This window comes from Amblyomma mixtum, chromosome 1 (assembly GCF_055824585.1).
Source record: "Amblyomma mixtum isolate Tamu chromosome 1, ASM5582458v1, whole genome shotgun sequence".
In the NCBI taxonomy this organism is placed as follows: Eukaryota; Metazoa; Arthropoda; class Arachnida; order Ixodida; family Ixodidae; genus Amblyomma; species Amblyomma mixtum.
Window position 1 is genome coordinate 81,305,798 of NC_143012.1, and position 142,705 is coordinate 81,448,502.

General features: G+C 48.9%; 5 protein-coding genes and 1 pseudogene across 8 annotated transcripts; 5 read left to right on the top strand and 1 right to left on the bottom strand.

The window, feature by feature from the left end:
- Positions 1-24,809: 24,809 nt before the first annotated feature.
- On the top strand, positions 24,810-40,036 carry LOC149366942 (uncharacterized; annotated as a pseudogene).
- A 9,396-nt stretch (positions 40,037-49,432) lies between these two features.
- Positions 49,433-57,651, bottom strand: LOC149366943 (uncharacterized). Its single transcript, XM_089553341.1, has 3 exons — positions 57,575-57,651; positions 51,077-51,314; positions 49,433-50,226 (listed from the first exon to the last, which is right to left on the bottom strand). The coding sequence occupies exons 2-3, from the start codon at positions 51,161-51,163 to the stop codon at positions 49,477-49,479; spliced, it is 837 nt and encodes a 278-aa protein (XP_089409467.1). The 5' UTR covers positions 51,164-51,314; positions 57,575-57,651; the 3' UTR covers positions 49,433-49,476.
- LOC149366944 (serine/threonine-protein kinase PLK1-like) lies at positions 56,524-67,345 on the top strand. Of its 2 annotated transcripts, XM_089553333.1 has the most exons (7): positions 56,524-57,012; positions 58,931-59,033; positions 61,208-61,315; positions 62,588-62,701; positions 63,899-64,212; positions 65,319-65,512; positions 66,824-66,962. In XM_089553333.1, coding segments are annotated over exons 1-7 (1,296 nt in total). In that variant the 5' UTR covers positions 56,524-56,551; the 3' UTR covers positions 66,826-66,962. The 2 variants fall into 2 exon arrangements, with proteins under 2 accessions (XP_089409459.1, XP_089409463.1); XM_089553337.1 differs by lacking the exon at positions 65,319-65,512 and having other exon boundaries at positions 56,532-57,012; positions 66,824-67,345.
- A 6,413-nt stretch (positions 67,346-73,758) lies between these two features.
- On the top strand, positions 73,759-80,772 carry LOC149366945 (serine/threonine-protein kinase PLK1-like). The gene is made up of 5 exons (XM_089572300.1): positions 73,759-73,782; positions 76,590-76,703; positions 78,031-78,344; positions 79,402-79,601; positions 80,645-80,772. The coding sequence occupies exons 1-5, from the start codon at positions 73,759-73,761 to the stop codon at positions 80,770-80,772; spliced, it is 780 nt and encodes a 259-aa protein (XP_089428426.1).
- Positions 80,773-100,306: 19,534 nt separating this feature from the next.
- On the top strand, positions 100,307-132,105 carry LOC149366946 (uncharacterized). Of its 3 annotated transcripts, none has more exons than XM_089553356.1 (3): positions 100,307-100,846; positions 103,339-103,576; positions 131,998-132,105. In XM_089553356.1, the coding sequence occupies exons 1-3, from the start codon at positions 100,350-100,352 to the stop codon at positions 132,088-132,090; spliced, it is 828 nt and encodes a 275-aa protein (XP_089409482.1). In that variant the 5' UTR covers positions 100,307-100,349; the 3' UTR covers positions 132,091-132,105. The 3 variants fall into 3 exon arrangements, with proteins under 3 accessions (XP_089409482.1, XP_089409475.1, XP_089409490.1); XM_089553349.1 differs by lacking the exon at positions 131,998-132,105 and adding an exon at positions 109,221-110,032 and having other exon boundaries at positions 100,311-100,846; XM_089553364.1 differs by lacking the exons at positions 100,307-100,846; positions 131,998-132,105 and adding an exon at positions 109,221-110,032 and having other exon boundaries at positions 102,510-103,576.
- Positions 132,106-135,356: 3,251 nt separating this feature from the next.
- LOC149366947 (uncharacterized) lies at positions 135,357-140,183 on the top strand. Its single transcript, XM_089572307.1, has 2 exons — positions 135,357-136,268; positions 139,668-140,183. Exons 1-2 carry the CDS (start codon positions 135,357-135,359, stop codon positions 140,076-140,078), a joined length of 1,323 nt encoding a protein of 440 aa, XP_089428433.1. The 3' UTR covers positions 140,079-140,183.
- Positions 140,184-142,705: the final 2,522 nt, after the last annotated feature.

Here is a 142,705-nt window from a genome sequence, read left to right on the forward strand (position 1 = left end):
CTTTTTCCGAGCAAAAATCAGAATTTCACCAGAGCCCGCTGTTCGCGAAAATCAGCCACTGCAAAAACGACATTCACACAAAACAGTCGTCACTCTAAAACTCTGCCTAAACTAGTCTGACCTCCTTCAGCGACGGCACTCGGCTTACTGACTCTGGAATGTTCGTTCTATGCGCTCCTAGTGGCAAAACGCGGTACCACAGAAGCTTTGCTGACCAAAAAATTTAGTCCGGTTTCTTTTGGGTACCCCCTCGTACGTAGCGAGAGCTACCTTGGTGTCTCCGCCTGGCAAGACGTTCTTCTTTTAAGGCGGAAGCAGCACCAGTCGTCCTAGTGAAAAAGAAAGACGGCACCCTTCGCTTTGCGTCGATTAGCCTTTAATGTCTCATCGTTGTAAGCAGCAGTCGTCGACAGAAATGTCACGCTTTTCAATTGGTCGAAACGGTCGTGACGTCAGAATGCGCGAATTTCAAACGGGGCCAAGTGTGCTTTGGCTAGTACGCAAGTTTCGGCGGTGGAGTGGGCTGACAAAGTCGTCGAGGGCTATGTACTCTCGACCACTTAACGCGACCTCTTGCCAAGCTCTTCCCGGCGAATAAAATGTTTTACAATCTAGTAACCATGCAGCCAATTTAAGGGAACGTATAGTGATGCTCCAAGTAAGTGGGGCTAAGCTTAGTTAATTGCTTAATCACCCAATTAGCCTAATTAACTTTCCTAGTCAGGCCATATATATAAATAAAACCGAGTAAGAAACTGGTCGAGCTCGGGAATCGAACCCCGGTCTTCGGAGTGCGAGACGAGCATGCTATCCACTCCGCCATGCCAGCTCGATGGTTTGGAACGAACAAAGGCGCGTCTAGTGAATACGGTGTTTTCGCTCACTCCCATCCTCCTCCCTTCCCTTCCAGTGAGGTTTAGGTGCCCACCGAGATATGAGAGACAGATACATTTCCTTCAAAAACCAATTTACCGACGAGCGAGGCGTAGTACCGAAATGGGCGATGGCGTTCTATGGACTCCCTGGCAGCGTTGCAAGACGCTGTCGCGTTCCACTCTTAGAGGCGAAGCTTAACATCTTAACCACACATCAGTGACCGCACTTTAGGTAAAAAAATGCCCCCCTGAATTTTGACGGGTGTCCACCGAGATATGTGAGACAGTTACTGCGTAATATCCTTTCCTCAAATACAATTTTCATGGTGTTCATTACGGGCCCTCTTTGTCTTTCTTCTTTCACTCCCACTTCCTCCCTTCCTCTACGGTGCGGTTCAGGTGTCCAACGAGATGACAGAGAATTACTGCGCCATTTCCTTTCCTCAAAAAGGGTTGCGTTCAAAGGGAAAGGCATCGCGCCGAACGGGTGGTGGCGTTCCGTGGACTCCCTGGCAGCGCTACAGCACGCTGTCGCGTTCCGCTCCTAAAGGCGAAGCTTAAGCGTCATTAATTAGCAGTTAATTACTATTCAAGGATTAATCAGTAATTAATCATTAATTAGTTATTTGTCATCACTTAGTAATTAGTACTCAATTATATGTGACGCCACCAGTGCCACAGAAGCAGTCAAAGGGGTGCGAAAACGCTTTCGCCTCTACGCTCTTTAGACAAAGTGCCCCTGAATTTTTTTGCTGAGGCGCGGCGCCGGCAGGCGTAGTCGGGCCGGCGCGCCTCCTCGCGCGGCGTCGAACGAACTATGACGTCATGCGCCCCGCACCTGCTGCTCCTCTCTGGTTTCGCGCATGCGCGCTATCAGCCTCCCAGGCTCACGGCGAAATGCTCCACTGGGTAGCGTAGTGTAGGTCTCGCTACAAAAGCAGCCCTACAAAACTTGTCCTTGCAAGGCACCAAGAAACCAGAGGAGGAACTCTTCTTTGAAGGGGAAAAGGACAAATTTTCATTAACTAAATTAGCTCCGTTCAACAACTCTTGCATCTGGTTAGAGAGCGAAATCTATAGCGGGTCAGGCAACTATACGCGGCTTAGCGTCTGTAACATTGGTTTGGTTTGATTTATGGGGTTTAACGTTCCAAGACGACTAAGGCTATGAGAGACGCCGTAGTGAAGGGCTCCGGAAATTTCGTCCAGCTGGGGTTCTTTAACGTGCACTGACATCGCACAATACACGGGCCTCTAGAATTTCGCCTCCATAGAAATGCGACCGCCACGGCCTGGATCGAACCCGCGTCTTTCGGGTCAGTAGCCGAGCACCATAACCACTGGGGCACCACGGCGGGCGTCTGTAACTTTGAGTGCTCCGCACACTGGGTAGGAAGCGCGCCCACCCTGCCATTCTGGCAGGTGGCAGTTATTGGTTGATCGAGAGTTTGCTCACCCAATAAACGCTGTGGCCTATTTGTGCGTGTAACAGGTGAGGCCGGGCTAGTTGGTGGTTGACAAAGAAGTGTATATTGCAATAGCACAAAAAGACGAAAGACGCGTTTTTGTCCTGTGCTTTCCTCTTCGTCCCTCGTCGTTTTGCGCGGTTGCAATATGCACTCTATTGGTGCAGTGCCACGTGTCTCCCAAAACATTGTCAGCACTAACGCATGCTGCCCACATCTCTCTCTCACCATCCCACGTACCTCAAAGCGCGATTCAGGCGTCCACTGCCTCAGGGAGCCAGTTATGCGCCCTTCCTTTCCTTAAAATCATCGGAGTCCAAAACGTTGTCAACGCCAACGCCAATGAATGCCGACGGCCTATGGCATCAGTGCAGCGTTTCTACCCCCAACGTTGTCAATGCCAACGCACGCAGCGCACATGTGTCACTTCCGCTTAAAGCAAGACAGAGGTGCCCATTGTCCCAAAAGGGGGGAGGCAGGAGGAGGAGGAGGTAAACTTTATTAAAGAAGAGCTCTTAGGCGCGGATTGGGGTCATGTTCCCCTCCCCGCGGTGGGCTCCTCTTCTAGGCCGGACGCCAGGTGGCCGACCGAAGATGTCGTTCGGCGACCTCTTCGGCTCGCTCTGTGACTCCAAAGTGAACCTACGGGTCCGAGCTGAGCAGCGCGGCCTGCCACTGAGATTGGGTAGAAAGCTGCAGATTGTGCGATGGCTTGTCTTGAGTGCATGAGTATAGGATGTGCGGTGTGTCTGCCTTTTGGTGCCCACAGAGAGAACAGACGGGGCTGTACTGCTCCGGGGACCATCTGGAGTACATGCACGATTAAAGAAAGTGTCTGTTTGGGGCTTCCGCCAACTGACTTGTGTTTTACTCAGAGATTTATGTGGTTCTGGGAAGATCTGTCTTTCTTTCTTGAAGTGGGTAGTAATTTCTCTGTAGGTTGTCACTCGCTCCTTGGCCGACCTGAGCTCGGGGTAGCGCACCTCCCGGTTAACCACGAATCCTCGGGAAAATTGATGCGCCGCCTCGTTTCCAGGATGGTCCGAATGGGCTGGGACCCAGATCAATGTTATCTGGCGGGTATTGAAGATTTTTTGTAACATTTTGATCGTTGCTGAGTGAGCCCTTCCTTTTGCAAAATTTTTAATTGCTGTTTTGGAGTCACTTATGATGTATTTGGCAGTGGTGAAGGTTATGGCTAAAGCTATGGCAGCTTCTTCGGCCTCCTCCGGAAATTTTGTTTTATCGATTGTCCCCGATGAGAGGGGAGAACCTCGATGATCGACAACTGCCGGAGAAAAGGCGCCTCTGTCCGGATGTTCTGCCACGTCCACGTGCGCCGTGTCTTTCTTAACTGAAAATCTTTCGTGAAGTTTTTGTGCCCTAGCCTTTCTTCTGTCCGTATTGTAGTGTAGATGCATGTTTTTGGGCAGATGAGGGACTGTTAAGTGTTCGTGCACGTGTCTTGGAATTGGCAAGGTGTGTGTACGGATTCCTTCATATTGTATTCCCGCTTTCTTTAGGATGAAACGTCCCGTTTCAGTGCCTGATAGTCTTTCATATTGTGCGGTGAGGTGTGCTCCTATCATTTCCGCTAAGGTATTATGAATTCCTGACTGTAGTAGTTTTTCATTTGGAGCATGACGAGGGAGGTTGAGTGCAATTTTGTAGGACAGTCTAGTTAGAGAATCCAGTTATGCGCCTTTCCTTTGCCTTCGAAGTTCCCGCTCTTCATGGGTTTCGTAGCTTAAAGCGCCACTAAGGTGTCCACTGTCCCAGGCGGGCAGTTATGCGCCTTCTGTGCGATTTCGCGGAGCCCCGGAGATCCCCAACTGCGCATGCGCGAGGAGCGAGTGTGAGACAGCTACTAATTTCCTTTCCTCAAATACAATTTTCATTTTCCTCATTATGGCCCCTCTTTCTCTTTCTTCTTTCACTCCCACTTCCTCCCTTCCTCTACGGTGCGGTTCAGGTGTCCACCGAGATGACAGAGAATTACTGCCATTTCCTTTCCTCAAAAAGCGTTGCGTTCGAAGGGCAGGTGGTGGTGGTGGTGGTGAAAACATTTATTACGAATGAGCAGGAGGTATGTTTGGATCAGCCCGTAAGGGATCGATCCTTACAAACACTAGGTGGAGGTCCCTAGTATGGGACCCCAGTGGCGGTTGCCGCCGCCCGGGCGCGCCCGACTAAGGCTTGTTGGGCCTGTAAGTCGTGGCAGCCGAACAGGGTCGCCTCCCAGTCCTCCCGGGTTGGGTTGGGGATGGGGGGAATAGCGGGGTTGGAGGGGCAGGCCCACACCATGTGATAAGTGTCAGAAGACACTGCACTACAGTGGGGGCAGCTGCCGCTAAAGGAGGGGTCAAAATGTTTTAGCGCTGCCGGGCACAGCAAATGGCAAGGCATCGCGCTGAACGGGAGGTGGCGTTCCGTGGACTCCCTGGCAGCACTACAACACGCTGTCATGTTCCACTCCTAGAGGCGAAGCTTAAGTGCCATTAATTAACAGTTAATTAGTATTTAGTCAATGATCAGTAATTAGCCATTAGAAATTTTTCACTGCGTAGTAATTAGTCACTAATTAAGTGTGCCGTCATCTAGTGGTGACGTCACCAGTGCCACAGAGGCAGTCAAAGTGGTGCGGAAAATGATTTCGCCTCTACGCACTTCAGACAGTCAAAGTGCCCCCTGAGATGCCACCGCCGCTGCGATTGCCGCGCCGTTTCTTCAGCAGTTCGACTCGGGATGGCTATTGATAAACCACAGGCAATTTTTTTTCTTTGCTTTTAAAGCTCCCCCTCTTCATTGGTTTCGAATCTTAAAGCGCGACTAGGCGTCCGATGTCCCAGGGGGCCTGTTATGCACTTTCCTTTTCTTTATCTGGAGGTTAGTAAACGTGTATTAAAAACAGTCAAGAGGCCGAAGGCCCAGATCTAGGGGTCGGCCAAGACTCCTTGGAATCTGGCAGCCTCTAGAGCGAGACCGATGAGCGCTCGTTGATCGTCCAGGGTAGAGCTGCGTAGACGAGCTTCCCAGCTATGTTCTGTGAGTGTTGGCATGTGTTGTCGTAGACAAGTACAGACCATATGAAGGAGGTCTACTAGGATATTGCAATGTTTACACATCGGAATATACACCGTTCAGGAAATATATTATGGAATCATTTGGGATTGGGGAAAGTGTCCGTCTGGAGTTGGCGCTATATAACGGCCTCTGTCCTTGTAAGTTCTTGATGCGGACCTGGATAAAGTTGGCGAGAAAGACGATAGTGTTGGAGCAGGTCGCGTGAAGTGATTATGGTGTCCTTCCTGACCAAGGCGGGCATGTTTGAGGCGGGATGATAAGCTGGTCGGAAAGTGAGCCCTCGAACTAGTTCATGTGCTCCCTCATTACCCTTGAGACGCATGTGGGCTGGATCCCAAATTAGGAGGGTCAACTGTTTAGCAGGATTTGATATGAGTGCGCGAAACGCTTCGACTGAAATACGGCCATGAGTAAAATTAAGAATGGCGCGCTGTGAGTCACTTATGACTATTTTAGATTTAAAAGTGGAGAGCGCGAGAGCAATAGCTACTTCCTCCGCTGTAGTGATATGTGAAGTGCGTACGGAGCAGGAAGCATGAAGTGTCATGTTCTCATCTGTGGCAACCCCTGTTGCAGCATTCCGAGTAGGATGGTTTGTCGCGTCTCTGTAAAGCACGTCAAGTCGGCCAGCATATCGCTGGTGTGACGCGGCCCGAGCTTCTCTGCGATCTTGATGATGAGTTGGATGGATGTTGCGGGGGAGAAGGAGAGTCTTGATGTTGGCCCTGATGGCAGGTGGGAGACTGACCACCGAGGATGGCGGACGGAGGGGAGCGATGCGAAGTTCGAGGACAGAGCGGCCTGCGGAAGTCAGTGAGAGGCGTTGGCACTGGGCTAAGAGGGCCGCTTCAATGAGCTCGTCAGCCGTGTTGGAGACACCAAGGGCGAGGAGCTTGTCTTTGGGAGTAGAGAGAGGAAGACAAAGAGCTGTTTTGACGCCGCTGCGGATAAGGCAATCCAGGCGGTGCTTCTCCGTGAGCGTGAGACGTAAATATGGAGCAGTGTAAGCAATACGACTTGCGACAAATGCTTGAAAGAGATGAAGGAGATTGGCCTCCTTCATGCCTGCCCGCTTGTTGGCAACGCGCCGTATGAGGCGGGCTGTCTGCTGTGTGTATCGATGCAAGCGTTGCATTGTGTTAATGTTGGCTCCGTTTGCTTGGAGGTGGAGGCCAAGAATTCGGATGGTGTCGACCGTAGGCACGGGAAGGTTGTTAATAGTAAGGCGGATATTTGGAGATGTGGTTATCTGATGGTGAAATGAAGGTGAAATTTTCAGACACGGTGGTCTTGGCTTTACCTAACGCAGCGAAGCTTTAGTTTCAAACAAAATGACTCTTTGAATATCCCTGGAGGGCGCTTAACGGTCACGGAACCCTCTGTCTTGGCCCATTCCATCAGCATCAGCTGGACGGTTGGGTCAGCGGCTAGCAGAGTGTCCTCCATAGAATATAAGGCATCGCTGTTAATTTCAGCCGCTTTTGAGCCATTTCTAACTATGTAGCGGAAGCGGCCTGAAGCATCACATCCTGTGGCATACGGTTCTTCGCACTGACACAAGGGTACCACTTCCTTGATTTCAATAGGCCGGAGTGTCCAGGCAGGTAAATACGAAAGCAGTATCTAGGAGTCGTACGGAATGGGTGAAACCAGAGCTGCTGCGGTTTGTGCCAGTGCGATGAAGTTCTTTCTGGTTTGGAGTAGATGTTAGTGGTGAATAAGCATTTTGCGCTGAAAGGCTTTGATATGTAGTGATAGACACCAGGTCTCCGCTACAGTTGCCGTGGAAGAGGATCCCTTTGGGAGGCCTAGACAAACACGAAGGCAGCTGTCCCGTACGGCTTCCAGTGCTTTCCTAATTGTGAGAGGTACTCTATTGAGAACGCGCACTGCTCCTTCAGTGCAATATTTTTGAAGGAGCACCACTGAGAGGCGGTTGTTGCCCCATCGTGTTCTTGCTGTGAAACTGAGTATCCGTGGTCTGGAGGCGTATTCGCCAACTGCAGCCTGTACAGCCACAAGGCTTGAAACCACGGTGAAATGATCACGGTGACTGAAGATTGTCACAACGGCTTACCTAAAAGGGATAATAAATCCTCTTAAATGGCGTTATATGCCACTAAGCATCACGTTTTGCGACCTAAAAGGGAAAAAATTGAAAAAAATCAAATTAAAAAAACAATAAAATTACAGTACAGAGAGCGGAGTCGAACGGCCGACCTTCCATACGCAACACGTGCCTCTAATCCACCGCGCTTTTTTTTTATTTATTGCCTGACTTCGGCAAGAACCACAGTACACAAATACACTTACAGAGCGCAATGAGCAATAATTAACAACACTATCCGCCCGGGGGTGCGTGGCTTCATCATATTAAAACTCCTTAAGCGTCACCAAAGGCTCGACTCTTTCGAGCCACTCGGGAGCTTCAGGAGCAAGTTTCTGAACTTCAATATACTTATGCATGCACTCCCGAAAATAGAACCGTGCTGGCCGTGCATCAGGATCGCAATGATATCCTGCCATTCTGGAGCGCCAAATACAATGGAGGCCCATTAGCATAATGAGGTCGAATGGTGTCCCATCCTCACTCTCTACAGGCAAGTACCGAATACCATGAGCGTCGAGCGGAAATTCCTTTCTTAAGGTCCGTTGCAAGATGTCCCAAAAGATGTCTCAAAAGATGTCGTTGCAAGATGTCTCTAATCCACTGCGCCATAGCGGCGATGTCAAGCCGTCGTTGTGAATGAATATTTATAACCATCCTTAATGTGGCTGCTACCTGCCGGTGGGCGGCGCTGTCATCGCTGGCTGTACCGGCTGCATCTGTCGAACACGCGGTCTGGAGCTATTTTCGCATGTCGTACCCCAATCTCTCCTGATTTTTCTTTCACAAAATCTCCATCATTCTCCTTCCGTGTACATCTGCCGCATGAAAGTCTCTACAACGAGGCCTACAAGGAGCACTGAACCCCACCGAGAATATTCTGAAAGCCCCTGTTTCCCAGCCAACTTACCCCAGGTGACATTCGAAAAGTTGATGGCCACCATTTTGCGTGGACTTAAATGGAAGATGCGCTTATGCAACCTCCGTCTTTTCTCCCGACTCTGACACCCATCTATACCGCCTGAAGCATGTTCTGACCTGCCTCTCCGATGCCGGCCTGCAGCTCAGGTTGAAGAAATGCCGTTTTGCTGCGCGTCAAAGGGACCATTTGAGAACATGTTGTCCGCGTTTCTCCCTACTAAGCCAAACTTCGTACTGTAGCTGCCTTTCCCAAGCCTTCTTCCACCCAAGTCCTTCGCAGCTTCCTAGGCGTATGGGCTTACTTTTGCTGCTTTATTCGCAACTTTGCTTCAATTGCCGAGCCTTTAACACAACTGTCTGGCAGTTCCGATTTGTAGCTGTGGTCTCCGGCTTGCGACGTTGCCTATAACAACTTGCGCCCCCTCCTAACGGCCACGGACATACTGCGCCATTTCTACTCGGCCTCTCCTGCCGAGGTCCACACGGACGCCAGTGGTGTATGCCTCGGCGCCGCACTTGCCCCGTTTCGATGAATATGTCGTTGCCTATGCAAGCCGCACACTTACGAAGGATGAATCTAATTACTCCGTCAGTGAAAAAATTGCTGAGGCTCAGCTTGGCTAAGCCTGGGGAATGCGAAGCATATTAGTGGCTAGGCTTGGTAATACATGGCTTTCCTTGGTTGAATACTTGGTCATTTTGATACAACCACTAGAAGCCTTCGTCGTGGGGGAAGACAACGGCATGGCTACAGCGGAACGCCGATTAACCCCGAGACGCGCGTTGGGTGAGCGCCTGGATTGCCACGGAAGCCGCGTTTGCCTGCCCGGTGGAGCGAGCGTTTCACCTACACCGAGTGTGAACGCGCGTTCGAAATGCGCGGGTGTGACGGCTAGGGGTCCCACGGCGACGGCGCAAGGTGGAGGCCGGCTCTCTCATCCGATGTCACGTGGTGTGACGGCACGGTGTCACGTGGTGTGACGTCATGGTGTCACGTGGGGGTCCCACGGCGACGGCGTGAGTGGTAGCTCTAGCAATATGCTTCGCATAAAAAAGTGTTTGGCCATCGTGGTGGTGGTGGTAGTGGTTTATTTTAAAAAAATAAAAAGTGAAGCAAAAGATTGTTGCCGGCCGCGGGAATTGCTATCTAATATCTTAAGCACCCGAGCTGCAGCCGGCGGAAATGAAAGGGAAAGGGAGAGGATAGTGAGGAGAAGTATAGAGGGGAGCGACAGCAAGAAAGGACAGGGGAGAGCTTTGTACACTATTTACAAAATACAGAAGTAATCAAGTTCGCGTCGCTCGCGCGCTAATGACCAAGCATTGTCCGAAAAAAAGCGCGCGAGCGGCCACTGCGCACAATCACTTACAAAAAGGCCATCGTATGGGCCCTTGGTAAATTCCGCTCTTAACTCTATGGCCTTTCTTTTGACGCTATGCCGGACCATCATGCGCTTTCTTGGCGTTCCTCCTTGAAAGACCCATCCGGCCGTATTGCCGTGTGGGCTCTCCGTCTGCAGGAAGATGCTATCCACGTGGTCTGTCGCTCCAGCCGCAAGCATCAAGACGCTGATGCCCTGTACCGCTGCCCACTTCCAGCCTAGATCGCCATCCTTTCCTTCTGTGACGCTGTTAGGACTGAGCAGCGCGGTCGGGCCTCAGAAGGGACGAAGAAGATCGGAGACAGGTCTACGAGGACGGCAAGGCAAACTTCATACAAGTATTTACATTATTTACAAGCAAGAGCAACTGAGTACAGCAGATCGTAGGGCCAGTTAGGGTAGCGACATATTCATGAAAACTTTGCGTAGGTTAACACTAGGCGGGAGGGAAAAACACACACACGAGCGCAAACTTGCAACTGTATTATCAGAAACGATACACCGTCTTAAGAAGCAGAAAGGGCGCAATTGTGCCCACGTACAAGTACAACACGGGTGGGAATGTGCAACACGTGTGGGAATGTGCAGCACGTGTGGGAATGTGCTCGCTATTTTTTTCCCACACGTGTTGCATTGGATATTGTACGCTTGCGCCCTTTCTGCTTCTTAAGGCGGTGTATCGTTTCTGAGAATACAGTTGCAAGTTTCCGCTGGTGTGTGAGTGCGTGTTTCTTCCTCCCGTCCTGTGTTAATGAAGCGCAGGCGTAGCTACGCCGGCCGAGAATCCGCGTTTTAATCTACGTAGGCTGGTGAGCATTCCCGGGCATAACAAAGCCTTCCCGCCAACGCTTCCGATAAGCGACATGCCCCACCACTTCTCTTCTCCTCTTTCTTACCAACCCCATGGCTGCTTTTACGCCATGTGCTATTAGCCCCCATGCTTCCTACTTCGCCATTCGTGATCGCCTCCTATATCGCCGAAACTACAGCTCTGACGGCTGCGTTATTCCTTGCCACTTGCGCATGTCAATATGTGCCCGTTACCAAGCCGACCCGCAATGCGGTCACGTTGGCGTTTTCAAGACATACACCCGCATCCGGCCGCGCTACTACTGGCGAGACATGTACAACTTTGTGCTCCTGCCTCGCCTGTCAATGGAACAAGTCGTCTCCTCATCGTTCTGCTGGTGAGTTGCAGCCGCTCCCTTGCCCACCACGCCCTTTCGAACGCATCGGCATTGATTTCGACAGCCCGCACATTGCGACCGGCAACAGTACGTACATTGCGACCGGCAACGGTTGGCCTATCGTCGCGGTTGATCATCTGACGAGGTATGCCCAAACAGCCGCCATTCCGTATGCCACAGCGACAGACGATGCCTCCTTCCTTTTGCAGCGTTTCGTCCTTCGTCACGGTGCACCTCGTGAACTGCTCAGCGACCACGGACGCGCTGTTTTTGACCCGGGTCCGCCTATCATCCGCAGACCAACGACCTCACTGAGTGATTTAACCGCACCCTCGGGCACATGCTCTCTATGTATGTCGAATCCAACCGCTCGAATTGGGATCTTGTCCTTCTTTATGCCACTTATGCATTCAATACCGCTCGGCTGTCCACTACCGGCTTCTCTCCTTTCATTATTCTACCTGGCCGTCATTCGTCTGCTACAACAGGTATACCATTCTGCCTTACCAACCTGACGTCTCCGAATATACCCTTGTTTCCGAAGTCACGCAACACGCAGAAGACTGTCGTCAAATCGCCCGCTTACTCCCGACTGACACCCAGTATCGCCAGAAAGTACGCCACGACAACGCTAACACCACATCGCACTTCTCTCCTGGCACCCTTCTGTGGCTCTGGATACCGTCCGGTACTCGTCGACTATCCTCGAAATTTCTCACCGAGTATCATGGCCCCTACCATGTCCTGGAGCGCACATATCCTGTTAATTAAGTCGTCGGTCCCCTCATGCCATCTCCCGATCTCCGCCGCCGCGGCCGCGAGACAGTTCATGTCCAGCGCCTTGAGCCTTACTACAACTCCGCCATCTTACCGTTGCCTTAAGTCGCCAGGATGGCTCCTGTTCTCCCAGGGGGCGATTGTAAAGAAGACGCCCATTCATGGCAAAGACAAAGATGGCTACACGCTTCAGTTCTCATTGCTATTGCCACGGATGTCTGTGCTCGACCTGGCTGACATCGGACTGTTTTCGCCGCTCCTCCCGTCTTCCCAGTTACACGTTTAATAAACCCCCGTCTTACATTATTTTTAATAACCATTGCTTTATACCACCTCAAGAGTAAATTTTTGTACAACTGTGGAAGAGGGTGATGCCAAGTGCCTAAAGTATCGGCTTCTGTGTGTTCTAGTCGCAGAGCATTGACGATATTTCAATAAACTTTCCTTTGAAGCAGGTTCAAGCAGATATTCATAAAAAGACGTGGTCCCCCAAACCAAACGGCCATTATTAACAACACAAGAAAACAAGCATTATACAACATTTCCTTCACACGCTGCGGCATGAAGCTTCTCAGTCAACACAAAATACCGAGAACCTTTCCCAGTTTGTTCGCCACCATTTTGACGTGATCATTCTATAATAAATTCTCATGAAAGATGACATTTAGGATAACGCCTTTTTTTGGGCTTTTTGGTGCATATTTGAATTGGTGAAAAAATAGTGCCACACTTTGCAGACGATAACAAAGAACGAAGATGCCTGTGTAGCCTCAGATCATGCCTGTGTCCCGTCTCCGCTATGCACCCTGGCCAATCCCCCGCCGTGGGTATGTGCCATTAGACATGAGCACATCATCATCATCATCATCATCTTCGTTCTGTCGTGTGATTTATATGGTTTGGCGCTATTTTTTCACGAATTCAGTGACACCTAGACTAGTTACTGCTGGAACTATATGGACGAGTGACGGGACCATCCTTAAACAAAATGGTGACCCGTAAAGAAGCTTACTGCGATGCTTCAAAAACACAGCTTTCGATATTTCGGTGTTCATGTTCAATACATTGGCTTTAGACCATTCCAGAAATAAATATAGATAACTCGAGGCTTGTTGCTCAAGATCTAGCACATGCGCAGCTTCGGTTCACCGTGTTACCAAAGACCGTCGACAGAAGGAATGTGCAAAGCTCGAAGGCGGCACGTGGACTCAGCAGGTAGGAAAACCTAATTTTTATTGACGCTATCTTAGGTCGACCACAGAAATGCTGCTTCATCGGAATGCGAACAAGTGTGGAAGACTTTCGAAAAATAAATTAAGCCACATCGTCCAGTCGCTTTCATTATCCCTCTACACACCAGCATCCTAGGTGTGGCTTGTGTGAAAAAGTTCGAACAGTTAGCGTGGATTAGATATATCTGAATCTCCACGTCAAGCGCGCTTTGCTAACAAAAGGGGTTTTCCAGCGCGACATGAAGAACAATGTCCTAATAATATGAGCTGTTTTGTGTGGAGTGTGACGAGTGTTTTGGTCATGTGTCTGCAGAAGATGAGCTTGAACTATATCCTGATTTTTAATTCATCTTTGTTATAAATGTCTTCCGTGGTACATTCATACTGAACAGAACCTCTGCATAATATCCTTGAATTTTATTGTACATATTCGCGTCATGCCGTAATGTGTGAATGTGGTGATTATATTAGTATTACTCACACTCATTTTTTTCTTATCTACCTTACCTTCTTGTAATTGCAAATTATTATTGCACTTTCGTCGACTGAACAAGAACACAGGCCTTAGTCAGGCGTCAAAGACTTTAGCCTCTGCTCTTGCAGCAGACGCTGTATCTGCCCTGCTCGGCTCAAATAAATCTTTCCAATTTCAATTTCAAAAGCTGTAGTCAGTGATCTGTGCATAGATGAGCCCCTGTCTGAGTGTCTACGCAGCAAAATACGACATGCAAATAAGTGCTTCAATTTGCTTATCAACCAGTACGACACTTCCACGATTTGGTTTATGGTTTATGGGGTTTAACGTCCTAAAGCGACTAAGGCTATGAGAGACGCCGTAGTGAAGGGCTCCGGAAATTTCGACCACCTGGGGTTCTTTAACGTGCACTGACATCGCACAGTACACGGCCCTCTAGAATTTCTCCTCCAAAGAAATTCCAGCTGCCGCGGCCGGGATCGAACCCGCGTCTTTTGGGTCAGCAGCCGAGCACCATAACCACTGAGCCACCGCGGCGGCGACACTTCCACAAGGATTAGGTCAATTCAATATTGGCAGCAGGCAAAACACGGACAACGTAAGGCAGGCGCTGGCATAGAACCAGGGTATTAATCAAGAGGGCTTGTCCCACCAAAGATTAGCAGTATATACAAAGGTAATTGGCTAAAACGAGTGAAAAAAAACTATGGGGGCACTTTGGCAGCCTAAAGTACGCTAGGCGAAAGCCCTTGTCGCGCTACTTCAACTGCCAATGAGTGCCTATGTTTGTTACGGCTGCACCGCTTGGGAGCCATCCTCCTCCACTATCTGCCGCACACCGACTGAGGACGGAGCAGCGCTCGACGCCGCCGCGCCGAAGCTCCATCTGTCGACGAAGATGGCGTCCCCTTTTGGCAGCTGCGCTCATCGATGAGTCACCCCAGGCGCTGGATGTAACGCCGGATGGACGGACAGGAGAATGAGCCATTAAAGGCTTTCGCCTTAAAAAGGTATACGGAGCAGCACCGCGAGACAACGGAGACCTCAGCTGTCTCGGGGTTGGCCCAGCTGTAATCTCGGTGCATCTAATGTGTCTACGTAATGATATTTATATCTTTGACATAGTTTGAAAACTTTATCCTCGTTTTTCGCCAAACAGCTTCTTGCTGAACTTTGTGTTACGCGAGCACTGGTAACTTGTTTTCCCAGTGAATATTTTTAATGAAGATTTTGTGTGCCGACTCCCACTAGAGGGGGGCTTGCAATGAAGTAGGATAAATAAAACTGATGAGAAGGTTCTAACATTACAGCTAATCGTTGAATAGGCGTAATCAATCCACGTCATTTTTCTTGACTTTGTTCAGTTTTGCAAAGATACCTCTTCAATTTTGCTCTCACTACATTTATTATATTTCATTGCACAGGGCACACATACAGCCACGTAAATGCCATTTTTTTATTTCAGCATTTAAATGTTATTTGTCACGGTTGGCGCTCCTAGCAAATTTAGTGCCGAAGGTCAGAACAACTGGCAAGAGTGGCAGAAAGAATTCTCTGCAAGCCCGAGACTCCGGCTCAACTGTCGAAGTCCGCTTAAATATGCGTTCATTTCTTCAGGATTCTGAGCATCTTCTTTAGGCAATAGGAGACGAACTTCTTAGAGCTGATCATTTGCTGTTTTTCTTAAAAATTGGCATAATCAATGTACGCCGGCGGCCGCGACGTTATATGCCTTCTGGCATTGCGTGCATTCCGAATGATGGTCACATTAGGCCCATGGTTACAGCACACATACGCTCACAGAAAGCAGCGACAACCGAAAGGAGGCGAACACGCGGCTGGGACCACGCGCTCACTGTAGACGCGGTGCCCTTTCATAGTCGATCTGACAATGTCAGGGAGGACACCTTCTCTCAAGAGTGTACTCGCCGAGCGCGGCCATCCCCCCCCCCCCTCCCCCTGCCCTATACCCCTTATCCTCCCACTTCGCCACGCGGATTGAAACCCAACGCCTCAAGAGAAGCCTCTACGCTCTCCATTCCTCTTCTCTGCAGACTCCTGTCTCCTAAGGTGTCTTCAAATAAACACCTATCCCAATCAACACTATTTACATTGCCTGCACCGAACACTTTACGAAGACAAATGTGCATGGTGCGGCGACACCCCGATCCTAACACATATCACATGGACATGACACCAAAATCCCCATTATCTAAAGCTGCGCAATGCGGCCCTGCAGCTGTGGGAGGTGAAGCTGACCAGCGCACGCCTCGACGACCAGGCAGCGCCCATTCTTATCGCCAGAAGGTCGGCAGGACCCTCCGGAGCCCTGGACTAAGCACTGCACCCACGTACGCTCCAGTCACCATCCTCTTCAATAAACTTTTACTCACTCACTCTGCACCATCAGGTTGTGCCCACGCGGAGCGCTACCGAACTCTCACAATTCGCACCTCCAGACTCATTGCGTTCGTGCGTTGATTCCTCCTTGAGGCAGGAATGCGACTTTAAATACGGGCTCTTCGCCGCATTTCAACAGGCGTAGAAAGCTATACTGCAGTTTCCAGTGTCTTCTTCAAAACAGAAACCAAAGGAGCGGTGCCTGGGGGGAGGTTGCATGAAAAGCTGGTTTGTTGATTTATTGGGGTTTAACGTTCCAAAGCAACTCAGACAATGAGGGACGCCGTAGTGAAGGGCTCCGGAAATTTCGACCACCTGGAGTTCTCTAACGTGCACTGACATCGCACAATACACGGGCCTCTAGAATTTCGCCTCCAAAGAAATTGTACCGCCGCGGCCGTGATCCAGCCCGCGTCTTTTGGGTCAGCAGCCGAGCGCCGTAACCACTGGGCCACCGCGGCCTTTGAAAGACAGGTGAATAAAGCTTAGCTCAATTTGTGCGGGTGTGGCCGATTCCCTGCAAGCAGCTCGCAAGTCTAACCCATATAAACGTAAAGAAAGAATGATGACGAATTTACAAACAAAAACCACCTAACTAAGAACAACCAAATCTTAGACATCACTTTTTAATTGAGAGGCAGCTTTGCAATAATGTACGGTCCTGCTATGAACGTGTTGAAGGGGATGGTTTAACCTTCGTATCAATATCTTGCTTATCAAGTTTGTCCTGTGCTCGAACCGAGCAATTGGAACTTCCATAGAAAACCAGTGGGGTGCGTTTTTGACTTAAATAGCATAAAGTAACAAGCATCCCGGGAAGGGATCTGCGGATGTATTGATTGTTATGGCGCAGTCTTACAGTATGCCAAAACATTGCTTGAATCAACATCCTAAAGTTAGAAAAATGCGCTTGTCTAGAATCGCTAGGTATGAGAGGAAAACTGCACTCGCCGTTAAGACCGAGCCAAAACGGCGTGCCTCGTAGCCTGAGTTGTTTCGGGGCTTTAAACCCCAATAAACGAAACCAAACCGAACTTCCGTGACGAACTTCGCGCGGCCAACACCAGATCGGCGGAACGCTGGCGTGCCGTGGCCGTGCTACTCCTCATGAGACGAAAAACAGGCGGCTACTGTCAGACCACCACCGCCATGATTTCAGTGTTTATAGAAACGGCGCTATTCTATAAAGTCAGTAAAGTGTTGAAAAGAACATCTTTGCATTTGGAATAAAGCCATTTCTTTATCCGATGACGACAAAGAAGAATTATTCTTTGTGACCCCTTTCTGGAACAAAATCGTTAACCGGTACCCTCAGCGCTTTCTGACGTGAAAGAACGCGCATTGGCAAAGCCTGGTTGCCCTGAAAATCATCAAGCAATCTGAAAATTTGCAGCGTTTCGTCGCTTAAATTTTGTAGTGCGGGCATTTTCAGAAAAATCGAAAGCTTCGTGTGCCGTTCGTTTGCCATGAACTTGCGGCACAGCCCAGTACCGCGGCAACCACGAATTGGTGCTGAAGCGAGAAACCCGGGCGCCGCCATGTTGCCCGAACCACGGCCGGTTCTCCACGGCTCTCTCTTACGACCTGTGCATGAGGGGCAGTTGCTACCTATCGCCGCAACTCTACGGGGGCGCTGCGAGCCAGACATGCGTCCGTACAGCCGTGCTGTGCGGACGCATGTTTACGTGCTCTTAGGATCACGCGTGGAGACCCGGACCCGACCGACTGCGAGAGCGACGCGACTGCGTAAAATGGATGAGTACTTTCTTTTAATATTTTGAAAGTAGGGTGTGGTATGTTTTTAGGCTTTTAGGGGAAGTGCAGGATAAAGAATATAATTTAGGTCGGTGACCTATAATCAGCCGGGTCTCTTCTGACCGGCAGCTATAGTTTTTCAGTGCTTATTTGTATTTTTAGAAAGTTAGGTATCCCTTTTCTAGGTGATCGATCGATAGATGCGGTAGGCAGAATTATATTTGATTTGTCCACGTGTTTTTAAGTGTTTTTAGAATTATCTACCGTGAAGGCAAAAGGGGCTGCTTTCCGTAAGCCACTTCTGTTTCCAATGCGAATGAAACAGGATAGATAATTCTCAAATTCCTCAAGTAGAAAGTGTGCGTGTTCTAGGTCTTCTACTTCATACATATGGCACTGGGACTCCGTGGCTACACGTGACCCGTAAATCGGCTCACGCTACTCTCTATCTGATTCAACGCATAGCTATGCGCTCTGGCGGAGCGCGTTTTGATACTGCCCGTCAGCTTGTGCGCTCCATCCTTCAGCCGCGCATAGCGTACCAGGACAAATTTCATCGCCTCACCCGTCGACAGTGGTGCTCCCTTGAATCAATCAATCGAGAGGCTATGCGTGCCATAACTTATCTTCCTCGTATCACTCCCACACCCATTCTGCAAGAGTACGCTCAACTTAATACATTAAGTGAAATCATCGACCAGCGTGAGGCAAACAGAGCACGCAAGATGTCGCTTCAGCTTCATCGTTTACAGAGCCTTCCTCCATGGTCATACTGTCAACTCCCAGACAATCGCTCCTCTGCTTCGACGCCGATATCAGCCGCGCATCTTCCTTCAGGGTGCGTAATATACACCGATGCATCACACACAACACTGCAGGGAATCACAGTCCCCCCCCATCCTCATCTTACCTCCCGCGCTACATATAGCGCCGATACTTGCTCCTCCCTTGCCTTGGAGCTTCAAGCGATACATAATGCCATTGCTTCCCTTCCACTCGTACCCACTTTCGATATTGTTCACATTTACACCGACTCCCTTGCCGCCCTTAAGCAGCTTAAGGCTGTCCGGCGCACATTCCAAGTTACACAATCCATTCACCAACTTTGCACAAAATACCCCTGTCCTGTGCGAATACACTGGATTCGCGGCCATGCCCAGGATCCCCATGATATTCATGTGGATGAAATGACACACCTTGACACATCAGACTTCCCCCCACCATCCCCTCTTCCCCCAGATCCGTTCCTGTCCCATGTTTCCGAGAAACAGGCTTTGCGTCAGCGAACACGCACTCTAATTCCTCCGAGTTCGTACCCTCTCCCTCGGAGTCTCACTCGGGAGGAGGAGGTATCTGTGCGCCGGATTCGGGCAGGAGCGGCTCTGACTCCTTCTGTGCGTCATCGGTGGCGTGACAGACGTTTCCAAGTGATTGGCAAGTGTCCTCATTGTGGTGCTGCGCCAGACCGGTGTGACGAAAAGACTTGCTGTGGACTTGCCCGGCTACAGCTCCCGTGAGACGACGCTTCCTACACAAGGTAGGCGTGCGATGGGACGTTGCAGGCGACTATCGCAAGTGGACTCATGATAATCGCTTTATCGTAAACTTTTGCCACTTTTTAAGCGAGGCTTGTTTACACTCCTTCTTATAACTTTATTTTCCTTTTACATTATGCGTAATGGCAAACACCTCGAATAAAAAAAAAAGTTTTTTTTTGTTTTGAGCCTGTAGATATCCTAGCATTTGGTGGTAGCAATAATCAAGTGCTGCTAAGATGGTTAAGCTACTGAAGGTTAAATGTAAGGAGTGTTAGGCGTCGGTGAATTTAAAACAAACGCGGTTCGAATCCGTGGAGGAGGCCGAAGGCGCAAATTTTATGTGCAAATTCTGCGTATTAGGTGCACGCCTGGACAGGGCTGGACAGGCGAACAGCAAACTAGTGCTACGTATGGATGCTCTAGAAAGCGAGTTACAGGTAGCGAGGGCAGAGAAGCGAAAACTTCCAGGAACAGCTTGGTCAGTTGGAGTCAAAAATGGCTGACATCGCCATTGGAAGCCACATTGGCGGACATTCTAGCGCCATTCACGTGGATGGGGCTTACACTGGCATAGACAGCGATAAGCAAGTAGGTCAGACAGGTTCAGACAGGAACAACTACGCACAGGTGGCAGCTAGGAAGTCTAAAGGCGATTCAGAGAAGGGGAGCGAGCTAAACCCAGGCAATGAGGTCACATTCGCTGATAAGAGGCAGCAAGATCCGGAAGATAAGAGGGAGGGGCAGAGTACGCTAGTGCTTATCGCTGGTGACTCAAACATGAGGAGCTACAAAAGAGCTATAATGGAGCGTTGTAAAGGGTGATAGGCGGGTAGAAGTCGAGGTATTCCCAGGGAGGACAATGGACGAGGTACAGAGAGAGACAAAAAGTGAACTTTCTGATAATCTTGCAAGGCGTAAGTTGGTACTGGTAGCGGCGGGTCTAAATGATGTCCTGAATGGTGACGCCACACAAGTAGTGAAAAGATTAGCTGAGGGAGTTGGCGGTATAAGGACGATAACGCAGCAAGCGCAGATCGTGGTGTGCACAGTGCCGGAGGTGCAAGGAAGGAATGGAGAGGTTGCCAACGACGTTGTGAATCTTAATCGAGAGATAAGGCAGTTAAGCCTCGAGAGTCTTTGGGGTGGCAGACATAAACAAGGAAGTGCACAGAGTAGGCTTGGACAGAGGCTTTAGACGAGATGGCATCCATTTCAGTGGAAGGGTAGGAGCAGAGATAGGCTAGCGCCTGACAAGCCGAGCTGTAGCTTTTTTAGCGTATCCACGGTGGTTCAGGGCGTAGGGGTACGTAGAAGCGAAGTAGTAGATGTAACAATGGCGGCTTAGCCCAACAAACTGGCTACTAGCAGGTACAAAAAGAAAGCTACAAAAAAGAAATTCAACGCCAGGATCAGTCACATAAACATGCAAGGGGGTAGAAAGAGAGCGAAATGGAGGAAATTGGACGATAACAGATGGGCAGCTAAGGTATTTAAATATTTATACAGAAAGAACGTTGACTCACAGTGGCGGAAAAGAACTAGAAAACTAACCAGTAAGTATGCCGGTCATGAGGACGGAGAAAGAAAGAGCATTAAACGACAGGTTAAAAAGGCAGAAGTTAAAAATTGGATTAATTAAATGGAAGGAAGCACAGTGTAGGACTGTATCGATACTGGAAAAGCCAGATCAGGACAAAATTTTTCTATGATAGCTCAAGAGGCAGTGTCCCACTCTTTGAAGCTAGGTCAGGGTGCCTGAGTACGCGCAGATACAAAAAAAAAATTCAACGAAGATGATGACACATTTACAGTGTGTGGTAGATCTGTGGAAACAATTGAACGCCTCATACTCAAATGTGATAGTATCAATCCGGCTGTCGATACAGGCATAGTCACTCTTCATGAGGCCCTAGGGTTTAAAGATTACAATGGTCATGAAAATAAATCTGCAGTGGAAGTTAGCAAAAAGCAATTGGAGGATTGGTGGCTGAAAAGCAGAGATGTGGCATAAGGTTAGAATTGTAGGAAACCGTAGGTAAAGAAGATGGCGAATCTTAATGAGAATTAACTACACAGTTGAACAAAAATCAAGAAAGAAAAGCTGAGCATGGTGGCAATTGCCACGACCCCGTTTCAAAGCGGGCGCTGCTATCCATCCATCCATGCATCCTGTCGCCTACACACCCAGAGGGCACCACCCTCGCGCAGGCGCACGCACTATCTTGGGCCGTTGATTAGCAACCCGAGTTACTACCGGAGCTTACACGAGTTACTCGGGTAAGCTCGGGTAGTAACTCGGGTAAGCTCGGGTAAGTTCGGACGAGCGTCGTGCCATCTGCTCGGGAAGAGCAACATGGGTCGCAAAAATTCCGACGGGTGGCTAGGATAGAAACAGCCACCTGGCAATGCAGTGCGACGTTAAGCCCCTGTCAATATTTTGTTTTCTATGTAACATTACATGTCTTAGCAAACCGTTCAGTTGGGCGAGTTGGTAGATATTCATGATGTAAACAGCGCGAAGTACAAGGGACAAGATAAAGAAGGGACACAGGACGAGCGCTGACTCGCAACTAAAAGGTTTATTCACTGAAACCTTCTTATATGAAGAAACAATCAAAGGGAAGAAACAACACAAAAAAATTAAAAACCATGAAACGCAACGTTCGTCAGGTGCTCCCGAGAAAATTTGAGGCACCAGTTAACGACGAACTGCAGTTTTTAGATCTGCGGCTGCATTTCGAGCAGAACCATGTTTGCTGGAAGTATAACCCGAGGTCGTCAAAGACACTTCTTAATTCTCACTCTGGTCATTCCAAATTGGTAAAAAATAGCATAATCAGTTCCTGCTTGCGAAGTGCTTTGACCAAATCCTGTCATCACACCATTCAAGATAGCTTCCAGACCCAGTTGTCTAGGGTTAAGTTTGCTGGATATCAAGACCAGATGATAGCAGGGGCGTGTTCTCGGTTAATTCAGTCATTAAAGCGTCAGGCCACTCCGCTTACGACAGACGTCCAGCCTGAAAAGAAGAAATTTGCCGTTTTGCCATATGTACACCGCGTCTCCCACGGACTAAAGAACGTAGCAAGTAGGTACAAAGTTGGCGTGTTTCTTTCAGCCCCCGTCAAGCTCAAACAGATATGCCCTGCCATTGAAAGAAAGAAAGAGGCCAAGAAGAAAAAAGAAGGATGTGGCGTTGCGCACAGGGATAAGTTTGTGGCCTGTAAAACATGTGTTGTATACAGTGTACCCCTTTCCTGTGGAGCGCGTTACATTGGTCAGACCGGGCGTTGCCTTAACAAGCGCCTACAAGAGCACAGGAACAACTTAAACATTGGTGATGACCTTTCACATTTGGTCAAACATTGTCTAGAATGTAAAGTCATGAAAAAGAAAAAGAAAAAATGCACTGCATTATTCAATCAAACACGTGTACTATACACCCACAGTGATCAGACGACACGAGAAGTTGTCGAGGCCTTTCACATCGCAGGGGATCAACTGAATTGCGTCAGCAAACCATCTGTTTTCCTTTGCGATAGGGAGATGAGTTTTCTCGGGAGCACCTGACGAATGTTGCGTTTCATGGTTTTTAATTTTTTTGTGTTGTTTCTTCCCTTTGATTGTTTCTTCATATAAGAAGGTTTCAGTGAATAAACCTTTTAGTTGCGAGTCAGCGTTCGTTCTGTGTCCCTTCTTTATCTTGTCCCTTGTAGTTCGCGCTGTTTACATCATGAATTACATGTCTTGTCCATAGCCTAGCTAACACCAAGTGTGTTATAGTACATTTAACGATTTGCCCTGAAACACAGCTCAAATGCAGTGTTAAGCGCTACATACTAGCGCAGTTATGACAGTGAGAATCATTTCGTACACTCTGGTCTGGCCTCAAGAAACGCCACCAACTTTTGTTGAGAGTTAAATGGTCATCAGTAGATGTACTGAAAAAATTATAATAGCGTTATTGTTCACAATGAAGCGCTGTAAACAGGAAATACCTCGCCATCTGCGTTCCTTCGTTTTTTGTGCAGAACAATCACTTTTCTGTTTTCTATACAAGGTGTTCTAAGACTTTACTAAATATTTAAAAATAGGATTTTTGAGTTAGAATAGGGCTTTTTTCGGCATAGCATTGTCAGCGCTGTAGTGCATCAAAATACAGCCACTATGTGTTAACCAGCAGGCTGGGTAACTAATATTGAATAGTTAGCTTTTAAACTATTACTGCTAGACTGTTGAATTATTGAGAGGCGTGTAGGCCTCCGTAAGTAATATCCATATCAGTTTTTAGAATTTCGAATAAGTGGTTACCCTCGGCGCTGTGGCCTACCAAATTTTTGCTACAGCGCGCCAAAATGCATGCGCTTTTGAGAAGCTTCCAAGCAAAGCAACCTCTCCAGTGCACGTTACTCGTCGAAATAGCCACAATTTTATGGGATACAGCGCCCACTGTAACAGTCTTTTCGAAATTCTAAAAACGGATATGGATTTTAATTACGGCGGGCTACATGCCTCGCACTAATTAAGGGGCCTAACAGTAATAGTTAAACAGTTACATGTTCAATATTAGTTAACCAGCCTGTTAATGAGCATGTAGCCGCCGCGGTGGCTGAGTGGCTATGGTGCTCGGCTGCTGGCCCGAAAGACGCGGGTTCGATCCCGGCCGCGGCGGCTGGAATTTCTTTGGAGGAGAAATTCTAGAGGCCCGTGTACTGTGCGATGTCAGTGCACGTTAAAGAACCCCAGGTGGTCGAAATTTCCGGAGCCCTCCACTACGGCGCCTCTCATAGCCTTAGTCGCTTTGGGACGTTAAACTCCATAAACCAAACCAAACCAATGAGCATGTCTTATCTCCATTCTGACGTACTACACCACTGACAATGCTATGCCAAAAAAAAAAACTCACGTCTACCTCAAAAAGCCTATTTTTTTAAATTCTGTAAAGACGTAGGTGAAACACTCTGTAAATCTTTCTAACTGGATATGAATAAACAAAAGTCGCTCATTTCAAAATCTCTCTTTACTTGCTACGCGATATATCGCGTAAATGTGAACGAGTCCATTGTATCTCCAGTTGATGCATTACTTGCCTAATTGAGTGTTTCTGACAAAACAATTACAATGAAAATAAAAATGAGCTCAGACCAGTAGAGCTTTACGAGGCCTATAGCCAATACAAAATAATTAAGAAGGAGCTAAACCGCAAAAAAAACACATTCTAAAATAAAAATGTGCCAAAAAACGGCTAAAAAACGAAGCAAGGGACGAGCTCTAAGTCCAGGAAGCCCAATCATCGTCCCACTAACAAATATAAAACACAAGCATACAAAGAACGAAGAGACAGAAGTGAAGACTCAGGCAAGGTGGGCAGGTGAAAGACGACGTCCGGGAGGTAGCAGCTGAAAACCATATAAAAAGAACACAATCACAAGAAGCTAACAATGGCAGCAAATTAACAAACAGGACGGGCAAAAATATTGTATGAGACACTTAAGCTCCGCCTTAAGGGTATGACGCCACAGCTTAATGGGCTGATACCCATATATGCTGGATTAGGCCAGAGAACCAGAAGATAACCTCCCGCATGTTTCCTCGTATATCCTTTCCATCATGCCAGGTATCATATTTCCATCCTAAAGGAATCTGTGTTGGTCAAATGTTTAGGGGAATCCCCCAAGGTGGAGTAAATTTGTAATAAGGCAGTAATTATTCATTGCCATCCACCCAAGCGCAGCCATACAGCTACAAAGGAAAGCTATACAGCTTTCTCAGGAACTTCGTAGTTAAAGAAAAATTTACTCCAGCTCGGGGGATTCTCCTAAACATTTGACCAACACTGTTCCCACTTCGAGTTATTGATCAATTCGCTCTCGCCCTACTATAAGCTTGCCGTCCCGGTTAGCTTAGTTGGTAGAGCGATTGCTCCGGTGAAACAGTGGTCCCGGGTTCGAAGCCCGCACCAGGACGAATTTTTCTTTAACTACGACGTTTCTGAGAAAGCTGTATAGCTTTCCTTTGTAGCCGCATGGCTGCGCTCGGGTGGATGCCAATGAGTAATTACTCCCTTATTACTAAAGGAATCTAGAAAATAACCAAATCGTTAAAATTGACTTCATCAGCTGGCGTCGACGGCATCGATGCTGAAGTGCTCAAAAACACCAAGGAAGTCACTAGAGTTTTGTCCCACATTTTTCAGCAGTCACTGTCATCCGGCATCATCCCTCATGATAGGAAAGTGGGTGCGGTTGCTATGGAGTGCGTCATTTCTTTCACCCTAACAAGCACAGATTTCAAAAAGGACTTTCAAGCGATACCCAACTTGCTCTATTTCTTCACTACATAAGTACTAAAGTAGACCTTAACATGCCTGTAGACGCTCTCTTTATCGAATTCTGGAAGGTTTTTGACAATGTCCCTCACAAAAGCCTACTACTAAAACTTTCCCAGCTAAATCTTAACCTGCTCGTTTTTAAATGGTTACAGGATTTCCTCACCAACCGTCAGCAATTAGTAGAAGCCAACAACAAATCTTCTTCGCCCTCTAACATAATTTTTGGTGGGCCGCAAGCCACAGTTCTTAACCTTCACCTTTTCTTTATTTACATCAACATTTTACCTAATGATATTTCATGAAACATCGTCTTATTCGCCGACGATTGTGTCATTTACTGTTCTATTAACAGCGGTGCAGATAATAATGTTCAATGCGATTACAAGGGTTGCACGACTGGTGTCGCAGATGGCTGATGGTCTTACTAACTAACCAAGCTGCGCGTGTTTCCTTGCACAGATGACAAAATTATCCTACCAAAATTATCTTCTTAACGATTCCAATTGACATCTCGGCTGCCCATAACTAGTCTGCCCACATAACGCGGATAATAAACAGTTGTAAAAAACTCTTGCAGTGAAGAAAAAGAAGTGCACGCGGAGCTCGTTCTTCCGCAAGCGCCATTGCTTGCAGAAGAAGAAAGACACCGCGCGTAGCAGACGTGTGATGACTTCGAAGAAGGAATCCGCCTCACCCAGCGACACTCGCGAGGCCTCCGTCGCGGGGCACCTCTTCGACAGCCCCGCAGCGACGGCGTCTCCGGCAGGGGAGGTCGACAACCAGCCGGGATCCAGGAAAGGACCGATGGTTGCGCTAGATCTGAAACCTCGCGACACACCAGTAAGCACCATCGTGCCAGAAGGTCCTGGGCCCATTGCTGCCAAAGGCCCCATCGAGGCAGTCCAAGACTCCGAGAAGCACAGAACCTCTGAAAGTGACAGCACCGAGGAGAGCCCTCAGCAGGAGTCGCCGACTGACGGTCAGGGTATGCGCTAGTCGATTTGAAAGCGCTTTGGGTAGTTCCCATCACCCTTCGTTTCTACAAGATTGACTTTCCATTCAGCAGAAAGAAGCGGGCAAACTGCTCATCAAGAAATATTTTTCATTTGGAGACGAATCCTTCGTTCACGAGATATGCATACAGATACAGTACAGGCATGGAATTTCTAGACATTTGCCTTACGGTCTTCGTCCATGGCTGATCTCGAGGCCTATACATCCTAAAATGCAGCTTTAGGAACTGCATCGAACAATTTGAAGGTGATTGACTTAAAATGTTCAGTAGTTGTTAGCATTTATCAGGTGTATCGAAGTGTAAAGAAACGCTAGCTGCAGTGCTCTTTCCTTGAAAATTTCCGTTATTCTATTTATACAATTCGCGTCGCTCGTCACGGTCCATGCACAGCCTTTGTCAAACGTTTTGAGGCCAGGGGGTTTTCTTTTGAGCCACACTGTGTCACTCTTAATGAATCTCTAGCGCTCCAAATTTCCTCAAAGTGAGAAGATTTCTGGCACTGCTTCCTGAAATAGGTAGGACTTCCACGAATGCTCCTGGAGTCCCAATATAAAGCTTAGAAGTGAAGCCCCTGGGCTCTAAACTTTTGACAAAGACTGTACTTTGATGTTCCTTTCGGCCATACACGACCCTTCTGCGCTGTAATTGGCTATTGTGCTGTGCAATGAGCACAAGTGCACAGAATATTCGCCGCGACGGCCCTACTTCAATGCCGTTGTTAGTATTGTTTTCTTTCGGGGCATAAATCTGTCGTAGAACCAAAAGGAAATTTTCTAAAAGGGCATGGACGGTAACTGACACCTATTGATAGTGTTCTGTGAAAGTGCCGGAAAAAATAATGGGACATTTACAGAATGTGCGGAGATAAAAAATACTGCAGATAAGGACGCATGTCTGGAAATGAGTCAGTCGTGTATGGTTGAAATCGTATGGTGGCCGCTCACTGGAAGTGGGCACAGTGCAGGGGTCCCCTCAAGTGTAGCAGTTGTGCAAAGACGCCATGCTTGCATTTGGATATTGGATCCCTATTTTTTGAACTAATATTTATTAAAGATAAAGCATGTTCAAGCGCCCCACTGCGACGTGTACTTACCCGTGAGTGATAAGAACAAAAACTGATTTATCCGAAATTCGAATGCCTCCTTAGCCTCAGTCCGCTACAGCCGGCATAGTGCGACTTCCCTTCAAATCTTGGTCAGTTTGTATTAAGTTGTCAAGCTTTCACTACGGTAGACGTGAAGAAATGTACGATGCATACAAACGCAGGCTCCATGGCAGCTGAACGGAAGTCAACTCAACCGAGGACCGATCCCGACCTCCCGAAGACAGCGATCAAGCCTCCAAACTCATCGACCGAACAACCCGACTATTCTCAGCACGATGATCCGGAACGACCAGCGAAGGACCAGGGCAGCGTCGGCAGCGTCCTCAAAAATAATGCTCATCGCACACCTCCGGGAACTCCGGGCACTCCGGGAACTCCGCGCTTCGGGCCATCCCCACTGCCTCCTGTAACTCATGCGCGCGAAGTGAAGAAAGATGAAGTCCGGTGCGCGCGGACACAACAAGCCGTCAAGCAACTCGAACCATACCACACCGTGACGCCGCCTTCGGGACAGCGCACCCCTGATTTGAAGGTTTGTCCGCTTTTCAAATGAGCACTGGAACTCCCTTGGACGTCCAGTGGATGTCCTTAAAGCTCGCAGTATGACAATTAGTTCTAATGTCCATTGGGGAGCTGTTTTTACACATCTTCTTCGACGAGTTCTCGGTTGGAAGCCAGAAAATTTAAAGGCAGAAAAGCACTACACGATACCCTATAGGAGAGGCGTTAAGAACACGAACTTAAATGCCCTTTGTAAAGGAAAGTTATTTTAACAGAGCTAACTGCTTGGTAAATTGTTTCATGTGTGTAAAATATAGACCTCGAAGTTACACAGAAACCTTTGTGTTTTTATTTGATGTTCTCTTGTTATTTGATGTCAAGCAGAGCTGATATGTCTCCTTTGCTGTCACTTAACACCTCCTAGACAGCAAGTTCAGGGGTCATACCTTCTCAGTCGGGCCCCTCCCTCTGTTTTCCTAATTGTCTTTATCAAATTAACATTTGTGCTTTGTGCGTGTCTTGTGCCCATCTATGTCTCGCAGGCGTGTCTGCTACATTTGCACTGAAGAAACGGCTCTATAATTGTTCACCTTGTCTAAAAAAGCATTTCAGATTTTTAATGTCTACATTGCTGAATCGTAGCAAAATCCATTAAGCAGTGCGCGCTTTCTGAAAGATTTTCTACTCCTTTTTACATATTTGCAGGTTTTAAGAATAACGATACCACGCTTTGCCGGAGAGGGGAAATATCTTGCAGGGAAAGACTTCCAGTCAACGGGAACGCAGATGTCAAACTACTGCCGCCCAGGGTCAGGCACCCCGCCAGCGACGGCTGTTGAGGTTATGGCTGAATCAGAACAACGAATCAGAGGGGGACCCCATTGTAAGGGTCGAGCTTCACCCGGGGCTAGCTCAGCGTCTTCAAGTTTTATGTCAATGGTGATAAGTGGGAGTCGGACGCCATCCGTATCAGAGCGCGACCAGCAACAGCCAGAATTTCAACGGCGACGCGAACGTTCCGAACGTCCGAGCTCAAGCCCTGGAAGAGACGCCATTAGCAGAGATGTACAACGTTGCCACACGACTCCGAACTCATTTTCTCCACCAGCGTCTGGTCGTTGCTACCCTAAAGACACGGCGCGCGAGTACAATGAAAACAAGATCATTGCTCGGCCTACCGGCAGTCTGTCAGGCTCACAGCATTCGTCACAAAAAAGCTGCCTGCGAGGTAATGTTCGGGACAAGCGCGCAGTGTGGGATGATGAGAAACCCCACGAAAAAATATCTCTATCCGGGAGGTCGCTGTCCTCTTCCTCATTCAGTCGCCGCGGGACTCCCGAACACAGTGGAACGTCCGTGCCGAGTTACGGAAGGCAGTCAGCTCGACGCATGTCAACAACATTAACGGGCGACTCACCCGAGCGGAGATGTGGTCGACGCCAGCCCGAGCCCCACAAGTTCGAGCCCATTCGGACGAGAAGCCCACCGAGATACACACGGTCCCTCTCCGGTAGCACCGAGGCCCAGTCGGCACACTCGCAAGCGTCCTCAAAGTCGACCAGGTTGGACTCGCCGCTTCATCCAGCTAACCATGGGCAAATAATCCAGCCGGCGTACGTGGAGACAACGCGGAGCGTGACGAGAACACCGCAGTTCGTGTCCAGCACAACGCAGGGCTCCTCCACCAACAAAGGCGTAAAGGTGACCTCTTCTTAGGCTAAGCCGCTGTCGGAGGGTTAGTGATTGCTGCCCCAAGCAACACAAATAATCGGTCCAATATCTCAAATGGATGGTTTCACTCTGGTCCTTTGTAGCACCGGCATTGGCCAATACATTTCCAATATTGGGCCGATTAGCTATGCTGCTTGGGAGCGAAGCGCAATGTTCATAGCACTGTCTACGTTGCGTGGGCCACAGAATGTACAGTCAAAGCACAATTCAAATTTCATATTCGTTTTTGGAAAAGTGCCTCATTTACTTTCACACCGTACTTTGATTTATGACCATCATTTAGGAGCAGTGCCACTGGGGGAACCTTGCGCACTGTGTTGGCGGCAGGTACATAGAGGTGCTTCTAGATTAAATTTTCTGGAACCATCTTTAAACGATATATACGGCTTGATTTCCACCCTGACGGTCAGTAAGAAATTTAAATGGTTTTGTCTCCTCACTCACAAAAGTTTGGACGACTCAAACTCACACTCACAGAGGCCGGGGCGTACTATTAACTGATGAATACAAACTCGTTTAGGCCCGCAAATCACTTAGATCCACTCAGACTCACCTGTCATCTGTGGTCAACCACTCACAGATACTCATGTGTATCGCAGATTCACAAGTCATCTAGGCTCACTTACTCTCAACTCACAATTCATTTAGACTCGCACACTCGTTTCGAATCACGCCTCATCTGGACGACTCAACTGTCCGCAACACCCGCCCACAACGCCGACGATGTCATCGCAGGCGCTCTTCAAGAGCCAGCCACCGATGGTGCCCATCTTCGGCGTGGTTCTCCTGGTAGGGGTGCTCGTCGCATCCCTCTTCCTGCTGCTGTTCTTCGTGCGCCCAAAAGTCTCCAAGTGGCACGGCAGCATCCGCGTGTGTCGAACCGAGCGGTGCCTCGACTACGCACGCCGTCTTCGGTACACGCTGAACACCTCGCTTAACCCGTGCGAGAGCTTCACGCGTTTCGTGTGCGATGGCTGGCGGCGGAGCAACCAGCTCACCGTGCGCGAGGTGGCCTTCCTGGACGTTCAGCGAGAGCTCTCGTCCCTGCTGCGATTAGTGCCCGTGCCCACCACGGGACAGACGTCGCTGCAGAGGGCGGCCGCCTTCTACCGCAGCTGCGACGACGTGCTTCGGGGAAGGGCTGACGAGCTGGAGAAGGTGAGCTGCGTCCATGGACGAGGCTTTCTGGGGAGGGCAGCGCCCCCAGATTTCTTGCTGCTATGAAATGGCAAGTGGAACCTAGGCGTAGAGCGATCCAAGAGGGGCGCAGGAACGCCGGTCTGAAATATTCACTGAAATACTCACCCACTCTGCCCGGAACCAGGCAGAGCGGATGAGGGAACAAATGCGAGTTAGTGACATCCAAGTCGAAATCAAGAGGAAGAACAGGGCTTAGGCAGGGCATATAATGCGAAGGAAAGACAACCGCTGGTGCCTAAGGGTAACGGAGTGGATTCCCAGAGAAGGCAGGCGTAACAGGAGGCGGCTGAAAGTTAGGTGGGCGGATGAGATTAAGAAACTTCCAAGGGTCATATGGCTGCAGCTGGCAAAGGACAGGGTTAAGTGGAGGGTCAACAGAGATGCATTTTACCCTGCAGTTCGCATAGTGAGGCTGATGTTGATGATGATGCACAACACCAATGCACAATTAGAGGCATGCTCCCTTCCCCAGTGGCGCAGAGTGGAGATACAATATGTTTCTTTCCCTTCTATTTGGCCATTAGCATTTTCATGCAAAAATCTTGAGGTGCCGAATAGTTTAGCGTAGATAGTAGCTTTCCTTGTCCATTGCTCCTTCATTAGACAAAAAATCTCATTGCTATAACTTGCTGAAGTCTGCTGATGGCTATATTTTACCTTTCTCCGGGGGGCACTGATATTTCTATGTCAAGGTTTAGCCGCCGCAAATCTTTGGATATGTCGCACTTCCTACAACCCGTTGAGATTGGTTCTAGCTTGCGAGTGAGATGACTCACAAGTCAAACGTAATTCGAGCTGTCCAAAACACACTTTTGAGAGAGATCCTTCCGGTTCTAACGGTGGTCACAGGTCAAAAGAGCGCTGTTGGACGCGGGCATTGTGTGGCCCCGCCTACCCAAGGACTCCAACAGGCCGGACCTGCTTCGCACCTGGTTTCACGTGTCCATCAGGCTGCACTGGAGCCCCCTGCTCCATGTTGTACTGCAACAGGACCCGAACGTCACCACGGTCGTACTGGAGCCGCTGAGTGATTTTAAGCGCATCCTCCGAAAGCACAAGGGCTTGGAGGGCAGTGACCACGAAGCGAAGATCTACTTTGAGGAGCTCAGGTGAGTGATTGTTTGGAGAAACTGTAGCAGAAGAAAGCATTTTGGTGCGTCTGACGGCAGCATATTCTCCGCAGGCGGGAGTTTCTAGCTCACCGTGAATACGGGCACGACGAGGACAACACCACCGTGACCTTCGCAATCACGAAAAGGCTCAGCCAAACCCACCTGACTGAGCTGCGATATGCCTTCGAGAGCACACATCATTTTGACAGTGGCCTGGACACTGCCTCCATGTTCCGAAAGGTGCCGGGACTCACAAAGCAACGTTGGCTTCAGGAGCTGGACTACTATGTGGGGAACTCGGAGAGAGACGTCGTCTTCTTGTCGGAGAAGCCAGGTTTCGTGCGCACGTTCCTATTCCTGTGGAGTTCATACGGAGAGGACCTGATGCACCTCTTCTTCTCCTGGTGTGTCGTGCAGACGGCGGCACTCTTCGCCAACCAGTAGCTACTGCTCAACTTCTACACCCGGTGAGGGGTGCGCTATCCAGCCTAGCGTAAACTGGAGATTAATGTTCATTCCAGCTAAAACTGACGCATGACGTTCATTTATTGCTCTACAGACACGACGCTGCTGAATACAGCAGTTCCTCGTCTATCTAATTTCAAGTAATCCTTTCAGCGTCCTTGCCAGAAGTACAGTGTTAGGTCAGCAGCTTAATCGTTGTAGGTTAGCCAGAAAGATCACCTTCTAATCGCGTTAGACCCTACTGTACTGTATCGGCATCCGTTTCGAGGGACGATGCTTACAAACTTGAACCTTAATTTAGCCGCGATTGAAAGAAAACACACTGTATAAGTCGGAGTGATTGAATCAATGAAACTGACAGAGTTGTCAAATTAAATCGAATGGTTTTCACATTCACACATAAAAGTACTCAAGAGACAGGAAGTCGAAAGTAGTTCAGCTTGACGGGGGATTGCGCCCCTTGCATACACACCGCATAAACATACCTGCAAATGATTTACAATGAGAGCAACCAAAATTTGTAATCACCTTTGAGTTGCAATAAGGGAATGTATGTGTAGTGCGCGCCATGCTCGTCCGAGAGGAAAACGCAGAGACATCTCGACAACGTAGAGATTCCGTGCAGACTGGTTCTTCTTCCAACAAGCGCCCGCGGGAAGAAAGGGGCAACGGAGAGAGGGAAAGAGAGGGAGAGAAAGCGGCGATAGCGCAGAGCGGCGAGCCATTTGTTCCTGCCGTGGGGAGAAAAGGAGCGGGCAGCTGACGACGCCGACGAGCCACGTGCGAGGCGCATATCTGGCGAGTCAGCGACCCCTCTCCGCGGCACCTGCGGAGCCGGCTCGGCTCTCTCTCCTCGCGCCCCCACATATGTGTACAGTCATGCACAAAAGTTCGTGGCATGCTTATTCGCGGGAAGAAAGTACGTTCAGCTTCTCACACTAGCGCTAAATTTTGTCGTGCGTGTGACCTCAACGCAGGGAACTAAAACCCGAACTGTAGCACTTTACCCTAAAGAAAGCCTCCGGGGGCAGGGCCTCAGGCTTCCCCTCCATCCGTCTTCATTTGGCGTTCAACTTCGCAGACCGCTGAATTTTGACGTGCGCGTGATCTTCACCCTGCGACCTAAGAGCCTAACTGTAATACGACGCCCTCAGCCTTGACACGCAGCGGAACAGAAGCCTAACGGCCATCGGGTTGAGGCTCACCACTCGCATCCTTTTCATTTTGTGTTCAACTTCTTACACTAGCTCTCTGTCCCTATAGCAAGAAGCGGAACGTAGGCCTCACTGCCAGTGCACTGAGGCTGCCCTCCCACATCTTTGTCATTTTCCGTTCAACTTCGTACACAATCGATAAATTTTGGCATGCGCGTGATCTTCACGCAGCGAACTAAGAGCCGAAATCTACCACGGCTCTCTATTAGTGATGCGAAACTATCGGAAAATTGGCTGTCGATAGTGTCGATAGTTTTTTCGAAACTATTGATAGTGTAAAAAACTATTGATAGTGCTACTATCGATAGACTATCGATAGTATTATTGATAGTCTACTATCGATAGTAATGTTATCGATTTTACAATCGATAGTGTCATTATCGATAGTAGATTCGATAGTATTACTATCGACAGTAATGCTATCGATTTTACAATCGATAGTGTCATTATCGATAGTAGATTCGATAGTATTACTATCGATAGTGTTGCTATCGAAAGTTTTACTAGCGATAGTAGCGCTATCGGTAGCAAAACTATCGGCAGTGAAACCGTCGATGATAAGAATATTGATAGTAACAATATTGGTATTACGCATTTGTTGGCCAACGATATAACCAAAACACTTGCTATACCTGATTGGTGTTACGGTCTCATGAGGCTGAACGTCTCAAATATACTCAAGAAATGAGGGATACCGTAGTGGAGGTCTCCGGGTAATTTCGACCAGCTGTGGTTATTTAACATGCACTGTAGCTGTTCGGAAAAATACCTTGAACTGCATCCGATGAAAGAACAAACAGCACAAGTTGTGCTTGCTTACACGATACTATCGTGCACCGCAGACATCGTCTTGCTGACGTAACCGCTGCAGAAATGCTTTTCGCGCACGAGCTCCGCAACTAGGACATTCGCACGCTAACGTTTTATCCAGCAACATTACGTAGGGAACGTCTGCACGGTTCGGTGATGCGTAGGTCGCGAAAACGGGCGAGTCCTGTCAATTACTCATACCATCACCTGCTTACCACGCACTCGGGAAACCATGTTTAGGATGCAGTGGGTACGCGTGGTTGATTTTATAGAATCGGTTGTACTACACATAATAAGTGGTATCGATACAGCTATCGAAAGTACTATCGATAGTACTCTCGATACTACTATGGATAGTACTATCGACAGTCTTTTTTACCATCGATAGTTCGATACTGACTCAACTATCGATAATATCGGTAGTACTATGGATAGTTTTGCATCAGTACTCTCTATCCCTAGCACGGAGAGGAACAGAAGCCCACGGGCCAACGGGCTGTGGCTCACCTCCCGCATATTTCTTATTTTCAGTTCAACTTTGTACACTATCGCTAAATTTCAACATGGGCGTGATCTTGGCGCAGCGAACTAAGAGCCGAAATGTACCACGGCTCTCTATCCCTAGCAAGGAGCGGAACAGAAGCCTACTGGCCAGCGGGTTGAAGCTCCCCTGCCGCGTCTTTCTCATCTCCTGTTCAATGTCGTACACTACTCCAACATTTCCGCGTGCATGTGACCTTGACGCAGCGAACTAAGAGCCCATTGTACCACATAGCAATGTTCCCTGTCAGAAAGCTGAACGGAGGCCTGAGGGCCAGTCTGTTTAAGGCTTTTTTTCACCTGCTTTTTCATTTTTTATTGGCGTCGTATACTAGGTAAATAAGTGCCTGCGCTTGATCTTGACGCACCGAACGTTGTAGTAGTCGTTGTTGTTTATTTTAAAATAAAATAATAATGAAAGGAAGGAGAGATTTTTTTCGTGCCGCAGCATCTGCAATCTCTGCCAGAAGCACCTAATCTGGGGCAGCGGAAATAAAGAGATAGCACGCAGACTGCAGAAATGAACTGAAATAGCTGAGGGGACAGTAAGAAAGATAAGGGGAGAAAAGTACAATGTATAAGAAATCGATTTACACTGTAAGATTATACAAACCTGGTGTGCGCGATGTCCATATTCTAAGCGGAATGAGAGCACGCGCGCACGACACAATTTATGCTACAACTGTGATGGGGCGTCCAGCTGATAATCGTCCAAGCCGAACCTAGAGCCGAACTTCAATGCATTCCTAGCACAGGCAAGGAGCAGAACGGAAGCCTCAGGGTCAGCGGCATGCCGTTTCCCGCCCGTTCCTTTCTCATTTTTCAGATTCGTATACTACCATACAATTTCGACGTGCTCATGGTTTTCACGCAGCGAAATGAGAGCTGAACTGTACCACGGCGCCCTCTGCCTTAGCAAGGTTTACATGCTGAGCGGCGCCGAGGTCTTCGGCGCATACTACGACGAAGTCATCTCCGGCAGGGCCAAGCACACCGCGCAGCTTCTGGTCGTGGACACCCGCAGGACCTTCGCTGCCCGCCTCGAGAAGTGGATACATTGGGACCCTCACCGCACAGTCGTCCAGGACTGGAACAGCTCTGACGTCGTCCTTGGGTACTTCGACCCGCGCTTCGACCAGCGGTCGCTCAAGGTTCGACGGGGAGGAGAAAATGTACAGAATCATTCCTCACCTTCCAGCGTATTCGCTGCAAATGTTGGATAGATTGAAGGTGTATTCGTTAGCGCGTTGTAAAGATCTACATTAGAATCTACGCAGCGGAAGAGAATGCTTATGCAGAAGGGCCTGAAATTAGCACGGCCATTTTTTTTTGCACCTGGCTGTCATTAATTTCAGTTCTTTGTAATACCTTCTATGTTCGCTGTTGTTGACGGATACCTTTTTTAAAAGGCGTTTGCAGGGCGAAATCATTGACGCCAGCGTGCAATCCAACATAGCGGATATGGGTGCATTCACCCTTGCCAGCCTCCAGGAACGATCTGTTAGGACTCCAGGCCTCTGAGGCGTCCCAAGTACTTCCTCATTCAATGAAAATAGCGCTTTACTGTGCATTCGAGGCTTCACTACGAGCGCGATGATCCACCTTACGTGACGTATTCTTACGTGGTTGCAAGGCGCTCGGTAGTGCCTAGAAATCTTGAGCTCTCGCTGCTTCCGCTTCGGTGCGAACAACTTGGACAGCAAAAATCGCCAACATATTGCACAGCCAAGGAATAAGCTGAGCTACCGCATTAGGGCTTCGGTGCAATATATGAGACCGATGGCTGAAGAACCAAAAAGCGCTGAGCCCATGGGGAGCCAGGGATGGGAGCAGAGTGGTGTTGTTTTAGCGGCTTTATTTTTTTGGTATTATGGTTACACGGTGCTTAACGTTCTAATGCAACTCAGGCTCTGAGATACGCCGTAGTGGAGGGCTCCGGATAACTTCGACTGCCTGAGTTTTTTTAACGTGTCCTAACATCACACACGAGGGCCTCTAAACCGCGGAGGCCGAGATCGAACACGCGTCTTCCGGTTCAGCACCCGAGCACCATTACCATTGGGCCACTGCGGCGGCGCCTTGGGAAAGCAGAGCTGCGTTGACACCTCTAACGATTCCGCCGTAACGCGAAGGTTCAAAAGTCTTCTTTCGAATAGTGGCGACGCTGCAACTGATGTTAGGGTGTCAGATATGCTGCCAACGTCCACGACGAGGCCAAGCTCTTTTAACACAGAGCACTGACTGTCGCGATGCTTTCCATTAATGATATATTATTCCATTTCACATCCCTCTGCACTAACGGGAGAAAACAGAGGGCTTGCAATGAAAAGGGACGACAGCGGACGGCCCCATGAGGTAACAAAGTGTACTTCAAGACAAGGCACATTTAGCCAGCAGAAGCAAGTAAGCTTCCGGGTATAAATTGCGTCCATCTAGTGCAGTTAAACGTGAATTGTAGGCCGATGACAAAGGGTTTTGCCCAGCAGTGGATTTGTTTTGTGATGATTATGATTGCTTTGATATTCCCCTTTATAGCTCGAACAGACACTGGCGAAAATATTTTCCTCTCCTCCCAGTGCTACTAATTCCAACTTTGCGACCTTTCCTTTGTCGTTATGCAGCCCGAGCAGGACGAGCCGACCTTCCCTGACATGAACGCTTCGCTGGTGGACAACTGGCAGGCGGTCAACCTGGACCATGTGGACGCCAACGACCGCACGGCCTCGGCGCGAATCGAGTTCGCCGAGTGGTTCACACTTGTTCCCGGCCGTGACATGGCGCTGCTCCCGTATGCATTCTCCTTTCCCTGGCTGGACGAGAGCGCCGCGCCGGCCATGAACCACGGAGGCCTCGGATACAGCGTCGCCCTGGCACTCAGCCGACTGTTCAGCGACAGGTAGGCTACTGTGAAGCAACTCTGCTGAAATAAGTGATCAACAGGAATCGAGAAGTCAAAGCTTATATTCCTTTCTACCAAAATTGACCACTTCTGTGAATGTTCGTTTGGCTTTTGACGCAGAACAGCTGCGTAACATTTCGCTTTGTCGACCCCCTGGCTTGTGTCGCAGCGCAAGAACCACGTATGGTTGTAACGCTTCACACCTCCTTCCTACGATAAGAATAGTATAAAAGACGCTCCCTGTTCCTTCCGAAGCATACCCTGTTAGCTCAGAAATGCAGGCTTATATAAATCGGCTTGTTTAGAAATGTCACGCGTGGAAAGCAGGTTCTCTTTTCCGATGGATGTCTCTCAGCCCACTTTCTCCCCCTCTTCCATCCGTTCCTTCTCTCCATGGAAATAGTTTGATGACCCCAAGGACCCAGATTTGCTGTCCCGCGAAGACAGGCCTCTTAAGTTTGAGGCCTGATGGCTCCCGATAATTTCTGCTCACCATTACTTTATGATGACAATGAAGATGATATCCTCAGGCTTAATCATCATCATCAAATAATTTGCACCGGGAGTGAGTAAGGAATCGGCTGGAATTCATTCTCTTTCACTGAGTGGTGCTTGTTACCGTATGGGCCTGAGAAAATAAAAAGTCTAGTAATGCGACTGCGAAGGATTCTATTTGATCCTTAAAAAGTATTTGAAGGGAACAATAATATGCTTATTTTCATGTGTTCGATTGCTGCGTAGCTGTTGGAGTAACGGCAAATAATTATATAAGAGATCCACAAAGAAAGATTTTAATTCTTCCATGAACAAAAGGTGCAAGAACGCCAATTGTTCCTTTTTTTTTTCCTCAGCGCCAACCTTTGCGAATTGTTCGACAGCCAGTAAGACAGATCAAGGCCGGCGAGTCAAGCACACATTCCATAAGATGTGCGAACGTGTGTAGTGCGCTCGCACACACGCAAGAAAAAAATCTACCTGATAGTGTACTCCGCTTAAATCGCAGCTACATCATTTCGCCAGGAGCCATGGGCTCCTTCAGGAGGGCGCTGGAGTGCGGCGCGAACGTGAGCAGTGGATACGGCAGTCTCTTCGACATTCTCCGTCAGCTCGAGCACACGCTCGCCCTCGAGGTGTCGCTGCAAGCGTACAGACAACGCAGCGCCGCCTCGGAGAGCTACGACGAAATTCTCGAAGGGTTCGAGGGCTACAGCAGCGCCGCACTGTTCTTCATCGCGGCGTGCTACTCGACCTGCCTGGGCAGCGAGAGCGTGTTCCCTGCGGCCGACGACGACGAGTGCGACGTCACCTTCCGACACGTGGAAGAGTTCTCTGCCGCCTTCGGCTGCGCGCCCGGCAGCCCAATGAACCCGTCTGTCAAGTGTAGCATCATGGCGCGAAACGATGCATAGCAGAGCATCCTTCGCATGACTTATGTAGTTTCCTAACGAAGAGTGACCGATGCGCTGAATTTTACGTGCACTTTAAATATTTTCGTTTTAGAATGCTGAGCGCGATCTTTCGTCACGAACTATAATCACCATCAATAAGGGTAAGCAATCATGATTTCTTCACTATATTTGTACTATTGCAAGTATTTTAGCCCTGCATCACAGCTTTCTGCCAAAGTTACCAAAACCTTTAGGTTCCTATGTGTGTGTGCTTGTTGGGCGGAGCTATTGTTAATGTCCTTGTTTTCTTAATGTTATTGCATAAGACACGTCCAGACGAAATCAAGTGTCTTGCAAGAGCGTACAATCATCTGTACTTTTGCAGCGAGTAGCCTCCCAAGACTGCACATTTACAGCTAGTAGCGTCGTTAAATACTTAGTGGTCATGTTTGATTGTGATAAGAACTGTCAATCACGTATTAGTAAGGCATGTTCGAAGCTCGCTTACGGTTGCCACATGTTAATAAAAGCCCGTGAATGTTTTAACGTAAAGGTTCTGCGTATTTTCTATTCCTTATTTGTGCATAGTTATCTAAGCTACTGGATAGTACCATGGTTGAAAAACAGCGCACAAAAGACTAGACTAGCCGTGGCCTCGTGGTAGAGCGCCCGCCTCGGCTTCGGGAGGTGATGGGTTCGACTCCCGCCACCGGCCGGGTACCCACCGGTTTTCTCAAAATGGGTACAAGCTATGGCCCGGCCTGGTGCTCGGCTTCTTAGGGCTGCATTGCTTGGGAAAGCAGCCTGCGCCTTCAAATCCCGTCACTGTGGGCAGAGAGTCGTGTGGACAAAGCAGTCGTGGCCTAGAGGCTTGGTCGTCCGCCTCGGCTGCGGGAGGTGGTTGGTTCGAAACCCACCGCCGGACACCCACCGGTAAAAATGGGTACAAGCCACCCCCGGCCCGGCGCCCGGCTTCTTCAGGGGTGTGCGCTTGGAAGAGGCTCCGCAAACCCCGCTGTGTCCTTTCGGGGGCAAAACCAGTTTCGAACACCATCAGCCTGCAAAGGTGGTTCGTGATTCAGTTCAGACTTTACAGGTTCAACGGAGTTTGGAGAGTTCGATGAAGTTTAAACGAGTTCGCTCTAACGTGAGCTCAGTGGCACTGCGCCAACTTGAGAAATTGAAAAAAGCTGCGCCTTACAGAAAAAAAAAGGCCACAAATTGGGCTTATGCCGCACGAGGCGGACTTATGGTTGCTTGGCAGGGGAACTTATCACTCATCCGTCAAGGCAACTGTTTGGTCTAAGACTCTTTTCCCAAGCATTTCACCCTAGAAGAGCCGAGCACCAGGCCAGGGGAAATCTTGTACCCATTAAAGAAACCGGTGGGTACCCGGCGGCACTGGGGATCGAACCCAGCACCTCCCGAATGCGAGGCGGATGCTCTACCACAAGGCCACGCTTACTACCGAAGCGTGGCCTTGTGGTAGAGCATCCGCCTCGCATTCGAAAGGTGCTGGGTTCGATCTCCAGTGCCGCCGGGTACCCACCGGTTTCTTTAATGGGTACAGGATTTCCCCTGGCCTGGTGCTCGGCTCTTCTAGGGTGAAATGCTTGGGAAAAGGGTCTTAGACCAAACAGTTGCCTTGAAAAAAAAAGGGCCACAAATTGGGCTTATGCCGCACGAGGCGGACTTATGGTTGCTTGGCAGGGGAACTTATCACTCATCCGCCAAGGCAACTGTTTGGTCTAAGACCCTTTTCCCAAGCATTTCACCCTAGAAGAGCCGAGCACCAGGCCAGGGGAAATCCTGTACCCATTAAAGAAACCGGTGGGTACCCGGCGGCACTGGAGATCGAACCCAGCACCTTTCGAATGCGAGGCGGATGCTCTACCACAAGGCCACGCTTCGGTAGTAAGCGTGGCCTTGTGGTAGAGCATCCGCCTCGCATTCGGGAGGTGCTGGGTTCGATCCCCAGTGCTGCCGGGTACCCACCGGTTTCTTTAATGGGTACAAGATTTCCCCTGGCCTGGTGCTCGGCTCTTCTAGGGTGAAATGCTTGGGAAAAGGGTCTTAGACCAAACAGTTGCCTTGAAAAAAAAAGGGCCACAAATTGGGCTTATGCCGCACGAGGCGGACTTATGGTTGCTTGGCGGGGGAACTTATCACTCATCCGCCAAGGCAACTGTTTCGTGGCCTCGTGGCAGAGCGCCCGCCTCGGCTTCGGGAGGTGGTGGGTTCGACTCCCGCCGCCGGCCGGGTACCCACCGGTTTTCTCAAAATGGGTACAAGCTATGACCCGGCCTGGTGCTCGGCTTACTATAGGGCTACATTGCTTGGGAAAGGAGCCTGCGCCTTCAAATCCCGTCACTGTGGGCAGAGATGTCGTGTAGACAAACCGAAGCGTGGCCTTGTGGTAGAGCATCCGCCTCGCATTCGGGAGGTGCTGGGTTCGATACCCAGTGCTGCCGGGTACCCACCGGTTTCTTTAATGGGTACAAGATTTCCCCTGGCCTGGTGCTCGGCTCTTCTAGGGTGAAATGCTTGGGAAAAGGGTCTTAGACCAAACAGTTGCCTTGAAAAAAAAAGGGCCACAAATTGGGCTTATGCCGCACGAGGCGGACTTATGGTTGCTTGGCGGGGGAACTTATCACTCATCCGCCAAGGCAACTGTTTCGTGGCCTCGTGGCAGAGCGCCCGCCTCGGCTTCGGGAGGTGGTGGGTTCGACTCCCGCCGCCGGCCGGGTACCCACCGGTTTTCTCAAAATGGGTACAAGCTATGACCCGGCCTGGTGCTCGGCTTACTATAGGGCTACATTGCTTGGGAAAGTAGCCTGCGCCTTCAAATCCCGTCACTGTGGGCAGAGATGTCGTGTAGACAAACCGAAGCGTGGCCTTGTGGTAGAGCATCCGCCTCGCATTCGGGAGGTGCTGGGTTCGATCCCCAGTGCCGCCGGGTACCCACCGGTTTCTTTAATGGGTACAAGATTTCCGCTGGCCTGGTGCTCGGCTCTTCTAGGGTGAAATGCTTGGGAAAAGGGTCTTAGACCAAACAGTTGCCTTGGCGGATGAGTGATAAGTTCCCCTGCCAAGCAACCATAAGTCCGCCTCGTGCGGCATAAGCCCAATTTGTGGCCCTTTTTCACTTCTCCCAAACGTACACCCCTAAAGGAAGCCGAGCGCCAGGCCGGGGGACGCTTGTACCCTTTTGACCGGTGGGTGCCCGGCGGTGGGTTGGTTTCGAACCACCCACCTCCCGCAGCCGAGACGGGCGCTCAAACCACTAGGGCACGACTTGTTCGACTAGGCAACGCTTGTTCAAGCAACCGTGGCCACGAGGCCACGGTTGCTTGAACAAGCGTCTGGAAGAACACAACAACAATTTAGAAAAAGGCAATGACCAATCTTACCTTGTTACCCATTGTAAGGGGTGCGCAGTGATGAAAAAGAAGAAGAAAAAGTGCACTGCTTTGTTAAGTCAAGCAATGGTGTTGTATTCTCACAGAGATCAAACCACGCGGGAAGTAGCAGAAGCATACTTCATCGCAACGGAGCAACGGGGCTGCGTTAGCAAACCTTCGGTTGCTTTAAGTGATAATGAGATCACGTTTCTTGGCGGTTTCTGGGCTTCGGGCGCACGATAGTTTTATCTTTGTCATAGTTTTGTTTGTTCAATTTTGTTGTCATGATTATGCCTTCCTTATATACCCAGGTTTTCGAAATAAAGCCTTAGTTGTGAGATCAGCGCTTGTCCTGTCGTCGCCTTTACTCTTGTGTCTAGTCTTTTGTGCGCTGTTTTTCAACCATGAACCTATACCAACTCGCCCAACTTAACGTTCTACTAAATGGATAGTACCATATGGCTGTACATATAAAACAAACTTGAAATCTGGTTTGGTTTGGTTTAAGGTGTTTAACGTCCCAAAGCGACTAAGGCTACGAGAGACGCCGTAGTGGAGGGCTCCGGAAATTTCGGCCACCTGGGGTTCTTTAACGTGCACTGGCATCGCACAGTACACGGGCCTCTAGAATTTCTCCTCCAAAGAAATTCAACCGCCGCCGCGGCCGGGATCGCACCCGCGTCTTTCGGGTCAGCAGCCGAGCACCATAACCACTGAGCCACCGCGGCGGCCATACTTGAAATCTATTAGCCGCTTGCAGAAGAGGGCAATTCAAATCAATAGCTTGTCCAACAAACCGGACACTGCAAAACCACTGTTTCACCTGATTTGCGAACTTCCGCTGTACTCTGGTCACGTATTAAGTGTTGCTGACATTGTACATAGATTAAAAGTAAATGATGACCCTCTGCCATTAAGCTTACCAGCATGCAGTACAAGAGATGCAGCGAACAACTGCCTCGCTTCGAAAGCAATGGAAAGGCGCATAACTAGCCCCCTGGAACAGTGGACACCTCAGTCGCGCTTTAAGCTGCGAACCGGTTTGAAAGCAGAGGTTGTTGCGACTGAAAGAAAGATGAAAAGGAAATTGCATGGGTCTGCCTACTGGCTCCAGCTGAGCCACAACCACTGTCGCATGCAGATAGAGGAGAGTTAGCGTTAGCGCTGACAACGTTGTGGCAGACACGCCGAAAATTGACTAGCCCACGTGAATATTTATTTTCAGTAATTGAATTTCTGCGACATAACTTCCACTTTGTGAGACCTGGAATAATAAAGTAATCAACTGAACTCTGGCTCCACGAGTATACAATGTTTATTTCTACTGCAAAGAGCCCTTCTCCCCCATAAAACATTAAAGCTGCGGCCATCCGGGTCGGCCTGATGTTAATGTTTACTTTTACACTAAAACTTGACAGTGAAAATTTTGTTTATTCACACCTGCACTGTCTTAGTCACCATCCGAGTTATCACAGTTAACTGTGGTTTTTATTGCACTCTGCAGTATGTAAGGTGCTCTGACAGGGAGGTGTGCTGTGGAAGGAGAGACGCTTCGGGAGGCGTGTCATATTTTGGCCACACATTGACAAAAAGGGTCAACTCTCTATGCGGAGCACAGGTGAGCCTATATAATTAATTCCAGAGCAATGTGGTGAACAAACATGAGCGCCAAAGACAATGCAAGGTTTAGATGGCTGAATACCGCTTTCGTTGGTCGACAAATGCCACTATAATTCTTGTCATTCCTGCACACGAATCTCCCACAGTTTCTGTAAACAGAAAACAAAAGTAAATGAAAGGCAACAATGCAAAATTATTGAAATGGCAGCGGTATCGTAAAATTATTTAGAAACGGTGCAAAATTGCCAACAACATTAACAAAATTACACCACTCATTATAGTAAACTCGCAATTGAAATAATTCGGCTGGAACGTACTTTGTTCCTAAGGGATGGGTCGGAGACATTTTAGTTTATCTTTCATGGTAAACAAAAAAAAAAGTTACGGCGGGCACCTAAGGAACTTACGTGCGGATAATGCGACAGGATTGTAATTCTGGGCAAACTCTGTTTTAATTCAATTTCAATTCTATTCCAATTCTATTCTAATTCTATTCTGTTCCTCTGTAGTTGGTGCGGTTTTAGGCACTGGTGTTGACTGAAAGCGGTTAATTTTTCTTACTTCCCACCTTTCGTGGCGTTACACCAATTCGACCGACTGCGAGTTTCGCGATCGCCACTTTTTGGGCTACGCCGGCTTTTTTGTGTCGTGAGCCATTTGCTGCTTCCGCGTTAATAAATGATTACAGCCAGAGTTTAATGCCTCATTATGCGTCAACCCGACAAAATCACGTCAGAAAAATAAAGGACTATCAATAACGACTTGATGCGTTCAGGTTTTTGACTTTCTTTTTTTTCTTAACTCTACTGAATAGTTAAAGGTATAATCTGTTCAACTCCTTTCAACGTCAAGCTGTTTAAATGCTGTCAAAACAGTTGTGTGGTTTCATTTTCAAGTCACTGCTTTCCATGCTTCTTTCCTGCCATTAACCTCACAAAAGGAACGCCTTCCGGACGGAATAAGTGAAGATAATAATTCAAGAACACTAAGACGAGCCACAAATATGGCGTCCACTCTGGTGCTACAAGCTTCCTCTGCACGAACCAAGCCAACCGTCTCTGAAACAACGGAAAACATAGAGGAATCATGATTTCCTTGTTCCAGCGTCCACTCTTGAATAGAAACTTCTAGGCAGAAGGTCTCGCCTTCCAGTGAACAGTCTGCCGTCCATAGTCTCGACAAACGAGTGGCACAGGCACAGTGAGCATAAAAGAACTGGTTTGTTCTGGACCACAGCAACTCTTTCGAAGGGGCACAACATGGAATGTAGCGGCAGAGCAGAACATGTGGTCAAGTCTCTCGAGAGCGCAATGCTAAGGCTACAAGAAAACGGGCGCCAACACCTGAACGCAGCAGAACAAAAACACACTAAGGCGCGAGTGGGGCGAAGCGTAGCAGCCACTCACGCCAAGCAGCTATTCCATCTTCGGTCTTCATCCTGGTAAGGTGCAGCCCCGTCGTTCGTGCACGTCGCCACGGCTCGTGCTGGCCGCCGAAAGCCTGACAGCGCCCCAGCAGCGCCGCCCTCAGAATCAACTGGCGCGCCACTTTCGCGACCCTTATCGAGTGATCGCCGCAGCGATCACTTGCCATCTCGCGAGAAAAAGTTCGGCCATGCGCAGTTGTGCTGCAACCGTATGCACCTAGATTACTGGGAGACAGCGCACGCTGTTTAAAGGGCTAAAAAGGGGCCGCAGACTCTCACAAGGTCTATTGCAATGTCTACATTTGTCAAAAGCAGCTCCAAAAAGCAGCTCCAAAAGCAGCTCAAAAAGCTCAAAAAGCAGCTCCAGTGCTACCTATACATTCAGTGATTGATAAACTGCAATGCTAAGTTATGCTACGGGCAGAGTCTGCCCTGGGAGTTACCAAATACTGACCCAAAACCTCCCCTCTTCCTGCAGCACTGAGCTCATCTGGGCGCCCGCGCACTCTGGAAACGCTGGCAATGAGGCCGCCGATTCTTTAGCCCGAGGGTCTAGAAACTGGGCACAGGCGGACCGCATGGGGGGTTTCTCAACGGAGCGCGCGTGCACCTTCGCTGAACTCCTTGCGAATGCTCATGCCGAAAGGCAATTATACCCCCCCTCCCCCCGAGTCCTCCCTCACTACCAGGGAGCAACACCTAAGGCGCCGTCTGCAAATGCGGACCATACCAACCCCCTCTCTCCTCTCCCACTACCGAACCATCCCACGTGCCTACCCTCTGTGCAATGCACAGAAGCAAAACCTGACCCATACCCTCCTGGCCTGTCTGGCTTCACCTCCGCCCGGCGGGCAGGGACCACTCCAAACATGGGAGGACTGGGAGACATAGCTACGCTCCACGGACTCAGCAAGACAAAAGATCGTCGCCGCCCGCGCTGCCAACGTCATGGACATTTTAAGCATGAACAGTTGAGTGGGGTGGGGCCATGCGGAGAACCATGGGCCTGGGAGGCCCGAATTCCTGTGCACAATAATGTTTTTCTCTCTCTGCCCTCACCTGGGGCGCCAACCAAAGCGCGAACGACCTGCACAGCAGAAGAAATGTCGAAACTCTTCCTCAAACGCAACCCGCCGCGACATAACCTCTCTCCTCCTGAAATAACAATTGCGAGAAGCGGAACCGCATTTACGGTAGAGACGACGCAGACCATCCAGCGCTACAACCTGACAACCTGTGGAGGACAGTCACTGCTGCCACCTCCGGCCCATCGACGTTAGCAACGACTATTCCTACTCACACACACAAAAAAACTGTGATCTCCCCCATGATATATAACCAGCCCCTTATATAACACCCCGAAAGGAGTCCTTAAGGTGACAAAACAAAACGAAATGAACGGACAGTCCTCCACACACACATGCTCCACTGAGCTCTTGAGCGGACATCTCCGACATATATGACATGCCGACTGAGAGTACACAGCCTGGGAGGTCATCCTCTTTTACGCTCCACTCCGCTACAAATGCTGTAGGTGTTTGCAGCGCACACGAAACAAGGACGGACAGAAAAGGGAACGAAACAGCGCTCTGTTTCGTTCCCTTTTCTGTCCCTCCTTGTTTCGTGTGCGCTGCAAACACCTACAGCATGAAAAACCAACTAGCCCAAGAAAAGACGATTCCGCTGCAAAGCTGCTATAGGAAAGGTCACTCGGATAACGCCTTTTCGGCACGTCCACGGCGCGGAGGCAGCCACTACGCTCGATGCCATGCACCCAAAGGTCACGGGATAAGAGAAGTTTGACGCCAACGCCTACCTTCAGCATCACAGAAGAAAGTCTGAGAGCTTACCAGGCTCCGGGTTCAAGACGAGCAGCGTACCAGCATCCTATGCTAAAACCAACAACGATGATACTCAAAGCACAAGCCATATGAGAGAGACCTGGTGTGGACACCAATGCGCCGTTAAGAACTTAGTGAAAAACTGTCAACGCGTTATTTTTCGCACCTTCGAAGAATAGGCGTATCAGATTACGAACATGTTCTCTAGACAGCGAAAGCGTTTCAGCGGCGCTGAGCACGGCCAGAAATGGCGCATGTGGTGCATTTGAAACCCGATACGGGCATAATGAAAACTATTTTCATTCTCGGGGTGTGCTTTGGGCCTTTTATTATGATCGTTGATGTACACTACTGTCTGTATTCTGTTTTTATTCTTGTTATCTGTCGTTGTGCGTTGTACTGCCATGAACAGAAGGTCGCTGCAGTGGCTCAGTGGTTGTGGCACTCAACTTCTGTCCAGAAAGACGTGGGTTCGATCCCGACCGCGGTGGTATCACTTCGATGCAGGCGAAGTACTGGAAACCCGTGTACTGTGTGATGTCAGTGCCCGTTAGAACCCTATGTGGTCGAAATTACCCGCAGCTATCCACTGCGAAGATCTTTACACAGTGAGTCCCTTTCGGACGTTAACCCATATCAACACAACTATCGTAGTCTTGTGTCCAATGCCTGCCGCACTTGGCAAAGCGGGAAGAGGTAAATCCCGCTCTCCTTCTGTCGGGAACAGGAGGGAAAGGCCGGCAGGCGGCTGCCAAAAGAAGAAACGCAAAACAAAATGAAGCAAAAATGACTGGCAACCTGGCATGCTTGGCAGGTGCCAAAGTGAAGAGGGACTTCACCTTCTCCACTTTTAGGGAAAAGGAGGGTGAGGCCCGAAGATGGCTACCACGGGAAGAATTCAGAGGGTGGCTGCCGTGGAGGGATGAGTACTGACGCGGCAGGACCAATGCGCCGCGTGAGGACGGCGAACACGGCAACAACCCGGCGTGTGGCTACCAGGGAAGGAGAAGGCCCAATCAGCCATCAACTGTCGCTGATCAACAACTTAAGCCTTGATTAGAATCTATAAATAACAAGGCTTCAGTGCAATCTTGGAGACAAACGGGTATCTCCAATATTGCTGATAGATCAAACAATACTTCCCGCTAGTGCACGCAGGGGAGAAAAACGGCGCAGCATAACTTCATTGTCTTCTTTCATAAAAGTGAACAAGAGAAGAGGTGCCTCAGGGAGCTTCACCAGCGTTGCGACAAGAGGTTGGTCCGGAGGTAGCGTTCATGAAGACAAGGAGGCGCAGTGCAAAGCTCAATGACATGAAACAATGCCGTCGCGTAAACCATTTATGTCGGTTTGCCTTGAAAACGAAGGCCACATATCGAACACTGCAATTATGGTGTCTGCCAGCTCATATATAAGAAGTGTAATTGTCCGAAATGATGTAAATCCGTTTTTTTTTTTCCTGATCATTTAACCGATATTTTGACCCGAAGAGGTATTCTCTCTTGACCGATGTTACCCCAAGAATTGTAAAACGCAAAGGTTTGCTTAAACCTTCATGGGTATCGCAAATGATGTTAACTGGCGAATAGCAGAAGGACGTGAGCAAAGAGTCAACACACGGAGTTCCCTTGAAAGTGAAAAATCGGGTCATATAAACCACAAAAGAAAAAAGGACGCTTCAGCAGTTTTCACCTGGCGGGGCACCTAGGTTCAAGTTCTTAATGAAGTCACAGGTGAAGTGCTGGCAGAGGGGCCTCGTTCGGTCGGAGCTTGGTAAGACCTCCAAGTAGCGGCAAGAACTGGGCAAGGCATTACGCACGCGCACCGCGACGCGCTCCGTCATGTGTGGGCTGCTCACAGCGAGCCACTGCAACCGGGGAGCCATGCTTATAAGTTTGTAAAGGCGCTTCTTGCCCAGATACGTGTTCCTCAGGCACAGATGTGTTAGACCCAGCCTTAGACTTCCATTTGTTCCCATGTAGATTGATTTGAATGCTTTGCCGGTGAATGCCGTGTGTCCCAAGAACAAAACACGCAGGCTCTGGCCGTGCAAGAGCACCATCTCGGCACCCGTGTCCCTCACGTCCGTGCGCTCAATATCCAGAACAACGAGGTTGGCGATCACGGGCAGTAGGTCGGTCAGGCGTCGGTCGTTGAACAGGTAGCAGCCTTCGAAGCTAAGGGCACGAAGCGACGAGAATTGCTCCAGCTTGGCTAGCCCGATGGCAGGCGCGAATACGCAGTCGGCGAGGTCCAGCAGCCGGAGATCACGTGGGTATGGACGGCCCGCTTCGGCGGTGAAGAACTGCTCCGCACTGAACCACGACTCGCGCAGTGAGAGATGAGTGAGCGTCGGTGGCAGGTCGCACACTGTGACCTTGTTCTCTCGAAGGTGATCGAAGAGGAAGCCGCGAGTGATGTGCAAGACCTGCAATAAGTGGGGACACTTGTAGATCCTTTTAGTACGCTAGCACTTGTAGTGGGAATTCCCCGTATTTATCCGCTGCGTGTTCATCAAGAAGTTGGCGTTTCAGTGTTTTGGGGAACAACAACAGCGCTGTATGGGATGGCTAGAGATGGGAAACTTTCATATATTGCATTATCCATTCCATCCAGACGTCAGCGCCAATTCCTCCCATATTGGCTGGCAGGAAGCCAACTGGAGCGTCATATTGTTGCCATGCCAACGGTCTCCAGCATGAAAAAACTTCGTCACCGAGCAGGTGTTAAACCACTAACAGCGGTAACAAAGCAGCATCGTTTTTCTATGCCTAAAACGATTCGGCTACCGCGCGGCCTTTCCCGCTGCGTTTACGTGCAGAATTTAATTTTCTAAAAATCAAATCCCGTTCAGTCACCAAGTGCGCTTAAATAGCTGAAATCGAATTTAAATGGAGTTTCGGATCCCAGGGATAACTGCCGCTTTCATGCTTGGTGTGTCGACGGAAGCGAAAAATATAACTTCATCTACTTCATCGTCCAGAGTGGGCCCAGATCCTAGAGCAGCTCATCCATGTTTTGTAATTTGGTGTTATCGATGTGGGAAGGCATCCTGATAAAAATGACTGAGCATTCGTTTTTCTTCATTTAAAACTTTCACGTCCTGTTAACTGAAGATCACAACAATTGCTGGCGTTAAAGAAGCGCTATTTTTGTTACAGAATGTACGCGTGGTTTCCAGATCGACTACTCCGGTCCCATAGCGCTCGTATAAGACTTTGAACTCGTGTTTGGACGAGGGAACCCTTCGTTAAGCGTAGCCTTCATGAAACGCTCACCCTGAGTGATGGGCAGTGCTCGGCCAGGTAGGCGAAGAACCCTCGCGGAAAGTCTCTCTCCTCATGCTCGGCGGTCGATGTGTCCATGGAACGGGTTATGCGCAGTTCCACGATGTTGGCGTCGACGTTGGCCTCGAGAAGGCTGCGAACCTGTCGAGCCTTGAGCGGAAACGACGTCACGCGTAGCACACGCCGCAGCGAGAAGTCGCGTGCCACACGCCACCATCGGCGACATACCCTGGAATGAAGAGGTGTGTGCTAGTGTTGTCGCATTGTTTTATTTGACACATATATCAGCGGTAACGTATACGTGAGCTCTAGCAGAGGCAAAGCTCATTAATTCCGATGTTCATGAGCCGTTACTTCACCGTCGTAGAGCCAGAATCTATTGAAGCTAAGAGTGATCTCACCTCTATAGCATTCAGACAAGGTGTACATGAAGGATTCCGGCGCGGTGATTTTCCTCACCGCTCTGAACTTGAGAGGGTAGAAATAAAGACGTGGGAATTGAGGCGTAATGTTCTCTCTCCGCTTACTGATGGCATCGTTGCTAGCGGAATTTCCCACGTTCTGAACGTTTGCGGAATACATTGCCTGAGTATGATTCCTGCTACACCAACCTTGCACCTCCGTCGTCATATGGAGAGAGCATTCGTCCCTACTACCACGCCATGGTCTTCGCTATGGTGATTATTCGGATTGCTGCCACTCTACAGGGGAATACACACTACGTACGGATAAGAAGCCCTTGACTGGCACCAATCCGAAAAATGACATCTCGCTCATCAATTTCATATCCTCCACTGAGATCCCGGACGCGACCCGTAACCGGCTAGCGGCTGTGTCCGTCCAAACTGAAAATCCTGACTGATCACTAGTCACTCGTCTTCTGCACCTTTAGCAGATCAGCATGTTAGAAAGTCCTTACTGATCGGTATTGCCCGCCTCATGCACCTTTTAGAAGATGAGTTTGGTGCATGTCAGTTCCCTCAGGAAGACCAGCTCCCTCGTGACTGCAAGGCAACCCTGGCGTGTATATACCACTGATGTGCAGAGGAAGGCAACGCAACGCGCACCCAGGCATCAAAAGAGAATGAACTTCAAAAATGTGGAATTTTATGCCGATGGTAATTTGGCCGTGAGCTGCTGTGCCGCGCCTTTGTTTTAAAATCTGACGCAGCGTTTATCTGCCACTATTTGGTCCACACGGAGTTTCCGAGCACGCGTCTGCTGCTGGCCTTTCGGCAAGGAGACGATAAGCCGACAACTGGGTCTAAAGGAGCATCTTTAACATCTATGTGATCTCATTTGTTGAAAATTTTTTGCACTTTCCTCAGTGCTCAAGCATTGACATGCTGCAAAGGCGGTGGGACGCATCACATCTACGATGGGCGTTGGTTTATTTTGTGTTGAAGCGTAATGGGGAATCCAAGATCAAGCAGTCTCCAGGCTGTTAATAGCTCACACTAAGCACACTATCGTTATAAAATAGAAAGAAGCGTTGAATTGATGCCACAATTAATAAAGTGGAGAGGGAAATATGTGCTCAGCGATGTAGTGTCGCGTCGGTAACCTTAGGCTAACATGCTCTGTCTAAGCTCCGAAGCATCGACTGGAAGGTGATGCACTGCGTAGCAGTGACGGCCGACTTACCCCGCGCAGGCGCATACATCGTCGAAAGACGTCAGGTGCCCGAACACCTCCAAGAGAAGGCTCTCCGGCAGATGCTCGATCTCCATGGCCGGCACTTCTTCCTTCTTCTTCTTCTTCTACTCAGTAAATTCTTCCTTCGAACGTGCACGTGGCGCTCTTACGCTTAGACCGGCTGCCGTCGGAGAAAAATTCAGGGGGCACTTTGTCTAAAGGGCGTAGAGGCGAAAGCGTTTTCCGCACAAAGCTTCGCGTTTATGAGTGGAACGCGACAGCGTGTAGCGCTGCCACGGAGTCCACGGAACGCTACCACCCTTTCGGCGCAAATACCTTCAGGATATGGTCTGCGTCTGGCGCGGAAAGAAGAACGCGGCGGCTGCATCGAGGGACGCTGGTGCTGGTGCCGCCCAGCAACAGGCGCCGGCTAGCTCTGCGCATACGCAGGGCGGGAGTGCGCTGAACGCAGCTTCGAAGAGCTCCAAGCAACTCCGGTGCGTCCGCAGAACACACCGCGCATCGAAAAAGACATCATCGTGGTGCTCAAACCGCGAAACACGGTCGAACTCGAGTTAATTTTTGGTCCTGAACAAGCTGGCGCTGCAATCCGCAGCATCTTCGGGGACGACGCAAATGCGGGACTTGTGGTGTGGCTCGTTTGGTACCAAAACGTGCTAAAGTGCGCGCTGAAATCTGTCAACGCCGCGGAGAAACTTCTCCGTGATATTACGGCGGAAGCCTTTAATGCCTCATACTCTCGTTATCATCCGTGTCGGCAGATTTGTCCGCGTGTCGGCGTCACTACTTAAAAAGAAACTGCGTCGGGGCAGAGAATCGAAGCAGGGAATCGAACCCGGTAGCGGAGACGCTACCACCCCGCCACGGAGCCCTTAATCATTCTCAAATCTTCGGCCTCCGTGGCGGGATTCAATAAACCGTGCCACAGAGGCCCAAGGTTTAAGCATGATTAAAGGCGCATCTAGCGGAAGCATGGCTTTCATAAACCGAATAAAAGGAATAAAAATAAAAATAAGAAATGAAAAATAAGAACAAAAGTAAGAAAAGAAACAAAAATACAAAATAAAACTAAAAAATAAAATATGTAAATTACAAAATGAAATAAAAATAAAAAATTAAAGATAAGAAAACAAAAAGAAAAATAAAAAAAGAAAAATAGGGAAGAAAGAAAATAAGAAAATATAAATAAAATCAAATATGAAAATGTGAAAAGTAGAAAAAACAATAAAAAAGATAACAAATAAAAATAACATATAAATGAGGAATTTTTAGAAAAATAAAAATAAACAGTGCGCCAGGAAAAGCTTCCGCCTTGCAGCACATTAGAGACAAAAAAATTGGCTGCGGTTTAGTTCTAATTAAACCTGGATGATTACGAAAGCAAAATCTGCGCGTAACCATATATTACTGCCTGAGCTACATTGCCCACAGTCTCGCCGTTTCGCGTGCTCTTGCACGACCATACCGCGCATGCGCTAGCTGCAAGTGACGTCATTCGCACAGCTGGCATGCCACAGCCTCGACGCGCGCGCTCGGCTTCCTTTCCTTAAAATGATCGGAGTATAAAACGTTGACAACCCCAATGAACACAATGAACGCCGATGGCCTATCGCTTTAGCGCCGCGTCCTGGCACATTCTTGTCAATGCCTGCTGCTCATCTCTCTCTCTCTCTCATCACCCCACGGGCCGATGAGCATAGTACAGGCATCCACTGACCTAGGGCGCCATTATGCGAACTTCCTTTCCTTAAAATAAATAAATAAATGATCCGGAGTGTAAAACGTGGCCAACGCCAATGAACACAACGAACGCCGACGGCCTATGGCTTGGTGAATTGTCTGGTAAATTGGTTTTTGAGGAAAGGAAATGCAGCAGTATTTGTCTCGCATATATCGGCGCATACCTGAACCGCGCCGTAAGGGAAGGGAGAAAGATAGGAGTGAAAGAAGAAACGGAGCGAGTTGGTCACCCATAATCTACAGCTGGTATGACGTCACAGCGGCAACTTGCCTGCTCCTTCGCTTGAACGCGGGCTCAAAAACGCGCGCGCATGAACGCCCCACGCAACACAACGGAGCGAGTTGGTCGCCCATATTCACTCCGCTAAAGGTCAAACGTAACTGCGGCCGGGTCACGCGAAGGCTTGAAAGTGTGAGCAGTATTGCTTTCGCAACAAAAGTGCCCCCTGAATTTTTTATGTTGCCGGTAGGGCAACGCGAGCTACCATTCCAGGGACACCCCAAACTCTCCGGTATGCGTTCTATCGGGGCGCCGTGACTGTTTCGCCAGACGAAAAGTCCGAAAAAGTCAAACGCAAACTCAGTGCGGAACTAAATGCGGTGTCTATGCGCAAGCTGGGGCGAACCCTGGTTGCGGTGATCACCTTCGCGCGGACCAAGGTGCCACGGACGGTGTTGTACAGCTACGAACGGCTCTGTGTTCGCCTGTACAAGAAGACAGTGCCTGCATGCCACCGCTGTGGCAAATTGGACCATCGGGCCGATACGTGCCCACGACCGCATCCCGTGCGCTGCAAACACTGCGGGGTCCAGGTTCCTGGTGCCCCTCCTGGCGGCCGAGCGGACCATGAGCGCGTTCTGAGCTGCCTCTTCTCACGCAGCGAGGTCACGCGAAAGGTCAAGCGTGGCTATGGGGCCGCGGCACGGCACGGGCTGAGGTGGTAGCGAAAGTAGTATTGCTTCGCAATAAAAATATAATCATATTAACTGTTATCAATTTACAGTATATCACACGATGTACCGGAAAGTCCTACAGTCAACAGTGCAATCACTTTTCTCGAATATTTTTCGACTATTGCATTGATAGAGGAGGTCATGAAAAGTTTTGTCTTTATTCAATAATGTAGTTGTTTGGTACCTAATCGTTCTGAACCCGTAATTTCTTCTTGCTTTTGGTGCTCTTAACGTGACACCTCTGCTGACAAGCTTCTGCTGAAAGTCTTCTGCAAACAACGATGAGGCATTAAAGGTAAAATAAAAAAATATATAAATAAAAATTACAGCCAGGCCAGCAGTCGAACCTTGCCGTCCCTCAAAAAATTACGAGGAACTTTAGCGGCAAAAGCGATGAAAGGCGAAAGCCGGAGTGCTGCATTCTGCTACGCGATTGTTCACTTCACATTCTGTTGGTGCATTGATTAACTGCCAATTAATGACGCTTAATCTTCGCCTTTAGGAGTGGAACACGAGAGCGTGTTGTAGGGCTGCCAGGGATAGGGTGCCTCGATACCAGCGCCGCCGTGACGCTGGCATCGAGGCACCCTAGCCAGGGAGTCCATGGAACCCCACCACCCGTTCGGCGCGATGCGTTGCCCTTTGAACGCAACGCTTTATGAGGAAAGGAAATGGCGCTATAATTCTCTGTCATCTCGGTGGACACCTGAACCGCACCGTACAGGATGGGAGGAAGTGGAGAGAAAGAAGAAAAAGAAAGAGGGGCCGTAATGAAGAAAATGAAAATTGTATTTGAGAAAAGGAAATTTCGCAGTAACTGTCTCACATATCTCAGTGGCCAGCAATCGAAAATTGTATTTGAGGAAAGGAAATTGCGCAGTAATTGCCTCACATATTTTGGTGGACACCCGTCAAAACTCGCGCGCTGTGACGTCACGACCATTTCGACAAATCTGAAACGCGGACAACTTTGCTAACACGTCTTGGTCACGACAGTATGAGCCATTAAAGGCTTTCGCCTTAAAAATAAACAAAAATTTGCAGCCAGGCCGGCAGTCGAACCTTGCCGTCCCTCATAAAATGAACAGAGAGGCGCGCGCTTCGTACCACCCAGCCATGACGCAAGGCGGACGGATACATTTTGCTTGTTTTCGGCAGCAGACTACTTTCGTACCTTCGCCAGCGTTGACTGCTATGCATGAAACGGAGCATAAGAGGAAGAAGAGCGCCACGTCTGCATTGATGTTGAGGAGCCATGGGGGATGGAGTGCCTGTTACAGCCGGCGTCGTTGCTTCGGCGAACGCGGTTGTTGCGACGCGCGTCTATTATTTCTATCTTTCCTCTCACATCTTTCGACTCTCCTCTGTCTGCACGTGGCAGCGAGTGTGGCTCGGCCCGAGCCAGTGGGCAGGCCCGTGCAATTTCCTTTTCGCACTTCCTTCAGTCGCAACAACAACAGCGTCCACGTTGACAAGGAAGAAGTGCCGGCCATGGAGATCGAGCATCTGCCGGAGAGCATCCTCTTGGAGATGTTCGGTCATCTGCCGTCGTTCGACGATGTAAGCGCCTGCCCGGGGTAAGTCGGCCGTCACTGCTACGCCGTGCGTCACTTTCCAATCGATGCTTCGGAGCTTGGACGAAGCATGTTAGCATAAGGATGCCGGCGCGACACTACATCGCACAGCAGGAATTCCGCTGTCCAGATTCTTAAAGGTGTCATATAGTGCTGTTCAGCGCTTCTTTGTAGCTGTTAACAACAGTGTAATTAGTGTGAGCTATTAATAACCAGGGTCCTGCTTAATCTTGGATTCCAGATTAAGCTTAAAGCACATTAAATAAACGAAGGCCCTGCGTAGATCGGTAGATTCACTGTCTTTGCACCAACTAAACGCTTAACTTGTAGCACAGAGGAAGCTTCAAAAATAATGAACAAACAAGATCACAAAGATCTTAAAGATGTTCCTGCGCGCCTCGCCGGCTTGGCGTCTCCCCGTGGTTATTGCCGGAACGCCAGCCGTAGACGCGTCTTTGGAAACGCCGCCGGGACCAAATAGTTGCATATAAACACGTCAGGATTTGAAACAGAGGTGCGGCGCAGCCGAAAAAGTTTTTAGGAAATGTAAAGGCGCACAACTTACCTCTTTGAGTAGTGGACACCTCAGTCGTGCTTTAAGCTTCGTAGGAGTAGGAACAGCTGTCCGCTGCATGCGTTGGCATTGACAACGTTGTGCCACAAACGTGGCACTGAATCTGTAGCCCGTCTGCGTTCATTGTGGTTGTTGGCTTTGGAAACATTCTAAACTCCGTTGAGTTTAAGGAAAGTATGCATGCTGCACGCGTTAGCGTAGACAACGTTGTGCGAGACATGCGGCACTGCTGCAATAGGCCGCCGCGTTCATTGGGTGAGCAAACTGTCGCATTCAACCATTAACTGCCCCCTGCCAAGGTGGACGCGCTGCCTATCCAGTGTCCGGAGCGTACTCAAAGTTAAACACGCCAAGCCGGATAAAACTGCCCAGTACACCACAGCTTTCGCCATATAACCAAGTTCAAGAGTAAATTAACCGCAGCTATGTTTTTTGTTCACACTTTAGTACAAGATGAATATTTGTGGTTCTCGGCTGCTGACCCGAAAGAAGCGTGTTCGATACCGGCCGCGACGGTCGAGTTTCGATAAAGGCGAAATCCTAGAAGCCCGTGTACTGCGCGATGTCAGTACACATTAAAGAACCCCAGGTGGTCGAAATTTCCGGAGCCCTCCACTACGGCGTCTCTCATAGCCTGAGTCGCTTTGGGACGTTAAACATCTATAAACAAAACCAATTATAAGAATATTCACAGGCTGAGACACCGCGTAATAACACGTGTTTACATCAATTTCTTCACCTGCAAGCGCCAAAATCCCGCCTCGAAACGATTAACTATATTTGCGGGCATGGAATTTTCTATTGCAACTCTAAAGCGGGAAATCATAATGCATGGGTTAGAGGGAAACCTGAGACTTGCTGAGAAAGCACAGACTGTTCACGGTACCCATTCTAGCTTATCGTTAAGCGCATGACGTGTACGTCCGCCTTCGCATCTGTAAAGCGTTCTAGTGAAGGTGTGATGAGATCACCCAAAACAGCGCAATGCCTGGATCACCTGCTGGAGGTTGGTATCTGGAAAGCTTATTTCCGGAAGAAGGCAAGAAAAGGGGTTTCTAGGTCGTCTACAATAGGCTAGCAGTCGAAGTCTCATTGACTCCTTGGAGGGCCACGCCCGACAAGTTGTGGCTATTGTCCACCACTACACTACGAGTGGCGCCAGCCAATACCGTGCGTTCATTCCGACCACGTGGTATACTGTGAACCTAGCTTTTCAGAGCCGTCGCGCACCGGTGGGAAACGGCAGTGTCGAGCTCAGTCGCTGTTCTTCTGCGTTAGTGTGCATTGTAGCTGGGAAAAGAGTTGAATCGCAATCATGTTCCCTCTGCCCGTGATGTCTCCTGCCAGAGGGACCTCGACTGCCACTGCGAAGACCAGAGACGAATTTCCCGAAGTTGTTGTCGACGCGAAATCTCAGACGGAATACACCCTTGGCAAGTTCCTCGGCAAGGTATGTGTCCTTAGAGAACGGGTGCGGTACGTTCCATACAGCAGAACGTGGTGGTATAGCCTTTTAGTCTAGCCTGTTTATAACGACATCCCTTCAAATTAACCAGAATATTAATGCTGCTGTCGCTTCGTGCGTTGGGTTAAACATAACAAAGGCTTGAGGGTCCGTGCGTTGTGGGAGTAGATTAATGTACAGCTTACGCCAAACTTAACCAATGCCACGGACTTTAGCAGTGTAGCACAGCACGAATGACGCCCCAGGACCTCTATATAAATGGTGTGCCTAAGATTTTACAGAATGTTTAGCAAAAGACCTTTCGGTTTATAAGAGCGGTTTTTCCAGCATAGGATTATCAGAAGTGTTTTAAATACGCCAGAATACAGTCAAGATGCGCGAACAAGCTGGCTGGTTAACCATTACTGAATAGTTTACTTTTTCAATACTACTGTTAGGCTCTTTAATTATTGAGTGTTGCCCACCGTTAGCAATATCCATATCAGTTTTTAGAATTTCGAAAACACGGTTACCCTCCGCTGTGCTTAACAAATTTTCCCTACATCGCGTCAAAATAGAACTCTCGAGAAGCTTGCAGGAAAAGCAACCTCTCCAGTCCAGGTATCTCGTCAAAATTGCCAAACTTGGTTGGGCCACAGCGCTGACGGCAACAGCATTTTCGAAATTCTAAAATCTCTTTCGGACATCACTTACGGTGGGTTCCACACCTTTCACTAATTGAAGACCCTTACGATATAATAGTTAAAAAGTTTACTATTCAATATTAACTAACCGGCCTGCTAGTTAGCACCTTTTAGCTCTATTCTGACGTAATAGACCGCTGACAATGTTATGCCTAAAAAAGGTATTTGTACTGAAAAAGACGGCTTTTAAAAAGTGCGTAAAATCTAAGGCCAAACACCCTGTATGAATAAGGTGAGTACTATACTTAGGCTTACCTTTGGAGTCGTTTTATTCTTCAGGGGCACTGTTTATCAGGGCTCCATTCTACAGCTGAGACTCAACCTTCAGTGTTCGATTACTTTTTGCAGAAGCTTCTATATTGTGTTCAGGTAACGGTTGCTTTTCTGTTAGGAGTTGACAATGCCTGTTTATATAAGAAAGCGTTCTGCACAAAGAAATCCGTTCACCTCAACCGCGCTGTTCGGGGAAGGAGTAATTAAGAACGAGGTGCTTCGGCGTAGGGCTGCGGAATAACTTCGACCACGTGCGACCCCGATCGGTTAGGGGGACAGGTTAGCCTTATTCTAAATTTAATGCAATAGGGTTAAGGTTTCTCCCCCATAAGAGTCCTGGAGGAGATCGCCCGAAGTCCTTCTTGGCTCTTTGGCAGTTCTAACGCGTCAGCAATAATACCTAGGCAGCCGCACACCTGGGGGTTAGTTTTATCGGGACCCATTGTTTGTATGTACGGAGTGTTTGTAAGGAGAACATAAAGATGTTCTGTATGGGAGTGTTCCAGAACTTTCCACCATCTAATGATTTCGTCCAGCTGGGGATTTTTAACGTGCACTAAGATCGCACACTCACACGTGCGCGTTTTGCGCTTCGCATGCACGCGGCTACCGTAGGCGGATTCGAACCCGTGTGCTCAGGCTCAACAGTAAGGGCGCTATAACCACTGAGGCGGGTTCCTCGTTTGAGAAATGGACGGAGTATAGCAGGGCTTGTGAACGGGAGCACCACAACTGTGCAAAACGGGGCAACTCGGTTACAGATGCTGCTGTAAAAGTTGTGTTGGAAGTCATGTTGCTCAGTTTACAAGTTAACACGATTCTCCCGTTTTCTGACATCCACTACAGCTGGCATTGCTGTGCCAATAAAAGGCATCTTAATTTATGCCTCAAAAAGCCTATTGTGAACAATTACTGGGGAATTCCGCTGAAGCACTACATTTTTGCACGTTTACTCTTAATATGTAACGACTGCATCATAATCATTCCAGTCTGCTATTCTTTGTAAACTGAATCATACCTTTGAAACGTATTTCTGGCCATATGCCTATGTTTGGGGATATATGTTGTGCTGTTAGGCTCCAGGCTCATTTTACCTTCGAGTGAAGGAGCCCTTCGCCTGAGTGTTTCAGTCGCCCAGTGCGACAGCATTCGCCCAGTATTCGTTTGGACAACCATGTAACAAGGCTGGCATTGCTTTTTCAGGGGGGACATGCGGAGTGCTTCCAGTTCGTGGACAAAAAGACGAATGTGGTGTACGCAGGCAAGATCGTCTCCAAGAGTCATCTTACATTGACGATCTTCCAGCAATTTGTGAGTATATGTCTGGACATCGTATATTCTCTTTATTCATTTTTAGTAGAATTTTTGTTAAGGGGACACTGAGGGCAAAACATTGTCTTTGTTGCTTTTTCTGGCACGCTAGCGAAGCGATTCGGGCCGACTCACCAAATAATACGAAAACGAAAGCAACAAATGCTTTGCTGCGACATACGATTGGCGCACATATTCAAATCGGGTAGCGCCATCTCGCGAACGCAAGAGAAAGCTCGCGTGATTGCGGATTGGCTCCTGTAACCTCCTTCGTCCTCCCATAAAGTTCGCCCTGCTCGCGTATGCGTCAAAATGACTATTCTGCAAAGCAATCTGGTTCCAAACCCAAACATTTCGTGCATTTGGGCTCGGCGGCCGTATTCAATAAGCATCCATTGTCCACTTTCGATTTCGTCCTGTCGCTTTGGTCACTGTTCAGTCAAACTGTTACAACTTTCTAGCATCAGAATCAACCCTATCATTAGCCGCCGCGATGACTCAGTGCTCGGCAGTTATGGTGCTAGGCTGCTGTCCCGAAAGACGCGGGTTCGATCCCGGCCGCTGCGGCTGGAATTTCTTTCGAGGAGAAATTCTAGAGGCCCGTGTACTGTGCGATGTCAGTGCACGTTAAAGAACCCCAGGTGGTCGAAATTTCCGGAGCCCTCCACTACGGCGTCTCTCATAGCCTTTGGAACGGTAAACCCCAATAAACCAACCAATCCAACCATTGGCTGTAGTGCGGTGACATCCAATAGTGAGGTCGTTTCCCGGAGACGCTTGAAAGCCTTAGCAGCAAGAATGAACAACAGTCACCAATGCGATAGGACCAAATTCATTCGAAATGGATAGTGTATCTTTATGGAATACCGGCCCTGTGAGTCGTTTTCTAGCCTTCTCTGCAGCTTATCTAACCTGAATTTTCGTTGCAAGTAACTTAACGGTAACGTATCCAGACAGACAAACTTCAATTTGTGCACCTGATTTGAATGCTTCTCTAAATTTCCATGAAACTATTTGTCTGCAGAGGAAGGTCACAAGCAGTGGACAAAGTTTTGCAGTTGATTCCTGCAACACAAATAGCAGAAGAGACGCATATTGCAAGATCCCGTTCTAGTGTCCGATTACCTCAATCATAATTACGGCTTTTTATTTTCATTTCGGCGTAGGGTTTTTTTAAATAATCATCAGCAACAGCTTAGTTAACCACTTTCTTTCTTTTCTTTCCGCTTAATGCAACCTTTCTGAGATGACTAATTATTTTTTTTTCTGTAGCTTGAAGACGAAATCGACATCCACAAAAGCCTGCGGCACAACAACGTGGTTGACTTCCACAGCCACTTTGAGGACGAAAAGAACGTGTACCTCATCTTGGAGCTGTGCATGCAGGTGCGTCAACGTTCCTGCTCTCGGTGGTTCCCATTTGCGCTGATTTTCTTCGCGTTGATTCTAAGATGCTGCTAATGTTATCTGATGTTGTCAAATTTTTGTCCGAGAATGTTTGACATGCTAGGGTAGTAGGATTTTGTTGAGCACTGCTCACACGGCGCTGCTGGTAAGAGAACACTTCATTCATTCATTCATTCAAATTTACTTTCCGAAGAGAAACGTTGAATGCGTGAAGCTGGCGTGGCGTTAACAGCGCATTATAACCTTGTGCAAAGCGAAAATCAACATTACAGCAAAAATGTGGCGTCGTTTTTTTCTTACTTATCGCCTCTTACACAGCGGACGGCACTTCACTTAAGTATTTTTGAAGGCCTGATGACAGGATATCAAGAGTATTCTATCATCCAAACCGCTTCTATGAAATTCTGTTATGCCAGCATGTATTTGGGCCTGTATTTGTCACGGCAATTTCAGTGAGAAAGGCCCCATTGCGTTCTGGAAGCACAATTTAGGGCGCAGCCAGACTGCAGCCGCCGCTGTGGCTCAGTGGTTATAGCGCTCGGCTGCTGACCCGAAAGACGCGGGTTCGATCCCGGCCGCGGCGGTCGAATTTCGATGGAGGCGAAATTCTAGAGGCCCGCGCACTGTGCTATGTCAGTGCACGTTAAAGAACTCCAGGTGGTCGCATTTCCAGAGCCCTTCACTACGGCGTCCCTCATAGCCTGAGTCGCTGTGGGACGTTAAACCAAACTAAAGCAAACAAAGCCAAAGACTGCAAACTGCCTTCGTTGTTTCTAAACCTGTCATATACTACTGTGGTGGTCTCGTGTGGACACTGAATTTCGTACCACGAAAAAAAATTACTTCAGTCAAGCTTTCATCAAACTGGCGTGATTTGAACAAGTGTGCTAAAGTGGGCATGTCCCAGTCTTGAACCTGAAGGAATCTACAGTAGCAAGGTGGAAAGTTGGGCGAGTTTAATCTTATTCATGATGAAGTTAGCGCCATAAACAAGGACCAAAGTAGGAGAGAAGACACAATAAAGCGTTCGTGTTGTGTCTTCTCTCCTACTTTGGTCCTCGTTTTTGGCGCTAACTTCATCATGCTGAAGGAATCTCCGTTTTATTTGTCGTGTTCTTTAGCGTGTCTAACCTTCAAGGGTCGTCCGCAGGCTTCATGAGCGCATTTATTTCGCAGTCTCTGGAGGATGTCCTCCGGTGCCGCAAAACACTGACCGAGGTGGAGGTGCGGTGCTTGATGCGCCAGCTGCTCCTGGCCTGCCAGTACCTGGGGCAGGAGAAGGTCATCCACCGGGACCTGAAGGTTGGAAACCTGCTCCTCACCAGGGACTGGCAACTCAAGGTGGCCGACTTCGGGCTCGCCACGCGCCTCCACCACGAGGGGGAACTCAAGAGTACCATCTGCGGCACCGTAAACTACATGGCCCCCGAGATGCTGGCCGGGAAGGGCTACAGCTACGAAGCGGACATATGGTCCGTCGGATGCATCTTGTGAGTCTAAATTGATTGCGCAGAGATGTTCGCAACTGGTTACAACGCCAATGCGAAAAACGACATCCCGCCATACCTATCGTACAGGTGTACACTCGACCGTATATATATAAAAGGTTGAGCCTACAGTCCGAAAATGTGAATGCAGAAACTGACAAATTCTTGCGTGTCTTGGCTCATGGTGTCAGTAACGAGGGAAGAACTCATGGCCGTGGCATTTACTTGTATTTCGAGCTGGCGAAGCAAGTCGGGCCAGAGTTGAAGGTGGTGATGGGTTCTGTTCAAACTTTGTATAGCGCTGCTCGCAGTCGGGTTCCGTCATGTGAAATAGACGTGAATTTTACGACTGAGCTATAGACGCTGTATATAAATTGTTAATTTAGTGAGAGGAAATTTCCGGCGCCATAATTTTTTCGTATTTCAACTAGTCACCGTATCCCGCGGAGCAGAATTGCGATTGTTCATTCCACGATGTTGACAGGTGTCCTTTTATCAGGATAAAATATTCGCGCATATCTGTAATAGATATCATGACCCTTTTTTATGGGTTTTGAACTTTCATAATGCTTTAATTTTCGGTTGCGAGAAAAGCTAAGAATCAGTAAATGGGGCGCTCATTATCGTAAAGCCCAAACTTTTCTTTGCAACCCTCATTAGCGCAACTTGGCGGGCAGCCTTCTGCAAAGTCCTTCCTCTGACACGCCTCTGAGGTCGGGAACGGTATACGCCGGCCACCACACTGGAAGCGACGTTCATGTGTCGAGAGAATGGGTTTGAAAAGTTTCTGCCGTGATTCCCGGGTACGCAATCGGGTATGCGTATCTTCCAACAAGCAACTTACGAATGCCGCAGAGAAAATGTTGTTCATAAAAATAACTATACGGTCCCTCTTCATGTTAAATACAATGAGATCATCCACTTCGCGTTCAAATCCAGGCACTTAGGTGCATCACGAGCGTCGTTTGCCCGCACTTAGGTTACCATTTCATGGCGATTGGTTGGTATGGGTCTCCTGTAGCATTGCTGTGCCCGCACCCCTTCGAGCTGTGACGTGCTAATATGACAGACGGTGCGGACATTGACAGGCCGCAAATTGCTCTCCGCAGGTACGAGCTGCTAGTGGGGCGTCCCCCCTTCAGTTCGTCGTCGAGAGCGAGGATTTGCGCCAAAATCAAGAGGAACGAATACACGGTCCCCTCGACCGTGTCCCCCGACGCGAGCGCCCTCATTAGGTGGATTCTCCAACCGGAACCCGCAAGGCAGCCCAGCATCGAGGCCATTGCTGTGTACTGTTCGTGCTGTGTGTACTGTTGACATAAAGTACTGGTGATGAAGTACTATTATACTATACTATACTATATACTATACTACTACTATATTAATTTCTAACATCACGACAGAGTTTCGTTGCAGACTGCTGCAGCGATTTTTATTTCCCAAAACAAAATTCTAAACCTTTTTCTCTGAGAAACAAAATCTTCGACCTCAACTGTCACTACTACTTCTATAGTCCGTGATATAATTGATGCTGGGAAATACTGCTGTGCATATTACCGACACAGAAATAGATCGAAGTCAGCAAAGACAACGTATTCATGTAGCCGTCGAAATTAAGAGAGCGCAATGGGTTCAGTGTGGCGACCTCACAAAACGGTTTGTGCACGGTGCCACGTTAAGTACAATACAGCTAAACATCAGTGCAGCCGGCCTGCACACACTAGTTACGATCTGTACAACGCTTGGCGCCATTACTGACACCATAATTCTACTGCGCCTCGTTTGCATCGATGTGGCTTTGTGGGCACAACTTCTTGAGCGCTTGGCGCGGTGGGGCGCAGCTCTCATTGTTCAGAAGCATCAGCTCTTGGCTTGCGTGAAGCACTGTTCTACATGCGCGCGTATTCCCAAGCGTTTTTTATTATATTTTTTTAATGGTCGCAGCTATTCTTTGCGTTCACATTTTAGACGTTCTGTTCTTTTTGCTGAGAAATGACGCGTACGGTCTACGTTCAGTTGCCCTATCTACTGGAAGACCCACAACAAATTAAGGCAAAGAAACAACAGATTATTAAGTTATAACACTGTATAATGCCTATCAGTCTCTTGTTGAGATTCCTTTAGAAAGCTATAGTGTGTCTGTATGTAACAAGAAACTGAAAATTCTTTTTTCCCCTGGTTACCTATCAGCTCTCTATACTTCGTTTTTTGTGTGTGTTGTCTTCCTTTTTTTACCCGAATGTGCATATTATGAAATTTTTTTTTACTGTTAATTGGTATTTATTATTGTCTATCATTCACTGTTTTCTATTGTGATAAAGTTGCTCACTGTTTTTTTTTCTTTTGTCTATTCGGCCACCTTTTCCATGATGTGTTAATCGGGGTGTAGGCCTTGTCAGGAGGCATGCTTGGTCTACCTCCTTTAGGCTCACCTCGAGGGCATATTGTACATAAAAAGGCCAAATAAACATGCTACTACTGGGAGCAGCAACATGCGGGTCGCCACAGGTCCTCGACCTCTTCTTTCCAGAAGCATACTAATGACGTCGCTTATAGCTTATAGCATTGGCAAATATCCGCAGCCCCCTGAATGCTGTTCGCCCTCTCCTTCCAGAGCCGCTTCCTGCCCACCTGCCTGCATCCCGTGTCACAGCCGAGCCTCGCACGGACGCCAACGGCAACGCCTTGGACACAGCCGACAGGAAACCCGTCTCGGAGAAAAACGAAAATCGTGGAGAGTAGGACTGTACTCGCTGATTGAAAAAGATCCACATAAGATCAGATAAGAGCAGTCGTTCCGACTGCTCTTATCTGAGGCTTCAGCCGCCCCAGATTCTTGTTTTTCAGTTGTTGTTGCTAGTATTGTAACAAATGTTGTATTTGAAAAAAAAAACAAGTGTCAGGAAGCTTTTATCTTCATTCAAGCTTTAAGGCATCCTTTTTCCTGACATGCGCTGTTAAACCATTGGAGCACATGTACAGATATTATTTTTGACAATGCCTCGGTAGTTACTGGAAAGGCTGCGATTGGGCTCCAATGGTGGATTGCTGTGAATCATTTCTGATGTGTACTACTGCTGTAATGCGATTTTAATTTTTATGCGGTGAACTTGTGTATAAACTTTTGTACACGATACGCTGTGTCCGTCTGCACTTTCTGCAGTTGTTGGAAGAAACCTCTTCATCGTCTCCCAGAGCAAAAAAAAAAGGAGGGTGGGAGGCAGAGCTTTTCGACCTCATCAACTGCGGTACTGGCATCTCACACGTGTCCAAACACAGGGCGACAGTGCAGGCATTTATGGACGAGAGTGGTCTTCACTGTTACCTAGGTTGTAGATGTGCAGCGTGGGCGAAGAAGTGGCGAAAAGCTGATTCCAGAGCCCGAGAACGCTTTTCGGCGTTAAAACTGAAGGCACACGTCCACTCGCGCTTGCGACGGGGGGCAGCATAATCCTCCTGCGACTGAGATTAGTATCTCACGAAACCTGTTCAGCGCTCATCACTGGCTGATGTCATCAGAACGGGCAAAGTACTGGCTATAGTGAACTAGAATACTAGTTCACTATAGTACTGGCGGCTAATCGCGGCCGCCATATTTGGTCGTTCAGCACGATGTGGCGCCGGTCGCGGAAGTACACGCCGCGCGCACCGCCGATAGGGGCGCCACTGAAAGCCTCCTAGTGGTAGCCGTTGGAACCGCAGGCGGCCCGCGTGGCATTCTGCTATCTTTGCAAGTATACGACCGAGGTACTACGCGCGTCATTTTCTACCCGTGGGCGTAGCGTGCAGTTAACTTTGCGAAAGAAATTGCCGACGATTACATCATTATCATCAGCCTGACTACACCCACTGCAGGGCAAAGGCCTATCCCATGTCTCTCCAATTAACCCTGTCCTTTGCCAGTTGCCGCCACTGTATCCCCGCAAACTTCTTAATCTCATCCGCCCACCTTACTTTCTGCCGTCCCCGGCTCCGTTTGCGACGATGCTACGACGATTACGTTACTTCCTGATGCGAAATTTGACCGCAGCTCATCAGCTTTTCGATAGACTGAGGAAAAAAAATTCGAGCAAGGCACGTGTGTACAATTGCAGACAATTTGTTACTTTTCACACATATTCCTTCATCAAGAAACAGTGCACTAACCGTTCTTGATTGTCATGAAGGAAGCTTTGTGGACGGAGAAATAGATGGGTATATGCTCGACTTGCTGCAGCAATGCCTGGTTCTCAAAGACGAGGTCTGCGCAAGTATTTCGCGAGGTTGTCACAGATGTGGGGGCCGTTATGAGCGAGAGGTACGGGATGTTCTTCCGCATAAGTGGCTTGGTGGCTTGGAGAAGACTTCAAACCCATTCTTACCCGAACCCGTACATTTACGCCCACATCTACCCAGATCTCATAGACCCCATCTGCAAACACTGCGGTAGCACTGCCACCCTCCATCATATGCTATGGGACTGCCCGGAGGATCCTCCTCCGGAAGCTCTTATAGAAGCTCCCTCACCAGACGCCTGGGAAGAAGTGCTGCGCAGCTCGGACCCCGCCGTCCAGGCAGGAGCTATCGAGCGCGCCGAAGAGGTCGCCGCCAGCTATCAGCTAACGGCCACCTGGCCCTTCTGCTAAGCGTCCAGGAACCCTTCTTTTCCGACAATAAAGTGTTCTCTCTCTCTCTCTCCGCATAAGTGGTAAGAAATTCCCGCTTGTCTTTATATCTAAATTAAAGCCCCCACCCACCCTGGTAGGTGGTGGTGGTGGTGGTGAAAACTTTTAATTGCTGAAATAGAGTTTGGGAGCCACAGAGTGGCCCCGCTGCATGGTCTGGTGAAACGGGCGAGAGACGGGGCATTGTCATGGGGACCCTGGCAGGTGGCAGCGTCTCTGGTACAACGTTGTCAATGCCAAAGCATGCAGCGCACATCTGTCACTACCGCAACGTAGCTTAAAGAACGATTGAGGTGTCCACTGTTCCAAAAGGGCAGTTATGCGCCTTCCCTATGGTTCAGGTGTCCACAGAGATGTGTGAGACAGATACTGCGCTCTTCCTTTCCTGAAAAACTAATTTACAAATTTTACCCTCTGCTTTCCAAGCCCCCGCTCTATTGGTTTCGCAACTGGGGGAGACAGATACTGCGCATTTCCTTTCCTCAAAAAAATTGTTTTTGTTTTTATGGGGTTAACGTCCCAAAGCGACTGATGCTATGAAAGACGCCGTAGTGAAGGGCTACGGATAATTTCGACCACCTGGGGTTCTTTAACGTGCACTGACATACCGTAGACACACTGGAAATTCTAAAGTGTGCTTGGTGAAAGCCCTGTGGTCAACCCACTGCCGATTCCCCGAACCGCTCGGCGCAGAATCACTGGGCCGCTTCGGAGCCTTGCGTCTCACTTAATCGACTGCAAGGAGACGTCTGGCGAAGGAGCGGCGGTTCAGCTGCAACCGCCTACGCGCGCGCGTTCGTTCTACCCCTACTGTGTGACGTCACGGTTGCTATGCACAGCTGCGCCTCCCGCGCCGATTGCTAAGGAGGGGAGGAGATTTCGCTTTTACTTTCTCCTTTCCAAGCTCCCGCTCCATTGCTTTCGCAGCAAGCGACAAAAGAACTGCTTGCGTCTAGGGGACGATAACAAGCGCCGATTAATAAGGGGGGATAAGAGGAGTTGCTGAGAACGAATATCATTTCCAGTGCGGATGAAGTTTTAATTTCGATGCATTGAAGGCTTCTATGGGTAGCAATTAGAACGCCACCACCCCTGTTGTTAGTTCTGTCACGGCGAAAAACATTTAAATCAGAAGAGAAGGAATCTCCGAGTCGGCAATTGAAGAGTTTAACCATGTTTCCGTGAGAATAAGGAGGTTAGACTCTGTGGTGTGAAGCTGGTTACGAAGAGCATCAAGTTTAGGCAAGAGTCTTCTAAAGTTAGAGTATACGAGGTCTGTTAGAAAAGTATCCGACTTTATTTTTTTTTGCGAACACCTGATGGATATGAGACAAGCGCGCTTGCATCAGGCGACCTTGAACCTTCATGCGCATGCATGAATTTTTTCCCGCCTGCCGATAGCGTCAGTCGCTGGGAAGCAGCGTTTGAGTGAGGCAGTGTGGAGTGCTCTCGTCGGTTTTTTATTGCAAGGAAAATTGCGGAGTGAAAGGAGCAGCCCTACTGCAACAAATTTTGCCATAAACTTGGCGACAGCTGAGTGGAAACCATTCGAAATATTCAGACGGCTTTCGGTTAAGATGCTATGAGCAGCACACAGTTTAAGCAGTGTTACAATTGTTTTAAAGATGGCCGCACATGGGTGGAGAACGAGCCACGCTCCAATCGGCCATCAACATGCCAAAATGACCAGGTCATTGCCGAACTCAACGCTATGGTGATGCGGGACTGTCGCGTGACTATCCGAGAAATTGAGGAAGAGGTGGACGTGAGCAATTTCTCCGCACATTCCATTATCACCGAAGATTTGGCCATGGAGAGAGTTGCGGCGAAATTCGTGCCAAAGCTGCTCACGGTGGAGCAAAAGCAGCTTCGTGTTGAAGTCTCACAGGACATGCTGGATTCCGGAAACAGTGACCCCGACTTCATCAAAATCTTAATCACAAGTGACGAGTCTTGGGTGTACAGGTACGACCCGGAAACCAGATCCCAGTCGTCAGAGTGGAAGCATTCCACGTCACCAAGACTTAAGAAGGCCCGCCAATTGCGCAGCAATGTAAAAGTGATGCTGACTGCTTTCTTTGACACCCTCTGTGTGGCAGACCACGAGTACGCACTCTACAGGGTCAAACAATGACCAAAGAGTACTACAGGGATGTCCTCCGTCGCCTACGTGATGCTGTGCGGCGCAAGAACCCGGTGCTGAGGTCAACAGGAAATTGGCGCACCCATCGCGCCAATTCTCCTGCACATTCCTCGCACTCCAATCAGATGTTTTGGTGAAAAACTAGACTCCTGTAGTTCAACAGACTCCTTACTGTCCTGATATGGCCCCTGCGATTTCTGGCTGGTTCCCAAAATCAAAAGGCCATTGAAAGGAGCGCGATTTCAGACAAGGAAGAACATTATGGCTGCAACGACAGCTGAGCTATACTCCATTCCGAAAAGGGCCTTTTCGGAATACTTCCCACAATGGCAGCACCGCTGGGAGAAGTGTGTGGAGTCCCAAGTAGACTACTTTAAAGATGACTAGGTTTGCAACGCTCCAGTTATGCAAGCTTTTTTTCAACGGCCAAAGGTCGGATGCTTTTCTAACAAACCTCGTAAAAAGGAAGTGTTGGAAGGGCTAGAGCGGGGACGATTAGCTCTTACGAGTTTAAAGGGTGTGGAACTATCTTCTGACTACTGTAATCAAACGTGTACGTTTTCTTCCCGATGATTAGCTTCTCATGTCGGAGTTTGAATTTTTGTTCGTCTTGTGCTTTGAAGAATTCCACAAGATGCTTCCTGGCCTTGACCGTGTTTGGGCAGTAGTCCTCAGATATGCTAAACTCTGTACCTTTTAACATTTTGGCGCATGAAAGAACCTTTTCCGTCGCATTAAAATGTGCAACTTTAACGATGATCGGCCTATTCCTGTCCGCCCTAAACTTTCCTAATCTGTGGGCTCTTTCAATGTCCACAGGAAGAATTGTCGTCCTTAATTTTGTTCTGCAGTGTTCGATAACAGTGGCCTCTGACTGGGCCCATGTTTCCTGTTCGTTATCTTCGTGGCCAAAGAAAAGTAGGTTTGATCTTCGGGACTGATTTTCTGAGATATCAAGTCTAGGTGTGATAGTGGCAATGTGTTTCGCATTTTGCTCAGACAGCGCCTGGATGTCGTCTACCTTTTCCTTTCTTGCTAATAGTGATGAGCAGTCGGTTTCAATTTTGGTCAGTCGATTCTTGATTTCTGCAAACGTTTGGTCATTTTCGGAGAGTTTAAGGCGGATGGATTTCATTTCGGTTAGGAGCGTGGCTCGACTGGATTGGACTTCATTCAGGGCCTGAAGTATATCGTTAGGTGACCGACTATCGCCGTGGCGAGTGGTGGGACCAGGGTTGAGTTCTACGTCACCTGACAAAATTAGTAAGCGCATGATAACATGATAGCAATCACAGGCAATACCAATACCATTGGGCTTGGCAGCACTACTAAAGCCGCATAGCGAGTGCGGCGTGCAAATAGGGAACATCACATGTCACACTTCAAGTTTTGCTAAATCATTCATACCCAAAACAATTATTGATTGGAACCGGCTGCCTTACACAATCGCAACTGCAACAAATGCGACATCATTTCATGAACTTTTAAAAAATCAAAGCGATGTGTAGTTTTCTTCTAGTTCTGTTCTGCTCACCGCAATGTGTTCGAGTTTTGCTTTTCGTTTTGCTTATTCCGTTGTTTTTATCTTTCTGTTTTCGTGTCTTGTTTTTTTTTTTCATTTTGTTTATTTTGCTTCTTGTTGTTTCGCCACATTTCGATTCTTGCTGACTACAAGTTATTGCTCTTTTCTTGCTTCTTTTTTTCCCTGTTACTCATGTTAATGTTCCTTTTATGTATTCAAGTTGAAATTTTTACCACCCCCTATGTAATACCCTCCTGAAGAGGGCCTTTAGGGGTACCTTGAAATAAATAAATAAATAAAAATGAAGTGTTTACCTGCAGGATGAACAAACGTCGCAGGTGAGTTGTGGCTCACATAGCTGCGGTGCTGACAAGCCCGTTGAAGGCGGCGCGGGGTGATGCCGGGCTTATAAAGGGGGGATGCGGCGAGGAGGTTGATTTCGGGTGGTTAGCTATCGCTGAAGCTGACAGTGGCAGCGATAATCTCGGAGCTTGTTCTTGAAGGGGCGTTGCCGGGCACTGACGGGGCTTTGCTGTTGGCATGTGGTCCGCAGGACGGATGCGACGCAGCGGTGCGGGGGCCGGACGGTCTACCGTTGGAAGCCGGGCTGTGGTCCAAGCTGGATTCCAGGGTTCGCTCGGGCGAGAGTCACTGCATAGCAGGAGGCAGATGGATACGTGCAGGACGAACAAACGGCGCAGGTGAGTTGTGGCTGACATAGCTGCGGTGCTGCCAAGCCCATATGGCAAGCTGGATCGGTTCTTCAGATCGGTTGCACTTCTGTAGGATGAATAATCGGTGGCTAAGTGGTTATGGTGCTCGGCTGCTGACCCGAAAGACGCGGGTTCGATCCCGGCCGCGGCGGCTGAATTTCTTTGGAGGAGAAATTCTAGAGGCCCGTGTACTGTGCGATGTCAGTGCACGTTAAAGAACCCCAGGTGGTCGAAATTTCCGGAGCCCTCCACTACGGCGTCTCTCATAGCCTTAGTCGCTTTGGGACGTTAAACCCCATAAACCAAACCAAACCAATCGGAATGAACAAATCTAATGGCGTGATTTTGATTGTTTCTATGCTCTCAGAAAGGTATTCCTCATGTGGGTTCCAAATAGCGGTAAAAATTGGTAAATTGGTTTTTGAGGAAAGGAAATGGCGCAGTATCTGTCTCACACATATAGGCGGACACCTGAACCGCGCCGTAAGGGAAGGGAGGAAGGTAGGAATGAAAGAAGAGCGGGAGAAGAAGGTGCCGTTGTGGAGAGCTCCGGAAAGAATTTCGACCACCTGCGGATCTTTAACGTGCACTGACATCGCACAGCACACGGGCGCCTCTTGCGTTTCGCCTCCATCGAAACGCGGCCGCCGCGGTCGGGTTCGGACCCGGGTACTCCGGCTCGGTAGCCGAGCGCCTTACCACTGAGCCACCGCGGCGGGTACGAAATGGCGGATGCAAATTCTAATTTTGGGCTCATTAATGTGGTGCAGGCTAGTAATTTTACATGTGCTGGGGCAAACTTCATTGAGCGTTGAAGATAGCGAAGGGATCGGCTGGATGCTACAGTTATGTGATTGATGTGCGTTGACCACGTAAAATCGTCAGACAGGTGTAATCCAAAATATTTCTATGCTTTTGTAGCATGTAAACGAGAACCGCAGACAAAATAGCTGCGTGGTATTAAGTTGGAGCGTCTATGGAAATGCAGGACCTTACACTTAACCATATTTAAAGACATTTGTCATTTGTCACACCAGTTTTCTGCTGCTAGTAAGACACGTTGTAAGCTAATACTATCGCACAACATTATTTAGTTATACAACAGGTTGGTAGTTATAAGATAGTAATTCGTACGTGACTGTCGAGGTATCGTGGTCCTGACGTGCCCTCAGTTTTGCGGTTCATGACTTGCACTATCATTCAATTTAAAATACTGTGAGATAAATACATCTGTTTTGTTTGTGTGTTTTATGGGTGTTTAACGTTCCAATGTGACTCAAGCTATGATTGACGCCGTAACGAAGGGCTCCGGAAATTTCGACCACCTGGGGATCTTTAACATGCACTGACATCGCACAGTACGTGGGCTGCTGGAATTTTTCCTTGATCGAAATTCGACCGCCGCGTAAATATATATTAATTATATAAGTTAATGGTTACGTGATCAATATTCACATATAAATCATAAATAGATATGAATTACATATGAATATTGTTCACGTAACCGTTAGCATTCAAAACATGAGTTATGGTATAACATCTTATCGTTCGTCATTGATTTGTCAACAAAGTGCACACATAATTGTTGTACAAATAGAGTTTAAATAAAAAATCATTGTTTCTGTTTTTTTTTGGTAGAAGGAAGTCCGTCCCCCCCCCCCCACCCCCTAGAAGCAATCGCTGGGACCGCCACTGCCACCAATTAAAAAGCCTGAATTCCAAAGTAAGGTAATCTACGTGGTAATGCGCGAGCGAATGTTGACATAATCTTGAGCGAACTTTCGTCAATTTTCTGAAGAATTCCTAAACACATTTCTCTGCTGTGAAAGTGCGGAGAATTGGAGGATAGTTCATGACAAGTTAATTTAATTGAAAGATAAATATATTCAAAAATTACCATCCCCTCGTCAACTCACAACAATTGGTTCACTTCACAGGTAAGGCGATGCATCAATAAACAGAAAAGTTTATACTCTAGAGCAAAACAGCCTAATTCGAAAGGTAACTGGGAGCTGTACAGGAAACATGCAGCAGTATGCAAAAAAAGAGACTGAACCGGCTAAAGGGAAATTTTTATGCGTAGCATATTGCAATCACTCAGTTCAGCCCTTGGGTGCGGCCGGGCAGCCACTAAACCACGTGACGTGACGTCCCGTGGTTTGGTGACGTCACCAAACCACGTGGAAAAAAAGAAAAAAGAAATAACAAAAAAGGGAAAAAAAAAAAAACGACGGCTGAGTATGGTAGCGGCTGCAACCTTGCATATTTAAATCGGGTGGCGCCATCTCTCGAACGCAAGAGAAAGCTCGCGTGATTGCAGATTGGCTGCTGTATCCCCCTTCGTCCCACCATAAAGTTCGCCCTGCTCGCGTATGCGTCATAATGACTATTCGGCAAAGCGAGCCGGTTCCAAACCCAAACATTTCGTGCATTTGGGCTCGGCGGCCGTGTTCTATAAGCATCCATTGTCCACTTTCGATTTCGTCCTGTCGCTTTGGTCACTGTTCAGTCATGCTGTTACAACTTTCTAGCATCAGAATCAACCCTATCATTAGCCGCCGCGGTGACTCAGTGCTCGACAGTTATGGTTCTAGGCTGCTGTCCCGAAAAACGCGGGTTCGATCCCGGCCGCGGCGGCTGGAATTTCTTTGGAGGAGAAATTCAAGAGGCCCGTGTACTGTGCGATGTCAGTGCACGTTAAAGAACCCCAGGTGGTCGAAATTTCCGGAGCCCTCCACTACGGCGTCTCTCATTGCCTTTGGGATGTTAAACCCCAATAAACCAACCAATCCAACCATTGGCTGTAGTACGGTGACATCCAATAGTGAGGTCGTTTCCCAGAGACGCTTGAAAGCCTTAGCAGCAAGGATGAACAACAGTCACCAATGCGTTAGGACCAAATTCATTCGAAATGGATAGTGTATCTTTATAGAATACCGGCCCTGTCAGTCGTTTTCTGGCCTTCTCTGCAGCTTATCTGACCTCAATTTTCGTTGCAAGTAACTTAACGGTAACGTATCCAGACAGACAAACTTCAATTTGTGCACCTCATTTGAATGCTTCTCTAAATTTCCATGAAACTATTTGTCTGCAGAGGAAGGTCACAAGCAGTGGACAAAATTTTGCAGTTGATTCCTGCAACACAAATAGCAGTAGAGACGCATATTGCAAGATCCCGTTCTAGTGACCGATTACCTTAATCATAATTACGGCTTTTTGTTTTCATTTCAGCGTAAGGTTTCTTTAAATAATCATCTGCAACAGCTTAGTTAACCACTTTTTTCTTTTGTTTCCGCTTAATGCAACCTTTCCGAGGTGTCTAATTTTTTTTTCTGTAGCTTGAAGAGGAAATCGACATCCACAAAACCCTGCTGCACAACCACGTGGTTGACTTCCACAGCCACTTTGAGGACGAAAAGAGCGTGTACCTCATCTTGGAGCTGTGCATGCAGGTGCGTCAACGTTCCTGCTCTCGGTGGTTCCCATTTGCGCTGATTTACTTCGCGTTGATTCTAAGATGCTGCTAATGTTATCTGATGTCAAATTTTTGTCCGAGAATGTTTGACATGCTAGGGCAGTAAGATTTTCTCGAGCACTGCTCACACGACGCTGCTGGTAAGAGAACACTTCATTCATTCATTCATTCATTCATTCATTCATTCATTCATTCATTCATTCATTCATTCATTCATTCATTCATTCATTCATTCATTCATTCACGAAATTTACTTTCCGAGCAGAAACGTTGAATGCGTGAAGCTGGCGTGGCGTTAACAGCGCATTATAACCTTGTGCAAAGCGAAAATCAACATTACAGCAAAAATGTGGCGTCGTTTTTTTCTTACTTATCGCCTCTTACGCCTCTTACTTATCGCCTTACTTATCGCCTATTCTTACTTATCGCCTCTTACTTATCGCCTGACGGCACTTCACTTACGTATTTTTGAAGGCCTGATGACAGGATGTCAAGAGTATTCTATCATCCAAACCGCTTCTATGAAATTCTGTTATGCCAGCATGTATTTGGGCCTGTATTTGTCACGGCAATTTCAGTGAGAAAGACCCCATTGCGTTCTGGAAGCACAATTTAGGGCGCAGCCAAAGACTGCAGCCGCCGCGGTGGCTCAGTGGTTATAGCGCTCGGCTGCTGACCCGAAAGACGCGGGTTCGATTCCGGCCGCGGCGGTCTAATTTCGATGTAGGCGAAATTCTAGAGGCCCCCGTACTGTGCTATGTCAGTGCACGTTAAAGAATTCCAGGTGGTCGCAATTTCCGGAGCCCTTCTCTACGGCGTCTATCATAGCCTGAGTCGCTGTGGGACGTTAAACCAAACTAAAGCAAACAAAGCCAAAGACTGCAAACTGCCTTCGTTGTTTCTAAACCGGTCATATACTACTGTGGTGCCCTCGTGTGGACACTGAATTTTGCACCACGAAAAGCAATTACTTCAGTCAAGCTTTCATCAAACTAGCGTGATTTGATCAAGTGTACTAAAGTGGGAATGTCCCAGTTTTGAACCTGAAGGAATCTACAGTAGCAAGGTGGAAAGTTGGGCGAGTTTAATTTTATTCATGATGAAGTTAGCTCCAAAAACAAGGACCAAAGTAGGAAAGAAGACACAATAAAGCGTTTGTGTTGTGTCTTTTCTCCTACTATGGTCCTCGTTTTTGGCGCTAACTTCATCATCCTGAAGGAATCTCCGTTTTCTTTGTCATGGTCTTTAGCCTGTCTAACCTTCAAGGGTCGTCCGCAGGCTTCATGAGCGCATTTATTTCGCAGTCTCTGGAGGATGTCCTCCGGTCCCGCAGTACCCTCACCGAGGCGGAGGCGCGGTGCTTGATGCGCCAGCTGCTCCTGGCCTGCCAGTACCTGGGGCAGGAGAAGGTCATCCACCGGGACCTGAAGGTTGGAAACCTGCTCCTCACCAGGGACTGGCAACTCAAGGTGGCCGACTTCGGGATCGCCACGCGCCTCCACCACGAGGGGCAACTTAAGAGGTCTATCTGCGGCACCGCCAACTACATGGCTCCCGAGATGCTGACCAAGATGGGCTACAGCCACGAAGTGGACATCAGGTCCGTCGGATGTATAATGTAAGTATCCCTTGATTGTGCAGATATGTTTGAAACTCGTAACAACGTTAATGCTAACAACGACAGCTCGTAATACCTGTCATACAGGTATTATCATACAGGTATTATCATACAGGTATTATAACAGAGGTATTATCAGACAGGTACCATACAGGTGGCATTTACTTATATTTCGAGCTGGCAAAGCAAGTCGGGCCAGAGTTCAAGGTGGTGATTGGTTTTGCTCAAACTTCGTAGCACGCTGCTCCCAGTCGCGTTCCGTCTAGTGAAATAGATGTGAATTTTACAAATGAGCTATAGACGCTATATATAAACTGCCAATTCAGTGATAAAAATTTCAGGCGCCATAATTTTCGTATTTCAGCTAGTCAGGTACCGTAACCCGCAGAGGTGAATTATGCTTGTTCATTCAACGATGTTGACAGGTATGCCTTTATCGGGATAAAACACTTGCTCATATATGCGGTAGATATCATGACTCTTATTTTTTTCTTGGTTTTGAGCTTTCGTAATGCTTTAATTTTCCTTTGCGAGTAAAGCTAAGAATCAGTAAATAGGGCGCTAAATATAGTAAAGCCCAAACTCTTCTTTGTAACCCTCATTACCGCCAACTTGGCGGGCAGTCGTCTGCAAAGTCCTTCCGCTGTCGTGCATATGATGTCGGGAATCGTAGACGCCGGCCACCACACGGAAAGCGGCGTTCATGTGTCGAGAAAATTGGTTTGAAAAGTGTCTGCCGTGATTCCCAGGTACGCAACCGGGTATGCGTATTTTCCAGCAAGCAACTTACGGATGCCGCAGAGAAAATATTGTTCATAAAGATCACTGTACGGTCCCTCTTCATGTTAAGAAACAATGAGATAATCCACTTCGCGTTCAAATCAAGGCACTTAGGTGCATCACGAGCGTCGTTTTCCGCACTTAGGTTACCATTTCATGGGGATATTAGCTGGCAGGGGTATCCTGTGGCATTGCTGTGCCCGCACTCCTTCGAGCTGTGACGCGCTGAGATGCCGGACGGTGCGGACACTGACAGGCCGCGAACTGCTCTCCGCAGGTACAATCTGCTGGTGGGGCGTCCCCCCTTCAGTTCGTCGTCGAAGGCGATGATTTACGCCAGAATCAAGAGGAACGAATACACGATCCCCTCGACCGTGTCCCCCGACGCGAGCGCCCTCATCCGGTGGATTCTCCAACCGGAACCCGCAAGGCGGCCCAGCATCGAGGCCATCATGCACCACGGGTTCATGACAAGAGGTGGGCCTTGTCTTGCATCTCTATATTTATTTATTTATTTATTTACAGAATACCTGCGTCGCCTCGAAGGCATTATCGCAGGGGAGACAGTTTCAAAACAACCTATTCATTTTCACACAAAAAGCATGTGTACTATGTATACTACTATGTATACTATGTGTACTGATGACATAAAGTACTGATGAGGAAGTACTATTGACATGAAAATTTCTCACAACACCACAGAGTTTCGTTGCACACTGCTGCAGCGATTTTTTCCTCCAAAACAAAATTATAAACCTTTTGTTCACAAGAACAAAATCTTCGTGTCAACTGTCAGTCGTGCTTCCGTGGTCCGCGATATAATAGATCCTGCCAAAAACTGGTGCGCATATTACCGCTACACACAGAGATCAATGTCAGCAAAGACAGAACGTATTCCTGTAGACGTCGAAATTAAGAAAGCGAAATGGGTCGAGAGTGGCGACATCGCAAAACGGTTTCTGCACCGAGCAACGTTAAGTACATTACAGCTAAACCTGAGTGCTGGCGGCCTGCACACACTGGTTACGATTTTTACAACGCTTGGCGCCGTTGCTGGTACTCCGCGATGTGGGCTTTGCACTGTGTTCAGCGTGGATTCCTTATGCACGCGGATTTAAAGGGATTAGAATGGAGCCAACCAAGCTGCATATATGAGAAAGCTTTCCGCCAATTCTACTGCGACTCGTTATGCATCGATGTGGCTTTGTGGGTAGAACTTCTTAAGCTCTTGGCGAGGTGGCGCGCAGCTCTCATTGTTCAGAAGCATCAGCTCTTGGCTTGCGTGAAAAGCTGTTCTACAAGCGCGCATATTCCGAAGCATTTTTATTTTTTTTTATGCTTGCACCTATTCTTTACGTTCACATTTTCGGCGTTTTCTTCTTTGACTGAGAGCAGCACCATGCGGGTCGCAATAGGCCCCCGACCTCTTCTTTCCAGAAGTGTACTAATCACCTCGCCTACAGTTTATGGCATTGGCAAATCTCCGCAGCCCCTGAATGCTCTTCGCCCTCTCCTTCCAGAGCCGTTTCCTGCCCACCTACCTGCATCCCGTGTCACAGCGGAGCCTCACGTGGACGCCGTCGGCACCGCCTTGGCCACAACAGCAAGGAAACCCGTGTCGGAGGGAAACGAAAATCGTGGAGAGTAGGACTGTATTCTCCGATTGAAAAAGATGCACATCAGAACGACTGCACTTATTTAATGTTTCAGCTGCTCCAGATTCTTGTTTTTCTCTTGTTCTTGCTGGTATTGTAACCAATGTTGTATTTGAAAAAAAAAACAAGTATCGGGAAGCTTTAATTTCTATTCAAGCTTTAAGGCACTTTTTCCTGACATGCACTGTTAAACCTTTACTATTTGGAGCACATGTACAGAGACTATTTTTGACAATGCCTCGGTCGTTACTGGAAAGGCTGCGATTGGGCTCCAAAGGTGGATTGCAGTGAATCAGGTCTGATGTGTGCATGCTGCGGCTGTAATAAGATTTTAATTTTTATGCCGTGAACTTTTGAATAAATATTTGTACTCGGTGTGCTGTATCCGTTTGCAAAGACTCTTTATCGTCTCCCAGACCAAAAAAAAAGGTGATGATGGGAGGCATACCTTCACGACTACACCAAGTGCCGAACTTCCATTCCAAACTCTACTATCCCACGTGGCCGTTACGTGGAGGTTACCACATGGTAAAGTCACTTATGAGTAAGACAGCCAGGTTTCGATGGTGACCTACAACTTAGTGGAGCAGAACGTTGGGCCAGTTGGTGTAGCGCTCGTGTGTGTGTACGTGTTTCTCCCTCCATCTTGTGTTATTCTGCGCAAAGTTTGCTTGAATATGACCTACAACGTTTTGTTTTATTTGATTTTTGTTATGTTTAATCCTGCAGGGCTCTTCACGACGCCCTATAGCAAGTGGGCATAGACAATGTGTACACTCAATCCAAAGCTACATCGAAGACAAGCAGCGGTTAATGCCCATATGAATGGGAAATACCCGCGGCTTAATCGGCTGAGCATATAAAGGAAAGGAGAGATTTACACTTTTGTTTCAGTGGCTGTTGTCTTCTCTCATGTACGGTTTAATCGGATTAACTGCATCGTCATGAAAGCTGGTGGGGCTCTCTTGGACGGCATCTGCCCCTTTGCTCTTGGGTTCTCTCCGACTATAGCGTGAAATCGCAGGTAACGGCAGGTGTTGGGGAATAACAACGGCTTTGTCGGATTAGCGCAGCCTCACTGAAATCTCTCAACGCCATTGGCTGGATGATCTCCTTTGAGAAAAACGAATTGTTCGGCTAGTTGGTATATCATGCTTCTAATTCCACAGCGCGCAAAAAAGGACAAGCACGATAGAAGAACACCACAAGGCACTGGCTACAACTAAGTTTAATGCCATACGCTGCGCCTACATACCTGTATACAGTTCAGCGGGCACACGAAGCAAAAGGAAAAAAAAAACAATAAGTGACGCTGTCGCCTGGAGCAGCTCGACCCGCACGTGGTCCATACCTGCTTCCAGCCAATGGCGTCGGCCGATTTTCATGAGCCTGCTAGCCTGACAATGCAGGGAGCAGCGTGGCAATGCAGGGAGAGGAGTTGCGCCTACCATTCTAAGAGCACTTGCTGCTGGGCTAGTTGGTTTTGGTTCATAATTAAATAGTTTTAAGGCGCAAAAAACAGGCAAGACAGACAGGACGAAGCGCTTCGTCCTGTCACCTACCTATGTGTCTTGTCCGTTTTTTTGCGCCTTAAAACTATTTAATTATGTACTCCTACCATGGAGGGAGGAAACTGTCCCCTTGCATCTGCCACTTCCTACATTGTCGTGCTAGCATGCTCATGAGAATCAGCCGACGCCATTGCCTGGAAGGGGGGTGGTTCTTTGACGGAGAAAAGCTGCTGCGTCCTTGAATTGTATCCGACCATATAGAAAAATCCTGGCGCACGGGTGAAGCCTCACCTTAGACTTAAGGAATCAACGTAACAGTTGTGGGTGAACCAAATGATTTTGCGTATTGCATAAGATTACTGATCGTCCCTCCAAGGAACGATATGAAATGAGTAAAATTTTTGCCCTGAAGTTTATACACCTTAGTGTGCCATTTCGTCCTTAAAACTGGTCTTAACGCTTAACTTTTTGAAGAATGCTTGTGATTTTCACTGCGATGTTACAAAAGGCATAATTTTTTTTCTCTGCTGCGTCACACAGAAAAGTTTTCACATAATTACTCAGAAATATATCATTCTACAAACATCCGAGGGATGTTCTGTGTGGATTCAAACGTGGAATTTTCCGAAATCACAAAACATGTTACCGCCTCTTGTGATACAAGTTTTTTTTCTGAACTACAGCGTTTCTAGCAAAACTTGATCTGTTCCTTTGCGTGGACATATTTGAGCCTTACATGAAGTTCTAATTGGAAAAAAAGCAGCCGCCCAAATGGCAGAAGAGGCCGCTGGCGAAACCAACTCGGACAGCATCGACTGCTACCATCCCGTGCGGCTGGGCCGCTCCTAAGTCCCCTCCGCCGTAAAGGGGGGGGGGGGGGGGGGCGTTGAAACAGAGCGGCCCAGGCGTTGTGGTCCTTATCTGTTGGACAATGAAAGTTTTCAACAACAACAACAACACGGTTTACCTTTGGTGCATCTGTTATTGTTTCTTAATTGCCCCAACCACTTTACAGCCACTTATTCGTCATCATTGATTGGTTTCATGGAGACAAAGACTGATAGACGGTCATGCCCATGCCAAAGACTTGACGCCGTTACCACAGCCTAACGAAGGGAACGTGTATGATTGCACACCTAGAAGGGTACTTAAGCGTGCTCTCCTTCCTCCACATTGTCTACGTCAAGCGCACAGCTCTGGTTATGTATACCCCTGACCGGATGTTAGAACTGTAAACTGAGTCAGGTGACACCACGCATTTACCACGTGGCTTCTCACCGCCCTCTACCGACAGCTAGAAAAGCGAAGGTCAAGGTTGAAGTTGAAGGCCAAAGGTGGTCGACCAAGTGGACCAGACAGGGTCTGGTATATGCGCATAGCAACGCCAGCCATGAGTTATTTCAAGGTCGTTTCAAGGTCATGCGGAAGCTCGCGGCGAATTGCGTCCCAACTATAGTAGTGGAGCTTTCGCTACAAAAGGTCATGGGGTCATGACTGCCGTCGTCATCTGAGCACACCCATAAACTGCTTTTGTAAAGGAAAGTAAACAACAAGGCAGAGGAGCAAGTAATGGCCAGACGTGTGTTATTGACTTGGGAGCACACGAGAACACCCTTGTTGTTGCCGTCGCCTATAGCTCGCGTAGCCCCTTTGTAAACCAATGAGATGACCTGCGTGAACGACACGTCTATCCTGCGTTAGTGCCATCATTTTACACAACCAGAAGGTACACACGGGATCAAGTGCGCGTGGCTGTTCTGAAAAAAAAAATAAAAAGCAGAAAAAATTAGTAAGCTACCCTTACTGGCTTAGCACGTTATTCGGTGAAAGCTGTTTGAAATTAGCGGCGTTTAAGGAGGTATTCCTACCGCCAATAATGGCGCCAGCGTCTGCTGCGGAGCCCAAAAGCGCGCGCTAACACGTGACCACGGCGCCTCAGCTAATGGGAGGCTCGATTATCCGGCGGCGCGCTAGGAGAGGAGGAGTGTCGGAAAGATCAAAGCTTTTGCGCTACTTTTGCTTCATTGAGGGGCCTTAGCGTCGCTGCGACGCGGGCGCCCTCCCTTGTCAGTTAAAGTAACTAACGCGGCTAAACCGGGTGCATTGCGGGGAAGGTAACCACAAGGGACGAGTAAAGAACGTCCCCACATATTAAGGCGGAAACTTGGGTAGTTGGAAAACGTTTGGAATCATGTTTGCTAGCGCTTAGTGAACGCACGAGAAAAGAGCACAAATACACAGAACAGACGCTAGGGACAGGACAGATCTAGCGTCTGTCCTGCGCATTTGTGTTCTTGTCTCGTGTGTTCACTTAGTGCTAGCAAATATGATTCCAAGCGTCCCCACATATTGCAAGTTGTATTGATATGGTTCATGCCGGTTTTCAGCCATGAAATTCAAGGATCTTCAAGGACTTCCAAGGACCCCCAACTATGTCTATCAAGAATTTAGCAACACAGAATTTTATTAAAGAAACATTTCTTACATCTCGCGTATCTAGCATTTCTTGCACAAGAGACTTTTAACGCGAAAAATAAACCTCTTTTGAGGGCCTTTTAGCAATAAAGAGTTGCTGCTAAGAGCGGTAACTGTATTACCAACAAATTTCTGCCATTTCTACCCGCAGCTGCACCTCAGATCTGTTCTGCGTATGCAAGCTTTGGCGCTGAAAGCGTCGTGGAACTCGACCACATCTTTATTTTGTTTCACGCTGATGGTTCTGGCATCTAGCCGTACCAAAAGCAGACCTTTCATTCAGCTCTATCCGCTTTAGACGCGCCGTTGCCTGCGGTTTCAGTGCGAAACAGGCTAAGCCTAAGAACGACTACGGCGGCCAAGCAGCCGCGTAGTCCGTCACCAGACGTGCCTGCGTGCAGCGTCATTTCAAAGAGATTGGCACCTGAGCCAGCATGCTCAGTCTGCTCGAAATCATTCTAATAACAAAGCTGTTTCCAATTTTCTGGTGCGAACTTTATGTATGTGTAGCAAGCCAAGCGGTGCTCGATCACTGTTGCCCGTATGAAGGAAAATTTCCTGCATGGAGGCACAGCTGTGGGTGACGCTGAAGCCTCTATAACTTTGTTTGTTTTTTATGGTGGACAGAAAATTTCACAGAACGGCTTTAGGTGAATCGTGCGTTGCGTTAGCGGAGCGACGCATGCGTGCTTGCTGTGTGGCGGTGAACAACTTGCGTCGCAACTGTGTAGGCTCCCTACGCTTGCGGAGCATCAGGTTCCGTGCCTGAACCGGGTCTGCAGTGTCTCCTTTCGCTTCGGCGATGAAAGTCACAGAGGTGGAGCTCCGGTAAAGTTATCTCCAACAAGATAACCTGTGCAAAAAAAATTCTTAAGTATACTAGTGTTCTTGCACGGCCATCTCCCTCACCACACCAAAATTCAAGGGTTTACAAGGTTTTCAAGGGCCCGCATGGACCCTGATTTAACTAATTGTTCCTATAGTACTTAATTCGTCCTTTTGCCCCCCTCAATCGATGCCCTTCTGGATCCTGTAAGGTATTTTGAATAAATAAACAAATGTTTACCCCTATTCAACATGGTCTAACAGTTCATTTGTAACTCTGATCTGATCATGTGTCTGTTCTTGCCGCCGTGTGATTGCGTTTTATGCTGCTTGCCTGGTTGTAGCTTCGGACTGAGTGTACAAATTGTGTTTGTCCCCCCTGCTATAAGGCCTCGCAAATGGGCCTACAGGATTAAAAATCACTAACAACACATTAAACAAAAAGTTATAGGGCACCACCGATAGCTGGCTCTCTCGCTCATAGGTGGCTCCACCATCTGGCAACTTCCACGAAGTGGCCACGTGGGGTTGCATAGTTTCGAATCGCAGTTCCGCAGTTGGTGTGGTCAAAAAGAGGATAACGAGCCTTTTTCGTAAAGTGCATGGATACAGCACACCAAGTACAAATATTTATTAAAAAGGTCGACGCATAAAAATTAAAATCGCATTACAGCCGTAGCATGCACACATCATGATTCACCGCAATCCACCTTTGGAGTCCAATAACAGGCTTGCCAGTAACGACAGAAGCATTATCAAAAATAGTATCTGTACATGTACTCTAATGGCTAAGGATTAAATTTCAGCAAGAAACAGGATGCCTTAAAGCTTGAATGGAAATAAGAGCTTCCTAAAACCTGTATTGCCCAAATAAAAAGATGGTTACAAAACTAGTAACAACTGCAGAAAAACAAAAGAACTAGAGCTGCTGAAGCATTAAATAAGAGCAGTCGTTCCCATGTAGACCTTTTCAATCGGAGACACAGTCCAACCCTCCATGGATTTCGTCCTCCTCCGGGACGGGTTTCCTGTCGGTTGCGTCCAAGGCGTTGCCGACGGCGTCCACGTGAGGCTCCGCTGTGACACGGGATGCAGGCAGATGTGCAGGAAGCGGCCCTGGAAGGAAAGGGCGAAGAGCATTCAGAGGCTGTCGAGATTCATCGATGCCATGAACTATAGCCGAGGTGATTAGCAGTTCTGGCAAAAGCAATAACTAAAGAATGTTTACTGCACTCCAATTGGAGCGAAAGCCCGAATTTGTGCTACGTAGAAGACGACGAAGTGCGGGCAGTGCCGCGGGACGGAGCGCTCGCGGAAGGCCTGCAGTGAACAGACAGTGACGGTCCCAGAGCGTGGTTTTAAGGGGGGGGGGGGGGGGGGGGGGGGACAGATTTCCGTATATCAAAAAAGAAAAAATAGAGACAACGATTTCTTATTTATTTTATTTCCACAAAAAAATTTGTGCGCTTTGTTGTTGAAAAGTAAAGGGCGAACGCTATAGACGTTATACCATTACTCAATCTTTGAATGTTAACGTTTACGCGCGCAATATTCATTGTCGATACCAGGGGAAACAAGCCGACGGCTGAGATATGCCGCCACGGCATGTCTGCGAAGGTCAAAGTAACTGCCCGGGCATTTCCCCAATGGGATAAGCGGCCTTTATTACTCAGTTCTGGGAGTGGCTTTGTTCCGCCCCCAGTACCCTCCTTCAAGGCAGCTGGTCGGCGCTCCTTGTCAAGCCAAAAAGGGGTGATCTCCTCAGGCGTCGCTGTGTCCAATGGCGGGATAAAGACATGAATGGGCGGCTCTTTGCCGCCCTGACGAGGTTGCTTGCCACCGCAACTGCAGGTGAATGGCACCGCCGTCGTCGCCACGCCGGCGGCATGGCAAAACAACGGTGGGGGAACGGCAGGACCACGATACCTCGACAATCACTAGGAATTATGCTCGAATAACTACCAACGTGTAGAATGTGGAATTGTGTGAAATAAGACAGCCTCTAACAAGGTGAACGTACAAAGTAGGGGACCACTAGACGCATCACAGACGAAAAAGCTTTTCAGTTATACGTCAAAAATTTCATCTCGCCGTACGAGAGCCCGAAAACGCACGTCCGGGAAAATATGCAAAGGCTTTTGGGGGGGGGCGACGCCCCCCCCCCCCCCCCCTTAGGACTGCCACTGTGAACAGACAAGGCAACAGACAACGGACGATTTTCCTTGGGAGTTGATACCTATCGGATTAGTGCTTCTGCACGAAGAAAAATTTGTCATTCTGGAAACGATCTGGATCGGAAGACACAATGTTTCGTTTTGACACGAACTAGCGCTATCAGTCACATAATTCCGTGATCTTTCGAATTGCCTCGCACGAGAGTAAAGAATGATCGGGTATTGGTATATACGGCAAATTTCCTACCCCTGACGCAGCCCTCAACCGAAACTCCACAAACATCTTTACGGTAGGCACCCGTCCAAAGCGAACCTCCGCCTTTCTTCTTTTTTTTTTTTTGAGGAGTGCTCTATCTCTGCACCCCTACCCGAGAGCCACATCATGCACTCTGTCACAAGACTTGACTCGCGAACAAAAAAAAAAGAGCAGGGGAAACTGTCCGCATGCTCTGACTTCTTCGCGTCTGGCATCCCGCCTACCCCTCTGTTCTCAGTGTCCGACTTGATGCCTCTCTCTCATTGGTTGACTGTGGTGTGACGTCACGACCTCTGCTAAACAATCCTAAATTAGTGACAACGAGCGCGGCGTTTTCGCCGAACGTCAGATAGAACGCTCTAGCGTTGAAAAAAATTCAGGGGGCACTTTGAATGTCTAAAGTGGGTAGAGGCGGAAGCGTTTTCCGCACCACGTTCGCTTTTTCTGTGGCACTGGTGGCGTCACATATAATTGAGGACTAATTACTAAGTGATGACAAATCACTAATTAATGGTTAATTGCTGATCAATGCCTGAATACTAATTAACTAATAATTAATGACGCTTAAGCTTCGCCTTTAGGAGTGGAACGCGACAGCGCGTTGTAGCGCTGCCAGGGAGTCTACGGAACGCCACCACCCGTTCGGCGCGATGCCTTGCCCTTTGAACGCAACGCTTTTTGAGGAAAGTAAATGGCGCAGTAATTCTCTGTCATCTCGGTCGACACCTGAACCGCACCGTAGAGGAAGGGAGGAAGTGGGAATGAAAGAAGATAGATAAAGAGGAGCCGTAATGAAGAAAATGAAAATGGTATTTGAGGAAAGGAAATTACGCAGTAACTGTCTCACAAAATTCAGGGGGGCACTTTTTTGACCTAAAGTGTGGTCACTGATGTGTGGTTAAGATGTTAAGCTTCGCCCCTAAGAGTGGAACGCGACAGCGTCTTGCAACGCTGCCAAGGAGCCCATAGAACGCCATCGCCCATTCGGTTCTACGCCTCGCTCGTCGGTAAATTGGTTTTTGAGGAAAGGAAATGTATGTCTCTCATTTGTCGGTGGACACCTAAACCTCGCCGGAAGGAAATGGAGGAGGATGAGAGTGAGTGAAGACACCGTATTCACTAGACGCGCCTTTGTTCATTCCAAACCATCGAGCTGGCATGGCGGAGTGGATAGCATGCTCGTCTCTCACGCCGGAGACTGGGGTTCGATTCCTGAGCTCGACCAATTTCTTGATCGGTTTTATTTATTGATATAGCCTGACTAGTGAAGCTAATTAGGATAATTGGGTAATTAAGCGATTAACTAAGCTCAGTCCCACTTACTTGGAGCATCACTATAGGATCCCTTCAATTGGTTGCTGCATGGTGACTAGCCAAAGTACAATTGGCCCCGTTTGAAATTCGCGCACTGTGACGTCACGACCGTTTCCACCAATTGAAAAGCGTGACATTTCCTGTCGACAACTCCTGCTTACAACGATGAGACATTAAAGGCTTCCGCCTTAAAAGAAAGAAAGCATGATGGAAGCAGCACACCACACAGACACACAGCACATAGAGATGCAAGATGAGGCCTACCTTTGTCATGAATTCGTAGTGCATGATGGCCTCGATGCTGGGCCGCCTTGCGGGTTCCGCTTGGAGAATCCACCGGATGAGGGCGCTCGCTTCGGGGGACACTTAGGGAGCCTACATGTCGCGCCCCCTCAAGCCAAGCGACATGTAGGCTCCCTAGGGACACTGTCGCGGGGATCCTGTATTCGTTCCTCTTGATATTGAAGTAAATCATCGCCTTGGACGGCGAACTGAAGGGGGGACACCCCACTAGCAGCTTGTACCTGCGGAGAGCAGTTTGCGCCCTGTCAGTGTCCGCACCGTCTATCATCTCAGCACGACACAGCTCGAAGGAGTGCGGGCACAGCAATGCTACAGGAGACCCCTACCAACCAATCGCCTTGAAATGGTAACCTAAGAGCGGGCAAACGACGCTCGTGATGCACCTAAGTGCCCGGATTTGAACGTGAAGTGGATGATCTCATTGTTTTAACATGAAGAGGGACCTTATAGCGAATTTTATCGACAACATTTTCACTGCGGAATTCGTAAGTTCCATGCTGGAAGATACGAATACCCGGTTGCTTACCTGGGAATCACGGCAGAAACTTTTCAAACTCATTTTCTCGACACTTGAACGTCGCTTCCCGTCTGAGCCGGCGTCTGCGAATCCCCACTTCATCCAGAGGCCTGTCAGCCGCAGGAGTTTGCAGACGACTGCCCGCCAATTAAGTTGGTGGTAATCAGGGTTCCAAAGAGGAGTTTGGGATAGTAGTGGCGTAATTTCATAATGATGACGAACAGCCTGGACTCGATGAGACAGGAACGAAGGAAGAAGCGCATGTGACGTCTGCTTCATTCTTTGCATCTCGTCCAGTCTGAACTGTTTCCCACAATTACGATAATGAGCGCCCCGTTTACTGATTCCCAGCTTTTCTCGCAACCAAAAATTAAACCATTAAGAAGGTTCGAAAGTCATAAAAATAGGGGTAATGATGTCTGTCACAGATATGCGCAAGTGTTTTATCCCGATAAAAGCACGCCTGTCAATATAGTGGAATGAACAAGCACAATTAAACTCTGCGGGATACGGTGACAAGATGAAATACGAAAAATTATGGCACCGGAAATTTCCTGTAATTAAATTAGCCCTTCATAATAGCGCCTAGTTCATTCGCGAAATTCACATCTATTTTACTCGACGTAACCCGACTACAGGCAAAGCTACGGAGTTTGATCAGAACACATCACCGCCGTCCACTCAGGCCCGACTTGCTTCGCCAGATAAAAATATAAGTAAATGCCTCGGCCATCAGTTCTTCCCACGTTACTGTCAATATAGGCAATGATAGGCAAGAATTTGTCAGTTTTTATATTCACATACGGTAGCCTATGACTTTAATACATTTACGGACGGGTTATTACCTGTACGATATATGCATTGCGAGCTTTCGTTGGAAGCATTAAAACAGCTGCAGACATTTCTGCGCTATCGAGTGAGACTCACAAGATGCACCCGACGGCCCAGATGTCCGCTTCGTGGCTGTAGCCCTTCAGGGCCAACATCTCGGGGGCCATGTAGTTGGCGGTGCCGCAAATGGACATCTTGAGTTGCCCCTTGAAGTGGAGGCGGGTGGCGAAACCAAAGTCGGCCACCTTAAGTTGCCAGCCCTTGGTGAGGAGCAGGTTTCCGACCTTCAGGTCTCGGTGGATGACCTTCTCCTGCACCAGGTACTGGCAGGCCAGGAGCAGCTGGCGCATCAAGTACCGCACCTCCGCCTCGCTGAGGGTCCTGCGGTGCTGGAGGACATCCTCCAGAGGCTGCGAAGTAAATGCGCTAATGAAGCCTGCGGACGACCCATGAATGTGAGACACGCTTAAGAACATGAGAAAGAAAATTGGGATTCCTTCGGGTTCTAGACTGGGACATGTCCACTTTAGGACACTGGTTCAAATCACGCCAGTCTGAAGAAAGCTTGATTGAAGTAATTGTTTTTCGAAGTACAGAATTCCGTGTCCACAATAGTGCGCGGCAATATTAAATGACAGTTTTAGTAACAATGAAGGCAGTTTGCAGTCTTTGGCTGCGTCCCATATTATGATTCCAGGACACAATGTGGCCGTTCTCGCAAAAAATTCCGTGACAACTAAAGGCCCAAATAGATACTGGCATAACGTAATTTCATAAGAGCGGTTTGGATGATAGAAAACCCTAACTATCCTGGTATCAGGCCTTCAAAGAATAAAGAAGTGTAGTACTGTCAGTTGCATGAGAGGCGAAATGTAAGAAAAAAAGGATGCCACATTTTTGCAGCACTGTTCATTTTCGCTTTGTACAAAGTTATATTTGAACTACGGTCCACCAGTTCGAGTAAATCCTAAAGATGCCACACCTACCGGCGCGCCGGCGGTCTGGTAACCCGCACGTGGCACGCCCATAATCCCGCGCCAGCATCACGCACTCAACGTTTCCCTTTGTTAAGCAACGAATGAGCCGCTGTTCCGGATCATGAGAGCGAAATGACTGGAACAATAATAATGGGGTGGAGCGCATATGGCAGCCTCTCTCAGATCATGAATAGCAGTTTACCAATATCCCTCAAGAGAAAAGCATGCAACAGTTGTATCTTACCGGTACCCACCTACGGGGTAGACACGTGGAGGCTAACAAAGAGGGTTCAGCTTAAGTTAAGGACAACGCAGCGAGCTATGGACAGGAAAATGACAGGGAGAGACCGGAGGAGGGCAGAGTGGGTGAGGGAACAAACGCTGGTATATGACATCCTATAGTTGAATTCAAGAGGAAGAAATGGACTTGGGCTGGGCATGCAATGTGAAGGCAACATAACTGCTAGTCCTTAAGGGTTGCGGAGTGGATCCCAAGGGAATAGAAGTGTAACAGGGGACCACATAATGTTATGTGGGTGGATGAGATTAAGAAATTTGCTGGGATACGGTGCACGCAGTCAGGGACTCCGGAACCGGGGCGGGCACGCCACCCCCCAACTTTTTTCCAGTGGGGGCAGCGCCCCCCCCCCCCCCCCCCCCTGAATCTTTCCCGACAGTAATTGATGCGGTTTCGCACGCTATCCCCAAGGGTAGCGTTGACCTGGCGGTCCGGTGTCCCGCGGAGAGCATCGGCAGGTTCCGGCAAAGGACGATCGCATCGTCTAACAAGAACAAGGTTTAATACTGCGTCTCGTATGAACGACAACAGGAGCTGGCCCCAGAGAAAAATCTGACACGCCCACACAGCAGGTGTCTCGACGGCGACCTAGCGGCGGGAGCACCCCTCAGAGGGAAAGGAGGAAGGTTCCGAAGACGCGCACGTGTCCAACCAGCGCTCATGTTCATGGCAAGCGTCGCTGACTCACACCCGGCGGCGCCGTGATCCGGATCCATCCGGCCCGAGGCGAACACGCTTTCCCCGAGCTCCGCGCTCTCATAAGCGTTTGCACACACGCACGCACGTACACGACGACACGTGGCAAGTGGATCTGTCTGGACACGATTCCCGAGACGGCTAGGGGCGGCAGTCGGCCAAGCGAATTGTCCGTTCCTCAGAATGATACTCCTGCGTCCACTGCAGCCGCGTTGATCTCGCCCGGCGGTGGCGAAACGTAAAGGCCGGTTCACATGCAAGCGACTGAGCGATTGAGCGGCGCGTCGCAGCGAAAATTTTTCAACTTGTTGGAAACCCGCCGCTCATCGCAGCGACGACTCAAAACAGGTTTTTCCGCCGCGGCGACAGGATTCGCTTGCATTTTCGCTTGAATGTGAAACAGGCTTAACGCGGTCTACTTGCACGTCTCTCATCCCTTTAGTGTATTTTAAAATAACTGCAGATTTGCAATGTCGTTGCCTCGGAAGATATGTGGGTCTCAGAAGAAGAACAACAACTTCTTCGTGCCTTGCACGAAACGTTTATGTCATGGAAGCGGCTGATGATGATGATGATGATAATGAAAGAAATGCAATACTTGACCCCCCCCCCCCCCCCATCCAAAAACGTTCCGGTGTCCCTAGTCACGCAGTTGGTAAAGGACAGGATTAAGCACCCAGACACAGCAATGCTTTCGCATTTATACTGGTTAGGATAGTTTATAGTGTCTGCCGAACTTCTTTGTGTCTGGTTTCATTATGTTTCATACACACCAACTAGACCGTATGGTTACTCCTTCCTGCATCCCTTCCCTCAAGGCGCGGTACATGTGTCCGCGGGGATCTGAGACGATTACTGCGCCATCTGTGTTCCTCAAAAACAAATTCTCAAGCATTCCTACACTGACTACATCGTATGGTTAGCATTTTGCAGTCAGGAAACGTTAGAAAATCCAAGATGGTCGAAATTATTCAGGAGCACTCCACTATAGCGTCCCTCCTAGCCTGCGTTGCTTTGGGACGTTAAGCACCAGTAAACGAACTAAAAACGAACCTTGATAACCTTAGAAGCATCTTAGAATGACCGCAAAGAAATTCAGGGCAAATTGGAAGCACCGAGAGCAGGAACTTTGACGCTCCTGCAATGTGCACAGCTCCAAGATGAGGTACACGTTCTTGTCGTCCTCAAAGTGGCTGTGGAAACCAACCACGTGCTTATGACACAGGCTTTTGTGGATGTCGATTTCATCTTCTAGCTGCAGAAAACAAATTAATTAATAACCTCGGAAAGGTTGTATTAAGCGCAAACAAAAGAAGGAAAAGTGGTGGACTGAGAAGCTGATAATTATGATTGATAAAGCCGTACGTGGATATGACAAAAGCCATCACGATGGCGAAGGTAATCGGTTACTACAGCGCAATCTTGACATATATGACTCTGTTTTTATTTGCGTTGCAAGAATCAAGTGCAAATTTTGTCGGCCGCTAGTGACCCCCTTCTGCAGATAATAAGTTGAAAGAAAATTTTTAGAAGCATTAAAAGGACATGGAGAGATTGAAGTTGGTCGGTCTCGACACGCTACCGTGTGAAAGGTGTTACTGTCAACGAAAACTGTGGTTAGGTCAGCTTTTGAAAAGGCCATAAAACTACAAGCAGGGGCCGTAATCTATGAAGATCCACTATCCCTTTCGAATATATTCGGCCCTATGGCAATAGTCACTGTTGTTCTGTGATGTTGCCGCATCTTTCAAGCGTCCCTGGGAAATGACCTCACCATTACTTGCATGGGACCGGATCTCAAGGTTGCTTCCCTCTGACGCTTGAAAGCCGCAGCAGCACGACTGAAAAAGAATGACTAAATCGAAAGTGGATAATGGATGCTTATAGAATGTATCCCCAGGGCCAAAATCCATTAAACGTTTGGGTTTGGAACTGGCTCGCGTTTACAAGTCGTTATTTTGGATTATTCGTGGACTTATTCGTGGATCACCTCGATGCACCAGCGAGGCCAGAAAATCGTTTTATTCTGTCCTCAGTGTCCCATCAACAAAATTTCAACAAAAAGGGAAGAAGGAGAATAGACGATGTGCAGTGATATATGAACTCACACAAAACTGGACGATCGCCGATGTAAGATGAGCCTTGGAGACGATCTTCCCTGCGTACACCACGTTCGCCTTTTTGTCCACAAACTCGAAGCAATGCGCGTGTCCGCCCTGGAAAAGCAATGCCAGCCTTGTTGCACGGTTCTCCAAACGAATGCTGGGCAATTGCTGTCGCACAGTGTGACTGAAACACTCGGCGAAGGACCCCTTCTTCACTTGAAGGCAAAATGAGCTTGACGCCTAAGTGCACAAAATAGCCACTACTTGAAATTCAAGACAGACGGAAAGAACGGAAGAAGGGCATAGGTACAGCCTTTCCCAAAAGTAACCAGGATGCATGGTTTGCTTCTCATTCGCATAGTAGAGCCCTCACGGCTTCCCTAAAGATCAAAAAGTTCTTTGTAGGTGAGGAGAGGGGTCCTCTTTACCATACAGAGATTCATAGCTTGAGGGCTGGTATAATAACTTTTAAAAATTACGAGGAACTTTAGCGGCTAAAGTGGTGAAAGGCGAAAGCCTGAGTGCTGCATTCTTCTACGCGATTCTTCACTGCACATTTTGTTAGTGCATTAATTAAGTGCCAATTAATGACGCTTAAGCTTCGCCTTTAGGAGTGGAACGCGATAGCGTGTTGTAGCGCTGCCACGGAGTCCAAGGAACGCCACCACCCGTTCGGCGCGATGCGTTGCTCTTTTCAACGCAACGCTTTTTGAGGAAAGGAAATGGGGCTGTAATTCTCTGTCATTTCGGTGAACACGTCAGCCGCACCGTGCAGGAAGGGAGGAAGTGTGAGTGAAAGAAGAAAGAGGGGCCGTAATGAAGAAAATGAAAATTGTATTTGAAGAAAGGAAATTACGCATTAACTGTCTCACATATCTCAGTAGACACTAGTCGAAAATTGTATTTCAGGAAAGGAAGTTCCGCAGTAACTGTCTGATTGATTGTAAAACATTTTATTCGCCGGGAAGAGCTTGGCAAGAGGTCGCGTTAAGTGGTCGAGAGTACATAGCCCTCGACGACTTTGTCAGCCCACTCCACCGCCAAAACTTGCGTTCTGGGGTCAGAGCTAGCCAGCACGGTCTCCCACCGCTCGAGAGAAGGAGCTGTAACTAGATCACCCGGAGGTGGCTCTATTTTGCAGTCCCACAGGATGTGATCGTAGGTAGCACGGTGGCCACAGTGTTTGCAGTTTGGGTTGTAAAGATCTGGATAAATGTGCGCGAGGAGTGATGGGGTGCGTATCGATCTCGTCTGTAGACGACGCCACGTAACCTCTTGTTCTTTAGTAAGTCTTTTGTCTGGAGGGGGGAAAATTCTCCTCTCTAGTTTAAAATGATTGGTGAGATCATGATATGTGATCATGGAGTCCTTCGTGAAATTCAGGGAGCCAGACTCATCCACTGCCCGGTCGACGAAACCTCGGGCTTTATTGTGGGCTGCCTCGTTCCCCGGATTCCCCGAATGGGCTGGGACCCATATCAATTCGGAATAATTTGGTGAGAATTTGGTTGCGTTAAGGATTCTAAGGGAGGTGTTTGTAATTCGCCCTTTAGCGAAATTATTGATACCCATTTTGGAATCGCTGAAGATGATGCTCCCTTGGGTATGCGCTAGGGCGAGGGCTATAGCCGCCTCTTCTGCCGTTTCAGAGGATTTCGTTTTGATTGTCGCCGAGACGATGTGGTCACCATTCTCGTTCACAACCACAATTGCAAAGGCATTGGTATTTTTGTATTCTGCCGCATCTACATAAAGTGTTCCAGCGCACTGTCTGTATTTGTTATGTAAGGCTTTGGCTCTTGCTTGTCTTCTACCCTCATGGTGTAAGGGGTGCATGTTTTTGGGGAGTGGTTTGATTAGTAGGGCCGTCCTATAGTCGCGGGGTAAATCTACTTTAGCATCGTTATTCGTAGGTTGAAAGTTAATTCCGAGCCTGGTAAGAATACTCCTGCCAGTTCTGGAATTGGCTAATCGCGCTGTTTGAGCCATTAAATGGGCTTCTTTCAGTTCATTGTAGGTGTTATGTATTCCTAACCTCATAAGCCTTTCAGTTGAGGCATTTAGTGGGAGTCCTAACGCAGCCTTATAGGCCTGCCGTATCATACTATCCAATTTGTCCTTTTCTGCTTTCGAAAATTTGAGATAAGGGGTGGCATAGAGTATCCTGCTTAGCGCAAAGGCCTGCACTAGTCGGCATAAATCTCTTTCCCTCACCCCTTGTCTGCGGTTAGCTATGCGGCGGATTAATCGCGCCGTCGCTTCTACCGTGCGTTTTAGCTTAGTGAGTGTGTCAGTATTCTTTCCATTTGTTTGTAAATACAACCCCAGTATCCTCATGGTCTGTACCTCTTTGACAGATCGTCCATTAACATAGACGTTTATTTGCGGGGGGGATGTCGTGGTACGCCTACCTCTTTGTTTACGACGGATCACGAAGAGTTCAGATTTTTGCTCAGAACAAGTGAGGCCGGATTCCCATGCGCATGCCTCAATGATGTCCACTGCTGCTTGGAGTGTGTCTTCTATGTAGCCTTCGCATCCTTTGGTTACCCAAAGTGTGATGTCATCTGCATAGAACGTGTGATGTAGGTCTGGTATTTGTGCCAGTTTGGGGGGAATTTTGATGAGGGAGAGGTTAAAAAGGAAAGGGGACAGGACGGAGCCCTGTGGCGTTCCTTTACTTCCTAGTGTGATTGGGGCAGACTCTATTGTAACGATCGTTATCACTGCTGTTCTGTTAGTGAGGAAGGATCGGATGTAGTTGTACGTCTTTTCTCCGGGGTTGATTTCTGACAAGTTTGTCAAAATGGCTTTGTGGGTGACGTTGTCGAAAGCTTTAACAAGGTCTAAACCCAATATTGCTTTCGTTCCTGTTCCCTCGTCAGCTTCAATTATGTCCTTGTTAAGCTGCAAGAGTATGTCCTGGGTAGATAGTTGGGCCCTGAATCCTAACATTGTTTCAGGTAGGAGTTTCATGTCCTCCGCATAGTTTTGGAGCCTATTGAGGATGACATGTTCCATGAGTTTGCCTAGGCATGATGTTAATGAAATTGGGCGTAGATTCTCAGTGCTGAGTTTCTTACCCGCTTTAGGAATAAAAGTGATTTTCGCGTGTTTCCACTCTGGTGGTATGTTGCCTGCATGCCAGTATTTGTTCATAAGGTCTGTAACCGCCGCGATCGACGTTGCGTCTAAGTTCCTGAGAGTCTTATTTGTTACTTTGTCTGGTCCTGCCGCAGATGTTGTCCGCAGTTTTCCAATTGCGTACCAGACCTCTGCGTCTGTGATGTCTGCGTCTAAATTTGGATTAGGAGTCCCCCGGTAGTCTGGTTGTGTGGTACCATCATCCGTGTTTAGATAACGTTCTGCTAGCTCTTTGATTAGGTCTTCAGTTGTACCCTCATATTTATGTATGAGTCTGTACAGTTGACTTTGTTGCACGGGACGTGTTTGTTCTGGGTCGAGCAGGTGTCTTAGAAGATGCCATGTCTTCTTATTTCCGAGCTGTCCATTGACGCTTTCACATATTTGGTTCCATTGTTGTGTTTGGAGAGTAAGTGTATGTTCCTCGATTCGCCTCTCGATTTCAGCGATCTTTTTGCGTAGTCGCTTGTTGTGTTTTTGCTTCTTCCAACGTTTTTGGAGGCCTTTTTGTGCCTGCCACAGGTGTAACAGTTTTGAGTCTGCAATCTGCTCCTCCTTCTCAACTGGCACCACAACGCTAGTGGAGCTGACATCCTCATTCAGGGAGATAACCCAGTCGCTAAGGTTAGAGATCTCCTTTGGAGCTGTTTTGTCGCGAAGTTGCCTGAACTTGTCCCAATCCGTGGTTCGTATTTCTTTTGCTTTGTTTTTAAGTTTTGTCGTAGGGAAGGTGATGCTAAGGATGAAGTGATCACTACCAAGGTTTTGCCCGGTGTTGACCCACTTTGCGTCCTTGACGTTTTTAGAGAGGGATAAGTCTGGAGATGTGTCGACACATACACTGTTACCCATGCGTGTGTGGTCGCTCGGGTTGTTTAGCGTTGTGAGCCCTAGTGACTGTACGATTTGCCAGAGCAGGTTCCCTTTAGGAGTTGCTTTGGTATATCCCCATGCTGGGTGTTGAGCGTTGAAGTCTCCCACAATTATTAGTTGAGCCCTAGCAGCCAGCTTTACTGTGTTTATCAACAAGTGTGGGAGTCCATTGCCTTTGTTTCTGGGCGGGTTGTATACATTAAGGATGAAGAGATTTGAGTCTCCTTTTTGCCTTGGTACTATTTCAAGTAGGGTGTAATCTTCTTCCGAATCATTTATAAAATGTTGAATTGCGGTGATATTTCTATGCACCAGAGTGGCTGTGAAGGAGCCGGCTGCGTTACTAGTATCATAATGAGGTGGCAGATATGCTTTATAGCCTGGCAGTGTAGCCCTGCCGCTAGCTTCTTGCAATGCAATCACGTCTGGGGTTGTAACAGACGGTGCTTGTTGGATGTGGAGCTGCAAGTGGGCCCGCTTGCGGCGGAAGCCTCTGCAGTTCCATTGCCAAATTTCAAATTTTTGGCGTGGTGCCATGTGGCGTGGTGCAAAATTACGAGGAACTTTAGCGGCAAAAGCGATGAAAGGCGAAAGCCGGAGTGCTGCATTCTGCTACGCGATTGTTCACTTCACATTCTCTTGGTGCATTAATTAACTGCCAATTAATGACGCTTAATCTTCGCCTTTAGGAGTGGAACGCGAGAGCGTGTTGTAGCGCTGCCAGGGATAGGGTGTCTCGATACCAGCGCCGCCGTGGCGCTGGCATCCAGGCACCCTAGCGAGCCAGGGAGTCCATGGAACGCCACCACCCGTTCGGCGCGATGCGTTGCCCTTTGAACGCAACGCTTTATGAGGAAAGGAAATGGCGCTGTAATTCTCTGTCATCTCGGTGGACACCTGAACCGCACCGTACAGGATGGGAGGAAGTGGAGAGAAAGAAGAAAAAGAAAGAGGGGCCGTAATGCAGAAAATGAAAATTGTATTTGAGAAAAGGAAATTACGCAGTAACTGTTTCACATATCTCAGTGGCCAGCAATCGAAAAATGTATTTGAGGAAAGGCAACTGCGCAGCAACTGTCTCACATATTTCGGTGGACACCCCTCAAAACTCGTGCGCAGTGACGTCACGACCATTTGAACCAATCTGAAAAGCGGACAACTTTGCTAACACATCTTGGTCACGACAGTATGAGCCATTAAAGGCTCTCGCCTTAAAAACAATCAAAAATTTACAGCCAGGCCGGCAGTCGAACATTGCCGTCCCTCATAAAATGAACAGAGAGGCGCGCGCTTCGTACCACTCCGCCACGACGCGAGGCGGACGGATACATTTTGTTTGTTTTCGGCAGCGGACTACTTTCGTACCTTCGCCAGCGTTGACTGCTATGCATGAAACGGAGAATAAGCGGAAGAAGAGCGACACGTCTACATTGATGTTGAGGAGCCATGGGGGATGGGGTGTCTGTTACAGCCGGCGTCGTTGCTTCGGCGAACGCGGTTGTTGCGACGCGCGTCTATTATTTCTATCTTTCCTCTCACATCTTTCGACTCTCCTCTGTCTGCACGTGGCAGCGAGTGTGGCTCGGCCCGAGCCAGTGGGCAGGCCCGTGCAATTTCCTTTTCGTACTTTCTTCAGTCGCAACAACAACAGCGTCCACGTTGACAAGGAAGAAGTGCCGGCCATGGAGATCGAGCATCTGCCGGAGAGCATCCTCTTGGAGATGTTCGGTCATCTGCCGTCGTTCGACGATGTAAGCGCCTGCCCGGGGTAAGTCGGCCGTCACTGCTACGCCGTGCGTCACTTTCCAATCGATGCTTCGGAGCTTGAACGAAGCATGTTAGCATAAGGATGCCGGCGCGACACTACATCGCACTGCAGGAATTCCGCTGTCCAGATTCTTAAAGGTGTCATATAGTGCTGCTCAGCGCTTCTTTGTAGCTGTTAACAACAGTGTAATTAGTGTGAGCTATTAATAACCAGGGTCCTGCTTAATCTTGGATTCCAGATTAAGCTTAAAGCACATTAAATAAACGAAGGCCCTGCGTAGATCGGTAGATTCACTGTCTTTGCACCAACTAAACGCTTAACTTGTAGCACAGAGGAAGCTTCAAAAATAATGAACAAACAAGATCACAAAGATCTTAAAAATGTTCCTGCGCGCCTCGCCGGCTTGGCGTCTCCCCGTGGTTATTGCCGGAACGCCAGCCGTAGACGCGTCTTTGGAAACGCCGCCGGGACCAAATAGTTGCATATAAACACGTCAGGATTTGAAACAGAGGTGCGGCGCAGCCGCCCGCGGCCTAATCTCCATCTGTAAAAAGTTAGTAGTAGACGATAAGTTATTGGGAGCCTACATTTTTATGTCTCATACTTTTTTGCAGTTTTCGTGCGCGTTGCGGCAGCTTCCTGTGCATCTCGTGGCATATAGACTCTGGGCTTGCCATGAAGTCAGCAGAAGCTTGTGTTCCTGAGGAGACTGGGATACAAAAATTCACGGGGCACTTTGGCTCTCTAAAGTGCTGCAAGGCGAAAGCGTTTCCTGGCCACTGTTTGTTTTTATTTACTTTATTTTTCATACTTTGTTTTCTATTTATTTTTTGCTCCTTTTCTTAAGAATCCCAGGTGCTCGAAATTTCCGTAGCCCTCCACTACGGCGTCTCTCATAGCCTTAGTCGCTTTGGGACGTTAAACCCCATAAACCATAAACCAAGCCTTTTCTTAATTTTAGCGTTTTTTATTTTTATTTTCACATCTTATTTTTATTTCTTTATTTTGTTATTTTTATTTTTATTTTCCTTTTCTTGACTTTACTTCTTTTGGTTCGTTTATGAAGCCCATGCATTCACTAGATGCGCCTTTATTCATGCTGGAACCTTGAGCCTTTTAAGCAGTGGCGCCAAAAGGCGGACGAATCTGCCGACGCGTCTGTCGACACGGCTGCCGACGCGTCTGTCGACACTCCTGCCGACGCGTCTGCTAACGACAGTATGAGGCATTAAAGGCTTTCGCCTTAATAAGCTCATCGGCCTAAATTATCTGCAAAAGATGCAGAAGGTGCAGAAGACGATCAACTAGCGAACTGACTGACCGCTAGTTGATCGTTTTCTGCACCTGCATCTTTTGCAGATGATTTAGGTTTAGGTTTATTGAGGTTTAGCGTCCCAAAGCAACTCGGGCGATGAGAGACGCCGCAGTGAAGGGCTCCGGAAATTTCGACAACCTGGGGTTCTTTAACGCGCAGTGACATCGCACAGTACACGGGCTTCTCGAATTTCGCCTTCATCAAAACTCGGCGGCTGAGTTTTGATGAAGGCGAAATTCGAGAGGCCCGTGTGCTGTGCGATGCCAGTGCACGTTAAAGAACCCCAGGTTGTCGAAATTTCCGGAGCCCTTCACTACGGCGTCTCTCAGCCTGAGTTGCTTTGGGACGTTAAACCCCAATAAACCTAAACCTAAATCATCTGCAAAAGATTCAGAAGGTGCAAAAGACGGGCAACTAGCGGTCAGTCAGGATTTTCTGTTTCGACGGGTGCCGCTGCTGGCCTAGTCACCAGTCGCGTCTGGGTTCTTGGTGAAAGTCACGAAATGGCTGTGCAAAATGTCACCTTTACGATGCGTGCCACTCCAGAGCTGGTCTTCCGAACGTACTGTGCGCCCCTCTCTATAGTGGCAGAAATGCCAGTAATCAGCATACCGAAGACCATGGCATGGCAGTAGCTTAGGTTTAGGTTTATTGGGGTTTAACATCCCAAAGCAACTCAAGCTTTGAGGGACACCGTAGTGAAGGGCACCGGAAATTTCCACCACCTGGAGTTCTTTAACGTGCACAGTGACGAATGATTCTTTCAGTGTGGCGACGGAGATGCAAGGTTGGCGTTGCAGGAATCAGACTCTGGCAGTGTATTCCGTAAACGTTTAGAAAGTCGGAAATGCAGCTAGCAGCGACGCCATCAGTAAGCGGCAGCAAAACATTACGCCTCAATACCCGCTTCTTTATTCCTACACTCTCCAGTTTTCAGCCCGGATGGCGATCACCGTGGCGGAATCCTTTACGCGGAGCTGGTCTGAACGCTCTGGAAGTCAGAGGACCACCTTTAGGTTCACTTTAATCGGTTTTGGGTATACGACACTGAACCAAAAGCTCTTCATCATTAGAATAAATGAGCTTTACTTCCGCTGGAGCTGACGCATACCTTACCGTCTACACATATGACAAATGAAACAACGCGACAACAACAGCGCACGCCTCTTCATTCCAGGGTTTGTCGGCGATGGCAGCGTGTGGCAGGCGGGCGCTCGCTGCGGCGAGTGTTACGCGTGACGTCATTTCCGCTGAAGGCTCGACAGGTGCACAGCCTCCTCCAGACCCACGTCGATGCCAACACCGTGGAACTGGGCATAACCCGTTCCATGGACACATCGACCGCCGAGCATGAGGAGACAGACTTTCCGCGGGCGTTCTTTGACAACCTGGCGGAGCACTGCCCCTCACTCAAGGTGAGCGTTTGGTGGCGCCAGCGCTTAACGGAGGGTCCCCTCGTCCAAGCCCTTGCTCAAAGTCTTATACGAGAGCTGTGGGTCCGGGCTGGTCAAAAAGAAAGGAACACGTACATTGGAAACAAGAATAGCAGTTTTTTTAACGCCAGCACCTGTTGCAGTCTTCATTTAACAGGACATCAAAGTTTTACATGAACAATAACGAACGTTTAGTCATCATATTTATCGGGATGCTTTCACTCATCGATAACCCCACTCTAAAAGATATGGATGAGCTGCTCTAGGTTCTGCCCCCACTCTCGACGAAGAATTAGATGAAACTACATTTTAACGCGCGAGCTTTATGGGCCCCGCGTTGGAGAAAAAAAATTACGAGGAAATTTGGCGACTAATATGTTGAAAGGCGAAAGTTTGAGTGCTGCATTGTGCTACGCGATTGTTACGCATGTAGCGATGAATGCTGCCACGAGTAAAGTGAGAGACTACACTTTCACATTCTGTTGGTGCACTCCCAATTAATAACGCTTAACCTTCGCCTTTAGGAGTGAAACGCGACGGCGTATTGTAGCGCTGCCAGGGGTCCACGGAACGCCACCACCCGTTCAGCGCGATGCGTTGCCTTTTGAACCCGACGCTTTTTGAGGAAAGGAAATGGCGCAGTAATTCTGTCATCTCGGTGGACACCTGAACTGCACCGTACAGGAAGGGAGGAAATGGTAGCGAAAGAAGAAAGCGGAAGAGAGGCCGTAATGAAGAACATGAAAATAGTATTTGAGGAAAGGAAATTACGAAGTAACTGCCTCACATATCTAGGTGGACACCCGAAAAGCGGGACACATTTTGTTCACGACAACGTTGAGCCATTAAAGGTTTTCGCCTTAAAACCGGTGTCGTCGTCGGCGGCGTTATCCGTGAGCGAAAAATGCCAGAAGCAATTAATAAATAAAACCGAGCAGGAAATAGGTCGAATTGGGGAATCGAACGAGGGCCTCTGGAGTGAACGACGAGCACGTTAACCACTCCGCCACGCGAGCTCAATGGTTTGGAATGAACGAAGGCGCGTCTAGTGAATATGGTGTTGTAATTTTGAGCATGGAAATTACAGAAGTCGCAGTTAAGCGAGTAAAACCTTGCCGCCGCGGTGGCTCAGTGGTTATAATGCTCGGCTCCTGACCCGAAAGACGCGGGTTCGATCCCGGCCGCGGCGGTTGAATTTCTTTGAAGGAGAAATTCCAGAGGCCCGTGTGCTGTGCGTTGTCAGTGCACGTTAAAGAACCCCAGGTGGTCGAAATTTCGGGAGCCCTCCACTACGGCGTCTCTCATAGTCTGAGTCGCTTTGGAACGTTAAGCCCCATAAACCAACCAACCAAACCACCACTAAAACCACTCCCTCCTCCTCCTCCTCCTCCTCCTCCTCCTCCTAGCAATGTACGCCACTGCCCCAACAGAAAGCGCGCGACGGCAGCGCCTCCCGTTCGTCTCGATCGGGCGCAGTGGGGCCGTGCCTGGACGCAGAAATCACGCGTTGAGCGGCGAACAACGCAGTGGACATCCATGGCGCGTTCACCACGGAACTTGCGGCTTGCTGCTCGTTTTTTCGGCGCGGAAGCTACGCTGGCGTTCGTGGCATCGGGTTTTATTGCGAAAGCAATACTACGCCAGGTGTCGCCTCTTCGCGGTACCGCACCCTACCCTTCACGTTCGGTGGTCGATCATGTGACTACTGGCGTCATACCAGAGCGAGAGATGGGGCACCAAGTCGGCTCTTCAGCGCGCCGCAGCTAGAACTTCGCGGCCGGTCGACCACCTGCGACCGAACAAAGGCGCGTCTAGCTAATACGGCGTCTTCGTTCACTCCCATCTTTCTCCCCTCTCTTAGGCGAGGTTCGGGTGTCCACCGATATATGCGAGAGAGATACATTTCCTTCCCTCAAAAACCAATTTACCCTCGAGCAAGGCGTAGAGCCGAATGGGCGATGGCGTTCTATGGACTCGCTGGCAGCGTTGCAAGACGCTGTCGCGTTCCACTCTAGAGGCGAAGCTTAACATCTTAGCGTAGCCAAGGGGATATTGCTTTCGCAATTACCTAGGCTTAACCAAAGCTATTTCGATTTGTCCTTCGGACAAGGCATCGCGCCGAACTGGCGATGGCGTTCCGTTCCTTGGATTCCCTGGCAGCGCTGGAAGACGCTGTCGCATTCCGCTCTTAAAGGCGAAGCTGAAGCGTCCTTCCAATTTTTTTTTGCTTCACGTGACAAAGCAAGCGTGAAAGCGGCACTTATCCCCTTGGTTAGAGAACTACTGTTAGTTCCGGTTTAAGCTACTTCAGCGCACGTGGGGACTGAGAGGATTTGATGTTCAGAATATGAAGAAATTCTGGACGTGAACGCAGCGCAAAAGGATGCGGTTGTGGCCGAATTGTTCGAGGCACAGGGAGACGAAGCTGCTTTGTTATCGCTGCTGGTTATTTCCTGCTAATTTTTTCCTGCTGTAGACCGTTGCCAGGGCAACGATACGACGCTCCAGTTGGCTTCCTTCCGGCCGCTCTGGGAGGAATTGCCGCTGGCGTCTGGATTGAATGGACAATGGAATATATAGGTTTCCCATCTCTGGCCAGTCCATTCAGCGCTTTGGATGTTCGCCAAAGCGCTGAAAGACCGATTTCATTGTGACCCTACTGAAAAATCTCATCATTGGATATGTGTGTCTCCCGTGCATTCACAGGCGCTATATAGGAGTCATATTGTGAAAAACGTCTCTAGTACGAATTTTTATGTGGTGCGTACTATTTCACATATGTAACGTATGTGTAACACACGAATTCATGCGTTCTGCAATCAGTACGTATGTTTTGTTAAAATTCAATTGGTATGCGTACGCGTTCATACCAGTTACAAATTTGTCCGATGTGAACTTCTATATGCTCACACGAGACAGCAAACGTCAGCTAATGTATGTATCGTGTGAACTGGCGTCTCGTATGAAACACATATAGTTCCACGCATGAACGTTAGCGTGTTTCGTGAAACACCCAGAAAAAAAGCTCGTAACAAGCTACGAAACCGTACCTGAGAAGGAAAAAAGAAAAGGAAGAGCCAGTTTAGAAGAATTAGCTCCCTGTGACCACGCTTTTCTCGTCCTTCTTGCTATGCATAAACCATGTGAAGTGATGACTGCGCAGCGGCTGCAGGTGTGTTTGCTTATATCATACGTTTAGTTGAAGGTAAATGACCTGCTCTGATAGCTTGGGTGGTGGTAGATCTGGGCAATGCATAGGATGCGTTCTCTAGACGTCCGACAAGACGTCTAGTTTGACGTCTAAGAAGCCGTCAGCGTGTCTACATATTGGAACGTGTCTACTTCACGCGCCGCCTTGCGGCAACTTGAACTAAAACTTACGAGTAGTTGTGCTCCTATGTTCTTAAAAATCGTTAATAAAACAAGTTAAGAATGCGCTGTCAATAGATTGCTTTTTTTATTTGCTGCAATAATGGTGCGTTCATCGCTACCGCTTTAGCAGACGATCTCACCCGCACAATTTCTTCCCGCGCGATTTACGCGTATAAGCTGCTATAATAATCGTAGATCCACAAAGACTGCTTTATTGGCCGCCAGTTCTTATGAATATCAACTTGACGGAATAACTGGCACTTGAAAGTTCGTCTCCGGGCTCCAGTGCCCGCATAGAGCACGGCTCGCTCAGCTCCGACTCCACCAACTGCTCCGCCATTTTTAGACAGGAAGTTAGCCTGCATCGATGTCGACTTCGGCGAAGCAGTCTTCTTGGACAGCTTCATGAAAAATTGAACGCGTCTCAAAATGGCGGCTGTCCAGCAAGACGTCTAAGTAGACGTCTACTCGGGAGTATTGGAACGCACCCATAATGTCAAGTCATTTTGCGCCACAGCTATGCTTGATGATGATGACAGCGAGAGCACGACCAAAAAGCCGGCCCTTGACAGTTTGCACAAATAAGTTTCGTAGCTTCTCACACACAGTGCTATCAATATTCTCATATCAGTGACGCCTCCCGCGAGCCTACCAGCGTAAGAGTCGGGAGCGCTTCAGGGGCAATGCTGTATTGCTGCAGACGCAATTTGTACACGTTGCGCAAGGAACCAAAGGGCAGAGGAAGAGGCTAGAGACTGCTTACGGGCTTTGAATGCAGATACTTGAATATTTTAATTTAATTTTTTTCTTCCTTTCTAATGACACACCTGCTCATTGGCGTGCTTTCGTAAATCATCCCACAGATTAGGTTCCCCTTTATTCTCCAAGATGTACCGCGGTCTGGTTACCTACGGATTCCGCCGTCGCTTTGCAGTCTGAAGGTACACGCTTGACTTCCCGCACCTTGTGGAAGAAATTCCTTTCTATGCTGCCAACACCATTGGTGGTTTTGGTGGATGAGGTTAAGTTTGAGTGGACAGGATGGCTGCAGCGAGCATGGGACACGGTTAATTGGAGAAATATGGGACAGGACTTCGCCTTTCAGTCGGCGTATTCAGGCATATGATGACGATGATCCCGAAACTAGCCTTACTGGTCAAAAATGCATCTCTTTCTTCTTCCTTTCTTCTTTCACTCCCTCCTTTATCCCTTCCTGTGCAGCGTGGTTCGGGTGGCCATCGAGATATATTAGGGCTACTGCGTCATTTCCTTTCCTCAATAACCAATTCTCTTTCGCGTGGTCAATAATGTTATCTCTATAAGTAGTTCTCGTGCACACGTTCTTTATGTATTCTGTCATGCTAGGTGAAAGTCCGCCCATAAAGAGAAAATAGCCACGTCCAACTGGTTTACGCGTCCGCTTATAGAATCGAAGAGGCATTGGTTCTATTCCTACTGACGCGTAATTTATTCCTTGTATTTTATACAAATGCACGAGTGTATCTTATTCTCAAAACTTGTCAGTGGTGCGGATGGATGCGCAAATATTGGCGAACAAGGGGGAAAATCTAGCCGACAAATGTGTGAAAAGCCAGCTAAAACGAGAGTCTCGATAGGATGCAAAGTACTTTTAAACTCTCTTTCTCACTTCTCGCCATTCTTTTTCTGCAGGAAAATATATTTCAATCGTATAAAAGTGGGCAAAAAAAGCAGCGGCCATTTGCGCTTCCGATCTCGGGACGTTATAAGGACGTGCCATCCGGTACTCGCCTATGGGGCAGAAATGCGGAGGCTAAAGAGGAGGTTTCAACGTAAGGACAATGCAGCAAGCTATAGAAAGCAAAATTATGGGTGTAACATAGGAGATCGGAACCGGGCGGAGTGGGAGGCGGAAGAAACGCGAGTGAAATGGGCTTAGGCAGGGCATGTAACGCGAAAGCCAGACAACCGGTGGTCCTTAGAGTGGACTCCAAGAGAAGGCATGCGTAGCAGGGGGCGAGAGAAAGCTAGGTGGGTGGATGAGATTGAGAACTTTGCGAGGATATAGTGACCGCAGCTGGCAAAGGACAGGGTTAATTGGAGACACATGGGAGAGGCCTTTGCCCTGCAGTGGGCCTAGTCAGATTGGTAATGATGATGACGATGATTACCCAGGAATGCTAAAGCAGCAGCGCGAATCTGTGAGAAATGCGCGCATTTCTGCCAGCCTTCTTCGTGAACGAGAGGCTCTACAACTGTTCTCGCTTACTCGCAGGTTGTGCACGTCACTCGCGGCCTCCACAAGCGTCCCCATCGAGCGAACAACGTCACGATGTGCGACTTGCGAACGACTCGCACTCGCCTATCACTGCGCCAGTCGCGGTTCAGTCCTAGGCAGTTCTTCACCGCCGAAGCGGGCCGGCCGTACCAGCGCGGCCTCCAGCTACTGGACCTCGCCGACTGCGGATTCGCGTCTGCCATCGGCCGTGCCACGCTGGAGCCGTTCCCGTCGCTTCGTGCCCTTAGCGTCGAAGGCTGCTGCCTGTTCGAGGACGAAATCCTGACAGACAAACTGCCCCTCGATCGCCAACCTCGTCGTGCTGGACATTGAGCGTTCGTGCGTGGACGACACGGATGCCGCGCTCGCGCTCCTGCACGCTCAGAGCCTCCGTGTTTCGTTCTTGGGACGACACGGCATTCACAGGCAAAACATTCGACTCGGGCTACAGGCGAACGAAGGGACGCCGTAAGATGTGTCTAACACACGTTTGCCTGAGGAGGCCGCAGGTGGGCGAGGAGCGCCTTTACAAAATGTTAAGGATTGCACCTTAGTTGCAGTGGCTCGCTGTGAGCAGCCCCCACATGACGGAGCGCGTCCTGGAGCGTGAGCGAAATGCCGTGCCCAGTTCGTGCCACTTCTTGGAGGTCTTGCCAAGCTCCGAGCAAGCGAGTGGCCTGTGCCAGCATTTCACCTGTGACTTCGTTCAGAGCTTGAAGCTGGGTGTCCCGCCAAGTGAAAACTGCTGAAGCGGTCGTTTATTTCGTTTTTTTCTATTGCGAATAGTAAATTTATTAACTTCATGAGAACTCCGTGTGTCGACTCTTTCCTCACGTCATACTGCTCACGAATCAAGCCATTTTGCGATATCAAGGACGGGGTAACCACACCGTAGTGTTTTTACAATTTTTAAGGCAGTGGTGTGTCAAGACAGACTACTACTTAGATCAAAGTTTCACCTAACTGATCAGAAACATAAAATTTACGCCTTCTTGGAAGAAAAAAATTCCTGGCAATTACTTATTTTCCTAATGCGAAATTTGACCGCGGCTCATCAGCTGTTTCAGCTTTTCGATAGATTGAGGCAAAGAATTCAAGCAAGACAGGTATTCTCAATTACAGACAACTTGTTATTTTTCACACATTTTCCTCCTTAGAAACATTCTACTAACAGTTCTTGATTGTAATGAAGCAACCTTTGTGGTCGGAGAAGTTGATGGATATATGGTCGACTTACTGCCCCAATGTCTGGTTCTCAAAGACGAGGTCTGTGCAAGTATTTAGCAAGGATGTCACAGCCATGGGAGGCGTTACGAGCGAGACGAACGGGATGTTCTCCCGCATAAGTGGTAAGAAATTCCTGCTTTCTTTATATGTACAGTCGCCGTAAAAAGTAAATGGAAGGCGAAAGTAAAAAAAAAATTAATTTAAATCTAAAGCTTAATGGTCCATCTTTGTTAGTGCACAGTACAATTCGCAAAATCACAATTAGGCTGCATATATCTATTCGAGGATGCATGAATTAAGGAGAGAGGGGGGGGGGGGGGGGGACAGAGGCCCGTGTACTGTGCGATGTCAGTGCACGTTAAAGAACCCCAGGTGGTCGAAATTTCCGGAGCCCTTCACTACGGCGTCTCTCATGGCCTTAGTCGCTTTGGGACGTTAAACCCCACAAAACCAAAACCAAACCGATTAAATTTTTTCGTTAATATTGCCTTCCAATTACTTTTCACACCACCTGTACATTAAAGTCCCCACTCACCCTGCCGCCCTGGCGGGTGGCAGTTAATGGTTGATCACGAGAGTTGGCTCACCGTTGTCAGTGCTAACGCATGCAGCCCACATCTCTATCTCATCACCCCACGTACCAATAAGCTTTGAGAAGCCCACTTAGTCAACCAATACACGCGTCTTGCACAGCCACGTCCGGTCGCCGCCTCATGGACCGGCTACACGTCAAACACTGCTACCGCACTGAGGAAAGGGAGAGAGTGCAAGAACCCTGGAGACGCGCCTTCCGTGTCCCTTCCCCGCAACATGTCCAGAGAAGACCATAGACGTCGTCGCCAGGCGCTCGCGGAAGCTTTGGCGCGATACTATGGTAACCAACAATACGTGTATTACGTGGACGTTGCCGGCCCACACCACGGGGGGTGGTACACGGCCGCAGTCGTACGCAACACAAACACAGTTAGCGCGCTCAACCTTCAAAGTCTACAGCACAACACACGCGGTGGAGATTGCCATTGCTCTGGATCTCACTAATTCCATGTCGAAACGCATCATCCCCAACCCGCGAGGGGCCTGTCGAAACTATGAGCTTGGATGGGCTACTCTGCTTGCCTGGCGCATACTGCAGTATAGCTGCCGATGCGACGATCCAATACCACGTAACCTGATTTGGGCCCCCTGTCACCAGGGGCTCCCGGAAAACGAACAGGGCGATCAAGCCACCCGCGCGCTCTCCCCAGGCTATCTCCCTGTCCTTGGACGCCTACTCCCTATCAGACAATCACGCAGTTACATTCAAACACATCACGGATTACTACAAGGAGGACCACCGGCGCTACCCGGCCCCTTGTAAGGGAATGTATTGCGCTGACGAGCTCCTCCTCATCAAAATTATCACTAACTCTGTATTGTTCCATGCGGTGCTTAAACATTTCAACATTCTTTGACGGCGCGTGCCAGTTCAGGGGGGAGATGGCCGACACCTTCCACATGGTTTGGTCGTGTCAGTCAAACCCATCTATTCCCCTCAACCCCAACCCTGATTGATTGATTGATTGATTGATTGATTGATTGATTGATTGATTGATTGATTGATTGATTGATTGATTGATTGATTGATTGATTGATTGATTGATTGATAACAACTTTTATTTCCACCGATGTAGGAGGCCCCCTACTCCCCGTCCCTGGCACGCAGGCCTAGGGGACGGGGGACGGGACCTCCGCGACTAAAGACTGGCCTTGTCTCTTCATACATTGTCTCTTCGCGGCTTCAGCCGCCAGGCGGACAGCTCGTTTCTGGTCGGCGGGGACCTCGCTTCGCAGAAGGGCCTCCCAGGCTTCTCTACTCTTAATATTGTCCTCAGCACCCGGGGATCCAGGGCATTGACAAATTATATGATCGAGGGTCCCTCTCGCTCCGCAGGTCTTACATTTGTCACCTTTTTTATCGTCTAACGTGGTTTGAAATAACCAGACAGGGTTAATGAAATTTCCGGCCTGTAATCGTCGCCAGGCGATGGCCTCTGTATTGGTTAAGTTTGGATCTGGTGGTGGCATTAGACGCCTGCCTAACCTGTAGTGCACGACGATTTCCGCGTACGTTTGCAAACGTTCGTCCATCCCCTGGGGGTCGGGCGGCTCTACAGTTACCCGGAAGTAGAGATCCCGGGCTAACATGTGGGCCGCCTCGTTACCGGGGACGGATGTGTGTGCTGGGACCCAAATTAAGGTGATCTTGTGATCAATTTTGGCTGCGGACAGAATTCGAGCCGTTTCTGGCGAGACCCTGCTCTTTCCGATGTTGCAGATTGCTGTTTTGCTGTCACTAAGAATCAAACTAGCCTTGGTTCCGGCGCAAGCAAGCGCTATTGCGACCTCCTCGGCCGTATCTATGTTTCTACTCCTAATGGAGGCGGCAGCGACTGGTGCACCTCGGCCGTCGACTACTGAGGCGACCGCCGCCCCCGACCTGCCACTCGCTGCGTCCACGTAGACAACCTCATTTGCCCTGAAATTTCCGGCCCTTTTAACCAGCGCCTCCGCCCTCTTCTCCCGTCTTTCCCGGTGATGTTCTGGGTGCATGTTGCGGGGGAGGGGGGGAACGATGATATTCTCGCGACATTGTGGCGGTAGGGCGACCTTGTCGCATATGCCCCTATCTACTTTTCGGCCGACCCACTCTAAGATGGTCCGGCCCGTATTTGTTGTACTCAGTCTTTCGAGCTGGGCGATTCGCACCGCCTCGGCGAGTTCAATCCAAGTATTATGCACCCCCATTTCCAACAGGCGGTCTGTAGAGGTGGAGATAGGTAGTCCCAGCGCCGTCTTGACGCAACGCCGAATAATTGCGTCGATCTTCTCTCTCTCGTTTACCCTAATATCGAGGAATGGCGTGGCATAGCATATTCGGCTAATAATATAGGCCTGCGTCAGTTTCAAGAGGTTGCTTTCTTTGAGGCCCCTGCCCTTCAGCGCGACCCTCCTGAAGATCCCTGTTATTTGCTCAGGGGGGGGGGGGGGGGGGGGTATCGGCCGTGAGCGGTTTGATACAGAAGAGAGATCTCCCGAAAAGTAATATTGTCAGCGCCAACGCCAAGGAACACAATGAACACCGACGGTCTACGGCTTCAACACCGCGTTTCTGGCAAAGCGTTGGCAATGCCTGCAGCGCACATCTCTCGCTCACCAACCCACGTAACTGTAAGCGGGATTCAGGCGTCCACTAACCCAGGAAGCCAGTTATGCTTAGTTCTTTTCCTTAAAATGATAGGAGTGCAAAACGTTGCCAGCGCAAACGCTGAGGGAACGCCGACGGCCTATGGCTTCAATACCGCGTTTCTGGCACAACGTTGTCAATGCCTGTAGCCCGCATCTCCCTCTCACCCCTCTCACCACCCCATTTTCTTATAAGTGCTATTCGGGCGTCCACTGACCCAGGCAGCCAGTTATCCGCCGTTCCTTTCCTTAAAATGATAGGAGTGTGAAACGTTGTCAGCGCCAACGCCAATGAGCACATTGAACGCTGACGGCCTATGGCTTCAGCGTCGCGTTTCTGGCACAACGTTGCCAATGCCTACAGCCCACATCTCATCACCGGCTCGCCTATGCCTTCGTGACCAGCCGGATCCTCTACGCCGTGCCGTACCTACGCACCACCAAACAACAAGACGAGCGCATTGACGCCATCATCAGGAAGGCAACAAAGCGAGCACTGGACCTACCGGTGGCTACCTCGAACGCCAAACTGAAGGCGTTGGGAGTGGTAAACTCCTATCAGGAGTTGCGGGAGGCCCACCTCGTGAACCAATATACGCGGCTATCGAACACGGTGCCTGGGCGCCGCCTGCTAAACCTAGTAACGTTGTGCTAAACCGCTTACACATCCAACACACATGCATACCAGAGGGGACGGAGAACATCCCGGTGCTGTGGCGCCACATGCTCTTGGTCGCTCCGCTCCCGCGTAACATGGACATGGCTTCACATGAAGGCAGACGACAAGCGCGGGTTCGCACGCTTGAGAGGCAATATGGTTATAAAGAGGGCGTCTATTACGTGGACATCACAGGGCCGTCGCCTGCGGGATTCTTCACGGCTGCCGTAGTCCACCAGGGAATGAATGTCGATGGGCTATCTTTTCGGGCCCCAAATTCAACACGAGCGGAGGAAGTCGCAATAGCTCTCGCTGCCGCCGATCCAAAATCGAAAACGGTAATCACAGACTCTCGCCGGGCCTGTGAACATTATCTTGCAGGCGAAATATCACCTCTTGCCTCGCAAATTATAAGACGCGCTCTCGCCGATCCAACTCGCACAAAAGTGATCTGGGCTCCTGGCCAACAGGGTCTACGAGGCAATGAGGCCGCTGATGCGACCGCCCGAGCGCTCACACACCGGGCTCCTCATCCTAGCTCTCCTGGCTCAGAAGCTCATAAACCGCTTCTGCGGTTCCGCGAAATCCTAATTCATTATAGACCCTTTCGAAAATTCAGCGCCATCTGGTGTGTGGTGCGCAAACCGCGGTGCCTCCGCCATTACTTGGGCATACGCCTGCCGGTATGCGCTCGGGCCAGATTGAAAAGTACGCGCGCCCGGCGAAGCCACAACAAGCGCAATTTTATTGTTTCTGCGTCCTAGCCATGTTCCTTGACATTGGCTCTCTGCACCAAGCTATAGTCGCGATGCCGGCATGCTGCTGTGTGCCTTTCTGCAGCCAGCGCGGCGAAGAGACGCGCACGGAAACAAGCTGTGTTACCAGAGCACGGAGCGCATGGAGTAGCTGCATGCTTCTTTCGTCTCGTCCGTGACCTGTTCATTTTCACATTAAAATAAATGATATAAGTATTGAAAGAGCAGCGAAAAGTTCCTTCTACCGTGTAGCCGCTCCGCTGTATAGTGAGCACAAAAAATAAAGGTGCCACCTTCGGCGCACTCGAGGACATGCATTCCGATGCTGGCGACTGCTTCGGCGCGTCACAAAATCAAAACGTAGCTCAAACGCGCTTGTTTTGGATTTTCAAGCATCCACGTCCATTCGTAGAGAGTTCCGTGTGCGCGAAGAAGAGCACGACGATGCGGCGCGGCGAGGAGCGCCGTCGTTCTCTCCGTTGCGAACATGCAGCAAACGACGGCGACATAGGCGGAATGCAGCAGCAGCAGCTGTGTGTTTTCGTTCGGTCAGGGCCTGTGCACTCTGGCTAAGGCAGGAGACACATGTCCGGCAACACGTCCGTCGCGCCGCTTCCGAACTGCCACACCACAGCAAGCAGGGACACACGCAGCGGCAAGCACTGCTGGCTCGCTCTACCCAAGCTCCGCCCACAACCGGTGTCGCACTTCGCCGCAGCGCAGCAGTGCCCGAGCGCTGCTTGGCTTGGTGTACAAATATTGCAAGAAAAGACGGCATCGCCTTGTTATCAGAAAGACTGCCAGCTATACTCGAGCGGCGACAAAGCATGCCAGCTGATGTTGCGGGCTTTGGGCAACGGCACCGCTCGCGGGCGCTCCGGGCGAAGAGCTCTGCGGCTGCCTATCTGCCGTGGTCGTCGCTAGGCCTATAGCCTGCTTCGCATCGAAGCGGCAGGGGCCGGCGCTTCGGAAGTCGCCTGCGCTATAATTGAAGGCCTATTCTTCACTCCGCTTTGCTGTCAACAGCATAATCTCACAATAAAATAATAGTATGGTCAATTTCTACGGCGCCTTCAGCAGCGGAGAAAGCGGGCGCCAGTCGAGCCGGACCCCAGCGTCGGGCCAGCGGCAGCTTCGAGGCGGTTCTCGCAACAAATTCGCTCGTACCAGAGTTGTCACTTTTACCAGCAACTCGGTATTGACCAATGACCCAGAAAAATGATATATTTTCTCATTTCCCTATCACAGGGTTTATTATTTACGTCGAGAACACTCATTAGCTCGTTTTTATGACGCCGGCAGGGGATCAAGGCTGGCCGGCCGGCAGGCTCAGCTTACTTCACGTTCGCACAAGAAAATACAAAACAGCCATGCTACCAGAAAGGATGCTTGCTAGATTCTAGCAACGACAGCATGCCTGTGCTAGAGTGGAGCTTTCGGCAACGACACCGCCTGCGGCAACGCCGGGCGACGAACTGCGCGCTGGTCCCCGACTGCCCTAGTCGTCGCTAGGCCTAGATCGCTGATCGAGCGCCCGTATCCGGATCCACACGCATTTCGCCCTGCAGTGCGCCTGCTCGTAGTCGAGTCCGGTCCAAGTGTTGTTAGCCCTCCTTTATCGACAGTAGATTCGACCTGCAGGGTGACACGGCAACGCGCACTGCCGACGGATCGCAGTGATACCGACTTGTAGCTTCGCTGAGAGGTGCGGCCGGACGATAGGAGTCCAAAAGCCTTTCCGAAAATCCGCCCGGGATGACAGTCAGGTCCCTCAACCACTGCAAATTTTCCGCCATCGCTTTCACAAACGCAACCAGACATGCCACAAGGTGGAAACTAGTGCAAAGGCCGTGCAGAGCGCTATAGCTGCGCGTCTTCCAGCCAAAGGTGCCCAAAATATGGCGCACGACGCCGACGAAAGTTGCTGATGATGATGCCTGCCGAGTTGCCAGACTGAATTTTCTAAAGGGTCTATTGCGACAGCCACCGTCTCTACCCAGTACCTGCCAAGGGGCTGAGTAAGGCGGAGGAGCGAACTCTGCGGCGCCTGCAGACAGGAACCCTTCTCTGTCCTGCAATAGCAAAACACTTCGATCCGAACACAGATGGGCGCTGCCCGCACTGTGGAGAGATCTGCGATATCTTTCACATGGTGTGGGCATGTACTCAGAATCCTCACCTTCCCCCCTCCCCCACCCCCACCCGAGAGGCATGGGAGACTGCCCTCCTCAACTGCTCCACACTGGAGTCCCAAAGGGCTCTGGTCAAGCGGGCGCGAGACGGGGCCTCGTCATGCGGTGTCCCGAACTAAGGATACCGGCCATGCAGCAGGGTTTTTTTTTATGCTCAAGCTCTCTTTGATTAAAGTTTTTCACCACCACCACCCACGTTCCTATAAGCGCGATTCAGGCGTCCACTGACCCACTCTATCCTCGAACGACTTCGCATCGCTCCCTTCCGTCCACCAGCCTCGGTGGTCAATCTCCCACCTGCCATCAGGGTCAACATCAAGACTCTCCCTCTCCCCCGCAACATGCATCCAACTCATCATCAAGATCGCAGAGAAGCTCGGGCCGCGTCACTCCAGCAGCGATATGCTGGCCGACTTGACGTGCTTTACACAGACGCGGCAGACCATCCTACTCGGACTGCTGCAACAGCGGTTGCCACCGATGAGAACATGACTCTCCATGCCTCCTGCTCCGTACACACTTCACATATCACTACAGCGGAGGAAGTAGCTATTGCTCTCGCGCTGACCACTTCTAAAGCTAGAGTAGTCATAAGTGACTCACAGCGCGCCATTCTTAATTTTACTCATGGCCGTATTTCAGTCGAAGCGTTTCGCGTACTCGTATCAAATCCTCCTAAGCACCTGACCCTACTGATATGGGCTCCAGCCCACATGGGTCTGAAGGGTAATGAGGGAGCACATGAGCTAGCTCGAGGGCTCACTTTCCGAGCAGCTTATCACCCCGCCCCCAACATGCCCGCCTTGGTCAGGAAGGACACCATAATCACTTCACGCGATCTGCTCCAGCACTATCGTCTTTCTCGCCAACTCTATCCAGGTCCGCACCAAGAACTTACAAAGACAGAGGCCGTCACATGGCGCCAACTCCAGTCGGACACTTTCCCCAATCCCAAAAGATTCCATAATATATTTCCTGAACGGTATATGCCGATGTGTAAACACTGCAATATCCCAGCATACCTCCTTCATATGGTCTGGACTTGTCCACGACAACACATGCCAACACCCACACAACATACCTGGGAGGCTCGTCTACGCAGCTCTACCCTAGACGACCAACGAACGCTCATCGGTCTCGCTCTAGAGGCTGCCAGATTCCAAGGAGTCTTGGCCGACCCCTAGATCTGGGCCTTCGGCCCCTTGACTGTTTTAATAAATGTTTACCAACCAACCAACCAACTGACCCAGGGAGCCAGTTATGTTCACTTCCTTTCCTTAAAATGGCACAACGGTTGTCGATACCAACGCATGCAGCGCACATCTGTCACTACCGCAACGTAGCTTAAAGCCCGATTCAGGTGTCCACCACTCCAAAAAGGCAGTTATTCGCCTTTGCTTTCCAAGCTCCCTTGAAGAGAAGTTTATTGAACTGATTATTCATACAAAGGAACCTTAGTCCCTCACAAAGACAAAAAATTACCGACGATTACGTTACTTCCTAATGCGAAATTTCAGCGCAGCAAATAAGCTGTTTCACCTTTTCGATAGATTGAGGCAAAGAAATCGAGCAACACATGTATGCGCTATCACAGAATTTTTTTTTTTAGCAGACGGAGGACTTCCATCGGTCGTCTCGCTCATGGCTCAGAAAGAACTGGCAGATAATTTCACAGTGGCGAACGGCAGCGGCAATTTCGGCTCGGGCGGTGCACATATACAGATCCGCCGCCACCGATCTGGCTCTCTGATTGCCACCGCACAGGGCGAACGGCAGCGGCAATTTCGGCTCGGGCGGTGCACATATACAGATCCGCCGCCACCGATCTGGCTCTCTGATTGCCACCGCACAGGGCGAACGGCAGCGGCAATTTCGGCTCGGGCGGTGCACATATACAGATCCGCCGCCACCGATCTGGCTCTCTGATTGCCACCGCAAAGGGGTTGCATTGGAGGAGGAGCGAAGAAAGGAATTAAGTTCGAGTGGTGGTGGTGGTGAAAAACTTTAATCAAAGACAGCTTGAGGGTTAAAAAAAAAATAACCCTGCTGCATGGTCGGTATCCTTAGTCCGGAACACCGCATGACGAGGCCCCGTCTCGCGCCCGCTTGACCAGAGCCCTTTGGGACTACAGTGTGGAGCAGTTGAGGAGGGCAGTCTCCCATGCCTCTCGGGTGGGGGTGGGGGAGGGGGGAAGGTGAGGATTCTGAGTGCATGCCCACACCATGTGAAAGATATCGCAGATCTCTCCACAGTGCGGGCAGCGCCCATCTGTGTTCGGATCGAAGTGTTTTGCTATTGCAGGACAGAGAAGGGTTCCTGTCTGCAGGCGCCGCAGAGTTCGCTCCTCCGCCTTACTCAGCCCCTTGGCAGGTGCCGGGTAGAGACGGTGGCTGTCGCAATAAGAAATTAGGATTTCGCGGAACCGCAGAAGCGGTTTATGAGCTTCTGAGCCATGAGAGCTAGGATGAGGAGCCCGGTGTGTGAGCGCTCGGGTGGCCGCATCAGCGGCCTCATTGCCTCGTAGACCCTGGTGGCCAGGAGCCCAGATCACTTTTGTGCGAGTTGGATCGGCGAGAGCGCGTCTTAGAATTTGCGAGGCCAGAGGTGATATTTCGCCTGCAAGATAATGTTCACAGGCCCGGCGAGAGCCTGTGATAACCGTTTTCAATTTTGGATCGGCGGCAGCGAGAGCTATTGCGACTTCCTCCGCTCAAGTTCGAGCCGGCGCTTTGACAACCGGAGACTCGCAGGAAGAGGGGGGAGGGTGGCGGCGTGTACACCCAGCGGCAAACGATGGGGGCAGAAGCGCGCGCAGCAAGCGGACAACACGATAAAGGGAGGAGGGAAGAGATAGCAGCGACTGACTGATGCCGCTGACGCCGATAGTGAGTCAACCCCAGCTGCGGATGAAAGGGGGGCGGAGCTGGTTACGAGGCCGACGACAACGCCTTCGACGACGCCGACGCGAAACCCAGGAACGGACGCCAAAGAGCTGCGCTCTAAAACAACAAGGCAGCGACTAGTGTCGCTCGGTACAAACAAGCTATGAAACAAGAACACGACGGCGACTGCTGTCGCCGTTCACACAGAATCATTCACAGCACAGAATGTTCAAAGGGTCCATAATGTCCAGGCATCGCGGGGGAAGCACGCTCACTAAATACGATGAACGCGCACCGACACTGCGCACCACACACTCAATACGGCAGGAGCCGCAACGTCACGCGGCCCCCGCTGGCGGCGATGAAGCGGGTGCTCCACCGCCGCAGGAACTCGTCTTCTGGGAGGGTCACATGATCTAAACACGCCTGTTGAAAGAGACGCGCCCGAACCCTCTGCAGCATGGGGAAAATGGCGCGTTGAGGCCGGCCCTGCAAGGAAGCGACGCCTCTCTGGCGCCACAAAACAAAGGCCCCGACACACAGCAAGAGCCGCACAAATGCGACGCGCGGCCTGGTGTGCGAGTCGAGGCTAACAAAAAACATGCGCGACATCAGCCTCCAAAAAGTGCGCGCTACGACGCACTCAAAAAGCGCGTGTTCGAGGGTCTCTGTCGTACCGCACTGGGGACACCGAGAAGAAGGAGCGATGCCCCACGCGGCGATGCGGACCCCCGTTGGGAGGACTCTCCAGCCTCGCAGCCAGCCGAAGTCGCGGACGTCTGGTGGTACCCAGTGCGACGTCAAGTCTCGTCACCGTACCCGCCTGCTCCGCTCTAGCTGTTCAGGTGTAGCCTCCTGGATGGCAAGGAGCTCGCAAACGCGAGAGGCCTGCGTCTGAGAGACGTCGACCTCGGGCAGGGTGGCGGTGAGACTCGGCCGTCCGACAAACATACCGGAAGAACGCCGGCTGCCGTTCGGATGAAGGACCTACGAGTTCACCAAAAAAGAGGCGCCGCGAAGTCCCGGGAAGGTAGGCGAGGAGCCCTCTTCCCGGGTAGTCGGTGGCGTCGACCAGGTCGCGGACGCCTCGAACAGCAAGCACGCTGCACATTGTGCGCAGGTTGGGCAGGCTGAACCCGCCCATGCGCGTGGGAAGACGGAGGAGCGCGCGAGCGACGGTCTCCGTTTTTTCCGCCCAGAAAAAACTGCCAGAGAGAGTGGCCAAGCGGCGCGTAAAGGTGCGCGGCGGACAAGCGACGCGAGCTATATAAGAGCGGCGCGCACACCGATGACCTGATGATAAACGCGCGTTCCGACAGCGACAGGTGGAAACGCGCTGCTACTGTCAGGCGTCGCTCAGCGGTCGCTCTCAACTCGGTCCACGAGTCGCGAGCTACCTCCCCCGAGGAGAGGAACACGACTCCTAGCACCTTACAAGCCGAAACCCACTCCACCTCGCCCAGCAGGTCCGATGCGAAGACCCCGAAACGCAGAGCCTTGCTCTTTCCCCTGTTGAGGAGGGCGCCGGACAGCTCACTAGCTCCCGCTGCATTGGTTTCGCACCTTGAAGCGCGACTAAGGTGTCCACTGCTGGTTACAACGGACAACGGTGACGGCGACGCCGCGAAACGCAGAAAAGGGCCCCAAAGGACAGCGCTCTACAACAATCTTATCTGGTGGCAGAAACCAGAAATAAAGGTTCGATGTGTTGCCTTCGCTTTAGAGCGTAGAGCTCTTTGGCGCACGTTTCTGCGTTTCGCGGCGTTGCCGTCGCCGTTGCTGTCGCCGTTGTCCGTTGTAATCAGCAGTGGACACCTAAGTTCCGATTTAAGCTGCGAAGCCAATGGAGCGAGAGCTTGGGACGCAGAGGGTAAAATTGGTATATTGGTTTCGCAGGAAAGGAAATGGCGCAGAATCTGTCTCACACATCTCGGTGCCCACCTGAGCCAGAGGGAAAGCACATGCCGTCTTCGAGCAGCGGACACCTGAATCGTGCTTTAAGCTACTTGGCTGTAATGACAGATGTGCGCTGCATGCGTTCGCATAGACAACGTTGTGCTAGAAACGCAGCGCTGAAGCCATAGGCTGTCGGCGTTCGTTTTGTTCATTGGCGTTGGCGTTGACATGTTGCACTCCGATCATGGGCAGAACTAGCTCCCTGGGTCAGTGGACGCCCGAATCGCGCTTATAGGTGCGTGTGGTGACGAGAAATAGATGTGGGCAGCAAGCATTGACAACGTTGTGCCAGAAAGGCGGCGCTGAAGCCATAGGCCGCGTTTTTATGGAGGCAAAGCGCAAGAGGCGCCCGTGGGCTGTGCGATGTCAGTGCACGTTAAAGATCCCCAGGTGGTCGAAATTATTCCGGAGACCTCCACTACAGAACCTCTTTTTCTCTTCCTTCTTTCACTCCCACCTTCCTCCCTTCCCTTACGGCGCGGTTCAGGTGTCCGCCGAGATATGGGAGACAGATACTGCTCCATTTCCTTTCCCCAAAAACCAATTTACCAATTTTTTAAGCCATAGGCCATCCGCTTTGATTCTGTTCATTGGCGTTGGCGTCGAGAACGTTTTACACAATGATAATTTTAAGGAAAGGAAGTGCGCATAACTGGCTCCCTAGATCAGTAGTCGCCTGAATTTCTCTTATAGGTACTTGGGGTGATGATAGAGAGATGTGGGCTGCATGCGTTAGCGCTTAAAACGGTGAGCGAACTCTCGCGATCAACCTTAACTACCATCTGGCAGGGTGGGAGGGTGGGTGCGGACTTTAATGTACGTACATATAAAAAAACGAATTTATTACCACTTATGCGGGAGAACATCCCGTTTCTTTCGCTCGTAACGCCTTCCGCGGCTGCGACAACCTCTCCAAATACTTGCATAGACCACCTTTGAGAACCAGGCAGTGATGCAGCAAGTCGAGCATATATCCATCTATTTCTCCGATCACAAAGCTTCCTACAATCAAGAACTGTTAGTGGAGTGGTTCTTGAAGAAGGTTTGGTTTATTGGTTTATTGGGGTTTAACGTCCCAAAGCAACTCTGGCTATGAAGGACGCGGTAGTGAAGGACTTCGGAAATTTCGACCACCTGGTGTTCTTTAGCGTGCACTGACATCGCACAGTGCACGGGCCTCTAGAATTTCGCCTTCATCGAAATCCAGCCACTGTGGCTGGGTTCGAACCCGCGTATTTCGGGTCAGCAACCGAACGCCGTAACCACTGAGCCACAGCGGCGGGGTTCTTCAAGAAGGAATATGTGTGAAAAATAACAAGTTGTCTGTAATTTTACATGCATGCCTTGCTCGAATTATTTGCCTCAATCTATCGAAAAGCTGGAACAGCTGCCCCGCCGCGGTGGCTCAGTGGTTACGGCGCTCGGCTACTGACCCGAAAGACGTGGGTTCGATCCCGGCCACGGCGGCCGAATCTCGATGCAGGCGAAATTCTAGAGGCCGGTGTACTGTGCGATGTCAGTGCACGTTCAAGAACCCCAGGTGGTCGAAATTTGCGGAGCCCTTCACTACGGCGTCTCTCATAGCCTGAGTCGCTTTGGGACGTTAAACCCCAATAAATCTAAACCTAAACCGAACCCGGGTACTCAAGCCCAGCAAGATAAAACGCATCGCAAAGAGACACTGCGTGGGGCAAACGCGTGAACTTCAGCAAAGTTTTCAATTAGTCTCTATCTCTTGACGATATTGGCAGATAAACGCATTAATGTTGCCTTCTATTTCGGTATGTTTTATGTAATTCTTTGCTTTCCTTCTCGTGCTTCGGCGCATGCGCTGTAGAGTCAGTGTCTACCAATGCTGTCCCCGTTAGTGTCGTGAAAATTTACAACTAACTATTACTTGAGTGTATGTCCTTTGTATGAGCTTCTAGGATCTCCAAGTCAGTTAAAAGACGGGTCTGTACTAGCAATGTTCTTTTAGATATGGCGGCATGTTTTTGTTGGAACCCCGTTCTGTTGGCACGAGGCACTGACAGTTGGCGGCATGTTTTTGTTGGAACCCCGTTCTGTTGGCACGAGGCACTGACAGTTGTCGTTTTGTCGTGCAGTGGAGTAACGACAAAAGATTACCAGACGCTGAATATCAAGCGTTCCCTGAAGTTTTTTTTTTTTTTTTGCACAAAGCATTTTGATGCCAACATATATAGCATAAGAAGGAAAATCGTTTTACAGCACTTCGAATGTCCTACCTCAAGTATCTTGGTCGTAAAGGACATCTGAATACCAAAAAAATTATGGTTTTGGAGACCAAAGGTCGTCGGTACGAATGCGCTAAGCTTTGACTCTACTATTAAGGCGGTAGCCTTTAATGCCTCATCGTTGTAAGCAGGAGTTGTCGACAGAAATGTCACGCTTTTCAATTGGTCGAAACGGTCTTGACGTCACAGTGCCCGAATTTCAAACGGGGACAATTGTACTTTGGCTAGTAACCATGCAACCAATTAAAGGGATGGTATAGTGATGCTCCATGTAAGTGGGTCTGAGTTTAGTTGATAAGTTAATTTACTGATTACCATAATTAACCTAGTTATGCTAATTAATTATTAATTACTTTCCTAAATGTGCAAATTGGTCGAGCGGGGGAATCGAACTAGTCTCCGGAGTGCGAGACGAGCACGCTAATCATTCCGCCATGGCTGATGGATGTTTGGCGCGTCTTGTGAATAAGGTGTCTTCGTTCGCTCCCATCTTCCTCCCTTCCCGTTACGACGAGATTCAGGTGTCCACCGAGATATGCGAGACAGATACATTTCTTTTCCTCAAAAACCAATTTACCGACTAGCAAGGCTTAAATTGGTAAATTGGTTTTTGAGGAAAGGAAATGGCGCAGTATCTGTCTCACATATATCGGCGGACACCTGAACCGCGCCGTAAGGGAAGGGAGGAGGGTAGGAGTAAAAGAAGAAAGAGAGAAAGAGGTGCCGTAGTGGAGGTCTCCAGTATAATTTCGACCACCTGGGGATCTTTAACGTGCACTGCAACAAAACAGGTGTATACTACGTGGACGCCTCCGGCCCTCACCACGGGAGATGGTACACGGCCGCGGTAGTTCACAACAGCAACACAGTTAACGGCCTCACTTTCAGAGCCCGCAGTGCAACACAAGCAGAAGAGGTTGCGATTGCTCTCGCGGCCTCACATTTCAATTCAAAATACATAATCACCGACTCGCGAGGGGCCTGTCGGAACGTCGAACAAGGCTGCACTCCCTTCCTAGCCTATCGAATATACCAAAATTGCATACGGGATACGGACCCCGCACACCGTTACGTCATATGGGCCCCTGCTCATCAGGGGTTGGCAGGAAACGAGGCAGCAGACGCAGCCGCCCGCGCGCTCTCTCACCGGGCTGTTTTCTCCTCCCCACCTGATCAGGTACCCGATTTTAATCCGGTCTATACGTTCAAAAATATCGCAACCTACTATCAAGATAGCCATCGCCTTTACCCTAGCCCATGCAAAGGCCTCAAGAAGGCGGATGAGCGGCTCCTTCTCCGCCTCTTCACCCATATATTGCTGTGCCCGGCAGCCCTAAAACATTTCGAACCCTCCTTTAGCGGCAACTGCCCGCACTGTAGTGCGGTGTCTTTGGACACCTATCACATGGTGTGGGCCTGCCCCTCCAACCCGGTCATTCCCCCCATCCCCAACCCAACCCGGGAGGACTGGGAGGCGACCCTGCTCGGCTGCCACGACTTACAGGCCCTACAGGCCTTAGTCGGGCGCTGGGATCCCAAACTAGCGACCTCCACCTAGTGTTTGTAAGGATCGGTCCCTTACGAGCTGATCCAAACACCTCCTGTCCGTTCTGATTGAATGTTTTCACCACCACCACCACCAATGTGCACTGACATCGCACAGCACACGGGCGCCTCTTGCGTTTCGCCTCCATCGAAACGCAAGAGGCGCCCGTGTGCTGTGCGATGTCAGCGGACGTTAAAGACGTAGAGCCGAACAGACGATGGTGGTGGTGGTGGTGAAAAACTTTAATTTGCAAAGAGAGTTTGAGGGTCAAAAAACCCTGCTACATGGTCGGTGTCCTTAGTCCGGGACACCGCACGACGAGGCCCCGTCTCGCGCCCGCTTTACTAGAGCCCTTTGGGACTCCAGTGTGGAGCAGTTGAGGAGGGCAGTCTCCCATGCCTCTCGGGTGGGGGTCGGGGAAGGGGGAAGGTGAGGATTCTGAGTACACGCCCATACCATGTGAAAGATATCGCAGATCTCTCCACGGTGCGGGCAGCGCCCATCTGTGTTCGGATCGAAGTGTTTTGCTATGGCAGGACAGAGAAGAGTTCCTGTCTGCAGGCGCCGCAGAGTTCGCTCATCCGCCTTACTCAGCCCCTTGGCAGGTACTGGGTAGAGACAGTGGCTGTCGCAATAATGAATTAGGATTTCGCGGAACCGCAGAAGTGGTTTATGAGCTTCTGAGCCAGGAGAGCTAGGATGAGGAGCCCGGTGTGTGAGCGCTCGGGCGGTCGCGTCAGCGGCCTCATTGCCTCGTAAACCCTGGTGGCCAGGAGCCCAGATCACTTTTGTGCGAGTTGGATCGGAGGGAGCGCGTCTTAGAATTTCGGAGGCAAGAGGGGATATTTCGCCTGCAATATCTTGTGTCAGTGTTGTATGGTTAAGACGTTAAGCTTCGCCTCTAAGAGTGGAACGCGACAGCGTCTTGCAACGGTGCCAGGGAGTCCACAGAACGCCATCGTCTGTTCTCGCTGTGAACAGACGATGGCGTTCTGTGGACTCCCTGGCACCGTTGCAAGACGCTGTTGCGTTCCACTCTTAGAGGCGAAGCTTAACGTCTTAACCACACATCACTGACACAAGCAGCAACACCGCGCATAAGGCTTTCGCCTTACCGCAATTTAGGTGAACAAAGTGCCCCCTGAATTTTTAATTTTATGCTCCATAACACGCCGAATTGTTTGATTCTACCTGATGCCAATCCGAATGTTGTCCGCAACTTAAGTGGTTCACAATCTGTACCAATGGTACCGCCCAATGGTCCAGTCCAGCTGTTTGCACACTGGGGTATTTACAGGGAGACGAAAGTATGGTATACACTATATATGCGCACTTGGGGGCTGCTTATCAGTATAGCACTTTGCTTTGCAACCGGTTGGGTCACATAGTATGGTACCACCCTGGCAGCTGGTAGCGCACCACCTGGTAACTGGTGGATACCACCAATGGTTGCTTAATATGGCGGCCACGTTGGTCATATGATATGCAAATTTTGTTTATGCAAACGCTAACCCCTGTAGACACCATTTTTAGACAATGACCTAGTGTTGCATACTCACACGACCTTGAGTACCGCGAGTAGCAGAGCTAACACTCTGAAATCTGCAGGCATTCAAAAGGTGAAATTTTTGTCTTTAAGTACATTGCTGGAGCCTTCAGTCTCAGCGCGGTGTGAACCGGGGTCGACACAAAGCAAGTAGGCTCGGGAGACTCTACTGCGCTCCGAGCATCCGGCCAAGCAAGCCATCGCCACCGGCCGGGCTGCCAGCGTCATGAGCCTCTGGGACATGAACGTTTGAGTGCAGTGGGGCCGTGTGGGGGCCCACTGACCTGTGTGTCCCAAACTCCCCAGTTGTAAATAAAGTGTTCACCATCACCACCACCACCGCTTCGTCTTCCAATTATTTGTACCACACAGCGAATATTGCATAGCCTCGCTGTGCGTTTCTAACTGGTGGAGCCTTCAGGTGTATTTTCCACAGGATCACGAATTGCTTGTATCCAGGCTGCTGCCTTGTGGCAGAATCTCCTCTGCAGCAAACTGCAGTTTTATGCAGCAGAAAAGCAGTAGCAGTGAGAAAGGGCTATGACGTATAAAAGAACGAAGGCAAAGAGGGACGAACAGCTCCGTCCAGCATTCTCGGATCACAATTTTGAAAATCGGAAAATTGCAATATACTCTGAAGCAAATATTCATAGTAAGGGTCCATTATTCTGATACGTGGCAAAATCTTTCTTTTAAAGTGTTTCCACAGATCGCATCGAACTGTTAAGACTGCTATAGAACACCAATTCTTTTACGATATGCAAAACGTTAATAGAAAAAAAAATGCGCTTACAAAAATGATAGGGGATGTGAACATACATTGATTGTTATAGTGAAACCTTATATTTATGAAAAAATTGCTTTCATAAATGGTTTTCCGGTCAAAAATGCTTTTGCCCAGAATTGTTGAGTCCATGACGACGCGTTGGTTGGTTAGTTGATGGGGTTTTACGTCTCAAACAGACTGAGGCTATGAGGAACGCCGTAGTGGAGGGCTTCGGAAATTTCGACCACCTGCGGTTGTTTAACGTGCACTCACATCGCAGAGTACACAGGCCTCCTCCATCAAAATTCGACCGCCGAGGCCGGGATCGAACCCGCGTCTTTCGGGTCAGCAGCTTATGCCATAACCACTGAGCCACCGCGGCGGCTGAACCTTAGTCAGAGGGCGCTGAGCTTCCGTATTCTGTGAGCTGAGCTGAAGCCCTGTAAGATCTTGTTTTCTCGGTACCCTGAGGGGAAGATATGATGTCGACACCATTGAAGCGTCATCGTATCATCTGCACTGGATTCACAAGCCCCAACTCGAGTCCTCATGGGCGCATAAATTGCGTCATGACTGGCAGATATTGCAACTCGGCATAAACTTCCGCTTCTTTACCTCACGATACAGTGTATTCTTCTGCCGCGCTAGAATGTTAGCACTCGTTTTTTTTTTTTGCGCTGTCGAGAGCCTCGATCGCATGTCCGCTCCGTGGCTATATTTTATTTGGTGCCGTTTTCTTCAATCGGGATCTTTTTGCTCACTCTGTATGTGTCACTCGCCAGAAGAGACCATGTCTCACGGACACCGTTCCCTGCAACGCGAGGCCTTGAGTTCTTTCTTGTTTTATGCTATATTGATATTGGTTTGTTGTAATAAGGAACAAAAAGTAGCCTAACGCCACAGATTCAGGCTTAATTTTTGACGCATGAGGGGGTAATTCGAATCATATTGCTGCCATTAACTTCCTTAAATCCCGTGTTTGCCGTGTAAAATAAACTACATTGAGGTCATTTATGCGGACTCTTTCGTGTGATTAGCCGCCACGGTGGCTCAGTGGTTATGGCGCTCGGATGCTGACCCAAAAGACGCGGGTTCGATTCCGGTCGTGGTGGTCGAATTTCCATGGGAGCGAAACTGCAGACGACCGTGTACTGTGCGGTATCAATGAACATAAAACAACCGCAGGTGGCCGAAATTATCCGGAGTCCTTCACATAGCGTCCCTCATAGCCTAAGGCACTTAGGGACCTTAAAACCCCATAAGCCATCTTTCGTGTGAGTCACTTTTTGGTGTAGTCTTGTGATGCCTCTAAGCCATAATTCCTCTTTAGAGAGCCTTGAGGCGTAAACGGAAATTTGGAGTCATCGCTTTTAGGCAACCAGAAATGACTCAAGTTAAACTCTAACCTTTCCACCCTCGATTTTGTATTTCGGTCGCAGATTTCCTATCTCCGTTTTCGCAAAGTCTTGAACCTCATAACCATGCATTAAAAATTTTAAGCTTGTTGTGCGAGTACTATTTTATTTATAGATATGGTGTCAGAATGGGACGTCAGGGCTTATTCGGTGTAAAATGCGAAGTTGACCGCTTTGGTTACGGCAGTTCACAACAGAGAAGTGAAGGAAAAAATTTTTATTTTGAGCTGCAGAGAACTCTATAGCAGGTTTTTTTTTTTTACTTTTTAATGACCATATGAATATTGGACATTGCACAGAAGACTCCGCTCTCTCTTGTTTACCTCCGTTATGTATCATTCTCGTTCTCGTCGCTGAAAGGCGTTTGTTCCAGCTGATAGTACCGCATGTGAACAAAATACATGTTGAAAACTTGCACAGCCTTCCCTGCGGACAAAATCAATGCATTGCCCAAATCTGTAGCGCCCTCTACTATCGAGCTTAATGAAACGCTTCAGTAACGCTCATCGCGAAGCCCAGCAGATCTAAGTTCATTGCTTGCACGAGGCACAATGCATCGGGCATGTGCCTCCTTTCAAACCATAGGTTCATTGTGGACGAATTCACAAAATGGCTAGTTATGTATTGTGTCTGCATCTTGACCTGGGGTCCAGTCGTGAAGCTTTCGCTTCGAAAGTTTTGCTACACCTCGGCTTGTTGTTGTTGTTGTTAGCCTTTGAAAAGATGGCACATACCCACACTACTTCTTCTTCTTCTCCTCCGCACTACCAGTATTGAGGGACTCTGGCACTACTTCTTCTTCTTCTTCTTCACCTCTTTATAATGGCACATACCCACGTGGGGGGATTGGCCAAGGTGTAGTGGTATACATAAGAAACTTTTCATAGGATTAAACGTGAATTTTGAAAAATGTATTCGTGAAAAACGACAGAAGAATAATTGAAGTGAAATAACAAAGAACATTTTGGCGAGAATAATAATAATTAAAAAAAACAAAAAACTCCGAGACTTTTAAAGGAGTTAGCAAATCAACCTACCAGTTGCAATTATGTAATCATGTAGATTCCCACAAATTGAACTCAAAGCAAATCCTTTGGCGCTCGCTCCGAACGATAACAACACTGACATAGATAGCGGGAGCCCTAACCTGGAGAGAGGGACCTCCAGGTAAATCTTTCTCTGAAGTGCGAACTTTGGACAGTAGAGCAGGAAATGGTCCACAGATTCAACGACCCCGCATGAGTCACATAGGTTTGTTGGAGACCACCCACATCTGCATAGGTATAAATTTAAACTGGGAATCCTGCACCGCAGTCGCGTCATTGATACCTCACACTGCCTGGTTTTACACGAACGGACGTTCCATTTATACGCTAAGTGCTGATAATCAGCAGTATTTAGTAGGGGATCACGTAACCTGGCTGATATGTGTTGGAACCGCTGAAACCTGGAGATCGCCAGCAGACTGAAATTCGGGACGGGATGCGTTACTGGCCCGTTAAGAGCTGACCTTGCTAAATAATCAGCCACCTCGTTGGAATGAATGCCTGCATGACCAGGAACCCAGACAAAACGGACCTCCTTTAAAGTGGACGGGACAAAAAATCGCAGGAAGCGGCACAAAAAATCTTTTTGGGAAGTTTCAGGGGAGACTAAAACTGACAAACAATCAGCCAGGATGATAACGTGAGATACATGACACGGAATTTTGTGCAGGGCCATTCCAAAAGCCAAAAATTCCGCAAAGAATATGGGGATATAATCTGGGATGCGGACAGAATAGCTCCATGCCAAGTCCTGCGAAAAGATGGCAACTGCAGCTTTTTGGCCGCTGACGGAGGCATCAGTAGAAAGCACCACATGATGGGGGAATTCCGCTATATGACCAGAAAGAATGCCGTTTACAGAATGCTGCTGCTTCTTCTTCCTTAGACCACATAACATATTGAAAATCATGTGGGAATGCCAGAACAGTGTTGCTGATAGCAACAGGAAGCCCGGAGGAACTATTCTGATAAAATTTATTAGTATTTACGTCTGGTACCGATGCTGGAGCTAAACATTTGTGTTGTGGTCTCCTCGGACCACACTAGGGCTGGAAGGGATAAGTACAAGACACAGCGCACAGCTGCAATACTTTTCATGTGATTTGCATCGACCACCTCAGGTTTTACTGTGCCTTTTTCTTATTTACCTGTTGCCTTACCTGTTGCACTTTTACTAAATTTAGTAAATTTTAGTAAATTTAGCTCTCTCTCATATTCCGTGCGACATCACTGATCTCCAGTTTTTAAACATGCTCGACGGCGAAGAAGAAGATTTCGAGCGTGTTCCTTCGCTGTCCTTGAACCAGGGTCCAACGATAAACTACCTTATTCCGGAGGACGACACTCACTTCGCCAGCAATAGCACACCTGAACTGCTCTTCCAAAGCCACTCTGGATAATCAACGCTGGACTACGAGGTACGCTCCTGTGATTTCACTACCACTGTAACGCCACTTCTCTGAGCGACACTCAGGCCGATAACGCTCAGCATCACCACATTGCCTGTGCGAAAGTACGACGCTAGTAAGCATTCATCCAGTGCTGCACTATCTACCCATCGTGCAAGTGTCGTAGCTCTTTGCATGCGGGGACCACATCCTTGCATGTGAAATGCGGGATGGAGGCTCAGAATAGATGAGGTTGGGAAGTTTGCTGGTATAGGATGACGGCACCAGGAGCAAGGCAAGATAATCGAATATCAATAGAAGGGCCCTTCATTCTGTCGCTTACATAAGTGGACAAATGGAGATGAAGGCCACGCCGCTTTCCCAGTCTCTCGAGTTGCGATGAGACAGAGTGCCTAATAATGGCATATGCAACGAAACGTTTGGGCCGAAGGCATGACGGAGATGAGCTGTATGTTGCGGGATCCGCCGCCATAAAGTCACGTCAACACCCGTATACCATACAGAATAGAGCATTCCCTACTTTAGCGTCCAGCGAATGAGCAGTGGTGTGCTTTAACACCATCGTTTCTCAACTCATATGTGACAACGGGTTTAGATGGCTTTCTCTACCTAGCTTCCCGAAACTAATTCACTTTTTTTTTTCAGCATTGCAACAAGGCTTCCGCAAGACATATTTATGTGAAACACAACAAGTATCATTTACGCACAAGCTAAACGTCGTACTTGACCAATCTTCACTTGCCGAGTGTATATTTTTAGATTTTTCGAAAGCCTTTAATGACTATACCACAAACTTCTAATGTTTAACTTACGTCGACTTAACAATGATCCCAAACTGCTTGGTTGACTCTAGCCCTTTCTTTCTAACCGTTCGGCTTTTGTTGCTGCCAATGACTCAAACTGGCAGCCAAGTAGACTACAGTCCAGAGCATCTCATTGGTCGGTGCTTCATCCTTTATTTTTTTTTATTTACATAGATGATATACCCTGTCGTGCTTCCTCCAACATTCAGTTAATCGCAGATGATTGTGTGATCTTCAGAAAAATAATATTTTACAATGACATATCTCCTCTTGAAGTAGACCTTAACGCTATCTATGTTTGGGGCTAATGATGCTCAATAGAATTAGATACCAAAAAAGGTAAACTTCTGCATGTGTCAACACCTAGCAAGCTACCTTCCTAGCACGTCAATAATGTCTCTCTGGATCCTTGTTCTCCTTACAAATATCTTGGTATTCGTATTACTAGCAATCTCACTTGTTCCGTACGCACTTCGTACATAATTAACGATGCTAATCACATGAAGGGTTATCCAAAACCTACTATTAATAAGGCACCTTTTTCCCTAAAACTACAGTTATATAAGCCACTGGTCCGCTCAAAGCTCGCGTGTGCTACAGCAGTTTGGGAAATCTCTCAAGAAAACCTAATTTACTGCTTACAAATGGCACAAAACAAGTCTGATCTTTTTATTGTTTCCAGTTATAACCGAAGTGCCAGCATTTCTGCTATGAAATTAAATCTTAGCCTGCCATCTTTAGGATCTCGCATTAAAGCCCTTAGACTTTCACTTTTCCACAAGATATTTCATCATCCTTCTTTTCGCGACGAACCGATCTCCCCTCCCCACTACATTTCATCAAAGCTAGATCAAAATGACGAAGTCGAAATGCCATTATGCAAAACCAGTGTCATATCTCAGACCATCCTTCCACGCACAGGTGTTGAGTGGAATCACATTCCCGAATCAACCGCTGCAATTGTTAATAACCAACACTCCAAGACAGCATTAGATAACATAGTATAAGTACGAGCATCTATAATTTTTGCACTACCAATTCCTGTACCGTATCGCTGCACTGTACTGATCTATATTTCGTACTATCAATTCATTTACACTATTCTTGCAATGTACGCACTGTATTATATTTAATTAACCAGAACATCAAGAACCCATTAGATAATAATGTATAACCAGGAAACATCCATTTCTGCACTATGATATACGAGTAAATTGCTCCACTATACGTTTTTTAGTAACTTTACGGAAGCACTCCTTCTGTAATGCCTCTAATCCTGAATGTACAAGAAATAAATAAGAAAAAATTCTGTACAACTACAATAAATTTTTTCGCGCTATGCATTGCAGAAACTTCCATTGTTGTATTCGAATGTAGTGCAAATCTGTAAAGACATTATACCGGACGCATGTTGTTTAAAACAAGAACGCCTGCTGAGACACCCATGAGGAGATGAAATTCCAATATTGGGACGCACTTGTGAAGAAACTTTACTCCTTTACTTTCTAGGTACATCTAAAAGCACTCATAATTCTGACGTCACAGAATATTTGGGAATGAATTTACTGTGCATAGGTAAAAGATTTTCGTCACAAAAAACGTTGTGATTGTTATAGGGTAGCAAAAGTTTAAAACAGCTTGCCACAGTTGCCCGTCAGATATGCACTTATTAATGACTCGGCTAAAGATTGTGTAACCTCTAAAAATTTCACTGTAGGATACCGTTCGCAACCTCAACGAGAGCGGCAATCACTGCATGACCAGTCGGATTATTCCTTGCTTTCTGTTTTTTCTTTGTTCATAGCAGGGAACAAGTGAAAGGCTGACTGCGTATTTTCATGCGGCTAGGCGGGTGCGGCCACTCTTCCAAGCCGCAGCCGTTCAGAGCAGCAAGTCTGAAATGACGTACTCTGGGAGGTTCAGTTGACCGAAGGAGACACAAAATAACGCCACATTCCATTCCAGAATGTTTCGTCCAAAGGACCTGAAAGTTTTTTATCCTTCCAAATTTTTGCATCTGAAGTCCTCTTTATAATTTAATCTGAGCTCCAACTTGTTCAGATCAATATTGGTCATATCAGCCCCATAAATTCAAGCCTGCATAAATCAGTGAACATGTACATAAAATGACAAGGTAGACCTTAAACGCCACTCCGCTAAAGTATGTTTTTTTTTATTTCCAGGGCCCACCATACGAACCTTTCTCTCTGCGCCCTTCCTAACCTGCACCAGTTAGAGTACCAACCTACAAGGAATACTTACTTCTTCGGTGTTTACTAACTGCTGATCATGGCCGAAGATAGAAAACCATCTGGGAATCCCGGAGGCTCGGGCAGCCCCCCAGGCAAACACAGATTGCTCGAAAAGGAAACTCAAGATAGAATCGCCACGGGCGTCGCTCCAAAGTCGCCTTCCGCAATTCTATCTTCTACCGTCGAGAGTGAGCCGGCGCCGATGAATCCCGACACCGTAAGGCCCGAGGACCAGCCTCCGCCTTCAGCTCTAAACGCCCAAGCTAAACTTCCAGCCAAGGACCAGCCGGAAAACCCCAAGGATATCGAGAACACCTCTGGACTGACGTCACAGCTGAAGTCAACCAGAAAGCAGCGCAAGCGGAGACAGTCCGCTCGCAAGCTCGACCGAAGTGTCGACGCCAAAGCCGATGCAACAGAGCTCTCAAAATCTCCTCGCTCTAAACGGAGCAAGTCCAAAGTCACCATTGGCACAAGCAGTTCCGAAGGGAACGCTGAGGAAAAGCCCTGTCTAGATCCACATCTACTTCCACCACAAGGCGAAGAGGCGGTCAAAGTGTCGGAAGGGAGCACGGCTGTCCCAGAACCCTGTCTTGAAGAAGTAGCTTCAGGGAAGCAAGGAAGACAGAGTGATGGCGAGATCCAGCGCGTGGAGATCCAAGGTTCAATGGCCTCTGCAACAGCAACCGAGGCTCCCCAAGCCGAAGAAGGTGAACTCGTGAAGGCCGCTGCTGTCGGTGCACCAGGTGGAGCCTCCAATGCGACGGTCATGACAAACGCCATTTCGGACCAAGGAGCCAGAGTCGAAGAGTCGAGCAACAAGGAAAATGCGGAAACGGATATCAAAACCGGACTCAGAGTAGCGAGGTCTGACAACGAAATAGCAGGAAGAATTGAAGAAAAAGCGGAGAAAAACGCAGGGACGAAATCGGTCTGTTTAGTGAAAGTTGTATCGCCACAAGCTAAAATGCTCGGTCAAACCGGAAATGACGCACCCGCCGCTCCTAGCCCCGCTACTTGCAGCGCAAAGACGACAAGAAGCCTTCGAAGCCTTCGACGCCGCTCTAATACAGATGCGCGTTTTGCGCAATCAATATCGGCGCTCAGAGACTTGGTAAGCAGAATCATCCCCCAAAAATTGCTCTTGATGACTCTCTCCAAATTGCTGCGCATTTGCGGACTTCGTTAGAGGATTTTTTTTTACGCGCGATAAATTTCCTCCGGAGTGGAACAAAAAAAAGTCCAAGTGCGCTGATTACCTGCAGGCATATTAGAGCTAACCAGTTTGCTCATGACAGATTACGGAGATAGTGGAGTCGAGTGCCGTCACTTCAAGCGCAATTCGAGCACGTACTTTTGGAGTACGCTGAGCTTAGAAAACCAGTAACGTGCCATCTCAACTCTTTTCTTCTGACGAAGAACCACGAACGGGAATAAGATATGCACTCAAGGTAGGGATCCAATATTTAACGCATCCAAACTTTCTTCGCTGAAGTCTTCCGGTGCGGATAATACTGCTTATAAAAATAGCCTGATGCGCAATTACTTTATATCAGTGGGACTTACAGCAAAAGCCCAATAGGTGAAATCATTATGAAGATAGTGGCTCCTGCATCGACGTCTGCTGTCATAATACTAATCGGCGCTATGGTAGCTTTTGTTGAGCTGCAGGTAGTCTTCCCGCTTAGTGATGGGTATTATTTTAGAGTAAAACTTTTAGAACCGACGGAACTAAGAATATAGTTTTAATCGAAATGTGCACCACGGCTTTGTAACATCTGTGTCGCTTGTGCAAAGCAATTCATATAGTGCCGTTATCAAGTATTCAACTCATTGGCGCTTCGTTATCAAAAAAAAAAGGCTCACGGGAAGAAGCGTATGCACAAAACATTATAAAACGGGATGGTGGCTCCCATCAAACTTCATATGTGATCTGAATCAGTGTGTATGTTCATTGACAACAGAGAGCCCGAGTGTTACTCAACACGGGTGCTTAATCTTTGAGCCCTGGCCCTTAATCTCACAGCAGCACCATTTTGTATAGTTCGACTTAAGTTGTGCCAAACGCTGCATTCAATAAACATCGGCGGTGGTTACGGTTGGCGTTATTAATGCCAGCTATTTGCCCCCTCGCTTATGGAAATGGGTGGAGCGCGTATGGCAAGTTCTCTCAGATCATGAATGCCAGTTTACCAGAATCCGACAGAATCCGACATATGGGGCAAAAGCGTGGAGGCTAACAAAGAGGGTTCAGCTTAAGTTAAGGACAACGCAGCGAGCTTTGGAAAGAAATATAATAGGTGTAACGTTAAGAGATCGGAAGCGGGCAGAGTGGGTGAGGGAACAAACGGGAGCTAACGACATCCTAGTCGAAATCAAGAGCAAGAAATGGGCTTGGGCAGGGCATGTAATTCCAAGGCAGGATAACCGCTGGTCCTTAGTGGTAACGGAGAAGATTCCAAGAGAAGGCAAGCGTAGCAGGGGGCAGCAGAACGTTAGGTGGGCGGATGAGATTAAGAAGTTTGCGTGGATACGGTGGCCGCAACTGCCAAAGGAGAGGGTTAATTGGAAAGTCACGGGAGAGGGATTTGCCTTGCAGTGAGCTTAGTCAGGCTCATGACGATGATGTTGGTTATGGAAATATAATAATTACGGTATCAGCAGACTCTCAGATGTTTATGAAACATGCCGCACCACTGGCCCTGAGTCATAAAGTGCAAGCATCTGAAATCTCTACTCTTTCTAGTGGATGCTGTGTGCCAGAAAAAAAAAAGACTGCACACAGAAGCAACCTTACGGAGACAGCACGGTGACCTCGTTGTTACATGCGTCCCCTCATGGTGCACTCATCGTACATTTTTACAAAGTGTGCGAAACTCAAAGTCTTTCGCGAAGACACCAACGGAGAGCGTGTTCAAAGCAAGATATTTCAATTCACGAATCCTGTATTTCAATTCGTTTTATTGCACTTTATTCCAACTTTTGATAATCTAGAAGGAATATGCGGAAGCATGCTCTAGCTTGTTTCCTTTGGAGGTTATATTGTTAAATTGGTTTTTGTAAATTTGTTTTTGAGAAAAGGAAATGGCGCAGTATCTTTCTCACATATCTCGATGGACGCCTGAACCACGCCGTAAGGGCAGGGAGGAAGGTAGAAGTCTCTTTTTTCTGCTTTACGCCTTATCTCTGTTGTTATTCGGAAGATGAAACTGTAAAAGCAATCTGCAAGGACACCGCATGAAAGCAATGAAAGCCGTTCAAATCTCACATCATGATTATAGCACCTCAGTGATGTCACCTTATACGGGCATGGCGAATTCTTTCCGAAATACGAAGTTTCGAAGAAAGACTCTTGTTTGTTTTTTAGCTGTGGTAACGAAGTTATTTGCAAATAAGCGTTATCTTAAATATGACTGTTAGGTATATATAGTTGTCGTTCCTTAGGCACAGGGTTTGCTCTTTTCCTTTGCCAAACAGTATCGCCAGCTGAACTTTCCTTAGCTCCGTTACTATTAGCGGATTTTGAGCCTGGTATTCTGAGAAACGTCGATTGCGGAATCTGCAATTTTCGTTGAAAATGTTCGTTTGCCAAGGTGTACTTTGGAGAATGTATGCACAGGTTACAGACCTTAACACACTTCCATTATCCACGGCACCTTGTTTGTTAATTTCACAACCTTTATTGAACATGCTCACAACATTTACGTTTAGAAAGTTACATTATGCCCTCTTTACCAACTCACAGTACGTTGCATTCACCTAATATTATCTTCATAGAACTAACCAGAGGGCTCTGGTTCGGAAAAAGTCATTCCCAGAATCGGGAAGGCTTCAAATCGCGCTTCGCTGAGACCTACCTTTCTTGACTCTAGCGAAAGCATTTACACAGAGAATGACTTCGGTTAAACACGTACAATAAGAATGATTAAAGAAGAAAGATGGGCTAGTTCGTGATTTTGATTCACTGGCTGGACATGGTAACTATTGATACAACGGAAAATGAACACGGAAAACAAAACGAAAAGATACAGACACAACACACGCGAGAGATCACGCAATAAGTTGATGTCTAGCGTGTGCCTCGTCGCAATCTTTTCTTCCGTTGACCCTTGTGTTGTAGCGCTACTTACCATGTTTCAGCCAGTGGGCTAAAATAAGCGTTCCAAATAGGCCAAGATCAGAAGCTACGTTACAAAGAATATAGGCATGAGGTGTCTGATAATTACAGCTATTAAACAATGTGCTGTTGTTCTTCTGCATTGGACCCCGCCATGGTGGCTCAGTGGATACGGCGTTCGGCTGCTGACCCAAAAGACGCGGGTTCGATCCCGGCCGGAACGGCCGAATTTCGATGAAGGCAAAATTGAAGAGGCCTATGTGCTGTACGCTGCCAGTGCACGTTAAAGAACCTCAGGTGGTCGAAATTTCCGGAACCCTTCACTACGGTGTCCCTCATAGCCTGAGTTGCTTTTGGACATTAAACAATGAACCAAATCTTCTCTGTTTGCTGCAGGCGACCTCGTTGAGAACAGATTCGGCCATGCGAACGCAGGCGGCCAGCCACACATCGGTTGCGCTGCACAACCTGAAGATCCGAGTCTTGACGGCGGTGTCCATCGCCGTCCTGGTCATGGTGGCACTGACGCTGCTTTTCTGGATTGCCGTAGGTCCCAGATACTCGGAGCGGGGTGTGTGCAGATCGGCCGCGTGCGCGGAACTTTCGGAAGTGTTCAAGGGCGCGCTCAACTACAGCGCCGACCCGTGCGTCGACCTGGATGCCTTCGTGTGCTCCAAGGGTCTCCGGCGCGGCGAAGGCGGATGGCCAGGTTCGCGGACTGTTATCGCGCACCTCATCAAGGATTACCAGCTGGACATGGTTCACCTGTTCCTCGATGGCAAGACCGAGTTTGCGGCGTCCAGGTGAGTGCTTTCATGGGGAGGACAGCTGTTGGCGCTCTCACTCGAACATCGCCCGCAAAATCAATGCGAAGCTGACATCCAATACAAAAACGGCCTATGGGCGCCTATGTGAAAAGCTTTGTTCATTTATGGCATTTTATGAACTTCTGTACACACATAAAGCGGTGTTTATTAGCAGCTATTGGCAAACTAAGCTATATATAGCAAACGAAATGGAAATCCGGCGAGGGCAACAGCCATCCTCGAGCGTTATGTTTTATGGGCGGGAACAAGCATACGTATCTCCGCACAAAAAAACGGAAGGGAATAGTGTCTACGAGATTCCCTTTTTTTCTGCGGACACGTGAACATAGGCTAAACTGGGCGGTGTTTAAATATTCGCCTCAGAAAGTAGATCAAAAAAAATTGGCATAAGCTCAGCTTGGTTAAGCCCGGAAATTTCGAAAGCAACTTCATCCGTTTCTTCAGCCCGAATCCGCCGTGTCTACCGCCGCTCTGCGCCGACAGCACGAGCCCGAGCTCTGTTTATACAACTGTTATGCTGAAATTGTGTCGTTCCATACTATTCATAGATTCTTCACCCATTGAAGTATCATCGGCATTAAGAGCGTCCATGAAACTTGTCTCCAAACTGGCTATCTCCATAGTTTCGCTACCGTTAAAGGGAGACTGAAGCACTTTTTTTGAAAATCAGGCTGGTCGCGGCGTCCTATAGTTTTTCATGCTGTATACTGAAATATCGCATCCAAATAAGGCAAAAACAAGCGCGAATTGCCTTTTTTAGCCGAAATATGCGGCCTTTGCCGCGGGGCACGCCGCGCGGCGCGCCGCCGCCTGTGATTGGTCAAGAGAGGTCGTGACGCCACTTTGAGGACTGGAGAAGCTGCCGATGCGGATCCGGCGCTGCGTTGAGTGCAGATCGCAGCTTTCCGTGTCGTTGTAAAAGCGAATACGGCGACTATTTTTTTTTACTGACCTCCGAAGAAAAGGATGCTACAGTTTGCTCATTCCACGTGTCGCCTGAAACCAAAAAAGACACAAGCAAAAAATTCTACGTCTAGCACAAGCATACGCCAACGTCAAAGATGCGATGCAGACCATGCGTCAAAGGTGCCAGCACAACCTCGGCTCGTATTCTCGGAAAGGAAGGGGTGTGAACAATACTCAAGTCAATTACCACCACCGGACGCCTCCTTGCTCGCCCGGAAGAGTGTCACCCTAAAGAAAAGGCCCAAAGCACTGTGTACGAAAAATCCTGTTCTCAGTACCCGGCGTTGTAGGTTGGGGCAAGAAAGTATTTCAAGGAAACGATGAAGCAGCACAAAGTTCATGTCAAAATGGGCGAAGCGCAGTGGCCAAGCGCAGCGAGGAATGTGACCACAGCATAGTGACGCAATCATTGTGCGCTGGAAACCAAGCCAAATACGCGCACAAGCTGCTGCTTCACTCGTGGCGCGTTCAGCAGATGCCAGAAAATATTAATCGCTGCCTCGGAAACGTTCGCCCTTCCTAGATTTGCAGTTTAGGTTCAATGAAGTAGTTGCCAACTATACGTGTGTTTAAAAGCCAAACTAGCTGCAACTCGCCCGCTGCCACAACTTGATGAAGAAACCGAGTAAGGTTGCGGTGTTTTTTTGCAAAAACTCGGTTGGCATTCATTTCTCTCATAAATTTGCATCCGAAATCAACGTCGAACGCTTTCATTTTAATCGCTTAGCTACGATTAAACGAGATGCCGCATATGAAGAGCTTCGATGCTTGCTTGCTTTGCTTTATTGTGCTTTGCTCTGCTTCCCTGGTTGCTTGCTTGCTTGGACACGTCGAACCGAGTATAAAATCACTGACCGAGCCTTGCCGAGCCCGACTCAGGTGGTCTGGCCGCACCTAAGCTGAGGAGAGCGACACATGCTTAAGCCTCTATAAGGTTTCTTCAGGGGCTAAGTGAGCAAGTTTCTACTTTTAAAAGAGCGCTTCTTCGGAATGGTGACACGCCTCTCATGCGCGAGAAAATCGAAGGAACTGTGTCATGGTTCAGCCGCGCCTTTTCGACACAAATCTCCAGAGGTCACATTAGGGACAAGCTCTGCATGTAGCCGCTCTTACGAAAGTGCTTCGCGCAGAGTAGGCTTGCTTTGGTCAGCTTGAATTCTTCGTCACAGAAGCGAGCGCTTGCGCTGCGAGCTTATGATCCTGCGAAAAACAGTGGAAGACGACAGTCTCGGCCGTATTTGTTCATGGACACGAACGCAGAGTAGTACCTCGTGTTGAATCTGATTCTCAAGGTCGGCTGACACGCTTTGTACGTCACAACGCACGCAGCACGTGAAACAACGCGCGCTGAAAGCTCTCTCGGGTGCGCCGAAGTATCCCCGGCTCCTCAACATGACGTCACGTTGGCCGACTGGACGAGGATTCCCTTCCCGCTGTTCTCCTCGCCTACGCTCGCGCGGGGCGCGGGAGATTTGAACATCGCGTTTTTAATTGGTCATTGCGCCACTGTTTTAGCCAAAATCGAAAAAATAATTTCACAGACGTGATCAGCAATGACACTACTTCAAAACCCTAAAAAGTTAGCTGATTCGGAAACCGCCTCAATATCCCTTTAACACCACTCATTAAACTTGGCCCTGC

Excerpts from the sequence above, each read along its gene's own strand:
- LOC149366943 (XM_089553341.1), bottom strand. The coding sequence starts at position 51,163 with ATGGACACATCGACCGCCGAGCATGAGGAGAGAGACTTTCCGCGAGGG. Across the intron at positions 50,227-51,076 it reads AGCACTGCCCATCACTCAGG|GTCTTGCACATCACTCGCGG; the intron begins GTGAGCGTTTCA and ends CACTTATTGCAG.
- LOC149366944 (XM_089553333.1), top strand. The coding sequence starts at position 56,552 with ATGACGCAAGGCGGACGGATACATTTTGCTTGTTTTCGGCAGCAGACT. Across the intron at positions 57,013-58,930 it reads GATGTAAGCGCCTGCCCGGG|AGGGACCTCGACTGCCACTG; the intron begins GTAAGTCGGCCG and ends GTCTCCTGCCAG. Across the intron at positions 59,034-61,207 it reads TTGGCAAGTTCCTCGGCAAG|GGGGGACATGCGGAGTGCTT; the intron begins GTATGTGTCCTT and ends TTGCTTTTTCAG.
- LOC149366945 (XM_089572300.1), top strand. The coding sequence starts at position 73,759 with ATGAAAGAAGAGCGGGAGAAGAAG. Across the intron at positions 73,783-76,589 it reads AAGAAGAGCGGGAGAAGAAG|CTTGAAGAGGAAATCGACAT; the intron begins GTGCCGTTGTGG and ends TTTTTTCTGTAG. Across the intron at positions 76,704-78,030 it reads TCTTGGAGCTGTGCATGCAG|TCTCTGGAGGATGTCCTCCG; the intron begins GTGCGTCAACGT and ends TTTATTTCGCAG.
- LOC149366946 (XM_089553349.1), top strand. The coding sequence starts at position 100,350 with ATGAACAGAGAGGCGCGCGCTTCGTACCACTCCGCCACGACGCGAGGC. Across the intron at positions 100,847-103,338 it reads GATGTAAGCGCCTGCCCGGG|GGTTTGTCGGCGATGGCAGC; the intron begins GTAAGTCGGCCG and ends TCTTCATTCCAG. Across the intron at positions 103,577-109,220 it reads AGCACTGCCCCTCACTCAAG|GTTGTGCACGTCACTCGCGG; the intron begins GTGAGCGTTTGG and ends GCTTACTCGCAG.
- LOC149366947 (XM_089572307.1), top strand. The coding sequence starts at position 135,357 with ATGAATCCCGACACCGTAAGGCCCGAGGACCAGCCTCCGCCTTCAGCT. Across the intron at positions 136,269-139,667 it reads TATCGGCGCTCAGAGACTTG|GCGACCTCGTTGAGAACAGA; the intron begins GTAAGCAGAATC and ends TGTTTGCTGCAG.